The following is a 121,653-nucleotide window of genomic DNA, read 5'->3' on the forward strand; positions in this document are numbered from 1 at the left end:
CAAACCTTATAATATGTGTTGTATCTACTTGTCCCCATTAATCACTTCTGTGATGGAGCACATTTTGTGCTGTTTTGTTGTACAGTACTTTTTCTTAATTCTTTCATTCCTGTTTAAGTCTGTATGCTTTTGTAATAATTTTGGGAGAAAGGTGATACATTTTACTTCTTTATCTGCCTATCCCCCACCCAGAATCGTGTCTTCACTTTTGCAATACATATTTTAGATTAATTCATTGAAAGTACACGGTACTAAACAGAAACACGCCCAACTGTGTATAACTTTACATGAAGTAGAATAGTCTAGCACTACAATAATCACAGATTTGGGGATTTAAATAGTTTAGCTTCTTACAGATTCTCAGATTCACAGTTAAGAGGAAATACCTTGACTATTTTAACCAATCAGCCTAACTACTGAACAAACAAAAGCAAATAAAGAGCTTTTCTGAGTGCAGGTAATAGTGCTGTAGGTTCATAGATTAACACAAGTACATCATCGGTGCGGGATGTTGATGGTGGGGCAGGCTGTGAGTCAGTGGGGGCAGGGAGTACATGGAAAATCTCTGTACCTTCTGCTTAGTTTTGCCGTGAACACAGAACTCTAAAAAATAAAGTCTATTAAAAAAAACCCAAACACCTCTGTATTGAACCCAATTATGTACCTTACCAGTTCACTCAATAATATCTGGTCCCCATTTCCAAACTTTGGCCACTTGACATGCTTCCACCATGACTGCGACAGAAAGAGGAGTCCCTCCCTGTGTACAGTGTCACCTGACAAGGAGGGACTGCTACATGTGCACGTTGGCTGGGTTGGATGCTGGAGGCTCTGCCTTCAGCACAGGCTGCCTGGACTCGTGGGAAATCACAGAAAGGTAAAGGGAGTTGACTCCCCATAGGATAGACTTTAACCACAGAGAGACAGCAGACAGGGAGAACCCCCGTCCATGGACTGTTCTGGTTTTCCATGCCTCTCTGGACACCAAACAATCAGCTGTGTTTTTTTTTTTTTATTGTGAAGCTGTGGCCAGCTCAATAACACACCACCTTGTATTCTCTCTCCTACTTTCCCTTACTCATCCCCTTTTTCTCTTCACTCTCACTTCCCTAGGATTGCTCCCCTCTCTAAAAGGATGGATATTGTCAGGGAGGGTGTCAGGCGGGGTCTCTGGTCCCGCTCCCCACATAAGAACGCAGGACATGGTGAGGCCAAAAAGGAACACTCACGGAGCCATAAGTAGGGGAGTCATATCATTATATTCTCACCAGCAGCATCCGCCTCTCTTCAATCCGCTCTTGCTAGCCCCCCATTCTCTGCTAGCGTAGCCACAGCAGTTATATTAGTGGCCAATGGCTCAACGGTTACAGCTGACGGCCAACTAGCCACAGCTGATGGCCATCCAATCACAGTTGATGGCCATTTACTACCTGAGCCAGTACCTTTCTATGTGAGGCCGAGAGCCTGGAAACTGCTTTCTGGGGCTCTGTCCCCACAGATATATAAGCTCTTACTTCAGGCTCTGTTTTCTAGGGAATCTGAACATCTGTCAAACACAAAACCCTGTGCTTAGTGTTTAGGAAAAGACATAGTACTCTGTAGTTTCAAATGCTCATTTTATGTTTGTTTTCTTTAATAGGTAATGCATTCACTTGGTTCAAAAAAGTAAAGACACAGAAGGGTAAACAGTGAAAACCTCTCTCCCCGACACAGTGCCCCTGATATTTCATGTCTTCTGCACCCTATTCCCCTCCCGATAATATATCTTAGAAATTGTTTTAATCGATACCTTAAAAACTTCTACAACATCTTTGGCTTCATAGTATTCCAACATGTGGATGTAACATGATTTACTTATTGATGAAACTTTAGGCTATTTCACTGATTCTATTACAAATAATACAGAAGTAAATAACATTATCTGTTATTTATTTACAGAAATAAATAACATTATCTGTTATTTATTTTGCACACGTACCTGCATATCTATAGGCTAAATTTCTAAAAATGGTACTTGTAGGTCAAAGAGTGTATAAGAGCATCTTGTATTATATACCCTCAACAACATACTATGTTAACAAAGTTTTTGTCCTTTGTTTTTGGTTAGTGAAAAATGGTATCTCAGCATATATTTAAATTGTACTCCTCTTATTATGAATGAGGTTAAATATAATTTCAGATGTTTGGGAGCCGATTGTTTTTCCCTTTCTGTGAACTGCTTGTTTTTGAAGCAATCTTCATTAAGGGAAAAAACTTCGGAGCCTCTATTTTTAAAACCCCATGCACCATGACTCAAAGCAAATTAAATTGAGAACTTTAACATAATTCTCACTCACTGCTTGAGATACTGCAGTTTATGTCATCTCCAAGTTGCAAAGTCTGGTCTCCACACTCAGTGAGTTCACAGTCTAGCAATAAATCAAGATGGCAGGGAGAAGGGAATAAATCAGGCTAAAGAACATCCAGCTGTCCTAATTTTAATGCCCAAAGAGGCAGAACATACTTGGCACATGTCGGTACCCAAATTCTCAATCTGATTGCTGGGTGGGCTGGCATCTCTAAGCAGTGGCAGGGCTAATACAGGGATGAAGTGCACTGGTTCTAAGAAGAACTCTTCAAGGGTGAAGCCTGACTCTGCTCAGTATTGGACAGGGCTGGAACAGGCAGGGACGGAGACATTATAAGCATTAGGGTAAAGCTATCTATAAACTATTATGGGAATAAGTAGACAATAGGATGGAAGTGAGGTCTGGAAAGGTCTCACACTGAGATGATGTTTTAACAGGGCCTTGAAGGATAAGGTAGAACAACCAGGCAGAGAGGCATGGCCCTTCTATGCAAAGGGAAAATAATGAGCAGAGGTATGGAGGTCTGAGATCTCTTTTCTGTGAATGATGACAGATCCAGGTATGTGTTTGTGTGTGGGCACGTGTGTGTGTGTGCGTGTGTGTGTGTGTGTGTGTACATTGGTGAGCGGGTGCGAAAGACGGGCAGAATGAAAGATGAAGTCACCATTTAATTAAAAGCTTTATTTCCATATGGCGCTTTTCAATTGAACTCAAATTTTCTTATGAATTTAATTTGGCATAAATGAAAAGCCTTAGCATAAACATGGCTTGTGATGATGTATAAACAACCTATTTTAGAGAAAATTGAAGGAGAGGCTCACCAGGTCAGAGAGAGTTGGCTCCTACTAGTCACGAGGTCTCTTCTTCCTCTCAAATCCAAAAATCAATGCCAGGACATGTAGGTTAATAGGTATGTTTGTGGGGACAGAGCAGTATAGCACCAGGGATGGAATAACACAAAAACTTCTAAATGAAATAAGGAAATGTATACCCCTTTTATATCTATGATTATTAGAACTGCTAGAATAAAGAACAATAAAAAGTAGATGCAAAGAGAAATTAGCTACATTACAGAACTCTAATGATACCCACTTCCTAAATACCCAATAGATTTTTCTGATGAATACTCCGGAGCTGTAACCATTTAAAAAATCTGCTTGGCTTTAATAAGGAGAAAATACATGATAATTATTTTTTCAAAGAGACATTGCCAAGGTTTATCCATGCCAAAATGCTGAGCAAAATTTTAATGTGAAATGAACCACAGAAAAGAAATGATAATAAGAGAGAAGCTTACAAAAGCTCTGTCATCTACAGACACATTGGCACCCGCTATTCTTCTTTCAGCTCGTCCTCAACCCGTTCTTCTCTAATCCTTAATGTTTATATTATACACCTCTTTAAAACCCAACAATTTGGAGACTCCAGGAATTAAAACAAAAGAGCTCAGTTCCCAAATCTATACATATAAAGTAAAAGTAGTGACAGAGGTTCAAATGAGCTCACTAGTATCCTAGAGCATCATTCTTCCTCACCCTGAGAATCTAGGTAATGGCCATGTCCAGTCAATTCTTCCATTGCAATGACTACTGTCTACATCTTGCTTACTTAAAGATTCAGGACAAATCAAGCGAAGAACTTCCCAATGGAGTAGTAGTGAAGGTAGAGAATGGATACTCTGAGGTTGGGGCTTTAAAAGCTAGTTGAGATATGATTACATTGGGCACACTGGGATAGGAAGGCTGAGGTTCTGTACTCTTAGTCCATCATGGACATGACACCTGGAATGGCCTGCCCAAATGCCATTTCCCTTCTTGCCTGCTAACAAGCCTCAACTTTGTTCAGGAAAAAATGCCCAGAACACAGAATGAGTAATGACTGGTCTAAGCCATGCATGGCGAACCTATTCTTCATTGCTAGTGATTGGTCTAGGAGTGGACATGTGAGCTTGACTTGAACAGCACAATGTAAAGAGAAGGTGATTGAGGGCCTGTAGGAAAGATTTTAGTACCTGATAAAATAAAGGAAACAGGAGACAACCCTTTGCCTCCCTTCACTTGCATCTAGCAAATGCCTTTGTTTAAGGATGTATCCTAGAGGGGTTGCAGTCATCTGACAATCACTGGGGAGGGACTGCTGACTAACTGAGAAGGCAGGATGGAACCTGCCTTCTTGATAGATAACACTGTTGAATCACCAAACCATCCTTGAGACAGGCTTCTTGTTAAGTAAGCAAAAAATGTCCTTACGGTCTTGGGGTGTCTGTTTCCTGTAGTTGAAAACATAATAAATGGTAGAAACCAAATTAGTAACCAGGGAAGTAGTGTTGGGGTGAAGTCCAAAGGGTAAGGAGTGGTAAGTGGGAAAAGAGGGCCAAAAACAACATCAGAATGCAGTATTGAAAGGTTAGGAAAATGATCAGGACTAGGAATGTGTCTGGGGAGTTCCAGGAGATCTCCTGCAATGTGCTTCTGGTGAAACAGGGGTGGGACTGACAGCATAAATAATTAGTGTAGGGAAAAAGATCCAAGATGGCAGAGTAGATAAACACTGTCCCTGCATCCTTCTGTGAACACACTATAATTACAACTAAATTATAGAACAGTCAACCTGGAGAACCATCTGAAGTCTAACTGAATAGAAGTCCTATGACTGAAAATATAAAGAAGCCATGTTGAAACTGGTAGGAGGGCCAGAGACACAGAATGGACCCCAAACCTCCATGTGGCAGTTGAGAATTGAGAGGGATATCTTAGCCGCAGAGGTTCTCCCCGGAGGAGTGAGGGAGCCCAGCCCTCCGCACCAGACTCCCCAGCCCAAAATACTGGTGCTGGGAAGAGGAGCCCCCATAAAATCTGGCTTTAAAAAAACAGTGGGGATGCTGACCATCCAGCCTTCCAGAGGGCTGCAGGAAACCCAGATGTCCTCTTAAATGACCCACACACAGACTCACTCACTCGCAGGCACTCACCTTGGGCTCCAGAGGAGGAACGGTGACTCAGGAGGCGTCTGGAGGCATGCAGGGGTGCAAACTGAGGTGTGTGGCTTGGGGTGGGGGAGGACTGAAGGACAGTGGGCATTTTCCCATGTGAGGTCCTCTTCCCAGGTAGCTAGCAGGCGGGTATCATCTTTCCTATGTTAAGCCTGCCCCCACCACAGCCAAATCTGAATCTGGTTGGCCTGGTGTGCTCTGCTGATCCATTCTGCTGACCCTGTCCCACAAAACTCCCCCTACTTTCTCTGAGAGCAGCCAGCCCCTCCCACATTGCACTCTTTCTTTGAAAACTATTAGAGTCTGGCAGGCCCCTGGGGGGTGGCAACTGGCCCGGGTATGCTCTAAGATTTTTGCTGAGTAGCTCCAGGCTCAGCACTGGCACCAAACCAGAATTTACATTAAATTGGTGATCACAACACCTCCCACTCTAGTGATTCCCCTAGAGCCTGCCTCACCAAACTTGCATAGTGCCAGAGGCTCTATCAGTGGCTGAACCTTAAGGGAGCTGGCAGGTGGCAGCAGGTCTCGAGGTGTCCTGGCTTTCTGTGGAGCTACCCTGAGCTTCTGGTACTAGGGGCAGACATCCTTGGTTCATAGCATGGTTTCTCTCACACACCTCCAGGTTTAGCACAGGCAGCGAACAACTGCAGATTGCTTTGTAGCTCCTACCAGGTAGTCCCTGAACTGTCACAGGCAGTGGGTGACCTGGGCCTGCACTGGAACCCCTCGCAAGATGCTCCAGAACCACCATACTTGGAGATTGGCTTCAGATCACAGCAGAACACCACCCAATTAGCCCGGCAAATGGCACACACAAACGGTGGTCTCAATAGGCACCAAAGCTCACTAGGGCGAATCCCACTCAGTGGGGTAAGCCCCCTTCATAGCAGACTGTAACCTGTGGACGTGACCAAACCCCAGTCAGTCAGCCTAAGGGTTAATCCCACCCACTGACATGCCAATAGCAATCAAGGCTCAATTGTAACAGAAAGGCACACACAAACTACCACAAGGGACACTGCTGGAGCACCTAGAGCAGGTGACCAGGGAGACTATGCCACTAGGCCCCACAGGACACCTACTACATAAGGTCATCAGGCCAACACTGGGAGACATAAATCTACCTAATACATAGGAACAAACACAGAGAGGCAGACAAAATGAGGAAACAAAGATATGTCTCAAATGAGAGAACAGGAGGACAATCCAGAAAAACAACTAAACAAAATGGTGGTAAACAACCTACCAGAGACAGAGACAGAGTTCAAAACAATGTTTATAAGGATGCTCAAGGAACTTAGTGAAAACTTCAACAAAGAGATAGCAAGCATAAAGAAGAACATAGAAACCAAAAAGGAGAATCAGTCAGAAGTGAAGAATACAATAACTGAAATGAAGAATGCTCTAGAAAAAAATCACCAGCAGACTAGATGAAGTAGAGGATCAAATTAGCAAATTGGAAGACAAGGTAACAGAAAACACCCAATCAGAACAACAAAAACAAAAAAAGAATCCAAAAAAAAAGGGAAGAGTTTAAGAGACCTCTGGGACAACATCAAGGGTACCAACATTCGCATCATAGGAGCACCAGAAGGAGATGAGAGAAAGCAAGAAATTGAGAACCTATTTGAAGAAATAATAACTGAAAACTTTCCTAACCTGGTGAAGGAAATAGACATACAAGTCCAGGAAGCACAGAGAGTCTCATAGAAGATGAACCCAAGCAGTCCCACATCTAGATACATTATAGTTAAAATGACAAAGGTTAAAGACAAAGAGAGAATCCTAAAGCAGCAAGAGAAAGGCAACTAGTAACTTATGAGGGAGCGCCCATAAGACTGTCAGCTGATTTCTCAACAGAAACTTTGAAGGTCAGAAGGGATTGGCAGGAAGTATTCAAAGTGATGAAAAGCAAGGACCTACACCCACACGTACTCTGCCTAGCAAGGCTATCATGTAAAATCGAAGGACAGATAAAGAGCTTCCCAGACAGGAAAAAGCTTGGGTAGCAATACATAAACCAGACAAAACAGACTTCAAAACAAAAGTTATACGAAGAGACAATGAAAGACCCAGTAATCCCACTTCAGGGTATTTATCCAAAGAAACCCAAAATGCTACTGCGAGGGGACGTGTGCATTGATATATTCATTGCAGCATTGTCTACAATGGCCAAGATGTGGAGGCATTTCCAGATAGCAAACTTAGCCCAGATCCTTGTTGCCTCAGACTTGGAATCTTACACAATTTATGTTTGGTCTCCTATTTTTGGTTTCTCTGCCTTCCAACCCAACCTGTACGTCGTAACCAGATTAACCATCAATCATGTAACTTCCACACTTTGAAGTCTTTGATGGTGCCTCATTTGAAAGTCCACCTTCCTTAGCCTTTTTCATGCTATTCAAACTATTGTTTGTATAGTCACTACTGTATGATAAAAATGAACATCATCAAAAAAGGTCATTAGGAAACAGTCATTTGTGCTATAGATTCTAGTAAATTAACAAATTTAGTAATTATAATAGTTTAAATTTGTTTCTATTTGTTGAAATTATTTTCTTAAATAATCATTTTAAATTAAATTCACCTTTATAATTTCACTATCAGATTTTTTACAATTGAAAAACAGAACTTTATTTCCTCAGTAGCTTTATTTAGTTCCTTCGTAGCCAGCTTCCTGGTTCATAGGATTATCATTCCATATTTTGACCAGTGCAATAACCCCAGTTGGTATTGTGGTGTCTTTTGTATGCTCTTAATTCCATGACTTTGCTTTTATCCTTCTTTCTATCCAGAATACTCTTCCATCTTCCCTTAACTTAATCTTAAACATTCTTCAAAGCTGAGTCTAAATTTCACGTGTCACATAAAGCCTTTTCGGACCACTGTAATCCATTGTGGTTTCTCTTTTATTTTGAGTTCCTATAACAATCAATATCTGCACGCCTCAGTGTGCATGTTTGCCTTACACTGTTAGTCTTCTTTTAAATGTGCATGTGATCTAAATGTTTCCAAGACCTCAATCTTCTCTTTAATATTAAATAGAATGAATCAAATTCCTACTGCATATAACTGTGCTCTTCTGATAACAACGCTTGAATTTATTGAGTCTCTCACCGTTTGCTCCAAATTTCTACTCCCAGCTCAATTTTTGATCCTCTCTCATCACCTTGACTCTGCATTTGCAGTCCTTTCTTAACACTCCTTCCCCCCAAGAAAAGACACACCTCTTCTTCTCCATTCCTTAAAACATCATTAACACAAGGCTCTTCCATGTAATGGACTTTTACTAAACATTTGGGAATAATCAAGAAAAATTGAGTTTAGAACAGAAAGTGATTGAAAGTCCTATATGCTAATCAAAATAATTATCAATTACTTATCACTTAATATATGCCAGATACTATGCCAAGCATTTTACAGCATTATTTCATTTAGTATACACAGCATCCCTATATTCACTATCAGACAGCTGGTAAGTTAGGGAGCCATTATTCAAAACCAAGCCTTTTGGGCACTCGAGTCTGACATAATCATCACTATTCCTAAAATTCATTGGCCCTCATAGAATGTCTGATTGTATGTGTTAGATTTTATTGGTCACCTAAGCAACATTCACTCCATTTGTCATTCATTCTTCCTTATAGAAGTTTGATTTTGTTCAGGATTCCACCCTCTTCAAGCCCACCCCTGAGAGCTGTATCCTGATATTTCTTAGCAATTATGGTTGGCAGTGATTGGCTTGGGCATGGACACATGATGCATTTTGGCCAGTAAGACATGAAAGGGGTGGCCAGATGGCTCAGTTGGTTAGACCGCAAGCTCTGAACAACAGGGCTGCCAGTTCGATTCCCACATGGGCCAGTGAGCTGCACCCTCCACAACTAGACTGAAGACAACCAGCTGCCGCTGAGTTTCTGGAGAGGCGGCCACATGGCTCGGTTGGTTAGAGCACGAGCTCTCAACAAGGTTACCGGTTCAATTCCAGCATGGGATGGTGGGCTGCGCCCTCTGCAACTAAAGATTGAAAAATGGCAACTGGACTTGGAGCTGAGCTGCGCCCTCCACAACTAGATTGAAGGACAACGACTTGAAGCTGATGGGCCCTGGAGAAACACACTGTCCCCCGATATTCCCCCAATGAAATTAAAAAAAAAAAAAAAAGACGTGAAAGGAAATCTGGGCTGCTTTTAGGAAAAGTTCCCACCTCCCAAAAGATATACACAGAAAGAGGTAATCTCTTCCTCTGAACATTGTCATGTCCAAAGCTGATAACATGCTGTGGCATCTCATAACCATAAGGGGATTACCTTGAGGACAAAGACAATACAACAAAGGGTGCAAAAGGGAAGACAGAAAAAACCTGGCCTTTATTGTTGGCCCACCAAAATATTTAGTCTAGAACATTCCAACTCTGGATTTCTGGAATAATAGTGGTATTGCTTATATCCATTTTGAGTTCAGGTTTCTGTTATTTGTGATACAAAATATCCTAATAGACAATCGGCTTTTTATTTGTGATGCAAAATATCCTAATAGACAATTGGCTTCTCTTTCAAGATTCCAGCCTGCTGCTACTGAAAGTATTCACTCTCCTAACACTGGTAGCAGTCTTCTGTGAGTCCCAAGTTTGCTAAATCTACTCTCTCTGAATGTCAAAGAGTAACTCCCAAAATTCTATTGCTTTACTGTGGAGAACAATTAGTTTCCCTGTGTCTCACCTTCTCCCATCCAGTTTAGGGTCCCCTTCGCACCACTTCATTACCAAAAGGCCCACTTAATGAGTTTTCCTTAACAATTCTTCCCCAGAGTTTGGATGCCAAAGACCAGGAGTCATATTACCTACATTTCAATCTCAGTTCCCTTTCTTGCTAGCTGTATAAACTTTGACAAGTTACTTTAATTTTTCTAAGGCTCAGCTTCATCTGTCAAAGGAGAATAATAATTGTAGGTTGTTGTGAAGATCAAATGATTGTCACCCACACAATGCCTTTACAATAGTGCCTGGCACTTGTAAGCATTCAAGATAAAATTCTGATTGGAAGTAAAGGAAATGAGCTAAGGTAGGCCAAAAAGGAAATTTCCATTTTGTGCCTTAGCTCATAGAATGGAAAGCCCAACTTGATTACTAGGCTCAGAAAGTACAAGGACCAGGGCAGCCTTGGGGATCCAGATAGCAAGGAGGAAGTGATCTTTTTCAGTCTTTTCATTCCACCACTCAAGATTCAAATTCCTGGCAGCAAATATTTGATTGCCCTAGCTTGGGTCACACCCACCTCTTGGTTTGGCTGAAAAAGTACCTTGGTTAATGGTGTCATCAGACTCTCCAATAGTGTCCCAAAGCAAACGGAGTACTGTCACCAGAAGAAGGGGTAAAGTGAATAACAACCTAATTATATTGGTTAGTCTATATTTGTTATATGATGTTTATAGGGCAAGGATTATGTCTTATCCGTATAATTCAACCATTATAAATGTTCAAACCAATGTTTATTGGTTTCTCTTATATAACTGTAACACAGATCTTTTGTATTTTGTAGCCTCGATCCAAAAGAAAACACGTTTCTTTTCTGGGATTTTTTAAGCTCAGGAAGTCTGTCGATGATAATTATAAAGGGATATAACAAGGTTGTTTTCGAAGGGTGTGGAAAGCAGAATAAAGGTGAGGATGTTAACCGAAAACTATCAATATTCAAGAAAAACATTGGAGGAAAACACAGACAACTAAGAATACTATTGTCAGCCTGTCTTCATCATCCTTTTCTGAATTTTGCATCGATTTCCACCCTAGAGGATAAGTAAAAAAGAATAGAGAAATTGGTAAGAAAATATCTCAATGGTCTAATTGGGCCTTCTTGTTTAATCTTTAGAGATTGTTCTTTTGACATCAGGCTTAACTAGAAAGGATATTGCATGTTGCCTCAATAGGCAAAAACCTTTGAGAAAGCATCAACTTCACTGTTTATCACTTCTTTCATTTCAACCACCAATTTTTTCTAACATATTTTTCCTTCAAATCCATTCCTTGGTATCCAGGACAACCTGAATACCAAGACAGCCTGGATACCAATCACCTTGTGGCTGACCTGCCACCACAGCCCATCTCCCAATAGCTTATTCTTTTTTTAAAGTCAGAAGGGAATTATTCTTTTTTAAATTAAATTAAATTTTATTATTAGTGTCAGGTGTACAAAACAACATAATGATTAGACATTTACACCCCTTACAAAGTGATAACCCCACCCAGTCTAGTACAACCCATCTTACATCTTACACAGCTAATAGCTTATTCTTAATCCATTTTTTTCTATGAAATCATAGCACGAGTCAATTTCTTCAAGCGTTATTTGAACCTACTCTTTTCAAATCATACTTAAACTCCTGATTCAAATGTGAGAGCGATTTGGCTGAGACATCTGCTGCCCCTTTGCTTATTATCAACATTGATTCTACTGATCTAATTAGTGAGGCAGATATCCCCCTTCCTTTCCTCACTGCTTCATGTTGCACCCCTGCCCCAAGAGCTGCACACATAGTAACACTGGCAAAGTAACAGGAAGGGAAGCCAAGGTCTTGGGTTAGCTTGTTTAAGGAAAGAGTAGAGAGTAAGAGGAGAGGGAGGCCTGGGAGAAAGAAAGGATATAATCATAATACATTCAGATAGTGATTATAAGACACATACCAATTATATCGATTTGGAAATGTTAAAATGCAAGGGTGAAGCAGGAGGATGAAGTGTGCATCTTAAGTTTAAAGTTATACAGTATTTGTTGCTCTCGTTAAATACTTTGTATTTCTTGGGCTCCAAACATTTGCTTATGTTTGGAACATCTCTCTTCCTCCTACCCTTACCTACAACCTATCCAGTTTTTAAGGATTCCTTCCTTCTTCTCATGAAACTTGCCCTTGGTTCTACCAACTAAATGTGACTTTTTTGTTTGTTCATTTGTTAATTCAACAAATATATATTGAATGCCTGCTACGTGCCAGGTATTGTTCTAGGCATTAAGGATTAAATGGCAAACAAGACAGATAGACATAGTCCTGCCACTGTGGAGCTTATTTTTTACGTGGGGAGACAGATGAAAATCAAGTAAATTAACAAATAAGTGAATGCTATGAAGAAGAAAGCAACAACAAACAAAGAACGGAAATAGAGAATTATAGTGGGGAGTCTCTTCTATGATGGCCAGTGAAGGAAGGCCTCTAAAAGGAGGTAAAAATATAAGCTGAGACTTGAAGGGAAAGGAGGAGTTATATATGCAGAGTGGGGAGATCATTCCAGGCACAGGGAACAGCAAGTGTAAAAGCCATGAGGTGGAGCTGAGTTTGATGTGTTTGAGGAACAGACCTGTCCTTCTTTTGAACCTCCAGAGCATTTTACATCTTCCTTTGGGGTTTGCACTCGTTTCCCTTGATCATAATTCTTGCTGTTATTTTCTTATTCTTGTTTCCATACCTCATAATTAGTAAATTCTTGAGGGTAAGAATTGAGTCAAATTTATCTATGTTTTCCTCTACAGTGTCTGGGACGGTACCTTATACAAATTAGATGCTCAGTAAGTATGTTTTGAATTCCATAAGACTACAGATTGGGGCCATATTTACTTAGTCCATTATAAAATCTTTTGAGCTACATTGCAGTTGAATACTTTTGGTTTTTACTAAAGGTTGTTGTAACAGCCATATTAAATTCAGTACAGTATTTGCCGTAAAATGCTATAGAAAACATTATTCAATATATTATTCAATGTACCCTATATGAGTTCCTTTTAGAATTCAGTGCTAGCAAAAATTTTACTTCCAAATTCGTTTGCTTCTTCCCTTTTGAACTCCAGGTTTATATAATGCACTTCATTTCACCTTGTGGAAGTTAGAAAACTAAAACTCAATTCTACTATTTAAGTTGAACAATTAAAGCAACATGTTTACCTACATGGTCATGTTTGTGATTTTTTTTTTGCCCCTGAAATTCTGACTTTTCTCTTGATAATGATTAATATCACAGTTTTCCAGGCACTGTACCAAGTGCTTTACATGAATTATCTAATTTAACCTTTACAATAATCCTGAGTTTTACAGAAGAAAAAAACTGAGGCTTAGAATAATGTCAAATGGATAGTAAGTACTGGAGCCGGGCAGTACTGGATTGAACCCAGGCAGTCTCACTTTCCCACTATGCTATATTTTAATATTTTATCATGTGGGGTGTTATAAGTCTCTTAAAATAATTTCAGTGAGAGAGAAGGAGAAAAACATATTCCTATGCTTATATGTACATATGTAGATTTACATAAAATTATTTGAATTGAATTAAAAAATCAAATACAGTAGATGTTGATGACCTATCTCACACACAGTTATATTTGGTGCTCATAATGAAATCTACCAAGAAAATACTAACTTTTTAAATATTTGATATAGACAAGTAGGACCTAAATGATGTAGTATTTTTTAATGCAATGTCAATACACAATAAAATTTAAGATATAAGAGATTTTATTTTTAATTTTCATCAAAATTAACCAAACATGAGTTTGGATAAAGAATCCTTCAAACTATCAAGTTTAAAATGTGACCCAGCACACTACAGTAAATTCAGAGAGTTCTCAGCTTTATTGCAGTAAAATTCTTGGATAATATTTGCCATGTTTTAATATAAAATTGGCTCCCAATAGGGAATTGGATCATGTTCAGATACTCAAGTTGAGCTCATCAGGACATTTTTATATTGTTTAACACTTAAATAAATGTATTCTCTGTCAGTCAAGATTGCTTTTGCATTTTTATAGAAATCATTTATAGAGAGAATTATTAGAACTTGTTCCCAAGGCAAATGCTATCTTTAGGCCGGTATTCAAGGCTATCTGTTTTTTCACTCATGACAAGAGTTATGCCAGCGCTAGTAAGAAAACAGAGCTATTAATACATTGAGAACTGAAAAAATTGCCAGCAAAATGTATTTCCCTTCACCAAAGCTGCAGAGGTGAGAAAGCTCAGTAGAAGAACCTGTTTCAGGAACAAACAAGGCCACAGAAGGAAATCCTCCCAGGGTATTCGAACTAATTTAATGAGAGCAATAGCTTTTTATTTGCAGGAAGAACAGGTGTTTCCCCAGAAGAAAACCTGCAGAGTCACATTGCTGGGCCAACATACAATTGAAAAATGGCAAAAACTGGATTACTAAAGAATAATTCAGCAGGAAGGTAAAATATCTGCACATCTACAGAATAGTATGTTTGCTTATCTGTTATAAGATTACCTGGTAATATTATTGGGGGATTGGAGAAGGGGGAAAAATTGTTTGCAACTGAGAAGAAAATTTAGTTCCCTCTTTCTTTTTGGAATGGATTAATAGAAAATGCACAAATTAATTGCAGCATATTATCAAAGTGGTCAGAATTCAAATAAACAAATTCTAGTGTGGCCAAGGGCAATGGAAGAAATAAGCTTTCTAAAGATAAGGAAATGATGGCATAAGATGGTTGCAAAAAGGCCCAAGAGACATAGGGATAGAAAGATGTGCATGAGTCCACACCACTAAGGACTGCACAATTCAGGCATGTGCTTGTCCAAAGGTTTGCCATGCAGGAATTGCAAGACAGTCCTGCCCATTGTCAAAATTGATGTTGTTAATGGGATGCAGGGAGGGGGGTAACTGATCAGTTTTGTCTAAATAGTTGTCCTGCAGCATGCTTTCAACAAGTAGGTGAGTACTAGAGTCTACCAACTCGAGTTGGTAAGTCTTTCAAAACCTCATTCATTATTTTATCAGTCAACTGATATTTACTCAGTACTTACTAACTGCCAGACACTGTGCCGAGCTGGGAGAATAGAGGGGTGAATAAAAGAAGGAATTCAGAGAAGGAGATGATGTGATCAAGTCTCAGAAAAATTGTCTCATACGGCTCAAAGCCCCAAGAGTTTGTTTGACATGAAAGAGATTCATTAGTTTGTAATGAAAAATTTAAGAACCTGGATTGTGAACTAGTACTCCATTCCTAATAAACACCCACTGTGGAGCCCAAGTGACTGATCAGAAGACACTTTGGGAGTGTTGTGCGGGGGACCCTGCTCGCTGCGCCATCTGTCCTAAGAGGCGGCCTGTGGGGTCTCTGCTCCTGCTCCCCACATAAGAACGCAGGATATGGCTAGACCAAAAAGGAATGCTCACGGAGCCATAGGTAGGGGAGTCATACCACTTTAGTCCCACTGGAGGCACTATAGTCTCACTGGAGGCTGGATCCACATGACCTGCAACCTGCTGTCCTCTTCTCTGCCTGCCAACCAACCAACCGACCAACCAACGCAGCTGCAGGAGTTATATCAGTGGCTAATTGGCTAACTGGTTACAGCTGATGGCCAACTAGCCACAGGTGACGGCCATCCACTACCCACACCAGCACTTTTCCACACAGGGCTGAGAGCCTGGAAACTGCTCTCTGGGACTCTGTCCCCATAGGGAGTACAGATTGAGAGCAAAGGGAGCCGGATTTGTTTGTAACATGGTACCTTCTCCAAAGCTACTTTTATTCATTTCTCTTTAAATTACCCCCCCCCATGAAAATCTCACATTTACCCTTTGGCTAGGGATTCTGCTTACTCTGCTTATTTTCTCACCTGCATCTCTGATTTCTTCACATTTGTGTCATAATTAAGCACACATGTTTTGGAGTTAAGGCAACCTGGATTTGAACATTCACTCAGCCACTAGCTGGGTGACATGGGGCAAGTAGCTTAAGCTTTCTGAGTTTCAAATTCCTGATCTGTAAAATGAGGGCAATAATAGTAGCTGTCTCACAGAATTATTATGAATATCAACTGAGAAAATATATGTAAGACAGCTAGCTTAATTTATTAAAGTCAATACAACTATTATTCTGAAAAGTATCTGCTCTCATATCCAAATAGCATATAATCTCTTTGACTTCTGCAAGTCTTATTTTTTCCAATATTCTGTTTCATTTTAATATGTAATTCATATTGTAAAAATCATGTAGCAGCTTATGGAAAACTTGGAAATTGGAAACAAAGAAGCAATAACTCTTAATCTTGCCCTCCTTACCCAACCATTAAAAATTATAATTATTCTTGACATTGTGTTTTCAGATATCTGTTTATATTGGATCTAGCTAAAATTAAAAGAAAGAAAGTGCTTTTAAGAATGGCATCCTTTAGTTTGATATGCACTGCTCCACTGTTACAGGCTGTGAAAGCCAGATTGCTTACTGCGCACCATGAATCTGGCTCATGGTAGCTAACAGGTATAAAGCTGAAGAAACACTTCTATATCTCTCTGTCCTTAAAATACATGAGAAAATGAGGTGGTTTTGTTGTTGTTTCTTGTTTGTTTTGTTTTTGAGAAGACAACTTGGAAAGGCTTGAATTTCCCCAAATTTTACATTTGCCCCAACACTTCCTGTCTGGAGATTTCTAACTGCATTGTTAGGCAAAAGAGCCACATGCAAGTCTTGTGCTTCCAAATAGTCAAGTTAAATTATGGCTTAAAATAATGCAACAATATGGAACCAGTGCTTTTGCCAAATGACATATTTGCTCTGGATTTAGTGATATTTTATCTGTTATTTTGAATCAGAACATGGAGGATTGCAATTGTGCCATTCTCTCCAGCAAAAGAAAAGTGCCAGTCATTTTCTGATGCTTATCTGTCAAATATATGTTGAAAAATTTTTAAAGAATTTTTTTTTATGAGCCCCTTTTGGAAACCTCCAAGACCTGAATTCCTTGAAATGGTAAAGAGTTACTTCTTCAAGTAAAAACTCCTATTGCAAATAAAATTTTGGAACTATAGTGCCCATGTAGTGTTTGGCAACACATCTGGTTTTTCTGCTTTGATGAAGAAAGACAGCCATGAGTCATGGCTTTCTACATCACCTTGCATGGGCATCAAAGCCCTTGCCAATAGTCCTGAAGAAGTTTTGTCTATTACTGCAAAAGTCATGAATTTCCCCAAACTCAGGGCTTTAACTCATTGGGCTTTAAAGAAATTTTTGTCAAGAAATGGAAGCAGAATATGAAATTATTCATTGGAATTCACTCCTAAAATAATTCCATAGACAAAAGGTCATTTGTGGTTTTGATTTTTTTGATCACATGAATAAGGTAAGGAGCTTTTTTTTTCCAGCATAAGATCCTGAGGGCTCCATTTTATAAGCTAACCAAAACACTCATACACAGAAAACCCACAAGCCCTTTTGACCAAGTTGTCACTGTGGGAAAAGAGATTGGAAACAGACAAATATGAGCAACCCTTCCTATACTGGAGGAGATTTTCCTGGCTCTATTCAAGAGTGATAAAACTTATCAATTTCTCACAAGGCAAAATTTTACAGACACCTGGAAACACTGCAGAACTTCTCCAAAGGTTAGTTATACTCATTTGACTTTAAAATTGAAGTATAGATTTCAACTATTTTTTTGCTGATGTATACAGCATTGGTGATGCAAACTTTGTAAAGATAATCAAGTTCATTGACCTGAGGACATGGGAAATGATGCAATTGTATCAGCTTAAAGAGTCCCAGAGAAATCCAGTGTCTTGACACAAGCCTATCCATTTGCCACACCCTAATTTGTTATTCATGGCTTTCTTTCACTTGTTGCTTTCCAAATTAAAAGTAAACATTGATAGAATAGCACAAATGACAAACATTATGATGGAAAGACTATTCCGTAATTTCTTCTCTTCAAGTCAAACAATGGCCGCCTTCTCATTAAATGTACTTTGAGAAAAAATTTTAATTTTGTTATTTTCAAACTTTGAATTTATTTCAAATTATTTCATCGATGTGAATAAACAAGAATGAGAGAAGGCAAAATTTTTGTAAGTTTTTTTCTATGTAAAGGAAATTGATTTTAAATGCAGTGCACAAAGGGTGTGCCCCAAATTGAGGGGATGTTCATGTGAATTTTTTTTTATTTAGAAAATGATCATTTTTTTATCAGATAAAAAGAGGTAAGTGACCACACAGACACACACACACACACACACACACACACAAATCGTTAAGAATCGTGGATCTAACACAGCCACCTCATTTTACAGTGAATGAGTGGAGACTCCAAAACATGAAATAATTGCCCGAAGTCACACAGCTAATAGGTATTAAAACTGGAATTTGAGCCCAGCAGTTTTGTGTCTAAGGCCATTATATATCCTCAGTAGGACATCCCATAGTCACATAGAAATTTCTTTGGAACCCAAACAAAATAAAAAAACCAACCAACCAAAAAACTGTGAATATTGTATAGCTGAAATGAATATAACAAATATAATATTATACACATAATATGTTTTTTTAAAAAACTATGAAAATAAAAGCTGTTGTTCCAAGTGTGTTACTATCAGACTTTCCTGACCTTGACTTCTTCTTAAACGTGTCTAAACCTGCACTGATTGCCAGCTGCTTGAAAAATCCATCTGCCACTTACCCCATCTAGTTCCTGCCTGTTTTTCTTCTTTAATGACAGATGTCCTGGTTTCAAATCCACTAGCAGACTTAAGCATCTTAAATAACCAAAACCAGTCTTCACCTGGGTGTGTCTCTATTCTCTAAATCCAAACCATGGCTTTTCCTGCTGTGTCACTTTGCCATTGTCTGAATTCTGTATATAACAGAGTCTTAGTCTATTCAGGCTGCTCCAACAGAATGCCATAAACTGGGAGGCTTATAAACCACATAAAATTTCTCACAGTTCTGGTGGCTGAGAAGTCCAAGATCAAGGTACTGGCAAATTCTGTGTCTGGTAAGAGCCAACTTCCTGGTTCATAGCAGACAGAACGGAGGAGGTAGCTCTCTGGAGTCTCTTTTATAAGGGCATTAATCCCATTCAGGTGGACTCCATTCTCGTTACCTAGTCACACACCAAAAGTTCCACCGTATTGAAGGTTAGGATTTAACATATACATTTTAGGAAGACATACATATTCAATCTATAGTAAATAGCTTATACTAGAGTTTAGTGAGTTCTGTATTGCATATCTTGTGGCCATATGCTGAAATGGACCCTTTGCTTAAAAAAAAAAAGTTAAAGCTAATTAAAAGCTGTTTATTTTCAAGTATACGAAAGTCATAAATTTTTCTCATTTAATTCAATAAATGTCTTTTTTATAACATGAATTTTGAGTTCAAGAATTTTCTTAAATTGCTAAATCAAAACTGCAAAACAGAGGTAAAAATTTGATTCTCAGTCTATAGTTTCTGTCTGCCACTTTTGAAGATGAGGTACACCATTTGAATTAAGTTTACTTCTAGTATATGAACAATAAGTAATAACAAATTTAACTATCAATATCAATATGGTACTGGGAGTTGTACAAGCATGCCTCTAGTCCTTGATAATCACTCTGCAAAGTAGAAAGTATGATCCCAATCAATAGATGAGAAAAATCGAGATCAAACAGGTTAAACGACTTGCTAAGAATATACTAAGTGGCTTTGCCACTTGTTAATATTGTTACCTGGAATAAAGAATTTTTTAAAAAATTCATATGAAGCCCAACATTTAGATACAACATCTTTTTTATCACTAAAAATGAACGTAATTTAGGTGTCGTTCAGGAAAAGTGTGTGCTTATTGCTGGAGCCCTGATGGCCTTTGTTGGCCCCCAGTCTAATTTTCCCTTTCTGCAAGTAGGAACCCTTTAGGATGTAGCATCAGTGGGTGAAGTCAAGGGAGGTGATTTGACAGGATAAAATAAAACAGAAATCCTATCTAGGAAGTCAACAGTATCCAGGGGAATTGATGGCAGTATCAGTGTATTCAGACTCAGCTTGCCTGGAAATATGGTGGTTTCCAGCAATGGAGAAGAGTAATTAAATAACACATATGGCAGCTGCGTGGAGAGCAGCACAAGTGAGGACCCCCCTCTCCCTGCAATGACTACTAAGCACACTTTAAAGAAGACTTTGCAGAGAGGTGGGGAAGGCCCAGGAAACACAGGTTACAGCCTGTTAGGATGCCAGTAAACAGAGTAGTCATGAAGACAACAGGAACAAGTGTTTATGATAACCATAAGTGAACAGCATGATACAAAATTACCTGTACACTATTAAAACACACATGAAGATGAAATAAAGGCTAGAAAGAAATACTCCAAAATGATAAAAGTTACTGTGTTGACGTTGAAGAGTTATGGGTGATTTTCTTTCTTTTCTAAACCTTTTGTAATATTGTTATATAATAATTTTTAGAGTATTTTTACCACCCCCAAAATGGGTGAAGAGAACATTTAATTAACAACTTTATATTCTGTAAGAAAAAGAGAAAGTTCTTAAAAACCGTGATAATTTTTTCTTCCGTCCTTCCTCTGTCATCTTTTCAGTCTGTCTGCAAGCTGCTTCTCATTCTAATTAATTCTTTGTTTTGAATAAAACAGATCACTCCCCCTCAGGCTTAATTATGATACAATTTGAACGTGTTGTGTTTGGCTGGCTTGGGTGTCACTTGTATGCACCATACAGACATGCCTAAATCAGAACTGAAAGTACATGACTTGCAAAAAACTCTGAGATATCTATTTGTAAGACAGTAGAAGGTGTGAATCAGATATAAAAGGAACTTGGGGAATGAGGTTGATTTAGGTGGGAAAGTTGGAAACTTGATTCTAGGGAAAGAAATAAATTACTTCACATTTAATGCACTTATGATATAAACAAAAACTATTTCTGAAGATTATTTAAAAATAAGCTTGTTAAGGATTTATAGCTTCTCTCTATTGTAAAATAAAACGTTTAACCTTTCTAATAGAAGTTTAGTACTCATATGAAACCCAACATTTAGATACAACATCTTGACCCAACCTTAAACACTAGACCCAAATTTCATGTGACTCTACAGTCATAACTGTGTCATTAATTCTTTAAAAACAAGGGCTTAGGCAGCAACCAAATAACTAATTTAAAATTTTAGCTTTCAAAATATTGCCAGGCAGCCAAGGTTCATAAAGATGGGATGGTCCATTTACAATCTGACGAACGACTAGAAGCTATTTCAAAATGACCTGTTTTCTTTTTTTTCTTATCTATTTATCAAACCACTCATATAAAGAGAGATACCTGCCTTTTGTCTCTGTACATAATAGATTCACTGTTTTTAAAGACTGGATTACTATCAATAACTGAATTACTATTAATAAACAATATGCATTTGAAATAAATATATAAAAAGTTATAGAAGCAGTACAGATAGCCTGCCTACCTTGCATACTCTGCCAAACACATCCCATGTGGCTGGGGATTACCAATTAAGGTACTTCTGCATTCTCTATAACACTCTATGCTAGACTCCTAATTAGTCACCAATAATTACTTCTTGACTTGCCTTATCTAAGCAGTGTAGCCTGTCTTGATTTCCTACTCCCTCCACTTCATCCAGCTAGAAGTCCTCTTCTTCCCCTGAGCAGTATATTCAAACTTCTATTTTATGTCCTTAGTTCTTTCTGAGTTATTGCCAGCCTTCTTCTCCTCTGATAGATATTAAGCCCTTTGAGGACAAAGACATTGTCTGTTATCTTTCTGTTCCTTACAGTGCCTGCTACATTGTAGACACCAAACATATATTGGTTGAAAGAATACTTGAATGAAATGATATTTGAAAAGTAAATATAAGAATAGGAAGATTTCTAGCTCCCAATCCTAAAACTGCTTGAGTATCTCTGATAAAATAAATTGAGGTTTATAGTTGTACTTGTAAATATAAGGTATAGAAAGTAGATAAATAATCATCTGTGCTCATGTGTTTTGTTCTCCTTACAGGAAACTCTTGACAGATCACAAAGTACATGTGTTTTATTCATAATAGCTACTACTGACCCTTTACGTTTTGAATGTTAAGTAACATATACAATGAAATACAGTAGGATATATACATCGAATTTTTTTCTAAGTGGGGCTGCTAATCTTCCAACAAAAATCTTTATTTTTCTCCCTTCATTTTTTCTAAATGTTGTAGTCCCTCTCCTTGAAGACAGATTATTTCTCTTGATCATTATAAACTTAGATTTCTGCCTTCCTAGATGCATTATCATCAAAGTATTTTTCCATGACTTTTATAGTCGTGGTGTGCTGGAATGGAAAGTATAACACTAACATTTATTCATCGCCTGTTAAGTGCCAACTATTGTGAGGCAGTTTTATATTTTGCATTTCATTGCATCCTCGTGAAAGGCCCCATGAGATGTGCCCATTTTGCATATGAAGAATGTAAAGCTCAAGAAGATGAATCATTCTCATTGTCTTACAACAAATAGTGGAGCTCAGATTCAAAACTAGGTTTATTTTACTTCGAATCCTGTCATCTTTACATTGCATCATGCTAAAATTTTTGTGAACATTTATGCAACATAAAGGAGGGCTGGAACATTTTACTCCACGGTGCCTAATGGTGGATAGACGTTAATGAAGGAATGAAGCATGGAGGCATACCTACAACTTTAACAATTGGCCTATTTTAAATGATTTGAATTATCCAAACATAGGAAATATCTTTTTTTAGCAGGCTATGTTGCTAATATTTTGTTATTGTAATAAAATTATATTTTCAACAACAAAAGTAGCCTTTGTAAAAGGCTATTACCTCTCATACACCTATGTTGGAATATTTAGCACTTCTGATGTCTTCCAATTAAACTAGAATTTGAGGATAGGTAATTGTCATGAGTTCTGGAAAGCAATTCTCTAACTGTGATCTACCTAACAGCTTTGAGTGTCAGGGTGCCCAAAGAAACAGGATGTCTGGCCCCACAGCATGCTTCTCCTTGCCTAGAGGCAAAGCACCTGTAATTGCACAGATAGCCTACATTTCAGGAGTATAAAAACAGGCAATATTTATATTCAGTAAACATATGAAATGAACAATATTTCTAACTTTTTGGATCATTTTCACATCGAGCAGGTGGAGAGATAAGGGAGCTGACATTTATTGAATGCTGCACTCTACTTTAAAGGTATGTTCTAGATTTATTAGGTTGGTGCAAAAGTAATCGAGGTTTAAAAGGTTAAAGATAATTGCAAAAGCTGCAATTACTTTTGCACCAACCTAATACCAGGTCAGTATTTTATATAGGGTCAAGTAGGTTTCAAGCATGGCTCACTCATTATTGCCCACTGCTACACTCTTTTCACTCTGGAGAGAAATCTGTCAAGAAAAATGTAATCTTTTTCATAGTTTTTATTAACCTCTTCTATAGCCCTGAGGCTAGAAACTACCTGTGGGTTAAGTGGTGTGGCTTCTACATAGCTACTTACAGAAAGCCTACACTTATAACACTGTTAGAAAATTTATACTTGTACAGACAGTCAGATAACAGTTTCAAATGCCATTAAACAGGATAGTGTTTGGATCACTCACTGTCTCCTTCTCTCTCAGTATTATTTACGATTAACAAACAATAAATTGCATATATTTAGAGTGTCCGATTTGATAAGTTGCTGCAAATGTATATACCTAGAACCCATAACCACAATAAAGAAAAAACAGAACATAGTTATCATTTCCACAAGCATCCTCATGCTTCTATTAATTTTTCCCTTCCCCAGACCTAAGCAATGACTGATCTGCCTTTTGTCACTATTGATTAGTTTGCATTTTCTATAATTTTACAAAAAATGGAACAATATAGTGGATGAACTCTTTTTTTGATCTGGCTTCTTTCACTCAGCATAATTATTTGGGGATTCATCTATGTTGTTGCATGTATCAGTAATTCATTCCTTTTTATTGCTGAGTAGTATCCCATGCTGAGTATGAATATACCACAATTTGTTTATCCATTTATTCATACATTTGCTCCTCTTCTTGGTTCACTCCTTATCAAAAATACTTTCTGTGATTTGCAATTTCTGATTATACACTTGGCATTTACCCAGTGATAGTGGACACATGTGATTTAGGTGAAGCAAACTCCACCCTGGCTTTAAGGATAGAGCATCTGTGACCAATTACTAAATTGTCTTGGCCACAGTGACAGTTCATTGATTCAAGCTGGGCTAACCAGAGCTAACATTTGGGCTACTAGGAATGTTGCTGTTTCTTTTCTGCAAGACTTTAACCAGAAGGTATAGAGCTACAAATATTGCAACCATCTTTTGACCTAGTGGGCAGATGAGACAAGGCTGCCAAAAGCAGAACCAAAAGAAGAGAAACCAAGTCCTGATGACATCATGTGGGCTGTTAGATGTCTCTGAAGCTTGAACTACCCCAAGTCTTTGAAGTTATGTAAATGACACAGCCCCGTTTTGTATAGGTTATTTGAGTTCCTGTTCATGTCACTTACAAAAGAAAAAGTTGTGACACGTGTGCTTTACATTCATCATCTCATTTAATCCTTACAACATAGCAGGTGTGCTATTATCCTAATTTTATATATGGGGAAACTCTTAGTTAACTAACCTACCGCAAGCTCACAGTGGCAAAGTTTGAACTCCCCAAAATCCAACTGATTGCAAAGCTCTCAATTTCTATACAGTACTGCTTCGGGGCTAGACCCCTGATCTGCTTAGCTTTATGGAATATTATACTTTCTTTGTATTGCCTGATGTTTAATAGTATTAACATTTGTGGCTTCCTTATAGCTGAAATAAAATTACATTTACAAGACTTAATTCTTTCCTTCTTTTTTGCCCCTGCTTTGTGTTTTTCTTGTCATCTTTTTCCTCTTCCTCATTTTTTATTTTTCCATTGTTAAATACCAAATATTTGCTCTAGTTGTATCAACCCTAAAATGATCCTGGGGTGATGTCTGTTTCAGCAAGGCAAAGTTAGTTTACTGAAAAGTTTGCCCTTCTAATAGCTGAAGACTAGAAGGATTACATCTACAAATCAGTCTAATAAACTTCCCTAAAAACAAATCGCTGGGCCAGATTTCAAAGATGACAAAGCCAGACGATCACAGTTACTCTCTCCCTTCTCTCATTCTTTAAAAGGAGGAAAAAAATTCCAAGGATTATTTTGACAAGCCCCTGGGAAAATGGCTAATTGCCACATCCTCCTTCTTAAGATGTTCAAGAGGGAAAAACCTTTACTGCCCTACCTCCCCCTTTTCAACACTGTTTTCTTCTAAAAAAGGAAGCAATTTGTTAAATCTTAAATCTAGCTTCATGTTGTGCTTCATTTTTCAGAAAACCCAAATAAGCTTTAAATGTGTTTTATTTAAGAGCCCACCTCTGCTTTCTTTCAGTAGACAGAACATCAATCTAGTTAAAAGCAGTTAATAACACAAGGTTTAAAAAAAAAAGAAAGAGAGAAAAATGATTTAATCCTTTCTTAGTCTCTTAATAGAGCCTTGTACGAAGCCTTCCTGGAAGCCAGGACACTAACCCTCCTTAAACACTTTGTCAGCAACCAGAGAACAACTTCATTTTAAAGTGAAATGTTTGAAAATTATGTCTTCCTTAACTGCCAAGACTGAATTTGGTTCTTGGATTCATTTCCCTTGTAAGGATATATGACATCACTTTCTAGAAAGCTCCTTATAATGCTCCCTGGACTCTACCAAATATCTTGGATGTTATCAAAACTTTGCAGTTAAATCCAGTACTGCAAATGTGAAAATTTAAATGTAGACAGGGAAGAAATTTCCCTCCCCAAATTTGTAACTTGTATGTCTTTGGAGACATTCTGATAATGACTTCAAATAGCTCTGGCTATGTAAAATCTCTGTAGTTAACCTTTAAAGTGATGGGCTACAGCCATATCAGTTTGCAATGCTATAAAGCTATTTTGCAAAGGTTGGGATGACACAAAATATTTATAAAATATAAATGGTAGGGTGAGGCTAGCTATTTTATTTTTAAAGAAGGTGAAATGAAATCCTTTGACAATACTCTTTTCTTACCTATACAGTCTACCTCGTTTTATTGCGCTTCACTTAATTTCACTCCACAGGTGTTACGTTTTTTACAAATGGAAGGCAAGACCCTCCACCAGCAAAAAGATGACAACTCGCTTTATTGCTATACTTGCTTTATTACAGTGGTCTGGAACCAAACAATATCTCAGAGGTATGCCTGTAGTTTCATTTTTACAAAACGTAAAATTATTTTACTCAAGTGATATTAGAGGGAGAATAGTTAATTGCTACCTTTAGCTTGACTTACTTCATTGTTGTTGCAAAAAAAATAGATTTATTATATGGTTTGGCCTAACAAAATAGAGAATAGGGCCAGACAAAAAGTTTTTCCCAATTTGGTAAGTTAACTAATTTTTTTTGAGATTTTTTTACAATTATTAATGATTGGAAATGGTTCAGAAATTAAGACATGTAGAAAATTGTTTTGGAAATAGGTAAAGTTAAGTATTGATGCTGTATAGGGCAGTGGTTCTCACACTTTACTGTGCAACAGAATCCTAGAGGACTTGTTAAAACAAGGACTTGTTAAAACAGTTTGTTAGACTCTGTCCTAGAGTTTCTGATTCAGTTGGTCTAGGGTGGAGCCCGAGAATTTTCATTTCTAAGACATTCCCAAGTGATATTGGCATAGCAAGTGATAATGCCGACCTTCGTTTGCGAACGAACACTGATATAGAGAACTGAAAACCAGCCTAAGTGTCTCTTTTCCATGTATTATTCAGATATGTTTCACATTTGTTTCCCAAGCTAAGTCACTTGCTATGTGTGAATCACAGCAAAGACTTTCTGGCTCCATTCCCTTCTACTCTCTCTGTCCAAAGTTCAATGACCTTCAAATTCTACCCTTCAAGGGCCCCCTTTCCCAAGGCTGAAGAGTAAATTCCTGATGCTCCAAGAGAGCGTTTCCCAAACTGCTCATCAGCACACGTGTCCCTCAATGTTTTCATATATGTCTTGTGATAAAGCTGTTCTATGGTCCAAACATTTTGGGATACACTGGTTCAACTGGAAAAAAATATTTATAAAAACTTTTTTATGTTACATTTTTATAAAAATGTATTTTTTTGTATTATAAAACCGTTTAATTTTAGAACTTCTCAGAGCTTTTAATATGTAAATGTGCATTGTGAATTTCCAAAAGGGAGGTAAAGTACAGGGCATTTCTCAAGTGGATTTGATTGTGGAATTCTTTCTCAACTCCTCTTCCACACCAAGCACTAGGGAATATATATATATATATATATATATATATATATATATATATATATATATATATTTTTATTTTTTTTTTTTTTGCTAGGGAATATTTATTAACCACAGTCTGGGAAATGCTCTTATTTTATAATTTAACTTCATTTTACAAGGTTGAAAAAAAAGTCTATATTACAACCTTGGGAAAAGGCCAATTGACATGCCAAAGGCATGATGTATGAATGTTAAACCAATTTATAAAAGTAATTAAGTACACGCACTCATCCATTATTTTGATTGTATGAGACTTTTCCTTTTTTCTTTCCTTTTTTTATTGTGATAAGGACGGATAACGTAAGCTCTACCCTTCTAATTTTTAAGTGTACAGTACAGTGCTGGTAACTATCGGCACAATGTTGTACAGCAGATCTCTAGAACTTACTCATCTTGCATGACTGAAATCTTAATGCCTGTTGAACAGCAATTCCTCATTCTCCCATCCTACAGCCCCTGATAATCACACTTCTACTTTCTACTTCTGTGTTGGGCTATTTGGGATACTCCATGTAAACAGAATCATGCAGTACTTGTCCTTCTGTGATTGGCTTACTTCACTTAGCATAATATTCTCAATGTCGATCCAGGTTGTCACACCACTTCTTTCTTGTGGTTGAGTAATATTCCATTGTATGAATACACCACATTTTCTTTTTTCATGTGATCTTTTCTTAATCAAATAATTTACTGAGTGATATAAAGAACCCATGGTTCCCAGCCTCCGTTGATCATCAGGCTTTTCTTGCTCTCACCACCTAAAATATCCCTATTTCTACCCTCTTCCAATTTTTTTCCATTACTGTTCTTTTTTTTGTTTCTCATGATTATGTTATCATGATTATAAGTTTTATAATACAAATAAGTTATCTCATTAATGCCTAAGTTATCTCATTAATGCCTTATCTCATTAATGCCTAAAGTGATTTATATTTATATGTTTATTACCTCTAAGTTTAAAAATTTTCTACCACTAGAAAACAGCTCCTTATCTGTCTTGTTCACTTCTGTATCTTCAGTGCCCAGAACAGTGTTTGGCACATCATGTGCAGTCAAATATTTTTTGATGGAAAGAATAAATAGATCAATAAGGTAATCATCTCAGTTCTAACTATGAAATCTTTATTACAGTAATAAAAGATGTAGCAAGAGGAAAGGGTGCTCTTTAGCAGCTTTAGATGAGGCAATTAGAATAATCTTGATTTCTAATGGACTAATTCCAATCTAATGGTATGAAGGGGGAATTATTGATGTGAAACGCAGGATGCCATTTTGTAGGCACAGTTTTATTATGATTTTTAATATTTACTAAGGGATCAAAAAGACATACAATTATTTTTTAAATGAGGCAAGCACATGAAAAATACTTGGCATACATGTAGCTCTTGTATAAATATCAATTTTTCCATTTCTCTAAGTTTAAAAAACCTCTGAAAAGGATGCTTCTGCTTGCTATATTATAAACTTCTTTGACTTGGACAAATTTAAAAAGCATCATTAACAGTGCTTTTTAAAAAAGCACACTTGTTCTAGTAGAAGAAAGCTTGTGTTATATACTTGCATTTTGTATGATAATCAAGTGTTAAATATGTGTGGAGCATAAATATTGCTAATTTATGGATCCTGGTAATTTTAGAGGCAGGGGAGAAGGCTGAAATATATGATTGTTGGATATTACAGTAGGTAGATTCAACCTTGCCCAACAAAATAAAAAAAAGTCAGAAAACATTATTTTTAGGGGGAAAGGTTTCATCCAGGAATCCAAGAAGATAATCGTCAGGTCTTTAGGATATAACATGGTTTGAAATTGCATTAAAAATTTATTGTCTGTTTCCTGGTATTAAAATGGAAAAATATTTATATCTCACTTCACCAGGCCTTTCATGTGGTTAAAATTTTTTTTTCTTGTTTAAGTTGTCTATATCCGGTCTCTGGTCTCTTCTTTTCAATCTTCTCATTATCTCTCTCTAGGCGTTTATGTTTGTTTTGACTTGATGCTTTTATCCTTATTAGTGGAAAAAAGTGGGTCAGTACTACTTCAGCTTGTCTTCACTTTCACCCTTCTGCTCATTCCTGAACTAGCTTTTAGCCTCTGGAAAAGAAGAAAGTAAAAACATTTGCAGAAACTGGGCCAACCTCTCTGCAGCCCTTCTCCTTGAAGAAAACAAAACCTAAGCAACTGCGACAGTAGTTCCTCTCTGTTCTCACAGCATTTCGTATTTCCTTTCTCATAAAGCTCAGATTTTTATTATAATTCTTTATTGAATATCTTTCATCCCAGCTAGACTCTCAGGCCTTTGAGGACCTAGTATCTTGCCAAGAATAGAACATAAAGAAATCTGTAGTTTAAATGAATAAATGCTGCGTGCGGGAAAGACTGCTGCACTGGTGCACAATACCCACCCACCCAATAAAGTTGGAAAGTTGCAGCCATCAGTATACTCAAGTGTAGGTCCTTTGACATCAACTCCAGAAAACCGGTGGAGAACTGTGGCATTGGTATCGTGATTACATAATTACTAGAATAATTTGAGCAAGAATTTTTGTTTTGTCTCGGGGTAGGTGGGGAGATGATGAAAGGGCTGATTTACTCAGATAATTTCTTGCCCAGATGCTATGGACAGACACTGCCTAACGTCTCACTCCTGTGGGGTCTTCTCACCCTTCCCAGCCTCCTCTGACCGCTTCAAAATACAGGCAGCGCAGACCAAGGCCCCCACCTCGGGGCGGGGGTTTCCCGGGGATACCCCGCCCCGCCCTCTAGGCCCCGCCCCCTCCGCTGCCGCCGGCAGGGGTCGCGCTGCCCCCAGCTTGCCGCTCAGGCGGGGGTGGGGAAGGCTGCGGCGGCCGGTCGGTTTTCTCCGCCGCCGCTGGTTGGATCGTTTCAATAAAAGTCTTTTTTCTCTCTCGCTCTCTCTCCTCCGGGGAACAGGCGGAGGCGTCAGTCTGCAGCCGCCGAGTGAGAAAGCGACGTGCACGCAGCGAGCGAAAGCGGCCCGCGGTCTCTGCAGCGTCTCGCCGTCCGGCCCCAGAGAGGAAGGAGTCCGCGAGCGGCCGGGCAGCCTCGGTCGGGCGTCGGCGCCTCCCCGCCCGCCTCGCGCCCGCCCGGGCTCCTCCGAGGGGATTAGTGGGACGCCCGCGCGGCTCGGCGGCGCGGGAGCCATGTTGACCCGGGGGCTTGGCCACGCGTGAGGGACCCCGCGGCCCCTCCCGGAGGCTCCGGACCCTCGGCGAGAGCCGGAAGGCGGCTGCGGCGGCGGAGGCCTGCCCCTCGGAGGCGCCGCGCTCTGCCAGCTGCTGGGACCCGGACCTGCATCCGGTCGCCGCGGGCGTCGGCGGAGCGGCTCGCCTCGCTGCGGGACGCGGCCCCCGCACTTGCCGGTGAGTTGGCCGCGGGCGTCGGCGCGGCGCTTTCGCTGATGCCCCGCGGACCCCGGGCTGGGAGGGGCCGGAGGGAGCCTGGGACGGAGGGCCGGGGCGGGCGGCTGGTGGGGGCGCGGGAGGCTCGGGCCCGGCCGGGAAGTGGAGACAGGGAGGCGCGGCTCCGGGGGCTCGCGTGGGCCGGTCGCCCCGCGGCTGCAGCGCGGACGTCGGGTCGTCGGGGCGTTTCCGGGGGTGGCGTGGGGGGGGTGGGTGTCTGTTGGGACCCTTCGCGGGAGGCGCCTGCAGCCGCCGCCGCCTCCGGGGCTTGCTGCCGCTTTGGTCTCCGGGGGAGGCCGGTCTCCCCGCGAGGCCGACGAGGGGGAGAGCCTGAAAGCCCCCACGACACAAAGGTCTCTCGGCGGGGGTGGCGCTGCGGGCGCGGGCGGCGCGGCTCTGGGAAAGGAAAGGAAAGGACGCGGGTCCGCTGGAGGTGGGCAAGGGGGCGGCGGCCGCGGCGCTTCCAGCTCCTTGGAGACGCCGAGGGTGCGCGCGGGTGGGGCGCGCGGGGGAGGGGGAGGAGCAGCCCGCGCGTGGGGCTCGGGCGGAGACAAAGATCGCGGCGGCCTCCCGCTGGCGGCTCGCACCCCGGAGTGTTGGTGCAGAGCAGAGGTGGGAGCCCCGTGGGAAACCCTAGGCAGCCGTGGGGAAGGGGAGGTGGGGGGCTGCCAAGTATTGTCCCCGTCGCAGTCGCTTTGCTCGTCGCTTTTGTGCCGCGTGCTTTTGCGCCCCAACTCAGCTGCATAGCTCCAGATTGCCTCCCTCTCACTCCCCCTCACTGCCACATTGACTCCCCTGTGGTTTTCCCCTCGTTCTCCCCCTGCTTTTCACCCACTCCTTTTCGGGTAAGCAGTGTTTTTGCCTTCTGCTGGAGAACGTTTGCTGATGACAGGATGCCTGAGCTAGTTCTGACCCTGAACTGCCTTGAACTCTTCTCTCTTCCTCCTACCCTTTCCTTTCTGGGATCCTATAATGTCACATGGCCATTAACAATTAGCTTTTCTTCTGCAGAAAGGGCAAAAGCGTTTTGCTGAAATCTGTGGCGCTCGTCCCGTATGTACATTAATAACATGTCCACCGAAAGATACGACGTTGGTATCACCTCTTCACTTAGCCAGATTAATTTTCTAGATTCAAAAGTGGCCAATTTTGTCTGTCTGGAGTTTTGGCTGTTTCTAGGGTCAGCAAAGTGTAATCCTAGCAGTCAGACCTTCTGTCACTTATCAGGAAATGCTTGACTTAAAGACGGACAATTCTTTCCTCCAAGTTTGCTGATTCTTGAAGGATTTAAGAGGCGCTTGTGTAAGGAGGTTAGAGTAACAAATCTGAATTTCTGTATTTTAGACTTGTTTTGTTAACCATTGGGCAGAAGAAAATGAATGGGATCTTAAGATCTTGGATGCCTCGAGTAGAGGAAATCCTCCCTTGAAGCTAGAAATAAGGTTCAACCAAATTTTAAGAAAAAAAAAAAATTAGTTGTCTTATCATTGGTTTTGTTCTTTTATGAGACTAAGTCGTGGGCTTATTAAATGTTGGGATGTTGTTTTGTTAATGAAGTCATTTTGGTCTTTGTAGTTCTAACATAGTAATTCTAAGATTGGTCCATAAACAACATTTTAGAACAAAAGGAAAAACTGGCTACATTTAAGGAATATTCTTGTTCTTATGTTATGAGAGAGAATATTGGAGTATAAAAAGTGCTATCCTTTTATCTGGTAAACTATCTTATGGGCCAGAAACACCAACAATTTAAGTGCTGGGCCTCAAAGAAAATAGCTGAATCTTTGAATTTAAGCTGTTTTAAAATTACTATGCAAATATATTGTTACTATTTTTTACAGCGAAAATAAAAACACATTGAAACACGAATGCAAAGAAAATATAAGTAAAGACTGTTTGATGTAGGGATGTTACTGTTGATATTGTGTATAAGGACAGTCATATCTTGTTGCTTGCTACCATTAAAATGTTGACACTAAAATTTGTTCAAGGGGTTTAGGAATCAGTGTCTAAGCTGTGGATTTCCTACACACACTGCCCACCTCCTCCCTCCCACCCCCGTTAACATAGTTTGGATGTCTTTGTGAAATTAACAGGTCATACTAATAATCGATGTTTTATATAACACTTATCAAAAGGCTATATTGAGGATATTGATTTTTTTGTGTATTTATTAGTGTCTAATTTAGATAATTGAAGTTTAATTTTCACTGGAAGGAAATCTACCAAAAAGTGAAAGATTTCTGGGTGGTGGGATTTAGGGGCAAATAAAAATACATTTCTGTATTTTTCAAATTTTCACAATACTTTTATAAATCAGGAAAAAAAGTATATGAAGAATTGAAGTCTTGTTAATATCCTAATTTGCCTGGTACTAAAGAAGCTTCTATAAAATGTGTAATTTATTGTCATCCTTGGATTCAGTTACAAAAAAGTATCTTTTAATGTTAGGTATTTGAAACAGTGCACCCTGCCAAATGTACTCTGGTGACCTATAGAAAAAAGAGATAGTATAGTAAGGAAAGATGAAATTGGAAGAACACATACAATATATGGTAAAATTTGTAAAAAAAAAAACAAAAAACAATCTTGTTCTAATAAGTTATTGGTTTTACAAAAAAAACAGGAAAATTAAATTTTATTTTCTTTGTAGTACAGAATAGCTGTGTTGACCAAGCAGATTTTAATGTACATATTTGTTGATATTTTTAGTTTTCAGATATTGGTTCAGTCCTACAATTATGGTGGAAAGAGATATTATATAAAATATTTTATTCTGTCAGGGCTTTTGTTTTTTTCCTAATTTTCAGCAATAGTCACCTCCTTTCCTTTTACTGGTGAAATAGCACTAATTAAAAAACTGCAAATATTTCATTGAGAACAATGGAAGCTATAATGGCAACAGAGGTAGATATTCAATAGTGTGAAGATGATGGTGGTGTCCCTTAATATTAAAAGAAAAAAATCTGTGAACACAAAATCTTTGCCCTGGTATTTTCTTCATTATTGTCTAATGCTGAATATTTATAAGGCACTACATTTTGAATCATTATTACTGATCTCTAGTCCTTATAAAAATTACAGCATCATGTTATGTCATTCTTCTTTATAGCTTTTATACTTCCACGGTGGACATTTACTTCATGAACTTATTGCTGTATTGTAAAAAAAAGACATGCCAAATTATAAAAATATTCTTTAGAGTATTTTATCTATTTTAAAAATTGCCTCCTTTCATACATGCGAAGGAAGAATAATTTTATATCCTTTGAATTTTGAGTAATTTTTGCTTAAATTTTTACATGGATCAAGTTATTTAAAGCGCATTTTATGAATTGGTTATGGCATTTTGCATTTTAAGTGATGAAGGTAAAAAATAGGTTTATGACATTTAAAAATGAGGTTTATTTAGTATTTGTGAGGTAAAAAACTGCCTACTAGCTTGCTAGCATTCAACCTGTAATGTTGGTAATTTGTTTGAACTGTTTGGAAGAGGACCTATTAGATTGGCTTTTTTTTTTTTTTTAATAAATTTCTATGAGATACTTACAATTTAAGCCAAGAATGCTTACTGTCATTAGTGGATTCTTTGTCATTATTTAGCTTCCAATCTTTTTTAGTTGGTAATTACTTTGATATCTGCAAAATATTGACCTGGAAAGAGGCGTTGCCAAGGGCCATAAAATGTATCGAATACCTCTGACTGTAGCTTTACGTTTTCTAGCCTGTTTTCTTTCCTCTCTGTGTTGGCCAACTTGGAAAATCAATGGACATCTACCAGTGAATCTAATTGGTGGAGTGCTACTATAAATAATGTTATATTTTGCAGTAACATATACTGAATACTGTATTTGAGGTGGTAGATGTACAGATCCATAGCATATTGCAGTGATCAAAAATTATCTTGCTTTCCAAAGTCTCCTTTTTAAAATATATTTTGATATAAGCTATGTGAAAGAATCTTAATTAATACCTCTTTTGCTAGGTACTGGGCCAAGTGTTAACTTGTTAAATCCTCACAATAATTCCATCCTATAGATATTGTGCTTGTTTTTCAAATAAGGAAACGGAGACCTTATTTTAAGTAATTGATTTTTCTCCAGGGTCCTACCTCTATGGTGAAGATTCCTGTTCAGGCATTGAAAGAAACCACTAGCGTATAGTGAGTGCTTCCATTGGGGATGTGATGTTAAAAAGTCAGTGTTGAGTGTCTGCTGTAGAGAGATCTAAAAAGTGGTGAATTAAATCGTTCATCAAAATTAGATTTAAATTCCAATGGGTTAGTTTACTTCATAAAAAAATAGACCTATACAAAATGTTTAAGGGAGGACATTTTTATAGCTGAGTTAAAATCAAGATGCTAAAAAGACATTTACAATATTTGTAGATTTATTTTTAATCATGGGTTTATCAATTCGAGTTCTTTGGACATAAAGTGAAATGAATATGGGTGCTGAAAAGCAAAGAAATATGTATATATAGCTGGCCTTGTGATACAAGTATATTTACTTTCATTTTTACTTATATGTTTATTTATTTTTATTTTACATGTGTTAAAATTACTTTGAATTATTTGAACATATGCCATAAAAGGGAAGACAGCCCACATGCATGCTGTGTAGGTTGCTTTAGTATTGGGTGAAAATTTTGCCTTACGGTAGATAAATTTTATGTCTATATGTCTATACACATACAATTGCCTATTGGTTTTTGATTTTGGTTTTGGTATTGCTTATTTTAATTAAGTAAAGTGTAAATTTTGGTCTTGTGTTTTTACTGATATGTGGCTATATACCACTGAAAAATGAAAATATCAGACCAGGTTGTACTTTTTTGGTCATAACTTTTTATATTGAAAACTGACTTTTATGATATAAAAATTGCAAATTAGTATTGTTAATATATACTTTATCTCCTATTCATAGTTAACAAAATTTTATTGACTTGACCTGACAGTAGTCCATTGAAGTGAAAAAGAATGAAAGGTTTGCTTTCTGTTATTTTGTTGCCATAAAAGTTAATTTAAAAAAGTTTGTCAGCCTTTTAATAGCACATTTTTTGTGTGTGCCCTAGTTTCCTTTTATGCCCTAGTTAATGTAAATCCTTTCAAGAATACTCTAAATTTTGTATGCATATTTGTAAAGAATGGGAAAAGGACCCAAGAATAATTTTTCTTTCACTGTATTCCAGGTTAGTTACTCACTTTATTCTTCTCAAATATATATTGTGATACAGCTGTTCTTACAATTGATGGTTAATTATTAGTGTGTGTTAATGTTAAATACAATACAAACCAAGTTTGGTAAAAATTGATAATATTTGTGAAAAATTATTAGTTAACAACATTGGGGTTGTTAACACTCCAATTAGGGGCATTATCCTTTAAATTAGTTAATGTGTATTTTTAAGTGTTGTTTTTAAAATAGATTTTTCCAAGTGTAAGATAATTCCAGATTTTAATAATTACTGATTTGTACTGCTATTTCTGGTGGGAAGAGAGCTTTTCTTTGATTTTTGAAGTAAATTTTGGATTCCTTAAGCAGACTTTAGCCCCTTGAGCCTGTCTCATTGAATTGATTTTCAGAAATGATCCTTTATTTATGGCTTTATTTTACTTAATAAATTTGATTTTCCAATTAATTCAAGGGTGTAAGTACTTTTAAAACATTTGTTGTGTCTAGGTATTGTGTTAGTCATTATATATATTATAAAAATATACTGTTGCTATTGTACCGTGAATAACAATATTGGTTGTCTGGAATGTTCTGTGGTCGGCCCTCTTCTCATGTTTTACGTGTCCCTTGGACAGTCTCGTTCATATTTAGTACTTTGTTTGTATCATCTACATGCTGATGATCTCCTCATCTTTATTTCTAACCTAGGCCTCTTTTCTGAGTTCCTTCCTAGCTGCTTCCCAGATACTGCTTCTTAGTGCTCCCTTACTGGAGCCAAACTCTTTACTATCCCTGCCTCCATTCCCAATCACAGTCAATAAACCACCATCAGCTTAGTTACTGAAGCCAAAACATTTTGCAGTTCTTATGTTTTTGTATGTTCCCCTTCCTTAGTCCAGTCACACCAAATCCTGTTAATTTTATTTCCTAAATATCTTCTAGATTTCTCTTTCTGTTGTCATTTTTGTATGTCAGGATTTTGGAATGCCTCATCTGAATTACCACTTCCAATTTGCCCCATTTTAATCTAAAATTATATATTATTTCTTCATCTACGTGTCTTTTTATCCCTTTGTCCTCCCTTTCCTTTCCTCCCCTTTTCACTTCAGGATATCCATCCATCCATCCATTCATCCATCCATATCTGAAGTATCTTACCTGCTTAGGACACCAAGATGAGGAGACTGTTGTGTTGATAGTGCAGTGCTGTGACACTTGAAGAGAAATTCTCATTTTTCAGGATAATTGTCATTTCCTCTGAAGTCATTTCCTTTGACCCATTCTGACAGAGTTATAGTGATTCTGTTGTAGCATTTATCTCTGCTGTAGTATTAGGTTGGTGCACAAGTAATTGTGGCTTTTACAATTTTTAACCTTTTAAACCCCAGTAACTTTTGCACCAACCTAATACTTAACTTAATTATTTACAAATCTCTTCCATCTTCATGGGCTTTGTGCTTCAGAAGGACAGTGCTTTTTAAATTTCTGAATTCCCCCCAAATTATTTATTGTTTGATTGAATGGATAGATTGATGAGATTAGGGGAACATCACTGAATTAGTAAATTAGGGTCATGGCCTAGAAAATTAGTAAATTAGGGTCATGGCCAAGTATTAATTCTGATAGATAATAAAAAGCCATCGAAAGTTTTGAGTATTGGAGCTACTTGTAGGCGGTATTTGTGAGAGTAACCTGGAAGCGGTTTGTAGGCCAACCTGAAGGGGCAATAATTTGACATTATTGGTCCTAATTTTAATGACATGTGAGCTGTACTAACTTGTTATGTTTTAGACAAATTGGAAATACAAAATTACAAATCTGTATGTAAGTAAAATACCTATTTCTAAAGGTCTAAAAACATTGGTCGGTATCAAGAGTAAAATTTCATCCTTAATGAAATCCAGCTCTTTAGCTGTATAGTACTGGGCTTAAATGCATTTACTGAAGTACAAAATTGCACTCTAACAGATAGAACAGTGCATTTAATGTCATTCCTATCACCCTGCTAGTTTATGTATATAGTTGACCAGGAGCTTTGTTTTCATTGGGATTACTGTAATAAAATAAAAAGTGCTTTATGGTCTACTTTTTAAATTAAAGATGTTTTACTAAGGTTTTTAAATTGTTATAGTAGGTGTATTATAAGAACTAGATTTATTTTAAAAATCAGATATTATGGCTTGATAACATCTTATTTGAGACGTGACGTTTAAAAGTGAGTTTTTATAATTTGTGAGATTTGGTGCTTTTTCATATTCCTCAACTTATTATATTGTCTTAAAATATTAAATTTTTTATATCAGTTACATTTTCAAGATCATGATTTATTTTCCTGCATTTTATTGCTCCAGGAACAGTGGAGTCTGCATTGAATTTTGCAGTAATTTTTGCTCTTAAGTTTGTGAGCATGGATTTTTGCCCCTCTACTTTCTCCAAATATTATTTACATTTCTATTTTCCTCTGGTCCCTTTTCTTCCCAAGAAGCTATGAAATGGTTGACATTTTTTATTTTAGCTATATGTTTTGAAAAAATATGCAACTCTCATTTCTATCATATAAAGTTTAGAATTGGTTATATGTTTTTTCTTTTTTCCACAAAGACTTACTTCAGTAACAAGTGATAACCATGTGCTCTTGAGCTATAGTTACTTAAACTCTAAACAGCCAGTTTCTTCTATAAAGTTAGGAGATGCCAGAACCTACTTCATTGGGTTGTGGGAATTAAATCAAGTGACACATGTAAAGCACTTTGCAAAGTAACTTGCACGTAGCACTCACAGTTAGCAATTATTATTGTTACTATTTAATGTAATGGGAAGAACTGCTGGTAATAGTACTAAAATTGTTTAGCTGATTGATTCCTTCAGCTTGATGAATGTCTAAATAAGTGATTCACAAGGACAATTGAATGAAAATAATCTCTTTGGTTTTTAAAACTATACATCCTAGATTTTCTAATATGCCTCCCTGCTCTCACTGAATTTGAGAAGCAAAGTATTAGTGAGTGAGTGTTACTACTGGATGGACGTTGCCTCCTTTAGGTATAACGGAGGGAGGGAGATAGTATAGCAGACTAACAGAGGAAATAATGGAGGACACTTACTGTTTCTTATCTCATGACCAATTAGAAATAAAGCTGTCATAATCTTCCTCATTAGCATGCTGAGAAGCTTTTCCATAGGGCCAACCACATTTTTCTTGCAACCATTTATTCTATTTCCCTTCTTCAGGCCTGTGCTATATACCGTTTTTTTGACATCTTAACAGTCTAGACCAGGGTGTCCAAACTTTTTTCAACGTTTTTTACCAAGGGCCATAAGCGGTAAAATACACAAACAACTGGGCCACTCCCTCGAGGTGAAGTACGTATTGCCTCACCTGGTTTATTTAAGTAACTAAATATATTTTTGGAATTTGCTGCGGGCCAATTAAAAATGGATTGCGGCCACAGTTGGGACATCCCTGGTCTAGACAATATTTGATTTCCTTTTCTAATGACTTTTGTATGTGACTCAGGTTTTCTAATGTCAAAATAGAATATCCGGTCATATAACATCCATCAAAAGAAGAAACTGGTTTTGCATTTTATCCTTTGTCATAAAATCTTTTGGGATGCTTACTATTCATTATCTTATATTTTTGTTTATTACGTTCTTCTAGATCACTGAACTGGCCTTAACCTGAACTTCAGAACCCTTGTTGATTTAAAACAAACAAGAAAAGCTAGATACTTGTGTGTGGGGGGGAGGGGTGTATAAAATTTCAAGCTTTGTCTCAGAACAACTGAATTAGAATCTATGAATTTGGGTTTTTTAAATGTTCTGGCAATTCTTGGGTTTTAAAAATACTTCTAGGGTTTAACATAGTGTTAAGGGAAGGTACACTCATATAAATTAAATTTAAAGTAAAGGCGAACTGATTAACTGATTAGAACTTTCTATCATTCCATCTTATTTTTTCTCCCTCTTTATTCAATTTTGAATTTTCTAGTTTTGTTTTGGGGGGTTTCCTTAAGTTTATGTATAAAAGGCTTCTGTTACAATTATGTTTTTTTTATCCCTTTAGTGAATGTTTTGGTCTTGGTTTTTTTAGTTTGTTTTGTTAAAGGGTAAACTGAAATATATTAAAAATTTCAAGTTTATTTGAGCATACATTGATTTCAATTGGGCAACTCTGAGCCAAAGGTTGTTAGGAGTGGTCTACTAATGGGAACTAGGGGGGAGGTTTTTATTGAGAAGATGTGGAAGCAAAGCAAGGACATTATTTGATTGGCTGTAGCTTACGCAGTTGCCTTATGTGGGACAGCCTAGTTAGCTGTTTGTGATTGGTTCTTAAGTTTCATTTTTTCAGATTCAAGTGCATTGGCTTAGGTTTTGGTTTACTTATGTAGACTACCGAGGCATTAGAGCCACCTCACTCTAATGGCCTTCTTGCTTAATTACTTTAATAGTTTCTTACCAATGTCTTACTGTTTTCTATCTGTATGGTCTCAATTATTATGTTTTTGTTAAAGTATCAGAATATATAATAATGTGGAAAATAGACCATAATCTAAATTCCCTAGCAATGATTATCATTTTCAGATATTCTCTTTGTCATTTTTTCTTTGTTTCATATATAGTTTATTATTTTTGTTTAAGATCCTTTTGATAATTAACATGTTTTTATTTTTATAGTACCAAATAATTCTTACTGTTGTCATTTTCAGTGGTCACATCAATCCATCAAAAGAAATTTAACCATTTCATAGTAGTTGATAATTATTAAATTATTACTTTTCACTCTTTTAAATTTTGCTGAGACAAAGTCTAGCATATGACACACCATCTATTTTACATTTCCTTGGGCGGGTAAATACACAGAAGTGGAATCCTCAAATCAAATCTACCTGGCTAAAAGCTTTGTGAATTACTTTTGAATGTTGAAAAGACAACCTTTTGTGATATGTTGATGTTTCAGACCAGGCCTCAAAGGATTGCTTTCCTACATTGGGAATGCTAGAAAGAATGGTTTGGTTCACCCCAGAGACATAAAATTACTGTCTCTTATGAGCACTTGGAAATATGTATTTAATTTGCAAACCTGCCATTTTTAGCTTCCAATCAGGAAATGTTTCCATATGTTAGAAATTGGTTTTACCATTTTGTTGGGAAAAATGAGATAAAACTAATAAATTTATCGCATATAGAAATAATAGATCTTTTTATTTAACTGTGAATGTCAACGTACTAATCAAGAACCCAAATATTAATTTTGCCTCTACAAATAATTCTGTAGTTCTTTACCTCTGTGGTAACATAGGTAATCATACAACACTATCAACTTCATAGTAATTCAGTTAAGTTACATACAGGTTCTAAGAATAGGATTATTTTAGCAGCTATCGTGCCTTTCAGTACTTTAAAGTTGACTACGTTTGACTTAAACGTACTTCCATTTTACTAAAGGAAATAAAGGGTTTTTTTTTCTTTAATTTTTTATTGGGGAATATTGGGGAACAGTGTGTTTCTCCAGGGCCCATCAGCTCCAAGTCATTGCCCTTCAATCTAGTGGAGCTCAACTCCAAGTCCAGTCGCCGTTTTCGATCTTAGTTGCAGGGGGCGCAGCCCACCATCCCATGCTGGAATTGAAGCAGTAACCTTGTTGAGAGCTCGTGCTCTAACCAACCGAGCCATGTGGCCGCCTCTCCAGAAACTCAGCGGCAGCTGGTTGTCTTCAGTCTAGTTGTGGAGGGTGCAGCTCACTGGCCCATGTGGGAATCGAACTGGCAGCCCTGTTCAGAGCTTGCGATTTAACCAACTGAGCCATCTGGCCGCCCCTTTTGTTTCATGTCTTACTGGCCAAAATGCATCATGTGTCCATGCCCAAGCCAATCACTGCCAACCATAATTGCTAAAAATCAGGATACAGCTCTCAGGGGTGGGCTTGAAGAGGGTGGAATCCTGAACAAAATCAAACTTCTATAAGGAAGAATGAATGACACATGGAGTGAATGTTGCTTAGGTGACCAATAAAATCTAATACATACAATCAGCCCTGCGGTTGGCTGCTCCACCAGCAGCTCAGCAGCAGCTCGTTGTCTTCATTCTAGCTGTGGAGGGCGCAGCTCGTTGGCCCATGTGGGAATCGAACCGGCAGCCCTGTTGTTCAGAGCTCGCCCTCTAACCAATTGAGCCATATGGCCACCCCACAAAGGATTTTTTGGTACATAATTATTCTTAAACTAGAACTACCTTGTCTCATAGTATTTACTTTTCAGAAATGATTATCTCTTCCTCCTCGCTTTCTTCATTTGAACCCTTCAAAACCTATTTTTGTAGGCATTTTAAGTTCTTTTTAAACATTAATTTTTTTTGAATAGGTGAGATGAATAAAAACTCAAAGGTATGTAGAGAGCTACAAAGAGAAGTCTTGTTTTCTCCTTTGCTCTGTGCTTCCTGTTTTTCCTCCCATACCTTTTATAGGTAAACATTTCTTCTGTGTATTGTTCCATTGTTTCTGTTTGCAAATATAAATATGTATATTTTATTTTGGAGATTTTTCCATATCTAGATAAAGATCTTTATTTTTAATAGCTGAGTAGCTCTTCTGTGGATATATGATAGTTTAGTCGCTCAGTCCTGTGTGGACACTTGGGTTGTTTCCTATCTTTTGCTCTTAGATAATGCCGAATGAATAACATGTAACATTTTGTACTTGCATAAAAAAATGGGTGGTTTAGATTCTAAGAAGTAGAATCTCTATCTAGGTCAATTGATAAATGCTTCTATACACACATACTGGGGGTGTCAAAAAAATGTATACACGTAATTTGTATTCATCCTTTGTTTTCGGTATATATTGAGTATTACAATTTTAATACAGTTTTTCCTTTGCTTAAAATGTGTATACACTTTTTTGGTGCCCTCTGTATATTTCCTTGCTTTGTCAGCTGAGAGGGCTGGAAGAAATAATCCCCGGTAGCAATGAGCACATCTGGTCTTGGTTTCTAATACCGTTGTTCCATAAAAGGAACCAGGGCTCCTTGAAGAAATGGCTGAGTCCAGGACTGGGACAGGAAATAAATGTACAAGGTGAACCTGGAACATCTTACAATGCTGGAAAGTAAGAAAGGACTCAAAAACAATGAGTGAAGTACGTGGTGGGACACGGGAGCCAGCTTGAGAGAGCTCCCCGTGGCTCATGCTGGAATAATTTGAACAACAAAAGAGTATTGGATTATAGTTCAAATATAAAATAATACCATGAATCCATACTGATATAAATAAATAAATGGAGAGGAGACAAATCTGTGCAGAACAATTCCAAATAATTTATGTAGATACTCAGCTCTCAAGGAGGTGTAACGTAATTCCCCACATAAGGAGTGGAAAAATGGGGAAAAGGGTAACAAAAGAGAAACCTGACAAATACTACATCAGCCATCTGACCAAGGCTTAATAATATAAATATTATACTATATTTTTATGTACATTATAAAGACTATAAATATACTATAAATACTATAAATGTAAATATGTATGTAAATAGTATTGATCCTATAAACTGAATGAGTCCCCCTAAATTCATGTTGAAACCTAATCCCCTAATGTGATGGTATTTGGAGGTGGGGCCTTTGGGTGGTTCCTATGTCCTGAGAGTGGAGCCCTCATGAATGGGATTAGTGCCCTTTATAAGAAACCCCAGAGAGCTCTCACCTCCCTTCTGTCATGTCAGGACTCTGAAAGAAAATAGCAGTCTATGAACTAGGAAATGGTCTCTCACCAGACACCAAATCTGCAGGGGCCTAGATCTTAGACTTCCCAGCCTCTGGAACTGTGAGAAATACATTTCTATTGTTTATAAGCTATCCAGTCCAAGATACTTTGTTACAACAGCCTGAACAGTCTAAGAGTTAACAGTTATAAATCACGTTGATAGTATGAAGTGATGAGAATGGCACTTCACCTCTATGGTCTGTCTCCCCCCAAAACTGTAACCCAGTCTAACCATGAGAAGATCATAAGACAAATACAAATTGAAGGATATTCTGCAAAATCATGAACTACTCAAAACTTTCAAGGTCATCTAAAAACGGGAAGTCTGAGAAACTGTGACAGCTAAGATGAACCTCAGAAGACACGATTATACTGTAATGTATACTGGATAGGTAAAAACTAATGAAATTTATAGAATGTATCAGTTTTGGTTCGTTAATGGTGACAAATGTACCATGCTAATATAAGCTCTTAATAACAGAAACTAGGAGTGTGCTGTAGGATAACTCTGTGTACTGTCTTTGCAATTTTTCTGTAAATCTAAAACTATTATAAAGTAAAACATTTATTTAAAAAAAATAGATGATTCTGTAATTCTGTTAGATATAGCCAAATTGCAAATTTGTACTACTACCTGAATGTATGAGAAGCTTGTTTTCCCATAGCCTGATCAGCTGAATGTGTTGTCACACTTTTTGGAATTTTTCCAGTTTGATAGATGAGAACTGGTGTAACTCAGACTATTGTATTTCTCTCATTATGAATGACATTGAATGTTTTTTCATATTTTTAATGGGCATTTTACTATTTTCCCCTTCTGTGAACTCTCATGTTCTTTATTTTTCTGTTAGGTCATCGGTCATTTTCTTTTTGGTTTCAGGAGTTCTTGATAGGGTGATTAGCCCTTTATTTGTGATGTGATGTGTGTGTGTGTATAATCTTTTAGATTACTTTTTAATGCAAATTTTTTCCTTTTTCATGTGGTGATATAATTCTTTTATGTTTCTGGATTTTGAAATATAGTTAGAAAAGTCTTCACTACTCCAAGATTATAAAGGAATTCATTCATATTTTCTCCCGGTATGTGTATGGTTTCCTTTTTTACATTTAGACCTTAAAATTTGAATCCTCCCTCCCAGTCATTGAGGCATTTTAAATGCGTAACGTTTTCTTTCAGATTACTTTGGTGTAAGCATGCCTGTGGCCTTATAGGTGCTTTAAATAATTTATTGGAAAAGAAGTGCTTACATATTTATTCTTGGTGGATAAGAAGTCTCAACTTTCTGGCAAATGTATTCAGCATTTCGTTGTGTCTTAATTCCAAATCATGGTTTAAAAATAATTTTACAGTAATGAAAACTGAAGTTTTCTTTTTTCACTGTTAAATTATAATATGTGTAGCAGTATTTTTTCTTCTACTGATTTTTAGTGTTGTGCATTGTTTATATGTTAATTCAATTTTTCCCCATCCTTTTTGTCCTAAGATCCCTGCTTAGATTGGTAAACCAGCCTGTAACTTATTTCCCATCGTACTTAGAACTCCTCACTGGTTTAATGGTCCCTCTGATATTAGTAATCTCTTTATTTGATATTTAGAAGTTTAATTAGTGGGCCAGTTAGCTGTTTTAACTCCGTAAGAAACTGGAACCAATGTCAGCAGATGCTGCCTAATGATAATAAACTTTTATAAAGGTATTGATGTTTTCCTCATACTACTTGTGATAAAACTAGTATTGCTGAACTGAATTTTAACAGACATATGGGGAACTATCTGGTAGTGCTGTGGAATGTTGACCCCTGGAAAATACCATCAAAAATAACCTGGTGAGTTTATTGCTTATGATAGTAGAGTACCACTTTTACAGTCGGTAGGATCTGCTGGGTGAAGGGGGTATGTGTGTGTATGGGTGAAAAAGAATAGCAAAGTAGGAAGGGAGAGCAAAGTTGGGACATTTATTGAATATCTGGAGTCTTTAAGGCAGGTATTTCAGTGCACGAGCTTGAATAGAATTAGTAATGATCCTGATATAACAGTTTAGGTTTGGCAAGGGTTTTGAGGTGAGATTTTCAAAGAGTCTTGGAAAGTGAACAATCATTTGCTATTATTTATTGAAAAGTTGAATGGTCTGATGTTGGTTTATATGGGGTTTTGGGGAAGTTCCTGAAATGAACAATGAAGTTATTTGCAACTCTTATCTGCCTGGGCAAGAGTTTCCTGCAATAGTAAAGTCATGTTGTTGAAGACAGCTGAATGGTGATAATGTAGATTGTAACTCTGGGTACAGATGGTTTCAGTGCCCATTCAGAACCATGATAAACTTGAAAATGTATTTATGAAAAATCTAAATCTTAGGCCCATCTACAAAGACAATACATTCTCATGGTGTGAGGGGTTTGACAATGAATTTTTCCCCTGAGGAATGAGTCTTAACTTTGAAAATGAAAGAGTCCAAGATACCCAAGTCGGCAGTTGGGTATTATGAGTCTGCAGCTCTGAAGAGAGAGAGAAAAGGGTCAGAAATAGAAATGTGGGAGTTACTGTTTAGATTGAATCCTCGTACCTAGATGAATTTGCCTAAGGAGGAAGCATAGAATGAGAAGAAAAATATTTGGGCCTTAAGAGTTCTAGTGCTTACATGGCTATACTGGTGTCTCTCTCTCTCTTAATAAACCTGCAAAGGAGTGGCCAGAGAGGTTGGAAGAAAACCAGGATATATGTATAATCTCTGGAGATGTGGCTGAAAAGTTGCAGGGTCAGAAGACAAAGGCCTTATATGTCTAGATGGAGAAAGATCTGTTGGCTTCAGTGATAAATTTTCACTCAACAGTTCTTCTGTGCATGTACAAAATGTAGAAATATAGGCTGTTCACGGAACTATTCAGTCTATCGTGATGTTTTTCACATAAGAATTGCTTAGTGGGAAATTCTGTTTGCAGGGTGATTTGAAATTAAGAATATTTTCTTAGAAATAATTTTACCAACTTGCTCCCACATTACCCCATAAAAGTTATTTAATCACTCATTTTTTACTGTGATTGAGGAAAGGAGATCAGTGGCGTGTAGCTTGCAATTTTTGTATACAGTACATATATTTGATCATAATTTGGGAGGTACAGTGGAGGAAGTAACATTTGTTGAATGCCTCCTGTGTGCTAGGCACAATACATACATTCTAATCTAGATCTCACATCCTTTTGAGATAGTTGTTTCCCTTCTCCAAAAAGGAAACTAAGGTTGGCTTTCTCAGTGTCATATACTTCTCTCACTCTCCCCAGTGCCTGTATGAAGGAATGAGGATTTGAACCTGTGTTAGTGGGCTTACTCTCAATGTCTGCTACACCTAGCGGACTTCCCGTATGCTGTAAATCCTTCATCCATCAGTGCCAAAGTTGTATGTAATTAACATGTCACTACAGATGTTAATTAAATGTGAGAGTATGTTTCCTCTCAGTGTTTGAGGATCAGGACTGAACAGGTAGTAAGCAATAATGAAGCAAAGAAGAGAGATCTAGGCCCATATACTCAATCTCTGATTAATGAGAACCCATTTAATTCCGCTGAAGGGAGATATTCAGGTCGCAGAACAGTGTTTTGTTTGTCAGAATTCTGGTTACTTCATGTATTATTAAAAATGTATTATTTAAAAATATTTCTTCTGTCTTCATAGGAAATCTTTCTTTGAACATTTTTTTAAAGAACTATTATTTGTAATGCATATGTACATTTTAACCTCTTTTTTCTTTATTTGTCTTAATTTGGTACTTTAATTTGGTACTTTAATTTGGTACTATTTCTATTATGCTTAGGTTTCCTAAACAAGTAAAATTCGTAGAATAGAAAATCCCAGAAGTAAAAATGAGAACTTTTGGAAAAAAACAAAGCTGTGGCTATGGAGTTTAGTCAGGTGGTACAAATTTTCTTATTAGTTTTTTGATTGAAATCTTACACCCTGGCCTCTTATAAAAGTAAATTAAGTGTACTTGTTAATTGGCTCATTGTTATGCCCCTTCCCTCTTAGGATTGGTATGTGAGCGGTTTCTAATTTTCCATTTAGCAAGTAATGTGGTAGAGGATTAAACTTGTTTTTTTCCTCCTCCAAAATCACAAGAAGGCTTTTCTGAAGGTGGTGATAGTTTTAAAAATTTGAGGTTCAACTGGTAAATGATTCAGCTCTAGGAAGACCCTTTTTGTGGGGGTATTTCCAATATCTTTAACTTATAAACTAACAGACCACTTTATAAGTGGTTTCTTTTTTTTTTTTTTTTCCCCTTAAACAGCCCTTCCCCCAATAAAAACTTTATCAGAAGATTGAAGAGTGCCGGCATTTTTAACGTGTTGCCCAGAGTCTTAACACTGTTGCTGAGGGGAATTGGCCACTATCCAGTAAAATTTGTCTAATGAAAGCTTTGAAAACTGTTAGTGTTTTTTTTTAATGTGGTAAACTATTATTGTGTCATACATTATAGACTGACAAAATAGCACATTGGTGTCCAGTTTATATATCTACTGGAGTGAAAGGCTAGAATTGCCTACACACTTTGTTTATTTAAACATGAAGAGCAAATTCATATTTACCTTATTTTACGTATGCTAAGACCATTCTCAACGAAAGCTACATGACTATTTAGAAAGTAGATTTTGTGAGATTTGTACCTTGAAAATATATAAAAAACAATACACAGTCCTTTATTTGGTGGTAATTGAAAAATGTGTCATGTGATACAGAATTAAGTTACTGTTTTTGAAGGAATTGAAGTTTCATTCTTATAGTAGCTATAAGAATGTGACCTTTTAAATGTCCAAATACATAGTTTTACCTAATTTTTTCTATTAAAATGAAGCTCCTAAAATGCTTTTTATGTTTCTTATGTTGGAGGTAGGAGTTAAGAGTGAATGATGAGCTGAACCTCACAGGATATCTTTACATTAGTGGAGTCATCATGTGTTATCATGTGGTAAAGTCTGATCTTCTCAGTTTTGTAGGTTGACATTCCTGTTCAGTTTATTTTGAGGTGATGTGGCACTGTAGAATGTTTTAGGTAACTGAGGGATAAAGTGCAGTGTTAATTTAGAAATATACAATAAGAAATCATTTGGCTTGATACAGCAAATTATTTTTGGATGTGAGTGATGTGATGGGGTTAGGGAGGGACACAAAGATTAAAAAGAAAATGTTTCTGTCCTCAAGGACTTTATAATATGGTGAAACTTGGGAACATTTCCTTTACAGACCCCACTTAATCCTGGTGAATAAATCAATTTAGAAGACCAGATTTTAGATTTGAGTATTGGTTGAGAGTGGCTTTAGAGAAGTAGCTTTTAAACTTTTTTTGGCATGAGGACCTCTTTATATTCTTAAACATTAATTTACTTACAAATAACATTAAAAATTAACATAAATGTTTTAAAATGAAAAATACAGGTATTTAAAAATATGGTGAGAAAAGTAGCATTGTTTTACATATTTGCAAATGTCTTTAATGTCTAGCTTATTTAGAAGACAGTTGGATTCTCACATCTACTTTTGCATTTCAGTTTGTTGCAATATTATGTGCATTGTAGTCTCTGGAAAACTCCACTGCATATACCTGAGAAAAAAGTGAAAAAGGCAAATAATTTCATAATAATATTATAAAAATAGTTTTGACCTCAGGACCCCCCCCGCACCGGTAAAGATTCTTGCAGAACCTCTGCTTTAGAGCAAAGTGAAATGGGTTCCTCATCCTGCACTTGATCTTCCTCTCTCAATTAGATATTCTTAGGAGCTATTTCTATTAAGCTGTAGTAACTCACTGAATTCCATTTCTTGAATCTATTCCTGGTATCTTCTACTATGAATAGCCTTGGAGCTATAGGTTTTGATTCTTCTGTTCCCTTCCCTCTTTTGTTTTGTCTCTTAGACATCACCAATTAGAAATGGCAGGGCTTGCTAGCTATGTGATCTCAGGCAAATTTGTTAACATTTTTGAGTTTGCTTCCCATTTGTAAAATGGGCAGAGCAATACCAACTCAATAAGGCTTTTGTGAGAATCAAGTAAGATAAAGTTATATACAGTTGCTAATAAAATCTTACTCTTAATAGAGGTTAGCATAAAACATGGCCTGATTTATGTTCCAATTTTGTCGCATACATGTTAGACTATTTGATTAAATTTGCAAAATATCCTAAACTCAGTAAGATTTGGGTCTCATTTGTAAGTTACTCTAGAAAGTAACTTGTTGGGTTTATTAAAAACTGCCCTCCTTTTCTGTCCTTCTGTCTAGCATTTACTTGGGTCTTAGAGCTAGGTCCTTCATAAAGAAATGGGGTTTTAAAACACAAATAGCAATAACTAAAAGGAATATTAGTTATTCCTTTTCCAAAAGTGGTCATAATCTTGTGCTTAAACTAACTGGAAACAAATAGGAAAATGCTATATAAAGGATGTGTATGAAAACAGCATAGTGTAAGGAATACCCATAGCGAAGTAGCATAAGGAAAGGAGTAAGAATTAGTTTGTACCTTAGTTCTCAATCACTGATTTTTATAACTGCTAGGAGAAAGAAAAACTACTAAGTACCCAGCCAGTTCATACTTGAGTGATATTATGTACTAACCCTATTCTGGGATATTTAGCGGTTAAGAGCATGGACTAGGTAGGGCCTTCAACTACATGGGTTCCAACTGGCTCTTCTGCTTAGTAGCTGTGACCTTGAGTGAGTTTTTAATTCTTTGGTGACTAAGTTTCTTTAAGTACATAAAATGGAGATAATTTTAATAATATTGCAGGATTATTGTGATGGTTAAAAGAGTTTAATGCAAACAAAATACAAGAACAGATTGGCATATAATACTATGAACTATATTTTCTATTACGTAAGAAAGGGAAAAGACATTTCCTTGATAGTTTTAACTTTCACAGTAATCTTGTATTTTAAAATGGTTGCTGAAAAGTTATAATGTGAACGGTTAATTTTGTCTTTTCCATTCCCATGTTATTTAAAGTACGTTTTATTACTTTGACTTGCACAAGAGGAAAAAATTGATAAAATGCCAGCTCTTAGCAGTTAAAATGCATTTTACCTAAACTCACATTAATGGTTTTTTAATGTACTTTTTTCCCTTTGAGTTTATTATAGATGTCTTCTTGTGTGATGTTGCTAGAGAAATTAATGGGTAATAAAGTACGTAAAGTTAAATCTCATTGAGAGAAAAATTGTTGATATTACTATGTACTAGTCATTTTCTGTGTATTTCTAATCATTTTTGAAGGATATGATTGCCAGTGGATAGGGACATAAACTTGTGTATTGCCTGGTTAACTTTATAAACAGAAGGTTACTCATATTTTAATGTTGAGACTGATTTCTTTGAGTCTTTCAAGTGTTAAATTAAATTTTGGGTCAAAATCAGTGTCAGGCTTCATTGTAAGCCATAAATATTGCATTCTAGAGTAGAGACATAAGACTCTTTTGAACAATCAATGAAAATCATTAAATTGAATCCTTTTTGCTTCTAGAAAGAATAAAAAAACAATAGAAACTTTTGTCCTTTTGTGTTACTGAGGATGCTAGTGAAATATGTACACAGTGAAATGTGTAAATACACATTAGGGCACCAGGAAAAGCTTAATTGTAACAGTGTGCTTAAAACAAGAGACTTATGCTGCTGCTTTTAAATTTCCAGATTAAAAAATTCAAACTTGTGCGTCAAAAATCAAACTTTCCTTGATAAAAAAATTCATATGTTTGGAAGCTGTTGGAACTATAAAGGGGGGGAGGACTTCTTGAAAAGCATTTTAATGCTCTAGTCACTTCCTAAAAATCTATTAAATTGAACTTTCTTACTCACTGTAATTAAATATGAGTGAAGTTAATTAGAGTAAAATACATTCTGGAATTCAGTAATAATGAATTTATACCCATTTTTACTGTATCTTACTACTCATAAGTTCTGGAGAGCCTTGGTGAGTGCCATTAGGTTTTCTTTCCTATTGATTGTTTGCACACCTAATACTTGCATTTTAAACAAATTTTCAGCCTGCTACTATAATAAAAGCAGTCATATAAATGAACATGTATTCAAGTGCCGAGGAACTCACTATAAACCTTGCCCCAAAGCATGAGAAAAACAAATTGAATTTCTATCATGAGACCAAGTCCTGTAATAATATTTTAAATTTCTATTTAAATAATCAAATCTTAGCTGATACCACATATTCCAAACAGTATTTCTTACAAGTATGAAATAAAGAAAGACTTCTCATGGAATTTAACCTTATTTTTTCTTTTTTTTTAAATCACTACATTCACAGAGGTGGGCTGACGGGAAGATCGTGCAACAAAATTTTTGTTTAATTGTAATATTGAGTTTAGTTCTTTTTTCCATCTTTTCTGTTTAACTTTTCTCCGGTTTAAGGTATTAGTTAAAATTGCATAGAAATTTTATTATAGTTCATTAACACTCCATATAGAACATTCAAATCATCCATCTATACTGTCATGAGGGAGACCCTGCTCACTGCACCATGTGTCTTGCGGGGCGGCCTGCAGGGTCTCAGCTCCCGCTCCCCACAAAAGAATGCAGAACACGGTGAGGCCAAACAGGAACACCCACGGAGCCATAGGTAGGGGAGTCACACCACTATAGTCTCACTGGAGGCTGGATTCACCCGACCTGCGACCTGCTGTCCGCTACTGTCCACTTTTCTGCAAACCGACCGACTCCCCCTCCCCAGCCCAGGCGAGGCAGTTATATCAGTGGCCAATTGGCAGTTATATCAGTGGCCAATCGGTAACCAGCTACAGCTGACGGCCAACTACTACCTGAGCCAGCACCCCTCCACGTGAGGTCAAGAGCCCGGAAACTGCTCTCTGGGGCTCTGTCCCCACATATACTATAGTTATGGAATGTGTTACAAGTTTCAAGTATTTTGGAAGACATACAGTGTTTCCCCAAAAATAAGAGCAAGCTGGACTGGACGATCAGCTCTAATGCGTCTTTTGGAGCAAAAATTAATATAAGACCCGGTCTTATAGTAAAATAACATAATATAATACCGGGTCTTACATTAATTTTTGTTCCAAAAGACGCTTTAAAGTTAATTGTCCGACCAGGTCTTATTTTCGGGGAAACACCATAGATGGTTGCATGCTTGCAGAGACCTCTGTGTATTTAAGAAGGCCAGTGAAGGTATACTAGAAGCTCTGATTAATTTGTGGCTTTCATTCTCCCTGTAAGACTACTATTGGCTGACTGATAGCTATGGCATGTTTCATGCAAACTGGTGGCTGGTAGGCTTTTTAGTTTGACCTTACATTCTTTTCCTACCAGTGGTTGTATACAAGCTGTATATGTTACTGTAATTATATAATTTAATCAAATCTTACCTAAACCAATAAAATATTGATGCATAATTTTCTGTGAAAATTTTGGAAAGACTCAATAAGGCAGGTTACTAAAAATGAAAAACAAAACAAAACAAAACCCCAAACTTGTGGAGTTAGATGTAAGGAAGAATTAAAATCCTGGAAAGGTCATACAAATCTAAAAGAGTTTGGCATTCAGTGCTGGACAGGTGTTTTCAACTTTTCCCTTCACTTTTAAAGAAATCCATGAAAAATTGTAGACTGTGTTGACACCTGGTTTATGTCTTTGTCTCACAGCAAAAGATTGGTAAGCACATTTGAATGTTTTAATATGCGTAAGGCACATGGGTGTATTTTTTTTTTTCCATTTTGTGATTCCCTGAATTACCAACTTGATTAGTGGACTGGCCCCAAGTTAGCTGATTCACCAATTCTTATTTTTATTGAATGAACCTTCTATCAGATATTTTTCTTGAACTTTAACTTGAAAGAAAGTTAGTAGTAAGACTGAAGCACTTTTTCAAACTTTAACATGGATTTTGTAATAAAATTAGAATAATGCTGTGAATTCATGGTTAATACCACTCTAATAATGGTCATACAATTTTGTATTCCAACCATTTTCTTTAAGAAGACTTTGTAGTTACCTAGGCTTTGGGATGCTCTTTGATTCTTTCTAAGAAAGCCTCGTTTGCCCCCTTTCTTTTAAAAACAGAGCAGTTTCCTTTTAAATGACCTCTTCCAAGAATCAGCTGATGCTTCTAAGGCAGCTGATGCTTGAGCCATTGTAATGGTTTCATATACACGTGTCAAAATATTTTTTATTGAATATTACACTAAAATGTGGAACACTTCAACAGTTATGGCTTACTTGGGAAATTAAAAGGAGGATATTTCCTATTTATGTTTATTTTACTTTTTAGGGAGCTGAAGATACCTTTTAGAATTAGTGGTAAAGTATTGGCCTGCACTCCAATCTTAGGAGGCACAGTGCCCGGAGACTGCCCCGAAGCTTTTTCCTGGCTGCCGACTTTGGAGCAGCTGACTAACCAGCTGCGGAGCACATTGATCTAGTCATAATTGCTTTCATCCTGGAGCAGAGCAAGTTAACACAGTTTAAATCAAGAGCCACATTCGAAGATCCTGACCTCAGGATAACCTCTCATTTCCTACCTTTGAAAGAGGGAACAATTCCAATCACCTCCCAGCTTCTAACCACAAAATTGCACAGGAACATACAGCCACATCTAAAGATTGTGACCTGTTGACTTTTTTACTTTCTACAGGTAAATTCAGAATGGGATCTTTTCAGTTTTCTTTTGGAGTAAAAGGAATAATCGTCTTTACCTATTGTTCTTTGTTGAATAGAGAGAGAATTTTTCCTCTACTAATTTTTTTCCTATTGAAATTTTCCAAGATCATTCCTATATATTCAGCATAGATGAAATATGTCTGGAACAATGTTTGTAAACTCACCCTTTTCCTAAATATGCATGTCAGAGTGTGACAACTCTTGTCTGTGTTAGATAACGGACCAGTGTTTCTTGATATATACATTTTTAGATCATTGCTTCCTTTTGATAAATCTAGGCCTCCCATCCTCTGAATACTCCTACCAGTCACTATAAAGGTTTTACTAAGCTTTAGTTTCTAGAGATTTCAACTTTGTTTCTGCTATGACTCACATGACAGTATAGATAATTTCACATATGGAAAACCATCACTGACTATAGATAAGAGGGACTGCGAGCTATGAGCAATTTCCAATGCGTAAGCTGTAAACCTACTCTTCTCTCCCATTCATTATTTAGAGTGACATTATTATAGGAATAACTGAATCTGCTCATTTATTAACTATAACTCACATATTCTTTATTTCAGCAGTTAGTAAGAAAATGCAAAGGCTCACAATATGAGCACAAAATATTAATTGAAAAATTAATCGTAGAATTGAGAACTGCTCTTTTACTTTGTAAGTCTTCTTGTTACCAAGGGAATTACCACTATAATAGAAGTCTCTGTGCTTGTCTCTAGGAGGACATGTGGAGTTAGAACAAAATAAGAAGGAAGAGCAGAAATCATTTAAAAATGTCATGAAATGAGGGGAAAAAAGGAAATGATGTATAAAATGTTTAGGTATTTTGTAAGTATTAAAATTTTGTTGAATTATGAAGTTAGTATCTTTACTCAGAAAGAAGACCCAGATATCTTATATTTTGCTGATAATGGCATTGATCCACCTGTAATCTTTTCTAAATCTTCATAAGACTACTGATATATAGTATTTACTGTTTCTGAATGTCCAGAGTTATGGGTACATTATAGTCCTGGTGGTATAAAGCTAATTGATTTATATATGGATCAAATTATGGGTCTTAGCCTTAGCCAAACACTTTAAATAAGCATGAGTTGCAATTGCCTTTTTTTGGGGGGGAGGGGTGGTGGGGGAGACAGTGCAATTTAAATAGAGCTTATAATTCCACTTCTTATTTTTAAGAGATGATTTTTACTTTCTTCATGCTTCTTTATCCTATATATTGCAATACACTAGATATAACATTTCAGATACTATATAATATATATTATTATAATATATCAGGTATTGGTGTGGTTTATTATACTTAGAACTAAAGGAGCTTTCTCTTTTAGAAGGACTAGGTCATACTGCCAAAAAAGTAATGACAGAAATGGCTTGCTGTGTAGGAAGGGTACCATCTGTGTTCAATATATGAGTGTGGCCTATTTCTCTAATAGAATGTCTTAACACTTTATGGTTCTCAAAAAGAGAGTTTATTAGTAATTTTAAATAAATTAAAAATTAATTATTCTAGGAAGGCTGGATAGCAGTGGAAGGTTTGCTAGAGGTTTGTTGTCCTTCCTTTGTCTGAAATCTCTTCTCAGAAGTGTTGAAATATAACCAGGATAGTTGAAAATTATTTCTAACCATTTGTGGAATTGAGTCTAGAACTTGTCTTTATGATTCTCCCCAAGGAGAAATGTTTACAGACCTAATGAAGGAGGAAGGAGGAATGTTTATAGGTCTCTTGCAGAGGTACTATCTACAGTCTTATCCTACTTTCTATAAACATAGTTTTAAAAAGAAATATCAGAAATGCCCTCATTAAGAAATAGTTTCTTACGTACATTTTGGTACAATACTAAGTGAAATATATTGACTTTCAGATAATTTGATATTGCTAAAATTGCTTTAAGGTGTGGTTTTTCTTTTGAAAAAGATTATCATAGGTGTTTACTTATTTTACTCACGAATATTATCAAATTTCACAAAAATTGAAAGGCAGTTTGTGTTTCACTCGTAATCTGCACAGAACCTACTTATTTGTGTGTTGATTAGTGGAAAGAGTACATACATAGGGTTTGAATTTCAGCTTTATCAGGATTTATTTAGTATAGCTTCATGACTTTTTGGCGAGTCACTTGAGTTTTGAGCTTTTGTTTTTTCATTTATGTAAGATGAATGGTAAATAATTATACCTTTTTTTTTTTTTAACCTCACAGAATTGTTCTAAGAGTTAAGTAAAATGATCGATGTGAAGATTGTCCCTAAACTTCATAGGGCTAGTTACATAGTGGTGTTATTCATGTTACTTTAACAGTAAATTGGTAAATGAATTATCTTCATTGTGACTATTAATACATATCTCATCTTTGAGGAAAAAAACAATTTTATTTGTATTCAACATTGATATATTTAAGGACAATTTTAAAGCTTTTTAATTTTTATGAATAAATATATAACATGTAGACAATTAGAAGCTTATTAAACTGGCAAAAAATATGTATGATAAAGAGACTACAGTTTGTTGCCTGAAAAAGATCTTATCATAACCAAGTAATGCTTTTGCACGTTTAGCATCTTCCTTATATACCTTGTTCTTTCTTATATTTTGTGATGACTCATAAGACCTTGAACGTGTTTAATAGCTTTTTCCTGGATGATACTGAAGGTAGAGCTGAATTTCCAGTTCTCTCCTTAAAATGAAGGAGTAATTTACTAATCTTAAATTTTTTTTGAGGCAGTTTTTGAAGTTCATTTGTGCAACATAGAGGAAAATATTTTCATTTCCCCATTTTAGGGAGTAAAGTAAAAGACCAAGCATACTGAAGTGATTTCCTATAATATTTGTTGTCTTTCTTGATAGTACTCACTGTGATAAGTGTTGTTGTGAGGATATGAAAGATAACAAGATAGAAAGAGAACAGCAAAAAAACAAATGGAACACAGCCAGATGATTTAACATGTGTATAATTGGAGCCCTTGATTTACCATGGTCTGAAAGTTTGTGTCCCTCCCCAAATTTTATATGTTGAAATCTTAATGCCCAATGTGACGTTCTTAGGGGGTGGAGCTTTTGGGTGATGACTTGGTCAGGAGGATGGAGCCTTGATGCATGGGATTAATGTTATTATAAAAGACACCCCGCCTCCCCCGCCCAGACAGTTCCCTGGTCTCTTCCATCATGTGAGTATACAATGAGAATTCTGCAACCCAGAAGAGGGCACTCACGTGACCATGTTGGCGCTTTGATCTCAGACTTCCAGCCTCCACAACTGTGAGAAATAAATTTCTGTTGTTTATAAGCTACCTAGTCTGTGGTATTTTGTTATAGCATCCTGAACAAACTAAGACATTGATGAAATGGATAGGAGAAAGGGGCAGAACTAATATTTGAAGAAATAATGGCTGTTTTTTCAAACTGTTAAGACATCAAACCACTGATCTCAGTGAACCCAAAAAAGGATATGTAACAAAGAAAACCACACTTAGCCTTAGTGTCTCAGAAACTTATTCACAGCACCACTAAGCCAAAAGAAATAACTAACATTTCTGTTTATTAAATAGTTAGGTCCAAACAGCTTAATAGTAGCAGTTAGTACATTATCTGAAAGATTTAGTTGTGTTTCCCTAAGCACACAGTTGGAATAACAGTGCTAAAAACCACATGGAAAAAGAAAAATCTTACAAGCAGTTATAGGGTGGAAAAAATATGTTATTTAAGGAAATAATAAGAATTTTGAAAGTTGACTTTTCAACAGATTACAGAAGTCAGAAGATGATGTAGTGACATCTTTAAAAGTGCTGAAAGAAAAACCTGCCAACCAATAATTTATACTCAGTTAAAATATCCCTCAAAAATCAAAATGAAACAAGGATATTCTTAGGTAAACAAAGCTGAGAGAAGTCATTTCAGCAGCGCTTCTGGACTTTGGGACATATAACGGAAATTCACCAGGCTAAAGAAAAACAGTTATCAAATTGAAGCATGATGGAATGAAGAGCACTGGAAAGGCTAAATATGGTGGGCAAGACTACTGACTGCTTAAACCAACAGTATTAACAATGTCTAGTATAACAGTGTTATATTGAAAAACAATATATAACACATGTGGAAGTAATTATATGACAGCAATAGCAAAGAGACATAAATAGAATTAAATTGTAAGAATCTCTCATTGTTTATGATATGGTAAAAATACTAATTTAAAATATAAAAGAAAGATGCATTTTTGTATCTTTTACAGTAACCACTGAAAGAATGGTGCTAAAACATAACAGGCCTATAGAATACGTAAAATAGAATAGTAAAAACTACTTGATTAATACAAAAGAAGAAAGGAAAGGAAGAACAAAGGACAGGGAACAGTGGGACAAGTGGAAAACAAATAGAAAGATGGTAGACTTAAACTTACTTGTATCAATCATTAAATGCAAATGGACTGAATGTTCTCATTATCTAGCTGAATAAAAAAGCAAAATCCAACTATATGCTGAAATATTTGTTCTTTAAAAGATACCATTTCTTAACAAAAAGGCAAGCCACAGAACAGGAAAGAAAATATTTGCAATACATATGTCTGACAAAGGACTTGTATAATGCTTAAAGAAATCTTAATACAAATAACTCAATTAAAAGTGGACAAAAGATTTAAAGAAGCTCTATGAATGGATAATAAACATGAAAAGATGGTCAACATCATTAGTCACTAGGAAAATGCAAACTGAAATGACAGTGAGATGTCACTCATCAGAAGGGCTAAAATTAAAAAAGCCAGATAGTATCAATGTTTATGAGGATGTGTAGTAACTGGAAGATGAACATTACTGGTGGGAATATAAATGGTGTAGCCACTTTGGAAAATTGGATATTCCTTAGAAAGTTAAACATAACATATCTATCATATGACCTAGCAAAAAAAGATTTGTGTAAGAATGTTCATAGGAACTTTAATCACAGTATTCAAAAACTGAAAACAACCTCAGGGTCCTTGAACAGGCAAATGAAAAAAAATGTGGTCTATCCATTCAATGGAATACTCTTCAGCAACAAAAAGAAACAGACTTCTAATCCACACAGCATGGGTTAATCTCAGAATCACTATGCTGAATAAAGAAGTCACACGTAAGAATACATGCTCTTTTATGATTCAGTTTACATGAAATTCTAAAGAATGTACTACCGTAAGTGGATACTTGATCACCTGCCAACACTATGAGCACTCTTTCAGTTTGCAAAGTTCAAAAAACAATGTTTATTTTTTTAAAGTTACGATATCTTGCACAAGTAGCTCCTCATGGAACCTCTAGGATTCTGTGGAATCCCAGTTGCAAAGCTCCGTACTAGGAGTTGTGATTATAATAATGCTAGTTGATGACATCTTTACTTCCTTTCAAAACTGAAAATGATGTGAATGTTGATTAGATATATAGGGTGAGGCATTTTTGTAATTGTCTTTGTCACCTCAAGTATCTTTTGGAGGTAAATAGCATATGAGTTTATAAATGTCTGAGGTCTGGCTTCTTCCATTAATGTACCTTGGATGCTGAGAAGATACATCTGGAACTTCTAATTTATGGTGTGGAAATATTTTTTGTTGGTTTCCAACCCCCCCCCCCCACCGCAACACACAGCATAGCAACAGTTCATGAGAGGTGAAATAAATTTCTCAAAGACCAAAACTATTTCTGTGTTTAATGTCTTTATTAATATTGTCATCTCTATGGGCTACATTTGACGGCTTGCATTCTGAAATAAAAGTAGTAAGTATGTGATTACAGCAGGGGTCAGCAAGCTATAGCCCTAGACTAAAAATGGCCTTACATTTTAAAAGGTTTTTTAAAAAATTTGGCAAAGGCTATACGTGACCCGCAAAGCCTAAAATATTTATCAGGTAATTTAAAGATAAAGTTTGCTGACATTGGAACTAGAGAATTCTCTCATATGGTTACTTTCAGAACCAAGATTTTATAAAAATGAAAAGTGTGCTATAAATATTTTATGTTCAATTTTCATGTGAAAAAGCAGGATTTATCATAAACATAATTATTTTAACAGCTTTGTTGAAATATATAATATGTACTATAAACCTGACCCCTTTAAAATGTACAATTCAGTGATTTTTAATACATTTACAGTTTTAATACATTTACAGTTATCACCATATACAATCATCACCTTAATCTAATTTTAGAACATTTCCACCACACTCCCCAAAAATCTTTGTATCTATTCCTCCTCATCCTCTCCCATTCTCCTGCAAAGATTAAATGAAATCATTTAGCCCATCAGTTTGAAAAGAACAGAGGTGAACTAAGGTTAATCTTTATGCTCTCTCTAGGAAAAGGGATTTGTTGAATGAATACTAAGGTAAACAAAGCTATAAGAAAAATTAAGAAAAATAAAAATAGAAGTTTAAGAAACCAAAATACCCACTCTAGAACAATATAATAGTAATTGACAATGAAAAAGTTATTGATCAAAGTATATTCTAAAATAATATCCTTTAGCAGTTTATTAGATTATTAATGTTGTAGAGTTCTTTCAGTAAGTTGTAAAAGTTCGTGAAAGAACTAATGAAGTCATAGTTTAATTTTTAGCATTTTTTCTTAATGTTTTATGCAACAATACTATGTTCTATAATTGATGGAATCTTAGATTTTGTGAAATGTGGTGTGTTTGAAATAATATGTCACCTATTCCAGAGAAATATTCAGAACATTTCAGATAATAAAAATATTAAAATTAATCACTAGGAAAAGATTTAGTATAAAGGAAAAATCTATTTACATTTGTAAGTAATGAAATAACATTCATCTGAAATTTTAGCAATTCGGACCTTTCATTAAGCCACACTAATCTTTTCCTATGATGATTTTTGAATAGATGAGAGTATAAAGTTTTCACACAGACACTAATTTGAGCCTTAAGATTTTTTTCCCGACTCTTCAGATTCTGATTTTGTTTTGGAAGATCTATACATAGCCTAATTATATTATAGAGTACAGAAAGGGTCATTCTTTTAAAGTTTGAGGTATTAAAATAGATGCCCTTGTTATGGTATTGATTATATAATTTCCTCAGACATCATGAGATGAAGCAAATAGCTTAATTTAACTAGTGTATTGTAATTATAAATATTTTGCAGGCTATTATCTTAAGTATCTGGAATGGAGAAATAAAATTACATAGGTGTGCTGGCTATTAAGGCATCATTCTTTCAGCTTTAGATTCACTCTTCCAAACTTTACTTTGTGGTGTGGGAACTGGGAGCCTAGAAACTGTATTTCTCTCTTGCTAGCTTTGTTCCTGCAACAGTCAGTATCTCCAAGCAACAGGACTTCACCTGGGCAGGAATAGGAGTGACAAAGGCCTCCAATTTCAAGTTTTTCCACACTCATACGCACGTATAACTATCCTCATTACGTCCCCTCTGAGATACCAACATCAGCTAGCCATTTTCTCCCTCTCAGAGATCTTGGTCCCAGCTTTGCAGGAGCCCTCCTTCATACTCTCGTTTCTTAGTGTTCTTTGAAGAGTGGTTTCTTCTCAGAGATCTGGGTTCCAATTTCTTAGGGGTTCTCCTTCAAGCCTCTTAGGTTTTTTTTTTTTTTTTGTAAACCACAAATTACTTTTGTTTTTTTTATTTTTTATCTTTATTAAATTTATTCTAGTGACATTGCTTAGTAAAATACATCGGTTTCAAGTATACAGTTCTGTAATACAGCATCTATATATTGCATTGTGTGTTCACCACCCAGTCAGTTCTCCTTCCATCACCATGTATTTGACCCCCTTTTTCCTCTTCTACTATGTCTCCTCCCTTACTCTCTGGTAGCCACAAAACTGTTGTCTATGCCTATGATTTTTTGTTTATTTATCTTGTTTGTTGCTTTCAGTTTTATATGCCATATATGAGTGAAGTCATAAGGTTTTTGACTTTTTCTGACTTATTTCGCTTAGCATGCTAATCTCACGGTCCAACCATGTTGTCTCAAATGACGGTATTTCATCTTTTCTTACGGACGAGTAATGTTCCATTGTGCATAGGTACCACATCATCTTTATTCAGTCATCTATCGAAGGACAGTTTGGTTGTTTCCATGTCTTGGCCACCGTGAATAATGCTGCAGTGAACATAGGGGTACATATATTTTTAGCCTCTTGGTTTTAATAATTCTAACCACTTCCCTTTGTTTCTCTCAGCTTTGGGGGTCACAGCTGCTTCCTGAAATTACTCTCTCTCTCTGATAGTCTGTGTTCTCTTCTTTTGTCTTTTCAGTTCTCCAATTCCTGGTTAACAACTAATACTAAATTCTCTCTGTTAAAATTACTGGTGTAGTTTCTATCTTTTGACTGATCCCCTGAAACTGGTCAAAATAATAGGCCTTTCTTTGCAAACCGAAGTCTTGGAGATCACATTAAGCCACTCTGCGTTTAGTAGTTATTGAGCCTCTGCAATGTGCTGGGCCTTTCCTTGTTCTTTGTATCCTCCATCCGATGTTCTCATCTGTGGTCCCAGAGCTTCTTGAGAATACATCATTATCACACTTTATTATCGTCTGTGCTTTTCTGTATTTCTCACCTTGAGGCCAGTGTTAGTGTCTTTTGTCTCTCTGTCCCTAGTTCCTAAAACAGGATTTGTACATACTAGAAGCTCAGTAGTGTTTTAATTAATGAACATGCTTGTAGGTAATGGTTTTAAAGGGAAGAAGTCATGATAAAAATTATCTGATGAAGGAAAGGATCTTATTTTGGTAATTTTTGGCACCTGAGCTCTTCAGATATTGAGATGTTTAAACCAAATATTAATGTGGCATCAAAGATTATATGATACCCCTCCAAAAATACCTGAGGCTTGATTGGGCCTTTCTGGTTCAATTGTTCTAATTCAGTTGTTTGTGAGATTAAATATGACTCACTCTCACCAGCACATCTTCACCAACTCTTGCACGACTCTGTGCCAGGGAAGAATCTATATGTATCCATCATGATACCTCTCAGGTTATCAGGCCTCTGCTTAATATGTCTCACTCTTAATTAAGCCTTCAAGCTTCCCTTTCACTTTCATCATTAGTACTAACTATATGCTATATACAGGACCACCCAGAGGGGTTTCCAAGTTTTCTAGTTATGTTGATTACAATATACTTCCCTCTCCTTTATTTAGTGAGGTCCCCCTGGCCTACATGTGTCTCTATTCCAGACCCTTTCCTCTATCATGTTACACCTTTATTAGGTACCCATTTCATTCCTATGTCATATCCTTTAGTTCAGGCTCCCTCCCCTTCAGTTTAAATCAAACAATTTAAATCTATAGTTAATATTTTCCAAGATGAAAGTTTGGGGGACATCTTTCTATTTTTACTTTATGTCCTTGTCCTTTGTCGTGGAGGATCTGTTGATCAAGTAACTGTATAATTTTAATGTCTTATTCTATAATACTGAAATTTTAAAAAAATATTTCCTTGAAATTAACTTGTGGAGGGATATAGATTTTTAAAAAAAATCTTTCAGAATTTTGATGGCGATTTGGCTTGCACTTGATAGTTTATTTGCTGTTTGAGTATTTATGCTGTTAAATCTTTTGGAAATCAGTTATGTTGGTTATTTTTAATCTTGAAGTTTTAATACATCGTAGTATGTTAACATTTCATTCTGCGTATTCCAAACACTAAAACATTGGGAAATTGTGAAAATTACTCACATATAGTGTGCCTCTTCTCTTGGGAAAATGGTAGCAATTCCTGCCCACTTAAAATTAGGCATGGCCATGTGACTTGATTTAGGCAGTGAAGTGTGAGTAAAAGTAATCTGTGGTATTCCTAGATGGAAGCTTTAAGAGTTAGTATATGCTTTGCAACACTCTCCCCTTAGTATGGTGGCTTCTGCTTCAGTCTAGGTCCTTGAATATTTGAAGAAGAGCCCCAGTCAACTCTCAGTGGATATATAGCGTGAAAGAATAAAATATTAGTTATTTTAAACCACCGAGATTTGTTGGTGTTTGTTACTGTACTATAACCTCAACAAACCTGACTTACACAACTGTTTCCCAGAAAATAAGACCTAGCCGGATCATCAGCTCTAATGTGTCTTTTGGAGCAAAAATTAATACAAGACCTGGTCTTATAGTAAAATATTTTATTATAAAACTGGGTAATTATATAATATGATACGATACGATACGATGTAATATAACATAATACCAGGTCTTATATTAATTTTTGCTCCAAAGGACCATTAGAGCTAATGGTCCGGCTAGGTCTTATTTTTGGGGAAACACGAATTAGTGTTAATCAATATGACCTTTTTTGTAGGAACAGCATTTATTGAACAAACATATGTCAGATAAAACAGTTTCCCCAGGGTATATATGTGTCTTTTGAAGTTCAGCCTAAGTGGTTGAAATAATTAGTATAAGTTATGGAGAGAATCTGTTGGAATGATTATTTAGGTGCCTTATTTGTGGACAAAACAGTGACAAGTAATGTTAAAGGGCTAGGAAAAGAAGGGAAGCCAAGAACGAAATGATAGCATCTCCCAAAAGAGACCAGATTTCATACCTGGTAATATTAAATAGAGGCCATTTGTTTCAGGAAAAATAAAATAAAATCCATCTCTGACTATAGTCAGTTTTAGAAACTTAACTGTTAAGTAACTAGCCTGAAGTTGCATAGCTACTTAAAGGCAGGACTGGGAAAAAGAAATCAGCCCTTTTGGCAGTAGCCTTGTGTCCTTTTATTATTAAGAGGTTTCACTTATTAAGATTTTTGATCCACTCATAATCTTTAATTATGCCTTTCTTTTCATTCCTGTTTTTTTTTCCACCTAAACTTATTAACATTTTTCACCAATTTGCACAGAATTGTGTTAACCATAGTTCTTGGCTTATGACACATTATCCTCACTAGTTTGTGCATGATTTGCTTATCTAATGTATTTATTTATACATCACTAATATAATTAATTCTGATCCAACTTCTCAAACATTACCAGTAACATATCTTCCTATGTGTTCTCCTTGCCTCTCCCTATGGTAGCTATCATCCTGAACTTTGCATTTCAGTCTTTTGGATTTTATAAATGTTTTATCATTTATGTGTTTACCTAAACAATATATTGTTTTATTTTTGTTTTTATAAAATGTATACTAAATGTAGTCTTCTGGGTTTCCCTTTTTGGTTAAATGTTATGTTACTAATATTCATTCTTGTTGCATATGGTTATAGTTCATTCATTTTTACCACTGTATCTTCCATTCTGCAGACATACCATAATTTGTCCATTTTCCTGTTTATAGACATTTGAGTTGTTTGTAGTATTATGCTGTCACAGACATGTTGATATGAGCATTTCTGTTCATATTTTTGGATTAATGTGTTAAAAGTTTCTCTTGAATATGTACCCAAAATAAGAATTGCAGGATCATAGGGTGTGTAATGTTTAACTTTACAAGGTTGTACCTAATTAATTTCCACCATTGTTATATTAATGCTGTTTATTTGTCATTTTTTTCTTGACTAGTATTGCCAGAGGTTTGTCTGTTTCATTAATCTTTTTGAAAGAATCAGCCTTGTTAATTATGAAGCTTGTTGTAGTTATTTAGATAATAAATTATCATGGCTTAAACTAAGGCCTAGCAGTAGAGATAGAAGACGATGGGATTAAGAAATGTGAGGGATATGAAAGTACCCCGATCTGACTTGATAATCCAATTGGATATGGCAGTTCAGAGAGTGGAAAAGATAAAGAATGACTTAAGAATAACTTCTGAGTTTCTGGCCTATGTGAATCAGGGGTGTAAATGTAGTTACTTTTTCTGACATTGCAACTGAAAAATGCCCAGGTCACTTTTGTTTTTCTTTCATTAGTTTCTGTGGCATTATTTTCTAATTTTAAAAATAAAGCATTTATTACCTCATGATAGTTGGTGGAATGCTGTTTTTGTTTATATTTCATATAAACTATACCTTCCTCAAGAAGAATTTGAAGCTAATATTATCATTAGTTTACTCTTAACAAATAAAATAAGCTTGATCGCTCTAGAAAGGACAGAGGTTAGGTACTACACAAATCTGTAGACTCCAGCGCTTCCTTTATTGTTTAAAAATGTTAGTTTTCAAGGGACTAAGTAATTTGAAGCCCAGAATAATTGATAGTTTATTATACTTTCCTGTAGTTGTACTTTGAGAAACACAGTACTTATATGCAAATTTAGGATTAGGAGCCCTCCTCACTTGACTGAGATATACGTATATAGAATGATAATTTGAATTGTCTTTTTTGTTTCTGAATTTCAGTGGAGGAATTTAAATTTTTTTTTAGAATACTAATATTTCCTTAGCCACCAGAGGTGATTTATTCTCAAGTACAGGAGATGATTTATAGAGCAAGTGTTTTAGCAACAGTTCTTTGTATCTTTAAGGAACTCCTGGCTTTACAATTTAAAGCTTTTTTTTTAGAGAGAGAATTTGGGAAAAATAAATTTACCTGGAGTAAATAATTAAGTTAAAAGAGAATTTCATCCATTTACAAAGATAAAAATTAATGAATTCTTACAATTTTCTTTCCAAATCTTTGCTGCTTTTTCAGTGGGCCTTTTCCTTTTTATATATAATCATTTGTGTATCAAAATGAGGCACTATCTCAAGTGATTACAATTGCTCTCTTGGTTCTGCTCTGAGTAAGACCATTATTATCAAAAGCATCAGATGACATTTCTAATAGATGACTTTGTGAATTCACTGAAACTGAACAGCTGTTTCAAACAAATGCCCTTTCTGTGGAGATTTATCATCTGCAAATCAATTGATGATTCATGATAAAAGTATCTACATTTTGAGTGATTTTTGAATCAGGTTTTAATCACATTTTGAATTTTAACTTATAGCCCAGCAGACCACATACAGAGACACATACTCAAAGAAAATAATTAAAATAAATTTTAGTGGAAAAATATTATCTTCTAAAAAAGCCAGAAGGAATTGGAGGATTATTTATACCAATGAATGTATTGAGATACATTAATAAGCCTGTTAGAGGCTCCTCGGCTACTGGTTTAGGTTTTGTCTAAATTGTTATTGAATCCAGTGGATAAGTAGACTTGTCATTTCATGTACCTGTAGGAGTTCCAATATAGTGAACTAAGTGTTGATCTTTACAACCTTAATAAAGTCAGCCAATCAGATTAAATGTTAAATAAGTTACCACATTGGTCAAACAGTTTTCATGAAAAGTGTAATTTGAGTATTCTTTTTGTTGAATAAATTGCTTGGCTTTGTAATAATCATATAAAAACATTTATGTATTAACTTGGAATTATACTCACTTGCAATACTATAACTTCATTGTTCTGAACAATATGTAACATCTCCCTAAGACTAAGTTTCTTGTGGGCAGAGTTCATATTTATCTTTCTGCCTTCAGTGCCTCGTATATCGTCTGGAACATGGTAGGGCTTCCATGTGAATGTTTGTTGAATGAATACATACGAGTTTTTAACAAAAAAAGGGAAAGCTAAGCAGAGGTGTCAGAATGAGACAATGATCTAAAACTTTGCCAGTCAATAGATTGACTTTAGATAGGGAGAAAGATCTTATGTTATGAAAGATGACTAATCTCTCTCTCTCTCTCTCTCTCTCTCTCTCTCTCTCTCTCTCTCTCTCTCTCTCTCTCTCTTTCTCTCTTCCCTTCTCTCTTTCTTTTAGTGGGTATTTATGAGTGCCTTTTGGATGCCAGGTTTTGTTCTAAATGCTGGATTGTACTAAATACAACAATGAACAAAACATTAAGTCCCTTGAGATGAAATTGTAGTGGAGGGAATCAGCAATATTTAGAATGTCAAGCAGTAAGGCTATGGAGGAAATTGAAACAGGTAAGGGGGACAGAGTGTAACCTGGATATAGAATTGTCACTGTTTTATGCAGGGTGACCAGGGAAGTGATGTTTGAATAGAACCCAGAAAGAAGACCAGTTAGGTTGCTCTAAATATATTCTAGGCAAAGAGATGATACAGCTTGGATCGGGATTTTAGCATTTCATATGGTAAGAAGTGTTCAGACTCTGGATATAATTTCAAGGAGGAGCCTAAAGGTTTTGGGATGCATTGATTGTAGAGTATGAAAAAGGGAAGACAATCAGAGTGGGTGATGGACTAGTTACCATTTACTGGGATAATGAAGACTGCAAAAGGTGCAGGGTTTGGAGGAGTAGAGATACGTGGGTTATTTTTTCCTTGGTATCTGTTCCTGTTCCTTGGTATCTGTTACTTCCTAACTCTGGAAATTTGGTACTATGAAAGAAAACTGAATTGGGATCCATAAGATATAATTTTAAGACCTGACTCCCACTTTCAGAAACTTGGCCAAATCACTTCATTTTTGGAGCCTTTTCAAACTGTTTCCTTAACTTATGAAATGAATTGGTTGGCTCAGATTGTATCTAACATTCCTTTCATTGGTCACAATGTGTTTCTCTATTCATTCTTTTTGGAACTGCTTTGATGACTTATCCTTTATCCACTTTATTAATTATAGACATTTCTCATGTTTCTGACCTTCTCATTACACATACTCTTCCTGGTTTCAATTTTATAAATGTAACTCTCAGATCCACACTTTAAACTTGGCCCTCTTTTCTGAGTTCTTGATTCATTGAAATTTGTTTCAGTAGGTTCAATCCTGAATTCATTTTTTCCCCCTAAACTTGCCTTTCTTCCTGTGTCAGCTATTGGCAATTTTGATTATTTGATTATACTATTAATCGCTGACTATTAACCTTATTGAATTATTAATGTTCCATTTGTTAAATAGTTTAATTAGAATTAAGTTTGGGGACACCAGTCAAGCTGGTGGAATAGGAAAACACTGTGCTTACCTTCTCTCAACGACCATATCAGAATTACAACTAAACTGCAGAACAAACATTATTGAGAATCACCTGATGTCTAGCTGAACTGACGTCCTACAACTAAGGACATAAGAAGCCATCTTGAGGATAGAAGAATCCATCTTGAGTCTGGTAGGAGGGGCAGAGACGTGGAACGGGCTGGTCCCACACCTGTGTGTGACCATTAAAAATTAAGAGGGATATCTCGGCTGTGGAGGTCCCCCCGAAGGATCAAGGGATTCCAGCCTCACACCAGGCTTCCCAGCCCAGAATTCCAGTGCTGGGAAGAGAAGTCCCATAACTTCTGACTGAAAACTGGTGGAGATTGTGGCTACGTGAGACTAGGGCACTCCTCCAAAGGGCCCCCTCATGGACTGACTTACAGACACTCAATATGAGTTCCAGCTTTGATCTGAGCTCCAGCTTTGAACTGAGATCCAGCTCCAGCTTTGAACTGAGCTCCAGCTCTGGGGCAGTAGCTTGAAAGGCATGAGAGATAAATGGGGAGGAACTGAGTTGTCTGGCTTCAGAGTGAGGGCTGGAGGGGCAGTGTTCTCCCAGACAGAGGAGCTGGCGAAAGCCATTGTTTCTTTGTTGAGCCCTCCCTCCCAGCATGAGGACTCATGTTCCTGCCATATCTGAGTCTCCATCAACTTTGCTAACATCTTTCATTCACCCACTCTGATTCCCTGAGACCCCACACCACCCAACTTTCAGGCCCACTAGCCGCTTCTAGTAGTTTTTTCCAAATAAATGGCTTGTGTTGGCTTATCCTGCAGACTTTCATAAAATCTCTTAAAGGTTCACAAAACCCAAACAAGCAGCATCTGGCTTTGGCGTGTCCTGTACCTCTGGCTGAGCAGCCCTAAGCCTGCTCAGCCAACCTCAGGTTAGCGACAGCCAACCTCAGTTCACAGCTTGGCCTTTTGAGGCCTCTAAGCCAAGTGTGAGTGGTGGCCAACAGCGGATTGCTTTGTGGCTCATACCAGGGCACAGGCTGTGGGCAGGGCACAGGCTGTGGCAGAAGTTGGCTGCAGTGGGTCCCCTCCCAGAAGGTCCTAGGGCGGCATGCCTGGTGGCCAGTTTTAGACCCAGATGGAGCATCACCTGGCTACCTCTGGGACAACACACCCAAAGGGCACACTGGGCAGGCACCAGAGCCCTGTTAAAGCAAATCCTGCTGTGTAGGGTCAGCCCCTAGCACAACAATAGTTTCTCTACAGTAGTCACAGCTAGTCCTCACAACCAATTAGCCCAAGGATCAATCCCTCCCATTAACATGCAAACAGCAACCAAGGCTCAACTATAACAGGAGGGTACACACAGTCCATACAAGGGACACACCTGGAGTACCTGGCTCAGGTGACCAGGAAGATTGAGCCACTGAGGCCCACAGCACACCTACTACATAAGGCTACTCTACTAAGATTGGGAGATGTAGCAGCCCTACATAATACATAGAAAGACACAGGGAGGCAGCCAAAATGGGGAGACAAAGAAACATGTCTCAAATAAAAGAACAGAACAAAGCTCCAGAAAAAGAACTAAACAGAATAGAGACAAGCAATTTACCAGGCACAGTGTTCCAAACACTGCTTGTAAGGATGCTCAGTGATCTCAAATATAACTTCAACAAAGAGATAAGAATCATAAAAGTGCAGAAAGAAAACATACAGAAGAACCAGTCAGAAGTGAAGAATACAAAACAAATGAAGAATACCTTAGAGGAAATTAACAGTAGATTAGATGTAGCAGAGGATAGGATCAGTGATTTAGAAGATGAGATAGCAGAAAACTCCCAAGAAGAGCAAAAAGAATCCAAATATATGAGGATACTTTAAGTGGCCTCTGGGACAGCATCAAGTGTACCAACATCCGCATGATACTAGGAAGAGAAGAGAGAGAAAGTAATTGAAAATCTATTTGAAAACTTCCCCAACCTAATGAAGGAAATAAATATACAAGCACAGAGAGTTCCAAATAAGATGAACCCAAAGGTCTACACCAAGATCACATCATCATTAAAATGTCAGAGGTTAACGACAGAGAAACTTAAAAGCAGCAAGGGAAAAGCAGTTTGTTAACTACAAGAGAGCGCCCATAAGACTGTCAACTGCTTTCTCAACAGAAATTTGCAGACCAGAAGGGATTAGCAGGAGATACTCAAAGTGATGAAAAGCAAAGATCTACAACCAAGACTACTCTACCCAGCAAGGCTATCATTTGGAATCCAAGGACAGGTAAAGAGCTTCTCAGACAAGAAAAAGCTAAAGAGTTCATAAACACTAAATCAAAGGAATGTTAAAGGGACTTATTTAAGATTAAAAAAACAAAAGATTAAAAATAGGAATGTAAAAGTGGCAATAACTACATTTCTATCAACAGTTACTTTCAATTTAAATGGATTAAATGCCCCAATCAAAAGATATAAGAAAATACGATTTTTACATGTGTTGCCTACAAGAGACTACTTCAAATATAAAAAGACACACACAGACGGAAAATTAAGGAATGGAAAATTTCATGAAAATGGAAATGGAAAAAATAAGCTGGGGTAGTCATACTTATACTAGCCAAAATAGACCTTAAAACAAAGGCTATATATAACAAGAGACAAAGGAGGACGCAGTAATCCCACTTCTCGGCATTTATCAAAAAAAACCCAAAGCACCACTTCGACATGTGCATCCTTAAGTTCATTGCAGCATTGTTTACAGTGGCCAAGCGTGTTGTGCTGAGGGACGTGTGTCAGAGAAAGACAGATGCAGTGTGGTTTCACTTACATGTGGGATCTGAAGAACAAAATAAACAAAACAAACACATAGATACAGAGAACATTTTGATGGTTGCCAGATGGGAGGGGGTGTTGGACGTGGTTGAAAAAAGTGAAGGGGTTAAGCAGTACATATTGGTAGTTACAGAATAGTCATGGGGATGTGAAGTACAGCACAGGGAATGTAGTCAGTCATATGGTAACAACTATGCGTAGTGCCAGGGGGGTACTAGACTAGTCAGGGGGATCACTTCTTATATAAATGTCTCACTTCTGTGCTGTACACCTGAAATTAATATAAAATATTGAATGTCAACTGTAATTGAAAAATTAAAACGTTGGGAAAAAGGTGAAGGGGAATAAGAGGTTCAAATTTCTAGGTATAAAACAAGTAAGTCATGGAGGTGTAATGTACAGCAGTAATATAGTGATAGTGTGGTACAGTGTCAGATGGTTGCTGGACTTACCATGGTGATCACTTCTTTAGGCATATAAATGTTAAGTAACTATTGTGTACCCCTGAAACTAATATTGTATGTTAGCTATATTTTAATAAAAATCTTAAAAAGTAAAAAAAAAATAAGTTTGGGAAACTAACCTATCAGATCTTAGTGTGATTATGATCCTAAAACCCTTTCATGGTGCCTGTAAGGTCAACACAATTGTCATAATATTAAAGTAATATTTGCTGATTTTCAAAAATTGTGTTGACATTTGCTCTGATGGTGCATATGCACTGGTGTATAGAACAACTGGCTCCTCATTTCAAATCATAGCAGGACATTCTTTCCTTACATGGATTAACAGGGAAAGAAAGAGTTTCACTTAAGTTTTTGGTATTAATTTTTTCTTTTTTTTTTACATTTATTTATTGGGGTGACAATTGTTAACAAAATTACATAATTTCAGGTGTACAATTCTGTATTACATCATCTATAAATCGGTATTAATTTTTTCAATCTTCCCCTTGAGTATGTCTTTCTTAATATTCTGAGTGATAATATAGCTAACATAAAACATTTCTGCTGGCATAGTGTAGCCATACAACGGAGTAGCAAACATCCATTGAAAAGTATGCTGTATAGCTGCATTCATTTACACAAATGGATCTCCATGACATTGTTGAGGAGGAAAAGCTGAAATATAATACTTCATAGGAAAACAGCCTAATGTAGGTGAGAACGCTGTTACAGCTTTAATCATATTTAGTTCACTACTGGTATCAAATGTTTTAAGTACAGAATCGGGACTTCCCTTCATTTAGGGCTTGGGATCTGAGCACCTGTGAGACTCAGGAAGTCTCTTCATGCTTTCCAGCTCAGTCAACAGTTGGTAAAATTAAGAGCTCTAGGTCTGTTTCACAGCCCAGCTGCTGGGATTTTGAATAGCTGGGGCATTTTCTCTTTAGCCCTACCCCTGGCTTTTCTGGCCTCTGGAGAAAGCATTCACTTAGTACCCTGACTTGTTCCTGTGGTGGGCATGGATGGGCTTGCGCTTAGTGAAGGCCCGTGGCCCTTGGAGACAGGATTTTTCTCTTAGATCTGCTGCCTTATTGCCAGCATTTTATAGCCTCACCTCCCAATACCCCGATGCATCTCCAATACTTGGAAAGACTCCTTTTGAAAAAGTACAGATTGCTGTGTGAACAAGGCTGCTCAGAATGGTAATCTGGCTTGCCAGCTCCCGTGGACCCCTTAAAAGTTGGTTAAAAGTTGAACTAGTTTTTCCCTTCTATATAGCAGGTTTACATCTGTTACCATGACCCCAGCCTTGTTTTCATTCCTGGAAAGGGCTTGTTCTCTAGAATTTAGTTCATTTATGTTTCTTTGCATCTCAGCTCTCCAAAAACGTATGGTTTTACTTTCTCTGGCTTGTTCTGATTGTTGAGATGGGAGAATAGTCTTTTGGGAGTTTCTGTATCCTAATCATAAGTAGTGGTCCTCACAGTTTACTCTGTTGTGTCTAAAATAATTGATATAGGTTGACTGTTCATATTGAAATTATTTAGCTAGTTTTAATAAAATTCTAAAATGAGTCATTGGCTTTATTTGGGCTTGGTGAAAAACTGATATAAATGCTGGCTGACAACATAGTTAAAAATTTTTTTTCATTGTGGTAAATATATGTAAAATTTACCATTTTAAACATTTTTAAGTGTACAATATAGTGACATTAAACACACTCAAAATGTTGTGTAGCCATCAGCACTGTCTATTTTCAGGACTTCCTCATCATCCCAAACAAAGACTGTACCCATAGACGACAACTCCTCATTACCCCCTTCCTCCTACCTCTGTTCTACTTTCTCAATGAATCTGTCCATTCTAGATATTTCATATGAATAGAATCATACAATTTTTGTCCTTTTGGTTTTACTTATTTCACTTTAGCGCATTATTTTCAAAGTTCATCCATGTTGTAGCATGTGTCAGAACATTCTTTTTTTATGGCAGAATAGTTTTGTTTATTTACCTGTTGATAGATGCTTAATGTTTTCAGTTATCTATTATGATTAATGCTGCTATTAACATTGGTGTACAGGTATCTGTTTGAGTCTCTGTTTTCATTTCTTTTGGGTATATCCCTAGGAGTGGAATTGCTGGGTTATATAGTTATTCTGTGTTTAATTTTTTGAGGAACTCCCAGACAGTTTGCCACAGTGGCTGTGTGTTTTAAATTTCCACCAGCAGTACAGCCGTGTTCTATTCACATCCTCATGAACTTGTTATTTTCTAGGTTTTTTTGTTTGTTTGTTTTTGGATGATAGCCATCCTAGTAGGTGTGAAGCAGTGTCTCATTGTGGTTTTGATTTCTATTTCTCTAGTGAGTAATTATGTTGAGCAGCTCTTTATGTACTTAGTAGCCATTTGTATATATTCTTTGGTGCAGTGTTTATTCAACTCCATCACCCATTTTTTAATTTGTTGTTGTTGAGTTCTTTATATATTTTGGATATTTAAACCCTTTTAAGATACATGATTTGCAAATATTTTCTCCCAGTCTGTGTATTATCTTTTTACTCTCTTGATACTGTCCCAGATGTAGAAAAGGTTTTTTGTTTTAATAAAGCCTTAATTTATCTATTTTTTGTTCTCTGTGCTTTTGGTGCCATACATAAGAAATCATTGCCAAATCCAAAATCATGAATATTTCCTCCATGTTCTCTTCTAACAGTTTTATAGTTTTAGATCTTAGATTTAGGACTTTGATCCATTTGAATATGATCCAACTTCATTTCTTTTTCATGTGAATATTTCCAGTTTTCTCAGCACTATTTGTTGAAAAGACTGTCTTTTCTCAATTGAATGGTCTTGGCACCTTTGACAAAAATCACTTGATGATAGATAGATATGTAGGTTTATTTTGTGGTTCTTAATTCTACTCCATTGGTTTATGTACCTATTCTTATGCCAGTATCATAATGTTTGATTATTGAGCTTTGACTAATACACTAGGTATACAATGTTGTTCAAGTTCTCTATTTCTTTATTGAACTTCAGTCTGGTTCTTCTATCCAGTGTTCAAAATGGGGTATTGAAGTCTCCAGTTATTATTGTAGAACTGTATTTCTTCTTTCAATTCTGTTAGTTTTTACTTAATATACTTTCAGGCCCTGGTATTAAGTATATATATAAAATAATAATTGTTTTATCTTCTTTTATTAATACATACTGTTCTTGTCTCCTTTAACCTTTTTGTTTTTTACTATTTCAGTTAATTTTATATGACAAAGATATAATAATTACAGTTCTCTCTCTCTTTATTTGCATGGAATACCTTTCTCTAGCCTTTACTTTCAATCTCTTTGTATTTAAAATAAGTCTCTTGTAGACAGTGTATAGATGGACTGTGTTTTTAAAAATCTGTCCTGCCAATCTCTGCCTTTTAATTGAATAATTTAACCCATTTACATTTAAAATATTGCTAAGGGAGAACTTGCTTTTTCCATATAGCTTCTGGTTTCTGTATGTCTTGTGTGTTTTTTTGTTTCTTGTTCTGCAATTCCTCCATTATTGACCTTTTTTGTACTTTGTTGATAATTTTGTAGTGTACCATTCTGATTCCCTTCTGTTTTTCTTTTTTGTAATATTTTAAAGTTAATTTCTTAATGGTTACTTAGGAATTACAATTAACATCTTAAACTTATAACAACCTATTTTGAATAATACCAACTTAGTTCAATAGTACATAAAGATTCTGATCCTATGTATCTTTATGCCCCCCTACTTATATTGTTGTCACAGATTACTTCTTTATATATTGTGTGCCCATTAACACAGACTTATCATTTTTCATGTGTATTTGCCCTTTAAATCATGCAGGAAAAGAAAAAAAGTTACAAATCAAAAGTACAATAATACTGTTTTTCATAACTCTACTGGTATTATTTCCTCTTATGGCTTTGAGTTGATTGATGTCTAGTGTCCTTTCGTTTCAGCTTGAAACTCTCCTTTTAGAATTTATTGTAGGGCAGTTCTACTAGTAATTAACCTCATCAGCTTTGGAATGTGGAAATGCCTTAATTTCTCCTTAACTCTTAAAGGATAGTTTTGCTGGATATAGAATTTTTTAAAATTAAAGTTTATTGGGGTGACAATTGTTAGTAAAGTTACATAGATTTCAGGTGTACAATTCTGTTACATCATCTATAAATCCCATTGTGTGTTCACCATCCAGAGTCAGTTCTACTTCCATCATCATATATTTGATCCCCTTTACCGTCATAGAATTCTTGGTTAACAATTTGTTTTCTCTTTTCAGACTTTAAATACAGCATTCTCAGTGCCTCTTGATCTTCATTGTTTCTGATTAAGGTATCAGCTGTTAATATTATTCAGAGTCTCTTATATGTGTCAAGTTGTTCCTTTTTTGCTGCTTTCAAGGTTTTTTTCTCTTTGAGTTTTGACACTGAATATAATGTGTCTTGGTATGGATCTCTTTGAGTTTATTCTTTTTGGAATTTGTTGGGATTCTTGGATATGTATGTTCATTTTTTCTTCAGATTTTGGCTCTTTTCAGCCACCATTTCCTAAAAAAAAAATTTTTTTTGCCTTCTCTTCTGAGACTTTTATGATGCCTGTTGTGGGTACATTTGATGGTGTCCTACAGGTCTCTCAACCTCTGTTCATTTTTCTTCTTTTTTTTTTTCCTATTTCTCTGAGTGGATAATTTTGACTTTCATATCTTCAAAGTTCACTGATTTTGTGTGTGTGTGCGCGCGCGCGTGTGCCTATTTTAAATCTCTTGTTGAACCCCTCTAGTGAATTTTCCATTTAGTTGTACTTTTTTATCTTTGGAATTTCTGTTTGGTTTCTAAAATTTCTGTCTATTGATTTTTTTATTACATCACTTTTCTGATTTCCTTTAGTTCTTTGTCCTTGGTTTCCTTTAGTCCTTTGAGCATATTTAGGACACTTGATTTAACATTGTTGACTAATTTCAGATTCTGGTCTTCTGGATTGATTGCTGCCATGCATTTTTTTCTTGTGAAGGAGCCATGCTTTGTTGTTTGTTTGTTTGTTTGTGTTCTTTGTAATTTTTTTAAATGTTTTTTGAGATCTGGACATTGGTAACTCTGGAAACCAGATTTTCCCATTCAGTTGGTGTTTCATGGTTGTTGACGGCTGCTGCTATCCAGTTGTGATTTTTTCCAAACTATTTTTGTAGGTATGTAATTCCTGGCAGTGTGTGGTCACTGAAGTTTCTGTTCCATTACTTCTGTTAATAAAAGAATGAAGAAAAATGAACAAAGCTGGAGGGACCTGTAGGACACCATCAAATGTACCTACAATAGGCATCAATAGAAATCTCAAGAAAGAGAAAAAGGGGCAAAAAATCAGGTTCCAGAGTTCCAGGATAGTTGATTCTGGTCGTTTACCGCAGTTTACTGGTTGTTTTTGGTGAAGGGACAAACCCAATAACTTTCTACTGTGACATTTTGCATCTCAAGTGTCACAGTAGTCATATATGTCTAATGTGTTTATGAATAGAGGAAAATCCTTGGTACTTTTTGTTTTCCTGGTTTGTGTGTTTGACTGTTCATACTATCAAAGGAAAAGAATCAGCCTCAGATTTCAACACAAAAGATTAAGATATTTAACTATTTCGGTTAAAAAACCTATAATCATGACTGAAATTTTAGTTCCGTGTTCTGTTAGTGTTTTATACAATAATTTTACATGTAGTTGTAAAATACATGTAAATACATGTAGTTCATTATTTTACAACCCAGAATTTTCTTCATTCGTGATGTAAAACAAGTGCAGTGCATACTAGTCTGAGTTATAAATGCATAAAATGTTTCCTAATATACTTTTCAAATGCATTGTATGAAGAAAATTTTACATCTTAGGTAAATTTATTCTACCCACTTAAAACCACTGAGATCTATACCAGCATTGTCCAATAGAAATATAATGTGAATTCTATATTTAATTTTAAAATATTTTGCAGGCATATACAAAAAGGAGAATTTTAGTAATATATTTTACTTAACCAAATATGTCTAGAATGTTTTTTTATCATGTTATCCATATAACGAGTTTATTTTTACATTCTTTTAAAATACAAAGTCTTAAAAATCTTGGTGTGTATTTATAGTACAAGGCAGTTTGAACTGACCACTTTTGAAATGGTCAGAATGAAATGCTACTTTGTTATGTAAATTATTTTCTTGAAGGAGAGTGTGTTGGAGTTTCCCAAGACCACCCTTGGTGATTTGCTAGGACACAAAAGTCAGAGAAAAGCTGTTAAACTCACGATTATGATTTATTATAGCATCAAGATAAGGTTAAAATGAGCAAAGAGACAGTGTGTAGGATACAATCCAAGAGAAACCATGTGTGAGTTTTCAGTTATTTTCACCTAGTGTAGTTGCATGGATAGTGCTTCATTTTTCCAGCCACCATGTGTGACATCATGTGCAAAGTGTCAAACAGGGAAGCTTACTTGAGTCTCAGTATCCAGGGTTTTTATTGGAGGTTAGTTACATAGGCTTGGAAATACCCCCATGATTGTCTCTAGCTACTTAGTTCCAGCTTCTCTTATTCCTCCTCTCCCCAAAGGTCATACTGATTCAGTGTTATCCAAAGCTCCAGGCATACAAAAATAGGCATTTACCATACTTTACATTATTAACATAAATTTTCTGGTGTGGCCCAAGATTTCAGGTATACAAAGAGACTTATCAGGCAGGATATTTACAAGGGCTCAGAGATTGTCTCCTAGGAGCCTGTCACTGGCTAGTCCTTTGTTTGGAATTTGCAATTTGAGGCACCCTCTTCCCGCCAAGTTTGAAGAGTTACCCCTTTACTGCACAGAGTAATTCTGGAGCCTTACAAAGGAAGGTGTTCCTACTATAAATTTGTACAGAAACAAAATGGTAAATGAAATTAGCAATAGCTCAGTTCACCTTAAATGTCTAATATACTTTAAACAAATGGCGTGAATTACTGACTCAAGGTAGAGCTATTTAAGGCTGACCGTGAGAAGTAAAGAATCTTAACATTTGGGACAGCTCTGCAGTTACAGGTTTCTTAGTTGGAATCAACTCTTAATAGCTTATTGAATGCCTCCTATAAATTCACTTTGCTTGGTTAAATACGTATATTATCTTCTAATCTTCATCTAAACCTCCATTTCTGCCTGTGAGGAGAAACTTGTATCAGACAGAGACTCCTGCTAACTACTTGAAAAGCTAGTGAAAAAAAATCCGTTTGAAGACATTGTAGAGCTTCTGAATCAGTCAAGACTTAAGGAATCAAGATTCAGAAGAGAAAGGAAATAGATATACACTGTGCTGGGTTCCCTCTGAAGATGTTTTCCAACTTCCAAGCTGTTTTGGAAAAGGGTATAAAAGCTGAGCAGTGTGTAAGAGACGAACAAAAACCAACCAAGGAAGTTGAGTGGAGCTTTCAGTAGTTTGTTGTTGTTCTGGTCCTAGGTTTGCAGTTGGGATTCTCTGAAGGGCTACACCATAAGAGTGAGAATAAACCACACATAGGCCAATCTTTTTAGTGTCTGAAACTCAGTCTCAAGTCTGCTCAGTCTCTGATTGGATTGAGGTGATCTGCTCCTATTCTAACTGCTTGCCAGAAAAAAATTAAATCCTCTCTGGAAGAAAGTAAAATCATCCAGTGCCTCTACGTTTTTTCCATATATATTTTTATGCAGTCATTCACATATAATGTGTAGCACTCAGTAAACAATTACTAGGCATACTCAAGACCAACACAGAAAAATCAGCAGCAGAAACAGGTTATACAGGTATCCATAGGCTATACAGACTCTGGAGTTGCAGACGAGAGCTTTAGAATATTCTAACTAACCTATTCATGAAAATAGATGGTAAAGTGGAGAATTTCATGAGAATTGGAATCTATAGAAAAGAATCAAATAGAAATTCTAGAACTGGAAAATATGGTAACTAAAATTAAGAACACAATAGATGGGTTTAACTGCTGATTGAAGACAGCTGAAAAGAGGATGAGTCAATTGGAAGATAAGTTAGTAGAAAATATTCAACATTGATTTGTATCTTTATTGCTATGATCAAAATAAGCTAAGGGATAGGAACTTTTAAATATCTCACTAAAGTATAGCTCTTGTTTTTAAACTTTTGAGTGAAAGAATCCTTATTAGTGTGTAGTTAAAAGTTTTGCTATTTTAATGTGTGTGGTTTTTAATATTTTTGTTACAGTAGTTTTGTTTTTTAAATAAGTATGGAGTTGGTAAATATATTATCACTTGTAAATTTGTACTTGATATCCCCCAGCCTTTAAGCAAACAAAAGATTATTCATAAATAATACCTTATGCAGAGTTTACTTATTCAGAGTGCTCAGCTACTTAGACTAGAGCCTTAGAATTAGAATATAAGCAGAATACTTACAAGTTCAAAATAGATATCCAGAACTGGATGGTAAAACATGTATTTTAACATAGAAGAGTTATAAGGCCCTGACTCTTAGTTGGGCTAATGGTAATAACATGCTTGGTAATCAGGTAAACTCTGTCACCACAAGTAAGAGATAGTAAATTAGAAAAGAAGTAATGGGTAAGTTATTGAGGAATTTGTTATTGAGGGTAAGTTATTGTAGCAAAAACCTTGTTTGATCATGTCTAAGACTCCACTATGAATTTACCATTGATTTGATTTGTATACTGTTAAATTAAAAGAAAGCTGTCTCAATTATATTTTGATATCCCAGTAATTGTACAATACATCATGATTTCATAAATGTTAAAATGTGGGGGGATAGTATGTAGTAATCCTAGTTTTAAATCTCAGTTCTATCATTTATTGTTTGTTTGACTTCAGTCAGAGAACTTCTTTGAGCCTGTTTGCTTATTTGTGAAAATGGAATAGCATGGTCTACTCTTTAGAATTAGGGAGACTAAATGAATTAAGAGATATGAAAGTGTCTAATATGGGCTAGGCATTTGATACCAGTTAATTTGGCTTTCATTTCTTCCTTGTAAACCTTGGCATTGTTATAATAATAGGAAGAGACTCCTGACAACTGACCAAGGGAAAAACAAAACAAAACCCAGTATAGTGGCTAAATGAGAATTTAAGAAAGAAAATTTCTATTTAATAAAGTGCCAAACGTCATTCATTATTTTCTCCCCCACCCCCTTCACCTGTCTTGTCCCCAAAGTTCTATTTAAAGATACCACTGACTGGTTCCAGTATGATTAGTATTCGTAATGATAGAACCCACACATCAAAATAGTGTTGTTTTCACTATATTGATTTAAAAAAAAAATTCCTATCTTTCTAAACTTAATTGTGATACTAAAATCTCAATATTTAGTTTGTAGAATTCCTGTTCTTCTGATGATGCTATATAAATATAGCCTTAATCAGAGTGAGTGCATCTTTTTAAGGAAGGGCTTAGATTTTGTGATGTCTGGCGGAAGTATGAATTCCTCATTATATTTCTATTTTGAACATTCTTAGTAAACCAAGAACAGCATTTGTCTTAAGCTGTAAAATATTCATAGCTTTAATTTTGTGTTCATTCTGTTCTTTCAGGGTTTTTCACATTCAATCGATAGGATGAAAAAATTTAAGAGAAGGCTGTCCCTCACGCTTCGAGGAAGCCAGACTATTGATGAATCATTGTCTGAATTGGCTGAACAAATGACTATTGAAGAAAATAGCAGCAAGGATAATGGTACGTATTTAGGGGATGAGGAGGGGAAGAAAGATGCCACTTTTGGTTACTTTATAAATAGAATGTAAATTTACTTCTCTAATTAGTTTCTTGTAGCTTCCTTTTATTTATTTCTCTGGGTCCCTAGTTATTAGGAAACAGAAGACTACACAACTTGCTTGCCTACTTCTGGAATGTTTAACTCTTACTTCAGCAGTGTTGCTGTACCTAGTCTCTAACCTGATGAATTCTTCTATCTCATTTATCTTTTTATTTTTCATTGATTCTTAAATAAGAATACCTTGTATAAGAGTATCCTAGTTGTTAAGTAACTATTTTTAAATTAACATTTAAATATTCTTATTTTTATAGCCCACTTTTAATATAACTTAAAAGTACATAGTAAGTTTATGAGATTCCTGTTTGAGGCTTCATCATAGTTTTTTATGACATGTATGCATGTTGACTATCCACATAGAGAATAAGGTTATTCATATGAGTGAATCTACTATTTTCTTATTTTATATTTACCACAGAATCTATCATAGCATTGGGAGCACTTACAGTAGATAGGCATATAATGTTTCACACATTTGGCAGTTCTTTTTTACAAAGTGAAGTAGTAGTAGTACACAGATGTTGATATAAAATAAAAAGAGTCTGTTAAATTGAATGGATTAAAATGTAAAATCCTGATGAAATTTATAGAACAAGATTATATATTCAAAACTGAAATAGCCCTACGGATATCATCGTAATAACCAGAAAGGAGCTTACAGGAATGGCTGCCATTGTGTCATCATGTGCAGATTCTTTGGCAAGCTTTCCTGTCTGTGCCTGAAATTCTTCTGTTAGAGATTTGTGGCTGTGGGTGAAAGCATGAGTACCCAAACCCCCTCCCGGTGAATGCACGTGTCCTTGTTGTGAGAGACAGTGGGATAACGGAAAGTGCTCTGGACTTTAAGTTTAAACTCGGGGGTTGGAATTGAGGGTGCACTAACATACTTACACACTTAGTTGTATGACTCTGGGTAAATAATTTATCCTACCTAAGATTTAGTTTATCTCTTTTCCTCAGAAAGGTCATTATCAAAGGTTATATGGCTCTTTGTAATATAGGAGAGGAGATATAGATGAGTTCTTTAGAAAATTTAAAATAATAATTTGAATAGAAAATAATTTGAATATAATTTATATGTAGGGGGGAAACATTATGCATTTGAGTCACGTCATTCTTTCATTCCTCTTGCCAGGAGTAAAATTCTTCATTCTTTCTCAGACCCCTCTTTGAATTCTTGGTATTAATTAAACCCAGGGTGTTCATTCTCAGGATTGAAGAATCTTGCCAGCTATTTGCCAGTGATGTTCAGGAGTAGAATAAGCACAGTGTATATCTTGATGGCTGGTTCCTGGGACACATTCTTAATGGGTATTTGAGCATAAGATAAACCTCTCCTTTAAAAAGAAAGATTGTGAGTCAAAGAAAATGTATATGCTTTTTGGAGTGCTACTTAATATTTTATTTTATTTTTATTTTATTTTTTTAAAAGATTTTATTGGGGAAGGGGAACAGGACTTTATTGGGGAACAGTGTGTACTTCCAGGCCTTTTCCAAGTCAAGTTGTTGTCCTTTTCAATTTTAGTTGTGAAGGGTGCCGTTCAGCTTCAAGTTGTTGTCCTTTCAGTCTTAGTTGTGGAAGGCGCAGCTCAGCTCCAGGTCTAGTTGCCGTTTTCTAGTTGCAGGGGTCACAGCCCACCATCCCTTGTGGGAGTCGATCCGGCAACCTTGTGGTTAAGAGGACACATTCCAACCAACTGAGCCATCTGGGAGCTCAGCGGCAGCTCAGCTCAAGGTGCCGTGTTCAATTTTTTAGTTGCAGGAGGCGCTGCCCACCATCCCTTGCAGGAGTCGAGGAATTGAACTGGCAACCTTGTGGTTGAGAGGATGTGCTCCAACCAACTGAGCCATCTGGGAGCTCAGCGGCAGTTCAGCTCAAGGTGCCGTGTTCAATCTTAGTTGCAGGGGGCGGAGCCCACCATCCCTTGTGGGACTCAAGTTGTTGAACCGGCAACCTTGTGGTTGAGAGCCCACTGACCCATGTGGGAATCGAACCGGCAGCCTTCGAGTTAGGAGCATGGAGCTCTAACCGCCTGAGCCACCGGGCCGGCCCCACTAATTAATATTTTAGATTAATTGCATAGTTTGTGGGATATTGTAGTTTTAACTGTCTTAATTTATAACTAATGGTGAAATATTGAAAGTATTTCTTTCAAGTAGTACACATAGTTTATTGAAACTTTCTTTTATAAGTAACTTTAATAGGTAGTGCAAAAGGAAAAATAGGAACTCTGTTGAGCTTCCTCTTAACCTGAGTTACTTGAAATGATACTTGAAGATGTCATAGTAGACATTGATTCTTCTTGAGTTGCAGAGATTGCTGGTAGCACAAGCTGTCTCTGAGTTATAATCTGCTGTTGCTTATATCCTATGTGTAACAGCACATGGATTTCACCAATAGCTTTGACAATGATACTATACCTTTCTGGCCATCTATCATTGTCTGATAGCTGGTTCCAACATATTCTTTCTTTATGGAGTTTATCTTGAAGCATAAAAAGCTGCTAAAATAGGTGACTCACACAGTCTGAACATGGTTTAATGAATGAGAAGTGGTCGATTATACTTTTTAAACGATCTTCTCACATATGATGTAACCAGTTGTGAAGAAAGTGATCTTTGTCTGACAGCCATATAGTGGCAATGCTAGCTGGGAGAGGAAGAACATAATTTATAATTTCCCTAAGTAAACTGCTTTTGAACCAATTTTTAATCTCCTATGTCTTGTTCAGTCACATTCATGAGCAGAGTCCTGTTACTCTTGATTATATGTAGGCAAGTAGCTCTCATGAATACTCTAGAACAAATTGAATGGGGAAGTAAATGTGTCTCAGGATACTATAAAAATCTTGGAAAAATTGGGATTCATATACATTTGGTTATACACTTATATACATATACTGTCACTCATACATATTCTACCTCCATCCAAATAGATTTTGATATATTATCTCTATCATTTTGATAATTGAGTCATACTGTAAAGGCTTTATCTCAGTTATCAATATATAATATAATTACAGTTCACATTAGAGTGCCTGTCTAGATAAGCTAGTGTGTTTGCACATTGACAGGTAGATGGAAACCAGGGAAAGAGGAATCTTGAATTTATATCATGTTAAAAACAAGTTGACAGTTTGCAAACTTGGTTGATTTAAGCATACTGGCCTTAACACAGCTTTTCTTAAATATGAAATGAAATTTTTGCACAAATTCTAAAAAGTTTTAAAATAAAAAATAAGAAATTTTGTTTTTAGATTTCCTTCAAGGAAAAAGAATTCTGAATACATCAGATTTTTTTTTTAAGTAACTGAGAAGGTATGAATATTTAATTTAAAAAAACTGTTAAAATTAATTTACCTAATTCCTCAAAAGGTAGTAAAAGACCCAGCAATTCTATTACTAAGGATATACCCAAAAGAATTGAAACAAGTATTTAAACAAAATCTCATACATGAATGTTTATATCCATCCGTAGCAACACCATTCACAATAGCCAAAAGGTGGAAACAACCTAGATGTCCATCAAGAGATGAATGGATAAACAAAATGTGGCATAGCTCTAGAATAGAATATTATTCAACCACAAAAAGGAGTGAAGTACTGATACATGATACAATGTGGGTTAATCGTGAAAACTTAAAAGGAAGCCAGACCCAAAAGGTCACATTCTATGATTCCATTAGTATGAAATATCCAGAATAGGTAAATTCATAAAGACAAAAAGCAGATTAGTGATTGCCAAGGACTCAGAAGAGGATGTAATGGGGAGTGTCTGCTTAATGGGTGCAGGGTTACCTTTGGTAGTGATGAAAATATTTGGAACTAGAAGTGATGGTTGCACAGCATTGTAAATGTACCAAATGCCACTGAGTTGTGTGCACTTTAAAGTGGTTAATGTTATGCTGTGTGAATTTCATCTCAAACAAGTTATCTGAGAAATACCTTTTCCTCATAGATTCTCAATTTGCTTGATAAAAGTCTTAGTACTGCTTTAGACATATCACAGTTATGATGCTTCAGGATCTGGTCTTTTAGTAGTTAAGCCTTGAACTTATTTGTCTCTGTAATCAGAAGATATATTGAAATTATTCAATTTGATGAGGTTAGGTGACAATTTAAAATATAAGGCAGAGAATAGGTCACAATTATACTTACAGAAAGGCAAAAATAATGTTTTATAATACATATAATAGTTGGGGTTTCCAAGTGCAAAAGTTACTTCTTTTGACACAACCAAAATTCTTCACCCAAGAAAATGAACTGCATCTTCATGTTCCCAGGAGGTATAATAAAACAAATGTAACAGAATGTCACTTCTCATGATATTTTAGGATCTCAAGTAATCCCAAAAAGCAAAGATTGAAATGGTCTCATTTTCCAGATATTCCAGTTTCTTGTTCTTACTCCTCAATCTCTGCATTGGGTCAGTTTACCATGTTATTTTTGAGTCAACAATCCTACTTTTATGGATATTACAAGCCTTTTTTCTTACTCCCAGGTAGTTCTTGCTCCTGCTGGTCTGACACATGATAGCAGTTATGGTTAGTTTTTGATAATAGTGGATGACATAGGCTATTGTAAGTAGTGCTAACACCTGACAATAGCACAAGGTCCAAGAGAGGGTGAGGTTGAAAGCACAGACTTCTATTTTAACCATTTTGAAGTATGCAATTTTAGTGGCATTAAGTGCATTCACATAATACAATCATCATCACTGTCCATCTCCAGAACTTCATCATCCCAAACTGAAACTCTTATCTGTTAAACAATAACTCCTCATTATCCCCTCCCCTCAGCTCCTGGTAATCAGTATTCTACTTCCTATCTATGAATTTGCCTATTCAAGTTACATCATATAAGTGGAATCATACAATATTTGTCCTTTAGTGTCTGACTTCATTTCACATAATATCTTAAAGGTTTCCATTACTTTTAAAAATATATAGAGTATTATCTTATTGAACTGTCCAGTTAATTGCTGTCATAATCTTGAAATGTTAGAATATTTTATGATTCTCTCATGGGCCCCATTCTCTTCTTTGTCTACTCTCCTTTGGTGACCTCATCCAGTCCTGTCATTTCAGCTGCTGTGTATATGCTTGCTACTCCAAAAATCGGTATCTCTAATCAGGATTTTTGTCTGGATCCCGAGATTCATATTAAAATGTCTACTTGCTTTCTGCATATAGATATCTAATAGGAATCTCAAATGTAATATAATCAAACCAGAATTCTTGGTATCCTTCTCCCCCCAAATCTTTTACTTCCACTTCCCACACTTAACCCAAACAATTTAAAGCTCAAAATCTAGGTATTATCTTTGATTCTTTTCTCTCCTTTACCTTTCAATTCTCCCTTTCTCCTCTCCTCTGCCATTCTAGCTTGCTGTATGTTTACTACATAAGTAACTTCCTAACTTACTATTAATGATAGCCATTTGTACACTTGATGCATGATTCCAATTATTGTCCTTTCGCATATCATATTTCATATTTTCAACAGTTGCTCTGCTGGAGATTTCAAAATGTTCCTTGGATAGATGTTTTTAATGCAGAATCTCACTTAATGCTGGGTGGGAAAGAGTGTGTGAAAGTAATTTTGCAGCCTTTTCTGCTGGCCTCTTGGCTCTGCCTTTGTGTAATAATATATCCTAAATCTGTCTGGCCACCATTATTTATTGCTTGGGGTACTGTAATAGTCTTCTTCTGTTTCCCTTCTGTTGATTCTCTGTCATCTGTTCTCCAACAGCAACCAGAGTGATGTTTTAAATTTTTTTAAATAATTATAGATTCAAAAGAAGTTGTAAAGATAGTGCAGAGAGGTGTCTTGTACCCTTCTGTCAGCCCCCCCTTCAGTTACATCTTCTGTAACTATGGGCATTGTCAGTCCCAGAAAATTAACAGGAGTAAAGTGTGAGTATAGTTCCGTGTAATTTTATCACATGTGTAGATTCATGTAACTACCACTGGAATCAAGATAAAGAGCTATTTCATTGTCACAGAGATCCCTCATGCTACCCCTTTACAGTCATCCTACCTCCTCACCTTCCACTGTCCCTTACTCCTCAGAGTGTTACTTTTAAGACATGAATCAAATAATATTACTGCCGGCTTCAAAGATACCATAACTGCTCCAATCCCAGAATTAAATTTAAATGTTTACAGTGATATGCAAACCTGCTTACTCTTTGACCTCATTTAATAACACCATTCCCTCCACAATTATATACTGCAGCTACTCTTGCCTTCTTTCTGTTCCTCTAACACTGTGGTTTTCAAAGTATGATCCTTGGACCAGCAACATCAGCATCACCTGGGATTTGTTAGAGAGAGAAATACTTGGATTCTATGCCAGACCTGCTGAATCAGCAAGTCTGGGGGTGGAGCCCAACAATCTGTTTTAAAAAGTCTTTGAATGTGATTATGAAACATGCTCAAGTTTGAGGACTGCTGCTTTCACAAATCAAACTCTGCCATGTGTCAACTTTTGCAGTAGCTTTTCTCTTTGTCTGGAATATCTCATAACCCACCACTCACCTATCTTCCCATGACTGGCTCTTTCTTGCATTTATATCTCTGTTAAAAATACCTCTGCAGAGAGAACTTTTCTCAATAGCTAGTGTAAAGTCACTACTCATTTATTTTTCTATCACATATCTTCATTTTAATCTTTTGCTTATTGCCTGTCATTGTCTGATACTTTTTTCCTCCTTAGTTTCTTACCTGTCTTTTCCTCCATTAGATTTTGTAGTCTCAGAGAGCAGTACCTTGTTTGTTTTGTTCACCTCTTGATGCCCAGGGCCGTAATAGTGCTTGTCAAATGGTAACACACACAACAAATATCCCTTGAAAAATTGAATATATTAATAGTTACGATCTCCATGTTTTTTAGCTGTATTCTCTAGGACTATAAAGCCATATTTTTCAGGATAGCTTTATAGAACAACTAAAACAAATGTCTATGGGCAGAATATATATATTTTTATGATTTTGGATATGAAATATTATAACCTAGAAAGTGAAAATTTTTATTATACATTCTAGTCTGTATCCCATAGGGTTTGTAACTATTTTAATTTATGCATTTATATCAGATTACCCCTCTGCATTCATTATTAGATCATTATTTTACTAAACTTTACATAAAGATCCCCAAATTCTTGACCAGCCAGCTATTGCCAATGAATGTACAGTCTGGGACACTTTGCACAGATTTTTCTCTGTTCCTAGTTGGGTACTCTCCCTACCTCCAGTCTGGCATCTACCCAGATTAGGTGACTTGGGCCTTGTATGAGCCTTGAGGACACTTTTGCCACATCCTCTCTTTCCCTTCTTTTAAGCAGTCTTCTTGGCCCATTTGCCCTAAGCCTGTACCTCGGTCTTAGGGATCCAAGCCACCCCCTCCTGCCAACTTGTTCTTGGTGTTTGATAAACCTTTACAGGTAGGGCAATCCCCGCGGCAGGGAATATCCCTACTCCTGATTATCAGCTACAAAAGAAGAGCTGGCTTCATTTTAGAGGAAAATATTCAGAGAAGCCCAGTTCCTTTTGAAATTCCTTGACTATATTCTAATATGAAAGATTAGGGTATGTCACAGAAGACTTCATCATGTCTTTAGCCTATGTCGGAGCTCTTTTTTGGAGGTGGAAAAGAGTCTGGAGATTCCCTGTAAACAATACAAACTATGGTTTCCCTTATTTATAGTTGAATGTTTAAATATTTTTAAAATGTTTCTGCTTAATTATAGGTTTGCGATTTTTAAAAAAAAACCTCTATATTAAAAATCCCAAATTTGGGGTAATAAATTTCAAAACCTCTGCATTGATCTGTACTTAAATACTTCTGTTTTATTCACAGACATACCTTTTTGAATGTTGATCAAATAGGGATATAAGTTCCTTCCATTTAGGGCCATGTTTTTCATATTCTACAGTGTGCCTCATAAAGCATGTATAAGGCTCTCAGTGAATGTAGGAATAGTATGGAAATAATCTTGAGATACATTAAAATAAGCAAATGGACAAAAAAATTTATGGGCTATCTTAGTAGTTTTGTAATTGCTAACCAATTTTGATTATACAAGAAATGGATAATTAAGTTACTAGACAAATTTCAAATATTAAAGTATTTTCTATAAGTATTTTGACACAGAAATTATTTTAATTCTAGTACTTTGTGTAGATAGCCAAACAAATGAGGTTAAATGTAATACTATATTATAACTTTTTGTTTTGTTTTCTGTTTTGCTTTCTCAATCTTTCTCGTTTGATCCTGGATCGTGGGCTGTTACTGGAATGACTTTTGGATATTGTGAACCACAGAGCCCATTGTGAAGAATGGCAGGCCTCCAACCTCTCATAGTATGCATTCCTTCCTCCACCAGTACACAGGGTCCTTCAAGAAGCCCCCATTGCGGAGACCGCATAGTGTTATTGGAGGAAGCCTTGGCTCCTTTATGGCAATGCCCAGAAATGGAAGCAGATTAGGTAATTTAATTATTTGTCTGTTTTTGTTTTTTTTTTTTAACTTTCTGACTGTAGGTTATGTACATAGCTACTAGGTTTTAGGTTTATGGAAGTCAGCCAGCCTTTATTGTATTATATTATCTGATTTGTCTTGTAAAAATCAGTTGGGAATAAGAAAGATGAAAGGTTCGAGAGAGGTAGTAGTGCTGTCACTGCAGAGGAGTAACACTTGAAAACTGTTCACCAGGAAGAAAACAAAACCCTTAAGAGATAGATGCAAGATTTCAAGATGTGGCAGCTTGAGATGGTGCTTAATTTAGAGTCATACCTTAGTAATGCCAGATTATCATCAGATGATAGCTCAGTACAATAATTAGTATATACTATTATCACCTGAGTTGTTGCTCTTATGTCACAATGTCATTTTTAATATCCAGGAAAAATGGATATCTGCAAGATTCTGTTTATTTCTCTGTTTTGTGTTATGGTTTTTAATTATAATGTTTTCTTTTTTAAATAATTTTGAACACAATTATTTTGTAGTCTTACGACATAATTATACTTACTGAAGTTTCAGAGGGCTTTATTCTGCTGCTTGCTTACTCTAGCTCTGGTAGATTATTTCCTCATGTGTTTTGTTAATTTGGGGAATATGAGCTTATCTATAGTGGAGTTTTTCTCTATGGGAAATGTATGTGCCCTTTACTATTGCCAGTGCTTTTGGTGTTATTTCTATTGTATGTGTATAGTCAAAGTACTATGTAATGTCGGATACATTTCTTCCCACTACATGTTAAATGATGTCATGTTGGTAGCTTGAAGTTTTCAAGGAGGAAGTATTTATCCCACAGAAATTGGAAAACTTTAGATTAGGGCTGGATTTACTGTTTTGTTAAGACCGGAGTTGACAAACTTTTTGTAAAGGACCAAATAGTAAATTTTTCAGGTGAGCCATATATGGTCTCTGTTGCATATTCTTCTTTTTAAAATAACAATTTAAAGATACAAAAACTATTTTTAGTTCAGGGGTCATACAAAAACAGGTTATGTTTGCTGACCCTTGGTCTAAGCTTTAAAGAAAATTTTAGAGAACATTCAGAGAACTAGCTCATTTGGTTGTAGATCCAATGGCACATTATTTAATACTAAACTAAATAAAAGGCAAAAGACAAGGTTTCTGTTTTAGCTCTACCTCTAAGCTGTGTGACCTCTGAAAGTCATTTAAACCTTTCAAGGTCTCAGTTCCCAGATCTGGAAAATGAGAGAACTGACTAAATCCTTATTGTTATTTCCTGTCTCTAATTTTATTATTCAATCTTGATAATAACTTGAGTGTTAGTTTTTTTCGTAATTTTTCATAATGTGAAGTATAAAAGGATTTCTTACTACTGTCATAAGACATTTGAATTATGTTTTGATCTATTTAACTGCATACCTTTGGTACCCAGAGTGTACAAGACTTTATGTCATGATTTTTTACATGTTGTCTGTCTACATCTTACCTGTAGTGTTAATAAGTTATGTGACATAGGGCATAATACATACCTTGTAAAATAAATGTCTCATTTTTTAATACAGATATTGTTCATGAAAATCTAAAAATGGGATCGGATGGTGAGAGCGACCAAGCTTCTGGGACATCATCTGATGAAGTCCAGTCACCTACAGGTGTTTGTCTTAGAAGTCGTATACACAGACGGATCTCAATGGAGGTAACCATTTACGAACTAGAAATATGACGGGGGGTGTGTGTGTGTGTGAATACACACACATAGGTATCAAATGCCTATTTGAAAATTTTCATGAAGGCAAATGAAACTTGTAAGAAAGTTGTTTCTTTGCATTAGTGAAGAGTAGTTTTGAGAATATTTCCTTTTTCTAGTTATGTACTATCCCAAGACAAGTATACATTAATTATATTTAAAATTTTGCAAAAACACTATGTAGGTTCTCTTTAAAGGAAACAGGAATTTTCAAAAATTCTGGAAATCAAAATAATATATTAGCAAAGTCTTTTTAGAAAATATGATTTTAATTCTGTTTTTGAGATTCATCTGTATACTTTATATTTTATTTTATAAATATTTCCAATTTCAAAAGGTATACATACAATAAGCACCAGCTTTTTTTTTTTTGCTTTACATTATAAATATGGGTATCATTTCTTTTATGGTTCATTATACCTACTAATGTCTGTAGCACATATAAGTTATTTCTTCACGTAAAAGAATGAAGAACTCATTTCCTTTTCTTTGTCAACGTTATGTATAACCTTGAGGACAGAAGTTGATTATGAATATTATCATTTCAGTATATACTGTAGATTAAAATAGTTTTCTCTAAAAAAATTGAGCGCGTTTTAAAATAAGAGTATTGTTAACTTTTTTCAGTGCTGTTGAGTTGAGATAATGATGATTAGGGTGTCTGTCCTGTTGGTTGATTGCATTTTCATAATGCAATAATAATAAAGATTGCTTCTGAATCAGTTAAGAAAAACAATAACAGTTTCTTAAGTGATTAATATTTTCATCTCTTAAGGTTAACTTGATATCTGTTTATATCACAATAATAAAAATAATATTTGTTTTTCTTTACCATATATTATTTTTTTATTATATGTTTAAGTTTTATTTACTATTAGGATCTATATCTAGACTTTCTCGTTCTTCCATTGAGCTGTATTATTTTCCCAAAGGTGACACACTCTTAATTTTATTCTTTTTATTGTATATTTTAATATCCAGAAAGACTGTTTTCTCATCATCCCCCCCACATACATATTCTGATTTATTTTAGAATGTTTTCTGCATATTTGTTTATTCTTCTAGATACATTTTAAATATTTTATTTTCTTCCAAGAATAATATCACTGTGATTTGCTGAGTTTATCTAAAATATAAAACTAATATAGGAAAACCATTATCTTTTCATTATTTCATCCTGTCTTTTGGGAACATGGTTATATTTTTATACTTAAGTCATATATCAAATATACAGTTCCTGTACCTCTCAGTTTTGTTTCATTGTTTGGTTACTATTACGAATAATAGGGATTTATTTTTATAGGATTTATGTTTCTTGGTGTCATAATATAAGCAAGATTCCCTTTCAAGTTTCTTCCAGTTCCAATTCTATAATTAAATGAAATAGAAATGCCTTTTACTTACTTCTTTCCATTGTCATAACAATAATAAAATATTTCAATTGCTGTGTTGCATACAAAATTATATAGTATCTACTTGGTTAGTTAATTTAAATCAATCACATTTTGTGGTAGTCTTTGTCTGTTGCTACTATATGATATAATAATATCAAGGTAAATTCCATGTCGAATTTACCAATGGAAGGAATTCAGAAATAAGTGGGTTGCAAAGTACCATTTCTGTAAAACTGCATTGTATACTTTGCTAAGAGTAAATATGTTTGCATTACATATTATATATAATCAATATAGATGATTTTGTAACTGTAATAAAACTTTACAGTTACTTATCACTAAGAAATAATGTATTAGAGCCCATGAATTCAAATGTCAAATGCCCTTTTTGTTCTATTTGCAGTTACCTACAAAACTGTTTTTTTCTTTTTCTTTTTTAAAGGATTTAAATAAGCGGTTATCACTTCCCGCAGATATCAGAATACCTGATGGGTATCTTGAAAAGTTCCAGATAAACAGTCCACCATTTGATCAACCAATGAGCCGAAGGTCTCGTAGAGCTTCCTTAGTAAGTTTCTGGTCTCCTACACCATCACATGTGCTTTGTTTGATTTTTTTGGGTATAAACATTTTATATTAAATTTTATATTTAATTTTTGATTAAATTTTATTACACTTCCTTCTGGATTTTATTGTTTTCCATTCTTAAGGGTTTAAAGATGCATATAAGAATAGGATTTAATAAGCTATGTTCTGTTTTATTTTTGGTAAGTTTTATTGATAAATGCTAGATGTACAGAATATGTCCTCTACATAGATATATACTAGGTCAACAGAAAAGCACATATACCATAATAGTATAGCTCAATGAATTTTTGCAGAGTTAACATATATAAGCAGTACCTAGATCAATAAACAAAAATTCCAAAAATCCAGAAACCCCTTCCTGCCACCTTTCTGTTTGCTTTCTACCCACTTCCTCAACTGTAGCCATTATCCCTACTTTCCAATGCTAAAGATTAGTTTTACTCATGTTTTCTACTGTTTTGATTATATTATGTTTATAGTATATTTAAATATCTGGAAAGACTTTAAAATCCACATTTACGTGCATGTTTTTATTTTAAAAATGCTTTTGCTATTCTTTTTCTGATTCTTATTTAAATTTTCAACTTTATGTAATTTTGAATATATACATTATTAAAATACATTTGATACAAATGTATAATAATGTGTATTCAAGTTTTTATATATATTATACAATATGTATCCCAATATGTGTAGAAGTGTACAATATGGTTTTTTTTTTTTGCAGTTAGCTTATGCTCAGTGTTATACTTGTGTTTTATCTAGGTTGTTTCATGTAATTATAGTTCATTTGTTCTTATTGTCACATAGTACTCCATTGTATGAGTATACTATACTTTATCCAGTCTTCTGTTGATGGGCATTTACATTTGGATTGTTTTAATTTTTGGCTATTACCAGATAGAGCTTCTGTCACCATTTCTGTACATATGTTTTTGTTAACATATGTAACCATTTCTGTTGGATGCGTACCTTGGATTGGAATTGTTGGATAAGATTATGTGCATATGTTCAGATTTCCTAGATACTGTCAAAACAGTTTCCAAAATGGTTGTACCAATTTACATTTTCTTCACCAGTACATGATAGTTCTAGTTGCTCTCTTTGCCAGTTTTTGATATTGTCCCTTTATAAAAAATTTTCACTTTTTTAGTGTTATCTCATTGTGGTTTTATTTTGCATTTTTCCAGTGACTAAGTTGAACACTTTTTTAAATGTTTGTTGGCCATTTAGATACTCTCAGGTCTATTGTCTTTTCTGTTGTGTTTTCTGTCTTTTTCTTATTGATTTGTGAGAATACTGTATAAAGGACCTTTGTCAGTTATAAGTCTTGCAAATATCTTCTAGTATGTATTAATAGTAATTGACCCATCAGTCGTTTTTGAAAGGTCAGCTTTTCATGTCACAGTGTCACCTTTGACATAAATTCAGGTGGCTGTATATGTGAGGATCTCTTTTGGATGGCTATAGTCCTGTAGCAGAGGTACATAAAAAGTGCTTTGAGACAAAGTGCTGAGATAGCAAATCAAATGTCTTTGCACATCACAGGCTTACAAAAGAGATACTGCTTCAGCTGGCTCTAGAATGATGGGTAGAAATTTGTCAGGTTGACAATGGGTGGAAGAGTGTTCTCAGCAGAGGAAACTTCATGCCCAGAGGCATGAATGTAAATATCATAACTGATATGAAGGGTAAATGTGGAATCAGGTTGAAGAATAGGGCTTAAACGGATAGGATGGATCCAGACTGTAAGAAGCGTGAGATGTCAGGCCAAGGAGTCTGGACTTCATCTCGAGTAACGGAAGGACCTCAGATGTTTTCATTTAAACAAGGGCTGACATGACATTTTTGTTTCGAATATTAGCTTCAGGGAAAGTATAAATGATGAAGTAGAAGGAGAGAGACTAGAGGCAGGAGATGAAGAATTTGTTCAAAGGAATTTGAACAATAAGAATTTGTTCAGAAATTAGGGATGATGTGGCAATCACGTGGACATGGAAAATAGGACACAGATCCTAGGGGCCACGTAGAGATAAAATAAGCAAGACCTGGTCCTCAGTTGGACTTTGTGTGTGAGGAAGGAACAATTGATGAGGATTCCTGGAGTGCTGGCAGTTGTTATATTTTCTTTTTATATACTATATCATGGAAAAATTTCTGTTTTGTGTTACGTATTCTAAAGGAAAAATTACTTTATGCTAAATATAACATGAACATATTGTTATTTAACATTCATCAATATAATATACAGTAAAGTAAAAATACCTTACTGTATATTGTATAAAATACACACCAATATAATACAGTAAGGTAAAAGTACCTTTTACTGTGTGTTGTATAAAAGTACCTTACTGTATATTATATAAAAGTAATGCCACCTTGATTTTGGTATAGATTTATCATTGTCATAGTTTTGCATCACTGCTTAAGACATTTTTATTCAGATAACTTTTTCATTTGATTACTGGTTAAGGTGTTCTTTGGCTATCAATTTTTATCAAAGATTGGTATTTAGGATACATTTTGGAGTTACTAAATGTTCAGCTTGGGACTAAAAGTATGATTTAATCACCATGTAATTCTTAAAGCTGTGTTTTAAGAGCTATATTTTTCAGTCTACATGAAATGAAAGAAAACAGTGCCCTCTAATGAATGTTAAGTGACTGGAGTTATTACTGTGGTTGGGTGTTCCTAGCCACTTACCTTGTTTTTTGATCTTGATGTAGCTTATAGATTTCAGATTAATCATGGCAGTTGCATTTTGGTTTCTATCAGTGTGTCCCTTTCATTATTCATCTATCTTATAAAGCATGATATCTTTTGAAATATGTTAGAAAATTATTCTTCAATACCCTAGGTTTATGTATAAAGGCTCTGGTTAGGGAATAAATGGAAAGGAGACGGGAAAAGAAAAGTATTCTTCACGTGTTAGAGTTCATGTTTCTATGAATAATATACGCTTTATCTAATAACAGTTTTTCAAGATAAAATTTTAGTTTTGTCTAAAAGTATAAAATTTTATGTTTTGTATTTTTGATAGCAATGTATAATAAAAGTAGTAAAAATAACAAATCCTTTGTTTGGATAGGAATCAAGAAACAAGTCGCAGAATTCATTTCTGGTGGAGAAAGACGCAATAGGGCAATTGGTTCTTCTATAAATTTATAATTGTCAACCTCAAATGGGCCCTCAGTGGACATTTGGCTACCCTACTGTCTTTGTCTGGTTAACTCTTCCCCTTTCACACTAGGCAGATAATCTCTTCTCCTACATGATAAGAGAGAAGCTATTAACCAGAAATCCCCTTATTTCCTGAAAAACAAACGTGCAAATATACCTACACCTGTTCTACCCACAACTCATTTTATTCTTTCCTTCTCTTAATATTGAGGAATTGTCCTCCCTATCCCATCTCCTCAGGGTGCTTAGAATATTTGTTATCCTTGTATACTCATGTATATTCATTCTCCTTTTAACTGAATCCTTCCAATTGACTTTTTATTTAAATGAACTTTTAATTTTATAATATCTTTAGATTTACAGAAAAATTTAAAAGATACTCTAGAGACTTCCCATTTACCACACACCCAGCTATCCCTCTTATTAACATTTTACATTACTTAGTACATTTGTTACAAGTCAGAAACCAACACTGGTACAATTAACTCAACTCCATACTTGATTCAAATTTCCCTAGTTTTTCATTAAGGTCCTTTCTTGTCCCAGGATCCTATCTAGGACACCACACTACATTTAGTTGTCATGTCTCATGTTAAAGGTATTGGTTATTGGATCGGCGAACTGCCATTTAATGTTCATTATGTCTGATAAGGAATAGAATATTCTAACTCTTAACATATTTAAACATTAGACTAGTGGGAATCCCATATGTGGATAGTCAAGTTTCCTAAGAGCATTGTTGCAATTACATTGATGGCATACCCAGTGGAAGATTTGTGAGACTATAATGGGCAATTTCAGTAAACTGAAAAATCTGTATATGGAAATTTGTCTCATCATATTGAAATTATAGGTTATGCATATTTTAAGAATCTTTCTTCCTTTACAAGTATTAGAGTCCTCATTCGTGACTTTACCAATATAGATCATACGTAGTCCTTTGTATTTCTAAGAGTAGATGAGAAAACAGGGTACCAAGTCCTGATTTCTTTCAGAAATAATACTGGGGGTCCCAAAAAAATGTATACACATGACTTGTATTCAACTTTTGTTATCAGTATATATGAGTATTACAATTTTAATAGTTTTTTCCTTTCTTAAAATGAGTATACATTTTTTTGGCGTCCTTTGTATATATATTATGGGATGTGAAAGTGAGGTTCAAAGTCTGCCCACAACTTAATTTACCTTTGGCATACCAATTACAGGATTAAGATAGTATCATGATGATGGTAGCAGCAGTTTTTCTAAGACAAAATGACCGAGTACAATAGAGATTCTCAATCTCTTTTCTGCTTCCCACATACCTAAGAACACATTTCTGTCAGTAACGGTAACTTGGTCATTCTCACAGGAGGTAAATTAGTGTTTGAAAAAAATCTCCCTTTGTTCCCAGTGTTTCTTATATACATGTTGACTTTTAGAATGGCATCTACACAATTTCTGTGCATACTTCATGTGTTTTGAAGCACAATTAGAATTATATTACCAGTATTTTAATACATCATTACAACTGTAATACAGTGATTGTGTTGCTAGAGTCAAAGTAATCAAGAAATCTCCCATAATGCTTGATACCACTTATAAGTTGTGCTGAATTATAGGAAGGCTATTATTATAAATCATAATTTATTTAAAAAAATTTTTTATGTGTTTATGCTGGTAAGAGCCATCTGAACAGGAATTTGCTTGGAGCTTCCAAAAAGCAAAGTATTCTCTTGGAGAAACGAAGTATCAGAAAAAATCATCTTCATATGTTGGGAAAGCAGAACTAAGTGTTTTTTTTCTATTATGATAAAATATAGAGCTTATCATTCCATTCCTTTAGCTATTATTTCTGTTTTTATGAAACTTAAAATTTTCTAAAATAATCTAATTTGGAACTCAGTCTAGATTGTGAACTGATGAAAGCAGGAATCGTATCGCCTTTTTTCACTGTATCCCCAGTACCTAGCACTGTGCCTAGTACATGGTAAATAAATGAGCTGTGTCCTCTGTCCTCTGAATAATTTCTGTAGGAGAGTATGTCAGCAAGCTAGTCATTATATTTATTATTAATCTTGTCATGTTCAGCAGATAAAAATACAAGCAAAATTTTCTAAAAATCCCATTTAAAGACTCAGTAATATTTGGATGCAATTATTAAATCCTTAAGGTTGGAAATTATTAAAATGAATGGTGAGGGGAATGGCCTTGGACAGAAGTGAGCCATCCTCCCAGAATGTTGGCATTTTGAATAAAACTGCTTTTCTTTCCACTATAAAAAAAGAGAGAGAGAGAGAAAAGAATGGAGAAATAGATATGCTTTACTCTTTGAATTAGATTCTGACAATTTACTAGTAAAATTGCGTTTTGCCTGAATTCTCTGCCTTCCTGCATGGGTGGAATTTAGTTACGCTGTTTATAGATCAATAATTAAAATTTAAATTTAACTTCAGTGGGTGGCCGGTTAGCTCAGTTGGTTAGAGTGTGGTGCTAATAACACCCAGGTTGCCAGTTCGATCCCCTCATGGGCCACTGTGCGTTGCGACCTCCTTTAAAAAAAAAAAAATTTAACTTTACAATTATAATACAGTATTTACTTTCTTTTTTAAAAGCAGACTTTCAGCGTATTGTAATGATCTCACTAAATCTCATTCTCTGAAAAGTGACTCTATAATGTTAATTTTTTATGCATCCCTTAGTTTATTCCTTATATGTTTTATATGATAACAGTAATCTATAATATTTTTATCTTTACAGTCTTGAATTTGTGGTCTACTTATACATACTTTAAAGTAAACCTCAGAATTTTTGTCATAGCCACTATTGGACCAAAGTGTATTTGATGTTTTAAGGGAGTGCTAGGGTTTATTCACTTAAAATAGAATGAATAAGTTAATATTCCAACAACTGATAAGAAAAAGTTTCTAGCTTGCAGTCATATTTTTCTATGTGCTTCTCATTGTTATGGATGATGACATTTTATTGTTTATTTTTCAGACACATTCACAGTTTTTGTTTATATTAGTTTCCATCTATTCTCAGTATAGTTTTTTTCTTATATAAAATATATAACACACGAGTTAAAATTCATGGCAAAAATGCAATAGTTCCATATTTGTGAATTTAAACACCTGAATTCCAGAAATAGGTGTAAGAAAATAAAGACGGTCTCTGTCATAGTTTGTGCGACCTTGGCAATTAGCCTTTTTTAAAAAAAGTTATTTAAGATCATATGTAAATAGACTGTAAAAAAATCATACATAAACTAAAAGATGATTGAGAATCAGGCTTTCACGTACTACTAGATAGTGGGCTGTTTGCCACATTTTCCATATTAAAGTTAAACTATTTGTATTTGGAAAGTTGTCTGTTGTAATTTTACTTTATTCTGCATCGTTGTTGATAATAGAATGCAAGGACTGAATAGCTCTGAGTAATATACAAGCCAATACATGGGTAGATGTTGTATAGTGCCTCCAAAATTTCTTTTTAATAAAAAGAAAAAAATTTAAACACTATATATAGAAAAAAAATCATAAGGAGTGCAAAAAGAAGCAACTTTTCAGTCATTTAATAATATCACCCGTGAACAAAGTTATTAGTTTACCAAAATTGCATTAAGTACTGTTGGACATGCAGTTCTCATGGCTTTTAAACATGATACATATCACTGTAACAAAAGGATAAAAACAGTTCCTTTAAGGGGCCTCTGCTACTTTTGGCCTTTTGACTTTAGGCAGTTTATCCTATTCAAAGTGTGGTAAGTGATGTTCAAATTGTCAAATTTTATTCAGTACCTCCAGAATTTGACTAAAACATACATTTAATGATCCAGCATAATTGATACACTTTTGAGACCTGAGGTTATATGGAAGAACATTATTTGCTTTCACTGGCTATTTATTTAAGGGTATTAGCACCACTCTGAGGGGCAATTTTCTTTTTTTTTTTTTTACATTATTATTTCCTTTTCCACTATCTACAAGGGGTACTAGAAAATAATTTTAAGAAAATTCTCATTTTCCTCTTCTGCTTGTTAACTTTTTTCCTATTTTTGCTTTTCCAGTCCCGAAATTTCCATCTGTCTCTTTTTTCCCCCCTACATCTTTTGTGTTAGGGTTTTCTGTGTTTTTTTTTTTAGCTTTTAAATATTGGGTTTTCATTATGTTTGGATGCATTCCATTTACCTCATTAATTGACTCCATACAAAATAGGCAAACAAGTTCAAGGTTTCAAAGCGATGGTTTTGAGAACTCACTTTTGAAGCCTTTCTGTTTTTTTTTTTTTTTGGCTAGATTTAGACTTAAATTGCTTCTTCTGTGTCAGTTATTTCCTGATCCATAATAGAGTGTGGCTTGCAGTTGTCTTTTTCATTATATTTTGGTTGGAAAACTGAAACAAATAGTATTTTGTTCCTTGAAGGCATTCCTAGGGAACTCAAAGATTAGTGAAGGAAAATAGATAGGAAAATTGTTTATTTTGCAGTTCCATTAAAAAGAAAATCATGTATTTTTTTTAGTTTGTAAAAGATTTATTTGTTTATTTGAGGTATAGAAAACAACATAATGATTACACATTTATATACCTCACAAAGTGATAACCCCAATAAGTCTATTACCCATCTGACACCATACATAGTTATTACAATATTATTGGCTATTCCCTATGCTGTACTTTATATCCCCACGACTATTTTTTTAAATCATTGTTGACGTTCAGTATTATTTTATATTAATTTCAGGTGTGCAGCGTAGTAGTTTTACAGTTATATAATTAATGAAAATATCCCCCCCAATAAGTCTAGTACTCATTTGACACTACACATATCATGTTATCTTTTACAAAATTCTTTAGTGTCTTAAAATGTCTGTGGTATCTTAAAATCTCAGGGTCTTAAAACAACTTTTTCATAGCACGATGTTTACTAATCTATATAAAAGATGAGTTGACAGTTTTAATTGTGAACTTTGATATTTTTGAACCTTTGACTATTCCAACATCAGGTATATTTTAAAACTTGACAGATGTTCAACAACTATAATCAATTTTTTCTAAGAGATGAATTGAAATATTAAGAATACTAAATTTATGATTGTTTGCTTTCAGTCAGAAATTGGGTTTGGGAAAATGGAAACCTACATTAAATTGGAAAAGCTTGGAGAGGTAAGTAAATACGTATTTCATAAATGTAAGACTTCTTTCTTGTTCATCATCTAAACTTCTCTATTAGTCTACAGTTTTTGCCAACCTGGGGCTGGGGGGAATGTAATCACTGTTGTCTGAAAGTTTGTATCTTGTCCTGCAAAGGCAACAGAATGGTAGAAAGAAAAAAACCTTTAAGTTCTTGAAATGATCCCATCATTTTGAGAAGAAATGAGTATTTTTTTATAGCCTTGTAATCTTTATTGAAGCATAAAATATTGAGTTTTCTTAGTAACAAAAATGGGTATCTATTTGTTAGGCTCCTGGCAGTCTGCTGTCTGTACTATCATGTGGGGAATTATGATTTCAAACCTATAAAAAATCAAAATACTATCTTGAAGATAAAGACACATGTCACAAAAGGAAATTCTTGGCTAATAAGACCCTGGTTTTTTTGAATTTGCTACTTCTACTGACTAATTTTGAAGTGATCTCCTTCCCAGGGTAAGAGAGGCTAAAGAAAATAATAGAACTAGTTAATAGGGAATCCTTTTGAGAATTTGAGGGCTATCCTGGCAATGATAGAAGAAATCTCCTGAGTATGTGTGTTTTTTTTAAAGGAAAGTTAATGTTTAAAATTCTGACGTCTGCAAACCAGTATAATTTTTATAATTGAACAATGTGTTAGTTACAATTTCAGTTTTCAGTTAATATATTCAGTTTCCTCAATTCCTCCATACCATTGCAGGTAAAATACCTTTGATTACAAAGCTATTGATCCATAGGTTAATCTGATATACAAGTATGAAAAGTAAATTAAATATTCTCATATTTTGCTGTGAGAGGCACTCTAGGGATATAAGTATGGAAGCAGTGCATGTGGAACTGAAAGTCCTTTTAGGTATAGGAAAACCAAGACTAATCATTGTGACATTTTCCTTGCAAGATGAATTTAACATGATGCTTAGAAATTAGAAATTTAATTAAGACTCTTTATTGTATAGGTGGTATAACTAGACCCTCATGATACTTTTGATGTATCTTTCAAAAATATATTTTATAGGGTACATATGCAACAGTGTATAAAGGAAGAAGTAAATTGACAGAGAATTTGGTGGCATTAAAAGAGATCCGGTTGGAACACGAAGAAGGTGCACCCTGCACAGCTATAAGAGAAGGTATAATTTGATCTTTTGTGAGTAAAATGTATTACGAAATTATTGTAGAACATTTTAAATCCAAAGCTGTATAATAAGAGTTCATTTTGTGTAATTAAGAAGAGCTCAGATATAGAGATAATAGATGACTGGACGATATATTAGGCCTTAAAAAAAGCTAATATCTAAAGCCAAAATATTCAACAGAAAGGGATTCATTAATTATATTATGTAGCTTGAGTTATTAAAAATCATTGTCATGGACAAATATTTGACATTGTGAAATGTTATATAGTGGCACATGGGAAAAAGCTAACTATAAATTAGCATATACAGAATTTGAATAATTCCTATAATGCTATCTTTTTTAAAAAGATAGAGTTTCCAGAAAATGGTTTGAAGCAACTGGTTAACAATTTGGAGGGAAGAGATACCTAGTACTTCATATCTAAATTAATTCTAGAACTCTCAGCACATGAACATTTGTGAGAAAAAAAAACACAAGATATTATGGAGGGTATTATTATAATATTGGGGTCAATTAAAAATATCATACCCAGAGGCCGGCCTGGTGGCTCAGGCGGTTAGAGCTCCATGCTCCTAATTCCGAAGGCTGCCGGTTCGATTCCCACATGGGCCAATGGGCTCTCAACCACAAGGTTGCCGCTTCAACTCCTCGAGTCCCGCAAGGGATGGTGGGCTCCGCCCCCTGCAACTAAGATTGAACACGGCACCTTGAGCTGAGCTGCCTTCGGATGGCTCAGTTGGTTGGAGCGCATCCTCTCAACCACAAAGTTGCCGGTTCGACTCCTGCAAGGGATGGTGGGCTGTGCCCCTTGCAACTAGAAACGGCAACTGGACCTGGAGCTGAGCTGCGGGACAACAATTTGAAGCTGAACTGCACCCTCCACAACTAAGATTGAAAAGACAACTTGACTTGGAAAAGAGGCCTGGAAGTACACACTGTTCCCCAATAAAATCCTTAAAAAAAAAAAAAAAAATCAAACCCAGAATTACAGAAGAAAAAAATTTGATTCTATTGAAATTACTATTACAAATCCCCTTGGTCAATTATTGTTGTAAACTTAAGAGAATCTGAAACGCAATCATTTGTTTGCTAAACTTCAGATTTTTATAAAGACTGGCTACCACACACCAAATAATTGACTTTCTTTTCTGTTTTGCAGTTTCTCTATTAAAGGATCTAAAACACGCAAATATAGTTACCTTACATGACATTGTTCACACTGATAAATCTCTGACCCTGGTCTTTGAATATCTGGTAAGCATATAAAAGCATATCTGGTAAGCATAATAAAAAGTCAGTATTTGCTTTTGCTTTAATAAAACACCAATTGGATTTTTTAACAGCTTCAGGGACATTATTGCTTAATTATTGGTATTAAATTTAACTATGTATGGTGCATTCAATACCCTCCCTCAAAAAGCAACTTATTTTTAAAAATTAATAGTATTTATTAATAGTATTTAAGTAAATCAGCTATGCCTTCTGAAAACTATGTACCACATAGTAAGGTGCTGTATTTTTTTCAGGATAAAGACCTAAAACAGTACATGGATGATTGTGGAAACATCATGAGTATGCACAATGTAAAGGTACGTTTTAATGTGTCATTTTAAATTTTGTTTAAAGCAGAGACAAACACTAAGCATAGATAGAGTACATTACTTGATGAAATACACCATCCTCATAACTATTCTGCTTCAGAATTTTCTGTTTGGCATTTTAAATAGGTTATTGTCCTGAACAAATTTACTCAGAACTTCTGTTTTCTACAATATCTCTTAGGCTCAGACCGTTTTGTAGAACCTGCTTTGTTTTAAAAATGTTAAACACTTTTGACATTTCCTTTTATGCCAATTCTCTTAGATACAGAATACATTTACTGGTATAGTCCTCTTTAAAAAATCCAACAAGCCTCTTATTAGGTTGGTGCAAAAGTAATTACGGTTTAAAAGGTTAAAAAAATTGCAAAAACAGCAATTAGTTTTGCACCAACGTAATAAATCAAAATCTAAATGTTTAAAATAAATACAAATGATTAGTGCATTCTGCAAAAGGCCTTTTTTAAATGGCAAACTCCCCTAACATATTTTAAATGCTATTTAAGTATAAAACACCAACTGATTTTCAAGTTACTAATCTAATGAGTAACAACAGGAACATGCACAAGTAAAGTATTATGAATACTAGGCTGGAAATGCCAATCTATATTGTCAAGAGGAAAAGGAAGATGATTGTTATGGTTTCTTACCTGTATATCTAAAGATGTGGTGTAATGCCAGAAAAGTTTAGCTTAATAATCAGTGTCAGATGAAATGCAAAAATAAAAGTAAAATCAAGTAAAAACATTTGATACACTTGTGTTCTTACAGTAGGTTTCTCTGACCCGAGTGGTATACTCCAAATTTAGCAGAGATTTATTTATCTAAACTTTGTCCAGAAAGTATTCTGGAAATAGGCTGTCCCAGCTGTGTGTTTGAGACACTTCCAATTCTGTAGATAGTAACTTTAAACTTACATTTAAAAAAAAATAGTAATTTTGGTGGATAGAAAGGAGAAGTAGTTTCTTTTACTAAAAGACAACTCAGAACATACGGATAACACATTGCTAAGAATTTTAGATAGGGCTTTAAGTGTATTTCCTTATACATTCCATGAGAATTCATAATATTTTACATTTTGTTTTACGAGTTGTGGATTCATTTGCATATATTTGTTTGCTGTTTTCATTTTGTCTTTCCTGCTTTCTTATTAGCAATAATTTGGAAAGAAAATAAGTCCTTATCATAATTTGACTAAGATTTGAGAAGTTTGTCTTTTAAGCCAGGTCTACATGGCTGGCTTAAGGTGTAAAGTATTTATTTGTTTAAATGGCAAATTTAACTCTACTTGTATTTTCCAAACCTAAGAATTAACAGGAATACATGGAAATAGTAATTTTAGAGTTTTCAAAGCTCGTAAATATGTAGTGTAGAAAAACTGCTGAGTAGAATTTCTTTAGGCCTGTTGTTCACCTGCTGCCTTTACTTATTCTCAATGTTCTAATGTTCTGTTTTTCACCTACAAGTAAAACAAGGATACACTCTTCAATCCTCTGTATTGAAGCTCTTTTTGTTACCCCAAAGAATCAAAAAAACCTACCATGTTCCACATCCCTTTTCCACCAAAATCAACAACAAAAAGTCTACCATTAGCCTTGCAGGGATTGCTTCTTTCAAGGAGTCATTCAGAGCTCTACAGTGCTAATTCCCTTTTTTGAACCATAGCAAATTTTGAAGGCTGAGTAGGAGGTGCTGAAAGTAAAGTACCCAGGAGGTGGATGATAGAAGCTGGTTTAGGTTATTTTTGCATCACGTAATTTGCCAGAGCTGTGCAACACCATCCTGTTTGACATCTCAGAATTTTCATAAAACCACCAATTCCAATGCCTTATTTTAAAGACACTGTTCCAGATCAGGGTTTTCTTTTTTTTGGTGTGTGTGGGGGGGTGTTTTTTGGTGGGAGGGGGGTTGGAGAGTAGAGTTTGGGTGGTGGTTTTGCCAGAATTTAATAATCAAACTGTAAGCCTTGTTGGTAGGCCTGCAAGTTTATCAGGATATGTTTATTTTAAATCATTTTTCAATAATAACTGAACTGTTAGTATTGAAAACTGAAGTGAAGTTTCATTTCACTTTATTTTCGATATTTATTTTCATAGATACTGTCAGACTAAAAAACATAGGTAGATCCTTTAAATAGAAAACAACTATATAAGGAAAAGGTTTTGTACTCAAGGATGTGGTTCCTTTTTTTAAAAAAACAAATACTATTCTAGGCCAGTTGCTTTTCTGTCTGCCATAACTTATGCTTATACCAGAGTATATCTGTAAGACTGATTTCTGTTTGTTTGTTTCTGTAGCTGTTTTTATACCAAATTCTACGTGGTTTGGCATATTGCCACAGAAGAAAAGTGTTGCACCGAGACTTGAAACCACAGAACCTCCTCATTAATGAAAAAGGAGAATTAAAGCTAGCAGATTTTGGTATGGAATGCATGAAAGATATTTATAAATAGTTCTGGGTGATTAAGTTTCAAAGAACTACAGTTGACACTGTAATTGGTTTTATGTAGGTGTGGAAATTTCCTCTGTAGACCATAGAATAAGGTATTTGACAAAGCTTTGGTGGGTGAGTTATGTTGGTATTGCTAAAAGGCACCATTCTCAGGTATGATGCATAGACCCCCTAAGGCCCTTTCAGGGGGTCTCCAAAGGTATAATATGTTATCAAAATTATACTAAATGTTATTTTCCTCTTTCACTGTGTTGTTGTTTGCACTGATGATCCAAAAGCATTAAGGGGTAAAATTACTGGTGCCTTAGTATAAATCAAGGCAGTGACACCAAACTGTACTTAGTAGTCATTTATTCTTTTAGTAACAGATTGAAAATTCACTGTTAGTAAGTGGTAAATTTGTTCTGGAAATTCCTATACTTTTACTTACTTAAACTTTACCATTTTTTTGAAAGGTAGGTTGCTATTTGTATTTCCTTTCTTAAAAAGAAAATGGGTGGGTCATATGTGTTTAAATAAAAAATTACAAGTTATTTGCATATGCTCATATAGATAGCAGTTTCTTGGGTATAGTTTGCATATTTATTTATTTATTTACTTAGTTACTTATTTATGCCAAGCTGCATTTATTACTCCTTATTCCTTAACCACAAAATGAATGGCAATGATAGAGAAACCTTGCTTGGCTATTAGAAATTCAAAAACAGAATGGCAAGGGCCATCAAAAATTTACTTTTGCAAAGGAATACTATGAATGCTTTAAATTTTGCTTCTAACCTCTACAAAGCAAGCCAAGCAAAACTTATCTTCCCACAGGACAACAAGAAATTCTGATTGTTCCATGAGATAGTGTAATCAACTTTGTCTCTATTGCTTTTCATGATTTTTTTATTGGTTGCATAGTAGTAAATATACTTAGGACTCTACATAAAGGAGGGTCAGGGAACTTTGAGTATTTTACTGTAAATTGTTCTTGATCCCTATGAAATTTCTACCCTTTGACCTGTGATTGATGAAATTCAGGTTTAGGAAATACTAATATAGACATTTTCATTAATAATAGAAAATGGCTTATATAACAATACCATATCACATTTAATTAATATGGTTTGGAGGAGATTATTATTTCGTTTCATGCAAGTACTGATATTCTAATTGTAAACCAGGAGCATGTTTGAACAAATACCCTACTTCAGAATTCTCTCAGGAGTAGGAGAAAAAGGTACTGAGGAAACTATAACCGGCAATTGCTTTGGTGTCATACATATAGGTTATAAGATAAGTAAACTTGTGGCTTTGTCCTTTGCCCCCTTATAACCCACTATTAATATCAGGAAGAGAGATCAGAAAGCTGCCTTTATGTTGCTAATTACCAGAATTGGTAGGAGAATAATTTGTTGAACTTATTTTACCAAGTTGAGATGGTAGAGTAAAACTTCTAGTTAAATAGTTTCAGCATTGTTCTATTACACCCTTTAGCCATTATACTAAACAAAAATAGTATGAGTGATACTATTTTAATTTCTGGTTTTATTTGAGTGATTTTATCCAGTTTAATAAAATATTTAATTACCCTTTTATGACACTTTTTAAATTTCAATTTTTTAAATCAGATATATAAAGTTATATATAACAAATCACAGACAAAACATGAATTATTCCTTGTTTGAAATAAACTATATATTAAATTTATATTTCTTCAGATAACTTTTATTTAAAGTGGCTTCTTCAGAATCTTGAGGCTTAGAGGTAGTAAAACAAACTTTCTCATGCCAGTGGCTCAAGAGATAAAGTTGTGAACTCTCACCTTTATTTCTGGATAATCAGTGAGTTCCATATTAAATTGGCAAAGGAATGGCATGTGTTTTACATCATTTTCAGCAATTAATATCCAAAGGCAGGTCTGTCTCATTTTAAAATTATCCATATAACTTAAAATTTAAAAAGAAAGTTCAGAACAGGAATTTATTCTAATGTAACTTTCTCTAAGTAGGCTTCTGCAAGGAAATTGTCCATAAAATTCAGCAGGATCTAATAACTATGTATGGTGTCAGATAGGTACTAGACATATCAGGTGATCACTTTGTAAATTATATAAATGTCTAATCACTACATTGTACATCTGAAATTAATATAATATTGTATGTCGACTGTATTTGAAAAAAATTATTTAGAGAAAAATAGATTTTAGAGACAGAAAATAAAAACAGAATCTTGGACAAATAATAGCTTCAAAATCTTTGATAAAAATTGGTATAGCAAATTAAAGTTAGAATCAGTTAAAAAGGTGACAGAAGCCTATAGCTGTTCAGAAGTAAAATTGTTCATCTCAGTGTCATTGGCCTATTTTGCATCGACTTAAATTCAGCTGGGAAATTTTGGCATCATGATTCATGGACAACAGGAAAATATCTAAAGTTTAGATGAACCCAGACACTGTACCAGGTGTATTCACATACTCAAAAGTAAGCATAATCTCTGATTGCGGAATTACTATTATTTAGCTTAATTATATAAGGATTTGCTGACCAAAGACCATTTTCAAAAAATTCGTAAGTCTAATTTTAAGCTACGGGAAGCTACGGAGTAGCCATCTCGGGCATCCTTGTGACTGGAGGGAGTCATGATGAGGATATTTCTTGTTTTCTTTTCCCTATGAAGGACTAGCCAGAGCCAAGTCAGTTCCCACAAAGACCTACTCAAATGAAGTTGTCACACTGTGGTACCGGCCACCTGATGTGCTTCTCGGTTCTTCAGAGTACTCAACACAGATTGACATGTGGTAAATATATGCGGATGTTATTGCCATTTATAATTTTGAAAGAATGTAGCTGTTAACACAGGGCATACCTATAGATACTTGACTTTTAAGGAGATACTATTTTAAAGAGCTGCAATATAAGCAATGACAAAGTTCTGGCACATAAGATCACCTAGGTTTAAATGCCAATTCCACCACTTATAACTATATAATAACCTTATTTAAATTACAGTCCTGTGCCTTAGTTTCCTAATTTAAGGAAATGGGAGTAGTAACAATAATTATTTTAAATGGCTGTTTTGTGGATATTGTTAAGACCAAATAAGCTAATATATATAAAGCACTTAGAAGAGCGTCTGGTACATAGTAATTTAAAACAAAATTATTGTTTTTATTATCATTTAATATCCACCAAAATCTACTTGCTTTAAGTTGATCTAAAAAATAGTAAACTATCGTAGCCATTTTCCTAACACACCATTTTGATCATGACACTCTTTCACTCAAACAGTTTTGCTCCTTCCCCATTCATTACCTATAGAATAAGGTACAGTTCTTTAGTCTGATACTTAATGATCTCCATAAAAATGTCTCTAAACTACCTTTTTCAACTTACTTCAGACCATTCCTCTACACTAATGTTCCCTTTTAGTCAAATGGACTACTCACTGTATCTCAAAAAGAACCTGGGCTTTTCCACCTTTGCTGCTGTGTTCATACCAGTCGACCTCTCTGGAATACTTGCCTGTTTCTCTAACTGGGGCCTGTACCTAGGAACTTTGAAAACACATGTTTCATAAATCCTTCCTGAATGCAACCTAGCCTCCAGTGGCAATTCCTTCTTCTGAACTGCAGTTGCATTTAATTGCCTATACCTTTCATGTAGTGATAAGCCATATACGTCCTTCTGTTGTCTTGGGTTGAACAATTATATTTTTATTTTGTAGAACATTTTTTTAAATTTATCTACTAAATTGTAGTAAAATACACATAACATAGAATTTACCATTTTAACCAATTTTAAGTGCACAGTTCTCTGGGATTAAGTACATTCACATTGTTATACAACCATCACCACCATTCATCTACAGAACTTTTTCATCTTGCAAAACTGAAACAAATTCTGTACCCATTAAACAGCAACCCATATTCTCCTCCCTCCAGCCTCTGGCAACCACCATTCTACATTCTGTTTCAATGAATTTGACTTTTCTAAGTACCTCATATCAGTGGAATCATACAGTGTTTGTTCTTCTGTGACTGGCATATTTCACTTAGCATAAATATCTTCCGAGTTCCATCCATGTTGTAGCTATTTGACTTTTATGTGTCAGAATTTCCTTCACTTTCAAGGCTGAATAATCATTGTATATGTATGCTACATTTTGTTTATATCCATTCATCAGTTGAGGGGCACTTTTGTTTTTCACCTTTTGGCTATTGTGAATAATGCTACTGTGGACATGGGTGTACAAATATCTCTTTGAAGCCTGCCTTAAATTTTTTTGGGTATATACTTAGGAATGGAATTGCTGGGTTACATGGTAACTCTATTCTAAATTTTTTTTTTGAGGAACTACCATACTGTTTTCCATCATGGCTGCATTTTCTTTGTAACATTTTAATACATAAAATTAAATTTTATACACAGTTGCTAAATTATGAGTCCTTTTATGGAAGAACTGTGTTTTAAACTTAACGTGTATTCACACAGATACTAGAAGACAGTCTTCATTTACTGAGCCTCCATCCATTTCTCTTCCTTCTCTTACACATACACTCTCACACACTCTACACCCTGTCTCTGCTTCCTGCATAAAAGCATTTTGAATCATGTGCTTCTCCCCATCCCTGCTACCCACTAGCAAACACATAGTAAGCATTAAATCACTATTAGCTGTTATTAATGTTACTCTTCAACGATCCTGCTGAGGAGAGCTGGACATTTTAAGTGGGAAAATGGATATAGTAATATAGAAACTGAGACAAATAGGATAAATGCTAATATCTCTGCTGGAAGTTTTCTACCAGGCTAGTACAAAATTCTCCAGAGAGATGATCTTAAGGAAAAGATTCTTGTGTGTCATATGTAAATGGATTACTCATCATTTTTTTATGATATATTTTAAAGGGGTGTTGGTTGCATTTTCTTTGAAATGGCTTCTGGAAGACCTCTATTTCCAGGATCAACTGTGGAAGATGAACTGCACTTAATTTTCCGACTACTAGGTAACAGAAGAAATCTTTCCCCATTGATTTGTTACCTACAATTGACTGGCTAGATAAGACTATCTTTAAAAATTATATTTAAAAATTTGATACTGAGACTAAATAAATAGTTGTTATAAATATTGTAATTAATGTAATTATGATAAAGATAGATCCTTCTAGGCAATTTTTAATTTACTGAGGCCCACCTTTGCAATAAAAATTTTATGGAAGAACAGAGAAGAGAAATATTATTGAAAATTGACCTTTAGCATATTATTAGGAAATATTTCTAGCTTAGGTGTCAATTAGGCATCATCATTTTTATGGCATCATTGCTGAGTCCCCCAAAAAAGTCCACATATGTTTACTTAATATTTCTATCATTTTGGTTTCAGTTCAAAGTCAAGTCATCTACAAATGTAAATTGTTCTTTAAAACACTTTCTTAGTCCTGCCTACTTATATGTATTTGCATATATATAAATTTTTACATATTTATATAACTGTTTTTAATTCAGGAACTCCATCTCAGGAAACTTGGCCAGGTGTTTCTTCAAATGATGAGTTCAAGAACTACAACTTTCCAAAATATAAACCTCAGCCACTAATTAACCATGCACCCAGGTATTTTTTTTTTCTTTCTGTAAGTGAAAGGGGGAAAATCCACATGATTCTTTTAAAGTATTAGCCACAGTGAGGACTCAGGACAAAATATATAATTCACATACACAATTCTTAAATATTTTAGTAGCTAAGTTAATTGAATTTTTTCTTTCCTGAATCAGATTAATTTTATAATTCAGTGACCAAGGAGCACCAATGTATGTAAGTCATAGAATTGAGCTGTATATGGAATGAACATAGGTATTATTCTAGAGTTTATGTCAATTGTTCCCCTTTCCAGAAAGATGTTAATTAATGCCTTAATAACATGAAGACCTTGATGAAATTTCTGTTTTGCTTTCTACAGAAGTATTCTATATTTACTTTAAAAAACCTAAGTAAAATCTTGACTCTGATAAAAGGTGATGCGGCAGTATTTTGGTCCAAGTTAATGACATAATTTGTATTTGAAGAATATAATTAATCTCTGACTCTTTGTATCTTAAATACTAGTCATTCAATTAAAGTTTCTGCTCAGACCTACCCCCAGATCTGTCCAAGATGCCCATTAAAATTTGACTGACAGAATATATTACATTTTACTAAGTAACATAGAGTAACCTCTTTGACTATATTTTTCCATCTTTCCTTAAAAAAATTAAAAAGGACACCAAGGTACTAAATAAGGCTAATGTCTCTTTTATTCAAAAGCCATTCACATTTCTCAGAACATAACACATTTGCTCTGGTTTCTTTTATTCTGCAGCTGCAGAATAGCAATCCAGTTCTGACACCAAAAACATTTTAAAAATATTTATGTGAATTGATGTCCTTATTGTTACCATTGTAGCTAATAATATTATAAGTTGACTTGCTTAGGAAGAATAAAATTATGTGCTGTACTTTTTGTGTGTATTTTTCTCAAATCCTATTTTTGTCATTTACATATTGTTTGCTGTTGTAATGTCCAGTGCAGAAGGTTGAAGCTCTTCTTTAAGCAGATTTTCCATTACTTTAGCACCCAGCTTGTCTATAGCCAAGGATCTCTGGATATTTGTCAGATTGGTAAACTACAAAGGATTAAAAGAGTCTAGAGACTGTCTAGGCCACAGCATGCACGGTACCCACTAAGAACATTTGGATGGGAAAACATAAACATAATCATACTATTGCCAATGAAAGGCAGCAAAATAGAACTTGTGATTTCTGATCAGATTATCCCATTAAGATAATCTCTAAATCCTCTACTCCCTGTTATATTAAATTCATCACTATAATTATATTGGCTGTATCATTGGTTTTGTAGCCCTTCTTAATTGTTTTATGAAGTTATTAAGGCATATTTAAATTGAACTTTATAGCTATGCTCAGCTGACTACCCTGTAAAAATTTGTTGAATGACTCATCTGTGTTTAATCTTGACCACAGTGATACATTTTGTGGTCACTTGTCTCCTTGTTTTCACCTGTATAATAGGAAAATAATGCTTTTATACTCTTGCCTTCGGTGGAACACTATGAAAAGTGATGTAATTTACTTAAACTTTCCCAATAAATAGGGGTTACTTTGAGACAGAATGGTGATTTTTAAAAATTCCATAGTTTTTAATCATTAATTTTTTTTAATATTGAAAATTTGGATTGAAGCCCAATTTTATGATTTCTTCTTAAACAAGTGCCAAGATAAGTCTTTTAATGATAAAACAGATTTGAGTTTATTTAAAAGCAACAGGAGTGGCTGTTTTAGGGCACTTGAATTTCACACATTAAGACACTTGGAAAATAGTTTTATTTGAAAAGTTGCTATTAGCTAAGATAAAATTAGAGAATAAATTGCCACTTGTTTTTTGTTGCTTCTAGGTTAGACTCTGAAGGAATAGAGTTGATAACAAAATTTCTTCAGGTAAGTTACATCTTATTTGTAATTGTTAAATGGGTTAACTTCTCTAAACTTCAGTTTCTTCATCTGTAGAATGGTATCAGTAATATGCCCTTCAAAAATTTGCCACAGCAATAAATAAGGTTATTTATTATAGTGTCTAGCATGCTTAAGGCATATGCTTAAGTAAAACAAAAAAAAGTAGTTTCAATGTGTCTGGTAGGTCTCATTGTGACCTAGAACAGTCGGAGGTAGTCAGCTTCTGACATTGATCACTATGTCAAGGCCTTGTTCTCTGCAATTCGTATTCTCTTACGTTCTCTTCTATAGACTTAACTTCCATACAGGCTGCTGCACCTCCAAATACCATTCATATCTTCATTCAAAGCAGGAAGAAGAGAGAGGATAAGGTTGTGTCAGCCACATTAGTCCTCGTGTATCTGAAAATTAAAGGCTCTTCTAGAAACCCCTGCAAGCCTTTTTCCTAAGTCTTGTTGGCCAGAATATTAATTGTAAGAGAGACTGGGAATTGGGGAGCAGGATTGTCATCATTAGCTCAGACTTAGAACAGTCATGATTCATGATCCATTTGTGAGAAGCATGGATCTCTTAAATAAATCTAGGTTATATCATCAAGGAAACAAAGGGAGACGGGTATTGAATAGGTAATTTAATAATGTCTGTCATAAAGGTATTGGGTATATTTTCCAATGATCTGTCGGTGTTCATGAAGAAAAGTAACACTAAAGGTCAGATATTTTAATTTTTCATCACTTTAGAAAATATAGGGAATCTAAATTTTTAGTTAAAATCACTTTATCTTAGGGATTTGGAACCAAGATAAAAAAATCATTACTACATAATCTCAGTACCAACTCAGTTAGAACATGTCTGGAGTACCTACCTCCCAATTGGTTCGTAAAAAAATAGTGTATTAAATAATCAAGATAAAAGTAGTGCTAACTTCCCGAACACTTTTACAGTATTTAGAGAAAAAGTTCATGATGCAGTTCTTTGCTTTTTCACAGTATGAATCTAAGAAAAGGGTTGCAGCAGAAGAGGCCATGAAACATGTGTACTTTCGAAGTCTGGGACCAAGAATACATGCTTTACCTGAAAGTAAGAGAAATTCTGAGTGTCACCCCCACCCGCTATTTTCATTTGTCCAGGGCTGGAAACGAGTGAATTAGGGGTTTAGGAAGAGATTGCTATTGGTTTTTAAGCCTAAAGTTCTAGTCTTCTTATAATTAGATCAGAATTCCTTGAAGGAAGGTATATGTCTTGTTTGCCTATGTTTTAATTTATTTCTTTTAACTCTTGAGCACATTTCCACTATGTAAGAAATGAATAGTACTTAGGCATGGGCCATTAATCTTATTGGACTTGAGTTGGAAAATGCTATTCGATGATAGTCATTGTCATTAGTCCCGGTCTGGACTGCTTTGATTTGGAGTTGTTAAAAATGGATTTCAGGAAAAGAAGAGTGAAACACAACCCAAACATAAGATTGTTTTCTTGTGAAAGTAGATTTCCTTTTCAAGATATAAAAGATGATTTTCCTTTCCTGTGGCCACTCTGACTTTACTCTCGCCATGACAGTGGTGTTCGTCACTAAAATAGCCTGTTTCTTATGCTCGAGGTATCTGCTTGATTTTACTCATAACATTCTTTTTTTTAAAATTACCTCAATATTTTACTTTAAAATTGAGTAAAGTGAATAGGAAATTAGGAGAATATTTGGAATGGAGTTGCCAAAAGCTTTCATTAATTTCCCATTCTCATTTATTAGACAATATTCATTCATCAAAGTTTGCTAATTGGAGTCAAGAATCCTTAGAACTTTCACTTAGAACTTACTGGACATTTTTTAATGAACAATTACTTCACCTCTCTGGCAGAGATTGAAAATGAGAAAGATACATTAGAGGTGTTTTTAAAATGATATTTACATTTTATTATTAATATCAAGTTTCATAGTTTAAGGTAGATAGTTACGTACAAACCTATTCCTTGTTCTTTTCTAAAAAACTGAAGATAGTTTGAGGACCTGATACCTTCATGCTATCATTAAGAGAGAGAAAAAGGGCAGAGAGAATAAAAATCAAGTAATACATTTTGATTAAGTTTCCCAACTCCTATAAGTCCTACAAATAGACAATGTATATTCTCCTCAGAGAAACGAGATTTAAAGCTGAATTTGGGGGAGGGGTGGTTCTGAAGGGAGATTATTTTGTTTGTTTTTCTTAAAACATTGGCACAAAAGGGAAAATATATTTCAGCAGGGCTATAACCTTGTAAATGTAGTATAAATGTTGCATATTTAATCAGTATTCATTTTTAAACATTTGTAGTTGGGTTATATTTGTTTTAATAATGTTAGACCTTTACCTGATAATTTTTGTCTGTGCATTTTAGGTGTATCAATATTCAGTTTGAAAGAGATTCAGTTGCAAAAGGACCCGGGTTTTCGAAATTCTTCTTATCCAGAGACAGGTGTGTTTGTCATAAACCATTTCACATGTCGATCATGAAATTTTGCGTGGAACCAAGTTTTTGGTTTATAAATTGATCAGTAAAATTATTGATGTAAAAACCAATGTACAGTGCATTCCACAACTGTGTATGTTTAGCATTGCACGTACTCACTTTTCTGTATGATGTGGGCAGCTCAGTAATTCTTCAGAGAGAAATCTGACTCAGTCAAGTCAGGGATCCTGAAAGCTGCAGATGGCACAAAGACTTACAAGTGGCCTGGCTTGATCACTGCACACGCCATCCGTGGTACCTGACGCAGAAGACACATCTTGTGCTTCCCTAGTCGTCAGGTTCATCACTTCGAAGCATAGACGCGATACACTGACCCCATCAACAAAAGGGTCATTTAAGACAGTGCTGATCACTCTTACCATGGAATAGTAGCTTTTGCTGGTGGGAACATTAGCTTCCTAGAGTCACCAAATACTGTATGTGGGATAAAACTGAACCTTGAACTGCCTCATAAAATGACTTTATATTTTAGGACATGGGAAGAACAGAAGACAGAGCATGCTCTTTTAAGTCTGATAACATGGTTTCAAGCCCAGCCCCCAGCCTTTCTTATCAATCAAGGACTCAGAAATGAAGGCAATTATTTCTTTTGGTGGACTTGGAATCTCCGTTTGTCTACACTGTCCTCTTCACAGTGGAGTCTTTTTATTTCAGACCTACAGATTGTTTTTATATTTGTTGTCACAGTGTGACAATTTTTTTGTACAGTTGGTTTTAAGGTCTTCTCTGCCGGTAGAGCCAGTAGGTTACAGCCGTTGATGTAATTGTAGCTGCAATTTTTGTGCAGGACTGAGAAACACAGTGCATTATTTATTGCGGAATCATTGCTGCTAAATAACTACTGTCTGTTTATTTAACACAACAATTGAATGCCTGAAGAAGTTGCAGTGGCTTTATTATATGTGAATGCATCTGTTTCTCCTCACAAATTGTTTTACTGCTGCATTTTTTGTTTGTTTGTTTGTTTGTTTTTAAGATTAAACTGCAGTGTTTCCTGGAATGTAATTTAGCTTTGCTTAACAGTAAAATAAGTGAGCCATCTTGAACACTCTAAGTTCACGCTATATAATCTTTATGATTTTTTTTTATTGAACATTGACAAATAGAGTAGCTAAGAAATTGATAAGCACATTATGTTTAGGAAAGCCTATGATGCAGAAGTTGATTCAAGCAAGTGAATGAATACCTGACATTTTGGAGATCTCACTTTAGATACCAGTAAATTAAAGCACCAAAATTATTTATTTTTACCTTCCCTCATTTTAGAAATATTTACTGCATATTATCGGATATTTGTATACTAATATACTTACCTATTTTACATTGTGCTTTAATTTAGTTAAAACAAAACCATACAGGTCCAGTCAAACATGAGGTCTTGTTTCTGTTTGTGTTACATACAATTCTTTTATTAGAAAGGATGATACTTCGTTGAGGAACAATTTATTAATATTTCATTTGGGGGCTGTGTATGTGTGTGTTTTAATAACATTCACTGGGAATCAGCTGAAAGCTGTACTATATCTTTGAAATGAGCCATGATAAATACAAATGAAAAAAGTGAGAACTTAGAGGATTGTTTTAAAACATTGTAGGTATTATCTGTTTACCCAAAATAGTAAATATTACAGTTTTAATTATGCATCTCTTTGAATATCATAGCCACACCTTGGTGTTGGTAACAGTGTTTTAAGCATTTGTGTTAACTTTCAAGATTATTTGTTTAGTGCATCTTACAAACTACAAATCTTAATTGGTATATTTTGAGATGATCATGTAAATTTTTGGCTTATATATCATGAAAATAGTCATAACTTAATTTTTTTCCTGACATTCACTGTAAAACATTCAGGGGTCCTACCATTTCTGTTCAGGAAAACTTGTAGTTTATTGTTATTTAACAGTATTAAGTGAATTTCTGTATATTTCATTTTAACTTTATTTGTGAATAGTGATTGTGGCATGTGTGGAGGTGTTATTTTAATATTTCATAATACTGAAATTTTAATTTTTTAAAAAATAATTCTGGAAGAAACAGATTCATGTGTAATGGTGAATATTGGACCACTACTGTTTTTCACAATTGTAAATTAGTTTTATGTTAAACCCTGTAGCCTAACAAACTGCTGTTATTTCTAACTGACAGACATGTATTACTTTGAAGGTTATAAATATCATGTGAAATTCCTTCATTTTGTTTTGAAATTTATAATAACAAAATCTTCATGTTGTTAAAAATGTGGTTTTGTTGAGTCCCAGTTCTTTCTAGGGGAAGAATGCTGTGCAGAATGGGATAATTTTCTTTTATGGGTCTCATTCTTAAGATAATGAAGTCTTACTGTGCTCATAATATTTAACTTACATTTGTGTTGGCCATTTAGTAATTTGTACTGTAGTTTTATAGAATAGCCGTAGCAATTATGTGTCGCATATTTTATTTCATAGATTACATATTTGATTTGTTGCAAATTTGACATATTCATAAGTTTGACTCTTGTATGTAAAATGTGAAGAAATATTTCCGGTAATATAAAGTTCTTCCTAGGAAGTCCTAGGAATGTGTCTTCATTTTATTAAGGAATTTGGTATTTTCTTTTTTTTTTTTTTTTTGATACTTGAGCGCCATTCAGGTCCTGGAAACTTTGCAATGAAGAGAATTGAAACTCAGAAATTTTGAACCTTGAACACTTAATGATCCGTCTTAAACTGACAGGGTTCTTAAAGGTAAGACAGGATGACTTTTTTTGTTTTCCTTCCAAGTGATGATATTAACACGTATTGAATATGTCACTCTAGGTATATAGAAGCACCCGCCTTTTATTTGGTGCTTTATCAGCTTATGTTTGAAAGTCGACTTGTTAACATGTTAAAATAATTTATCTTTTGGACCCAAGACAATTCACGCAGGGATTTTTGTGTTTTTACTGTTTTTTAAAGTTGTAATTTATATAGTATATAACATATTAATAAAATTTGCCATTTACCTGTTCAGTGACATTAATTAGATTCACAACGTTGTACAGCAGTTACCACTACGTATTTCCAAATTTTTCGTCACTCCAAACAAATTGTGTACCTGTTAAGAAATAAACTCCCATTCCCATCCCACCCCCCCCAGACCCTGGTAACCTCACATACACTTTTTGTTTCTGAATTGGCTGTTCTAGATAGTTCATATAGGTGGGACCGTACCGTGTCTGTCCTTTTGTGTCTGGCCTGTTTCACTCAGCATAATGTTTTCAAGATGCATCCATGTTGTAGCATATATTAAAACTTCATTTTTTATGGCTAAATATCTGTGATATGAATATACATTTTGTTTGTCCATTCATCTGTTGATGGACACTGGGTTTTCCCCACCTTTTAGCTCTTGTGAAGAATGCTGCTATGAACATTGGTGCACAAGCATCTGTTTGAGTCCTTGTTTTCAATTCTTTGGGTTTATATATACCTAGGAGTAGTTGTTGGGTCCTTTAGTAATTCTGTGTTTAACTTTTTGAGGAACCA

The 121,653-nt window shown here is 35.3% G+C and overlaps 1 protein-coding gene across 3 annotated transcripts; it reads left to right on the forward strand.

Moving 5' to 3' along the window:
• Window positions 1–30,276: 30,276 nt before the first annotated feature.
• Window positions 30,277–121,140, forward strand: CDK17 (cyclin dependent kinase 17). 3 transcript variants are annotated; one of them, XM_081060920.1, is made up of 18 exons: window positions 30,277–30,841; window positions 76,880–76,932; window positions 82,154–82,295; window positions 90,717–90,881; window positions 92,439–92,572; window positions 94,460–94,585; window positions 102,877–102,933; window positions 103,976–104,090; window positions 105,257–105,351; window positions 105,624–105,686; window positions 107,993–108,116; window positions 110,809–110,929; window positions 113,040–113,137; window positions 113,637–113,742; window positions 115,581–115,623; window positions 116,628–116,718; window positions 118,015–118,092; window positions 118,619–121,140. In XM_081060920.1, exons 3-18 carry the CDS (start codon window positions 82,178–82,180, stop codon window positions 118,654–118,656), a joined length of 1,572 nt encoding a protein of 523 aa, XP_080917046.1. In that variant the 5' UTR covers window positions 30,277–30,841; window positions 76,880–76,932; window positions 82,154–82,177; the 3' UTR covers window positions 118,657–121,140. The 3 variants fall into 3 exon arrangements, with proteins under 3 accessions (XP_080917046.1, XP_080917045.1, XP_080917047.1); XM_081060921.1 differs by lacking the exon at window positions 30,277–30,841 and adding an exon at window positions 68,166–68,332; XM_081060919.1 differs by lacking the exon at window positions 76,880–76,932.
• Window positions 121,141–121,653: the final 513 nt, after the last annotated feature.

This window comes from Rhinolophus hipposideros, assembly GCF_964194185.1.
Source record: "Rhinolophus hipposideros genome assembly, chromosome: 9".
Lineage (NCBI taxonomy): Eukaryota > Metazoa > Chordata > Mammalia > Chiroptera > Rhinolophidae > Rhinolophus > Rhinolophus hipposideros.

What these genes read in the sequence shown, in the direction of transcription:
- CDK17 (XM_081060920.1), top strand. Translation starts at nt 82,178, where the DNA reads ATGAAAAAATTTAAGAGAAGGCTGTCCCTCACGCTTCGAGGAAGCCAG. An exon ending in ACAGACGGATCTCAATGGAG is followed by an intron (nt 92,573 to 94,459) that starts GTAACCATTTAC and finishes TCTTTTTTAAAG; the next exon opens with GATTTAAATAAGCGGTTATC. An exon ending in TGAGTATGCACAATGTAAAG is followed by an intron (nt 105,687 to 107,992) that starts GTACGTTTTAAT and finishes TTGTTTCTGTAG; the next exon opens with CTGTTTTTATACCAAATTCT.